Source organism: Streptopelia decaocto, assembly GCF_964273445.1.
Source record: "Streptopelia decaocto genome assembly, chromosome: 7".
NCBI lineage: Eukaryota > Metazoa > Chordata > Aves > Columbiformes > Columbidae > Streptopelia > Streptopelia decaocto.
The window spans coordinates 19,471,724-19,593,677 of record NC_138661.1 but is presented as its reverse complement, the minus strand read 5'-3'; the positions used below and the strand labels follow the sequence as shown (position 1 = coordinate 19,593,677).

Genomic DNA, 121,954 nt, shown 5'->3' with positions numbered 1-121,954 from the left:
ACATAAATTATTTTCTTCTGCATGTTTTCTTGATGATCAGACATTTCAGTTGCTGCACTAGAGCCATGTTCTTTCACATAATTTCTTTAATCCCTGCAGCATCCAAACTCTTATCCTAAATGATACTAGTTCTTCCCAACTCTCACCCACGAGCCCACATTAAAATAAAGTTTTTTCAAGTGCTTTATTAATCCTGTTTATCCTGTTAACTTCATTACCAGCTATTGTGGGTTAACTCCGTTAGGCAGCTCCACCCCACGCAGCCAATAGCTCGTGTTCCCCCAGTGGTGTAGGGAAGAGAATCATAAGGGTATAAGTGAAAAAAATCATGAATTGAGATAAAGACAGTTTAACAGGGAAAGCAAAAGCCACAGACACAAACAAAGCAAAACAAGGAATCCATTCATCAGTCCCAATCAGCAGGCAGGTGCTCAGCCATCCCTGGAACAGCAGTGTCAGTCATGTAACAGCCACCTGGAAAGACAAACACCATCACTCCAAACATTCCCGACTTCCTTCTTCTTCCCCCAGCTTTATATGCTGAGCATGATGTCATACAACCTGGGATATCCCTTTGGTCAGTTGGGGTCAGCTGTCCCAGCTCCATGTGCTCCCCCAGCTGCTCGCTGGCAGGGAGCTGTGACAGCCGGAAAAGGCCTTGACTGTGTGAGCACTGCTCAGCAGTAACTTAAACATCCCTCTGTTATCAACACTGTTTTCATGACACGTCCAAAACCTGGCACCATACAAGCTCCTGTGAAGAAAATGGACTCTATCCCAGTGCAAACCAGCACACTAGCACAGTTAGAGTTTCAAGCTGATGCCACTACGTTCTTCTCCTCCCATAACAACAATCAATATTCCTTTATCTTTTGCTATATTCATGGTTTTCTTCTTTCTGCCTCTTAAAACCACAAAGAAAAAAAAATACAAGCTTCTTTCATTACAACCCCTAGTTCAGTACCCCACACATGTGTGTCCTCAGATTGCTTAAATGCATCTGCTCCTTGTGTTTGTGTTTTCCATAAAGCTTGCCATTGCTTTAAAACACAGACGCTATTTTGTTTTATTGCTTTGTCATTACTACCCGCAGACTAAACCCATTTTCACATTTTCAGACAAATTAAGGAAATCAAGAATTAAAACAAGGAAATAGAGGCTTTTTGAGTTCTTCTATTTATTCTTCCCCTTCAAGGACTTTGAAAAATGTCCTTCATCCTTCCTTTTTGCAATCTAGGAACAGTAATCTGTGCCAGAGCGGAACGCAGGAAGGATGCATGTTCTCTCCTCAATTAGTATTGACTCTGTTGTGGTCTAGAATTGTAAACAATGCCAACAACACTTACCAGCAACAAAAACAGAACTAATCAATCATGGGTCAGGAGGACCAGCGGTACATTCAGCTTCTGGGTGTATAAATCCTTCGCAAGGGAACATGATTTCAGCTTCAGGCTCTGTAACTGCAAGACTCTTTGAAGTGCTGGAACTAGGTTTAATTTTTAATATCAGAATATATTTTGGTAATGTTCTCAATAGCTCCCACCAACACTTTTATAATTATTATTGTTATTATTATTATAATCATCATCACCACCATTATAATTTCCCACTAACACAACCTTTTTTCAAGAACAAGTAGTTTTGTAATTCACCAAAAGAAAACCTGACATCCCAGTCATTTTCACTCTATGCCATTGAAGACGGAATGAGAAAATTTGTGCCAGAAAGTTTTGTCAATAAGGAAGCTATCTGGAATTTCTGGTGTTGTAGGAATATGATCAAATGAAACAGATATTTAAGTAAAGTACAGGCTTGATCCTGTGCAGAGCTGTCTGTTTATGTAATTAGCAATAGCAATAGCTGTAATTGCTATTCATACTAAGCCACATACAGGACTTTTCATGAAGGTGGAGGCTTATCTGCTAGGCCAGAGTCATTCTGTAATTCTGGGATGTTGTTTTGCCCTTTTCTGGTGTCAGGCATCACTTCTTGAGGATGCCCTGCACACATTCAGCAGGAGAACAGCGTGTGCAGATTACATGCACAGTCACAGACACCGAAGACTGCTGGAAGATACTTTGCGGAGAATCACCTCAGCCAAGAAAATTCCTGAATTATGGGAAACCATGACTAGATAGATCGTGTATTGCATGACCAGCCTTACCTAACCAGTATTATGTCATCTTAAACATCGGTCAGCAGCACAGTTTCTATTTTGTAACGAATATAAAAACATAGATTTTAATGGCCATTCTTTCCCAAATACCAATTTTTCTACAATATTCATTATTACCGAGCTGCTGCCATCAATAGCATTTGAATTACCCGTGACTGCACTAGATGGTAAAGAGAGGCTATAGCTGTGCTAGTCAGTCACCACATGTGGATATAAACCTCCCATAGCAAGTATTTGAATAAGATTAGTCTGGATATAGTGCAGCGAGTAGTCCATATATATGTGCTAAATATATGATGCTAATACCAAGTATTACAGAAAACTGATGCCAAGCAGATGATACAGAGGTCTGAAAATAACCTTTTTGTCCCGAGATAGTTGTATTTCTTCCTTGCTATCAGCCATTTGTGGAAAAATATTAAGTTTACTATGAGGTGCTAACCCACAAAGGTGCTTACAAAGAGGGAGTTGAAGGAATCTTCATCTTAACACAGAATGAGAGAATACCATTGTCTTCAACCTGGCTTTCATTTTTCTATTGATGCCACTTGAGAATTCACATAAAACATTGCAGCTATTAGAAATTATGAGTACGTAGTGACCTTTAACTATAGCGTGCACCAGTTCAATAAATTATTTCAGCTAAGTGTAAAAATAAAATTGTGTTTCCCTTGGGTGTGGCAAGAGTACTTGCCTTGCAGGGATTCATCTATCTATAAAAACACTGTTCAAAACTGAATATGAATATACAATGTTTCTTAAAAAAGCCCAGCATATTCTTATTCTAAAAAGACCTTAACTCCCTTGGTGATTGCTGTATCTTGTGAAAAAATAGCAGGGTGTCTGATCAAGCCAATTGAAGACATAAATTATGGGATGAGAGGAAATCAATATTTTATTAGAAGCTCAAGGCTTACTATGATGAAACTTGCAGACATTTGCCTTTCTGTTTATAGGTAAATCATTAGATATCCTAAAATAGACAAGGTTGCTAGACAGCCGATTTTGTCAGCTTGCGGCAATGGGGATAATAATGTAGCCATAAAGGAAGAAGGTACAGAATGGGGAATGTAGCTATAAAAATTCCCTTGAAAGGAGAAGGAAGAAGGCACAAAATGTGACTATACAACCAACATGCATCTGCCTCCTGCTTTCAGAGCTTATACTACTGTTGACAGTGTGCAAAGGTATTAAATATAGCCTATTTTACAATGCTGTTTTTAATTACAAGCTGGTTCTGAGTGGTTCTGAGCATCTGAGACTCCAGCTGAATTCTGTTTTCCAAGAAACGGAGACATCCTCAGACTCCTGTTAAGTCGTTAATTATAGCTTATCCAGAAGCTTTGAAGAGCAGGATCCAAGACAGCATGGTGCTAACGGGAACTGAGGCTGCTGGGCCCCCACCGACAGGTGCTCGAGACCTTGCAGGAGCGGGCTCATGCTACCTGCACCGAGGAAAGCACAGCTCGTGAGCTCTTTCTGTGAACCTTAGGGGAAGAGATGTCAATGTGCACAAGCCCTGTGCTAAACTTATGCCTCTTAAACCACAGTGTACCCTTGGGCCCCAACACAGGCTTCTGCGGCTATCCTTTGGGTGCAGGTGTCTTTTAGCCATATTCCAAATATATTTCTCTCTTCCCTCAAGCTGTCTCTTTGCAGGTAGATACAGTGGTAAAGAAAAAAACCTCGTAGGGCTCCGGAAGGCTGTTGAAATGACCATTTACATATTTGTCCTAACAAACCCCCACTGTTGATTGAAATACACTTGATGAATTCTGATATTTCCCACTTGCAGATCAAAGGAAAACAAGAAAATGTAATTTTAAGTGGAAAGACTCAGTTAAGGGGACTTCCTGGAAACTTACACTGTCACCCAGAACTGAATTTTACCTGAAACCCCCTGCAGAGGGTACATCAAGAATGTTTCTTTCTCAAACCCAGACTCATCTATTAGTGCAATTTGTAAATTGAACAGAAATCAGATTAGAGAAGTGATTAATAGTAACTGTAGTAAGGTATATTACTTATTTCTTTTTCTCATCTTGTCTCACCTTGTAAATGTTTTTTTCATGGAGCAACTTCCTTCCCAAGATCAATATCAGTGTACAAAAGGCATAAACTAGCTCCTGTCAGACTGTGAGGAAAGATTCCTGGTGACTTTTGTTGAGATCTGGGCTCCATCCTGTTTCACAGAAGGAGTAGCACTTATGTTATTTGTAACGGCAAGTTCAGATTTAAATAGAAAATAGTATTTAACCAGCATGATTCACTTTTCCAAAACAGTGTCATTGTTAAAGGTTTCATTTGGTTAAGCTTCTTTTTTGAAGTATGTCAAGTATTACTACATTGTTTTGAAAACACTATATTGCAAATCTAACTGTGATCTTCAGCATTACCAAGAGCTGCCTTCTTCATGCAAATTCTGGCATTCCCATACAAATCACCATTTCTACAGATGATACGGTACAGCACATTCTGCCATCAATATGCTTGTCACCTCACTGTCACTGCAGAATGACTTTTTTGACTAGTAACTGTGGGCGTCTGCTAAGCCCTATCAGTCAACCCAAAATAAACATAGGCACCATAAGCAGTCATACCTGAACACTTTACATAGTTTGACACTCTGGCATACTATTCTGCAAGTAAAATGCTGCCCTGGGCTATTCCTGTGCAGCCACAGTGATGGTGCTCACTCCAGGATACGCAGCGCTGAGAGCACGCCTGCCTTCCCAGCTGAATTATTTTGGTAATTGCTGGTGATTGCTCAGAGGGCCAAATTGCAGGCTGTTCCTGCTGGCGAGAAATTAGCCCCATTGCTCTGTCCCAGTGTAAACCAGTGTGCGTGATGCAAACCTCACCCGAATCCATCTGCTTGGATGCATCTTTTTCCATCTGCCACCATGCTCTATACTCTCTGTGGGACATTGTCTCAGAATTATGAATCATCCTCTCTAGGCTCTCAATATCCAACTGTAACAGATGGATGTAACATATATTCCATAATAACCATTCTGGATATGGGTGCCCTTTGTTATGTTAATGAGTTAATAAGAAAAGAGCCAACAAGCTGACATTACTAGATTACTGACCTTTCAGGTAAAAAAGGCTAAAGCCTAAGTCTGCATTAGTAACACAAGAGAAGGCAGACCTGTGAAATAATGCATTTCCTCTTGGTTTGACTGGAAATCAATATGTGAGGTATAATCCAAATCTTTGTTAATACTAAATATGGCAGAGTAATTCTGAGAGAGATCAAGTCTAAAGAACAACACTAAGGCAAATAAATGGGATGTTCAACAGCTATGACTTTTTGGCAACACACCAGTGAAGGGAGAGATTTTAATTTATTAGTAAGGAAGCACAGATGAGCCCACAATAGGACAGAAGCATCTCTCTGCTGCTTGTTTGGTATGATAATATCAGCTCCAGGTCAAGTTTTAAAAGAAGTGAATTTCTTTGAGCAGCACAGTCTAAATTTCACAGAAACTATCTAGGGGCTACAAAACTATACTGCATGTCCCAAGGATTCCTTATATTTGATTACCCCAAAAGAAAGCTGAAGAGTAATTTGATCACTTTCTTAGGTGTTTAGACACTGAAAAAGTGTGTGCAACAGCAGGCAGCTTCTCTGTCTGGCTAGCCAGAAAGACATTGCAGGACAAGTGGCTCAGAAGGAGCAGTTTGACAGTCACATGTGAAAAAGGCCAACTTTTCTTGTGACAAACATGTATAAACAGTGGTAATTTTCCTAGGTAGCAGCACCATCACTTGGAGTCTCTAAAATGATGCAAGACAGTTTCCAAAAAATCTATAATCCATTTTTCCATTTTTTGTAATATATTATAGGCTGAAAGATAGGGGGGCTGCGGCATTTCAGGATCAAAGAGCACCAAGGGGACCCCAGGCCTCTGACTCATTCTCTGAGCTCCCGAATCTCTGGCAGGACTGGCAGCTGCTCCTTGGGCTATCAGGTTTTCTCTCAGACTGGATATTTCTGTTGGATGTGACAAGTTGGGTTCGTACTGGCATCCAGATATGTGCCGTGAATATAGCAAACAGTTTTCAGTTCCTTTGAGGATTAACATTTCTTCAGTTACTTTGCTGATATTTTCATTGGTGATAGGATTTTTCCCGTCAACACCCCAAAACTTTCAAAGGAAACGGTTGCTGTACATTTACTTGATGGTTTCTATAACACTTTGGTGCTGGTAGTGGCAAGGCCGGTCTGCATTTTATGTAAGCAAATTATTTCTGAAGACATTTGCCCATCTAACTTCAGAGGATGGAGTACATTGCCAGACCCGCAGCTTCCTTGCCATATATGTATTGATGGCATTTCCATGAGAATCTACAGTTTTAGGTCCTTGCTTCCATGCAAACACAAAACCAACTTACTCTGAATATTGAAAATCAGGACTAAAATGTGTTTTTGTGCTGTGGCTGTGGTGAGACCTAGACTCAATTAATTTCTTATTCTTTATAAGTGAGAGAATTCATTCTCATCATTTAACAGATTGTAGCTAAACCATTTATTTTATTTTCTGTAATCTCTTGTTTGCTTTTAATTCCACAGTGGCTAATTAAGATTCATAAGCAAATTCAGAAATGAGACAAATTCAGTAGAATTAACTGATATAACAATAATAACAGATATTTTTACAATGCCCCTTTTAGTTATGATTATCACTTATACTGTGTAATTCCAGGCTATTAAAAAATGCTTGCTATGCATTTATTTAAGACTTGTACTAATGGCTCTAAGCACTGTGTCATCATTAATAGCAATAATAATTAGATCTATGAATCATTAAAGGAATCACTTCTGCAGTAGTTCATGTTTTTCCTTCACCTGTAAAAACCTTTTATTCTCTTAAATTGCTGAAGCAAAGGCTCTGAATCTCCCTATGCTTTGCCATTGCTGGCAATTAGCAGCACTAGCTAATTAAGCAAACCCAAAATACAGCTTTTGGCTGACCCATCAGTGAAAATCTGCTTTGTGGTAGAAGCCTAGATAGTGAGGGACCTTCTTTGCTTTGAGATCGCTTTTAATGGCACATGGGCCCAGAGGAAGACCTACCTTTTGTAAAGACACTTCAACATCATAAAGCAAAGAGACATATGCTGGCAAGACAATATCTCTCCTTGTGTTCAAAGTACTTTCTCCTCATAATTCATCTATTAGGACACAGAAAGAAGCAGCTGGTTGCTATCAATTATATACTAAAGGAGAAAGAAAAACCTGGCTTTGCCACTATTTCCATTACATACAGTCACTGTTCTTCAAATGTATTGCGCATGTGCAGGTGGTAGGAGATAATTGATCTTCATTTAGTTTCAAGGTAATAGCTTTCAAAGTTTCCCTGGAGACAGCACTATCGTGATGGATTCATTCATTGAACAACCATGAGACATGTAACATGTTTCAATTAAAAAAAATTCCCCCTCAACCTGCAGTTCTTCACCCTTCTTGCAAAATCCAGTGAAATATCTTTTGGTAGAAATAAGGTAGTTTCATACATGTATGCACACATCTGTTCAATATTTGATGCAAGACCACCATTAGTTAAACTATGCTGGACATTAAAGAAGTAAAAGAGTCAGTTTCAGCCTTGCTGCAATGAGATGTAAATCCAGATCATGTTTATTCATGCTCTGAATTTGTTTTGAGTACTTCAAGGTTTAGTCCTTGTTATTTGTAGGATTAATTTGGAGATACCCCGTTGATGGAAAAGTGTGTTAATTATTGTTATATCTTACTATATTTAGGTTTACAGAAGAAAGAAATATAGTTGATATTAACCTTAAAATGTGCAAAGGGACAGAGTTGTTTTAAAGTTGTGATGTGAAGGCCAAAAAAGTATCAGCACAGAAGTATGTAATCCCAAGGGAGTTTGGCAGCATGTGTGAAATTCACTGCAGTTTGAAAACAACTCTTGTAGCAACAAACATTTCAGGACACTGTTATGAGTTTGAAAAGGAACTTCAGTCTAACAAGAAATGGTGTTACTATTTCTATACATCCACATTGACAGACTTGAGCCACATTCAGCTTTTTTTGCCCTATAGACTCCAGCATGAATGCATCAAAATTCTTTATGAAAAAAATTTAATTATCACTTCCACAAAGTAGATCTGACACACTATAGACAGACAGATGAAGATTTCAGGACTGGAAAGACTAAGAACCGGAGTCATTTGCAGTACCTCATTCATTATCTGTATTCAGAAATTCAGTCCATGACTCAGATAGTTAGACTTGCCCTGACGCTCTCAGGCAATGGAGAGAACGGAGACCCCCCCACTCCAGGCTAAATGCTGCTGTTTCCCTATGCCCCCGAAGAGGCAGTGAATTGGTGACATGGTTATGGGTTTGTTGCAAAGTTTGTACAAAATCTGTAAACATAATCAAAGCTGACTGTTCTGAAAAGAGAATAATTGCCAAATTGAATTGGAAAACAGATTGTTATAATTAATTCACTTGGATGACACTTCAGTATATAAGCATGACAAAATGACTCTTCATTCAGGAACATGGATGTGACTGTGTCTTCCGATTCTTTATCTATTCCACCGTAACTGAGCATGAATAATGTGCACTGGAAGCCAAATGTTACCCCAACTAATGGCATTAAGAATGAACGAACGTCTATTTGTGTAGCTGAACTATTGCTGAACCTGCAGACTTATGTAATTCTTGTTGCTAAGAAGCCCATTAGCATTGTATAATGACATGCAAATGGGCAAGACTTGTTCTGAATGAGAAATAGTAGACAAAAAAAAGCACTACATATCAAAATATGCATCTAGAAAGCTCTTTGATTTCAGGTGGGGGGTTCTTAGCCAGATCATTGTACAAGTCACTTCATGTAACTGTGCCTCTGTCCTTGCTCCTTTCTTTTTCTGTTTAGGCAAATAATTCTCTCCTTTAATTTAACAAAATACATAGCTTGTAATGATTAGGTAATAATGATTACTAAGATGAACAAGACTAACTTTAAAATTATAGATTGGGTCAAAATGAATCTTTACATTTTTACATCAACAGAAGACAACAATAGCAGGTAACAAGGCTCCCTGTTCTACCTCTCCCTCCTTGCCTGGAACAAATATTTAAAGATCCCAAAATGCTCCACAGAATGAATTAATCATTTCCATTTTGAAGAGGAAGAAACTTAAGACACATTAGACAATTCATGTAAAGTCATATGGTCGATCATGTATTTCAATAATTTTCTTCCAGCATCATATGCTTTTTAATTTCTAACTTTCAGCCCTGTACACAGCTGCATGGTCTTTTAATCCACAATTATGATTGTACACACTCCCTTTTGTATCACTCATATCCACACACAAATGTATATTAATACTTCATTTTCTTCCTCTGCCATGTGTGTATGCAGATAATACTTAGTTTTGGCAAGAAAACTACAATTTCATAATGTGAAATGTTTACAACTTTCAAATATATAAACAGAAAATTATTCACAACCCTAAAAGCTCCTGACTATTTTTAATTAAATATTGAAAAGTAGAGTTATAGTAATGCTACTAAGCAACCTAGCCAACAAAAACAACTATGAAAAATCCTTCCAACACTTTAAAAATTGTATTACTTACCCTCCTTATCAATAGGTGTTGATTATTAATTTTAAATAAAGCAATGGAAGGGAAAGAGCCAAGGCAGCCTGCTATCAGCCTCTTTACACTAATGGTTTGGAAGATACTGTTAGTATGCTCATACCCCTTCACTGAAGAATCAAATTATTTCAGCTTTCATACAGATAGCATTCAGCTAAATTACTGGAGGTGCCCTTTACCACTTGGTGCATTGCCAGTTACCAAATGCCATTACTTTCAAACGCAATGAAATGTTTTGGTACCACAAGGTTAAAGAGAAAACCTATTTGCAATGAATGAAAGGGCAGAAAATGTCACATATGGAAACAGAAAGACAGATTGAATAGTTACAGCAGAAGTCAGAGGTTCAAAGCATAGATGAGCTGTTTCCCCAGTAAGGTTGCTGGCTGTGAATTAAATGGGATATTCACCTTAGATTCAGGAGAATCTGCACAGTAAAGGATTTTGAATTGTGTGCTAAATATTTTATGCAGGCTCCTGTGAAGGAGAGGAAAGGTTAAGTATTACTTTTATATGACATTATGTTTAAAACATGTCAGAGCAAAAACTTTTAGTAGAAAGTGGTGTGCTGTGTCAGGTCAATCTTTCCATATCTAAATAATGCCCTTTAAATGTATGGATATTGTTGGGTTTGGGGGGAGTGTGAAACAGCCATGGTCTGTCACATTCACAGGTTTATATTCAAATACTGTAGTCTATAGGTAAGAATTACCTTTGAGAAGAAGTCTGCCTTCTGTTACTTCACGTGTCCTTATTGTAGTAGGCATTTTGCAATCTAAACTAAAATCAATTCAGATTAAAAGCAGTCATAAAGTCTAAAGTCAAGTTTGCATGAAAAAGAGTCCCAGCTTGAAGTATAGATGTAAGTCTTGAGCACACAACAACAGAACCTACTACAAATGGTTATCATCTTCGACAGAATTAAATTATTATGTGTATAGAAAATACTGGTGGTTGTACATGTATACACTTTGCCTATCAAATCCAAGAAACTCCACTGACATCAGAAGAGGCTTTCCAAGTATGTTCTCCATGATCTGTCCACAATTGTAACCACTAACAAAATAAAAGTATCAAGTGCGTAGTCAGAAATCAACTGTCCAAATCATTAAAAACAATTAAACCAGGTTATCTTATTTCTCATCACCCTCAAAACTTGGGTCTGTAGGACAGCTGTAAATTTTCTCCTTTATTGTCATTTTAGCTGTACAAGGGCCTGTTCCGCAGCACTCTCATCCATTTGTCATTTCATTTTCCTCCAGCTAGTGATTTATGCTTTCCCTTCTGGCTAATAGTATCTGATTTCAATTACTTTACTTCCTTGGAAGTCCAGTTCCTACAATGAACTGAGAAATTGCCATTTTCTTTATTACCCTGGTCATTTTATTTTAACACAAACATCTCTTGTATCATGGCAACTTAGAAAGGCTTGTGCCTGCTGTCTGAAATTGCCTCAGCTGTACATTTCACCATTCACATTCCCTTTTATGTTAGTTTTCTTCTTTTCAGACTCCTGAAACCCTTTTTAAAACTCTACTTCCAAAGACAGCTTTCTGTGACACATAAACATGTGAAAACCTTTCCCTGTCAGTTAAAAAAATGTCAGGATGGTAGAAATGTACAACCAAAAGAGAACATATGAGCTCCAAACCTTGGCTGAACAGTAGGGGATGCAGAAACAGCCATGGAGTACCTATTCCCTCTTACTCCCACACACCATAAAACATCTCCCCAAACTCATCTAACAGCCTCAAGCCTTTAATAAAATACCCACAGCCACAACTCCAACAACAGATGGAGAAAGCAGGTGAACTCAAGGATGTTCTTACTGCTCCAGGTCCTTTCCAAGCAGGGAAGTTGTAAGACAGAACAGATCCAAGGCTGTGATCCCATCCTACGCAGGCTTTGGGGAAGCCATGAAGACATGAAGCACAGACCAGCCAGCTCCTGCCACTTGGAGATCGAGAAAACTTCCCATCAAACTCCAGCCGCAAACAGGATTGTTCAATCAATTTGTTGTGGGGATTTTTATTTATTTTTTTAAGTTTGCAGCACATTTCTAATTGTGTATATGAAATGTACTAATTAGAAGACTTCATCATCTTATACACAGTATCATATGAAACCTAGTTACCCTGCAGGCAGTGCTGGTCATTATTTATACCTGTCAGCACTGAATGTGTATTTTATTAATATACAGTTAAATGGGAGTCTCCGCTGGAATAAACTGCAATCGCTTGCCATATATCTGGAAAACCCATGACCCATGTTGGGAAGTGCTCTACATTCAGGTTAATTTCCTTGACTGAAAGAGCATGTTCAAGCAGCTCCACAGTGCTACTTACCTACAACGCAAAAAATTCATAAGGCTGCTTTCATTCAGAACAAGGTAAGCTGACTTTGAATGGCTGAAGTCCTTCACTCTCCATCCTGAATGACAGCTTTTCCACCAAGCGACACAGCTTGCTATGAGAGAATATTTCAGCACAGAAAAGCAGATAGAAATATGGAGACATGGTAACTGAGGGATCTGCACTAGGGGTATTCAAAGAAGAATGAGGAGAGGCCAGTCCAGCCTTCCTCTCCAGTTAACATGTAATGAGGGTATATCTTAACCAAGCAAATCCTGCTTACTAATACATCACTTAACACAGCAAGCTGAGAGCTTATTTTTTAAGCCTTGTACCCATAACAGTGGCTCTCACAACCGAAGAAAAGAGGAGTGGAAAAAGTGGCCAGTTTGCCAAGCTATGAAGAAACAGATACAAAAGTACTGCCTTGTATAAAATCCTCAGATGTACAGGTAAAAAGGCTTAAAACAGGAGAGGAACATTTCAGAAGCGAAATAATTTGTCCTCTTAATTCCTTCATATGCTTTTGACAATCTCCCCAAGAAGACATTTCACACTCTAGAAGCAAAAGAGATTTATGCATGTGTATAGTTTCGATAAAGCTTTTAAGGGTGTAGGAGCAGCTAATATTTTGAGACTGTAACTGAACAAAAATAAAAATAAAATTAAAAATAAAAATAAAATTATTAACGTCATCCCTGCCTTTCTAGAAGGAAGAAGAGATAAAACCAGTGGGATGCAAACTGTGCATGTCAGAATTTCTCTCTGTAAACAAAGCTACTTGTGCAGAAGGCTGGGCTTCATCCCTCTCAGAAGTCAGTGCTTAGTATTATTAATTATCTACACACTAAAGATAGGCTTTATGTGATTAGGACTGAAGTCCAGAATCGAGCAGAAAGTGAAGGCTGTCAGTGAGATGCAGATCTATTATTAAGTGCTCCTGAGCTGCCTGCCATACCTCTGAGCCCTGCTGATGTTTCCAGCCGCTCCTCCTTCCCCAGGGATGTAAATCTGGGATACGTTCCTGAAACCAGAGAAACAGCAGGAGAGCTAAGGCTGTACTATGGGCATGGAGAATCAGACCTGTCCTTCAAAGAGCTATTCTGGAGACAGCAACCCTGAACCGCAGCAGATGAGGTGATAAAGTACAAAACCTTCAGCAGCAGTAGAGAGAACAAAGGAAGCTACAGACAAAGCACTTTTCTCTTTCTGTAAGATTACCAGTTTTTTATATCTGCTTTTATATGAAAAAAAAAATATTCTTTTGAATTATGAATTTTAAAAAAAGGTGAAAGATAGCAGATTTTTTTGCTTTTACCAAAGCCAGTTATTTGCTCCAGCTGGATGTTAGGTGATTTCAAAGTCTCCTCTACAAAAATATTTGAAAGGATGGGGAAAGCACCTGTAAGTAAACCAGAGCTTTAAACCAAAAATCAAAACTAAAAGATATAATGGTTTCCTTACATATACAGCCATCATTAAAGGGATAAGAGAGTTTGCCTATTGGAAGACATCTGATTTCAGTATTACTCAAAGTTAATTTTTTCAAAGAATAAGAACTTGTCATATTTGCTACATCAAAACAGAGACATCCTATAACACTTCTTTTCTGTATCTATTGAAAAACTAAAATCCATTGGAGCCAGTGAGAATTCAAGAAGAAAGGAGTTGGGTATAAATCTCTGAGTCTTTTCTTTCCATACTCCCTGCTGATATTGGTGGTCATTATATATAATAATTCTCTCTAATCTTTGTAGTGTTTTTAAACAATTTCAGAGGGTTATCTCTGCCTGTATTTTTAATAAGGAAGGGAGATCATCACGCATGAGGAAACATATATTTAAGTAACCAGGAAAACAAATGCACCTGGCTAGCCACCAGTTAACTGATGGGAATATAATCTGTAATTGTTGCATAAAAATTCTAATAATTTCCCTTCTTTCTTTCCATCCTTCAGGAGAAGGGCAGCCGAACAATCTGGCAAGCCCTGGGTGTATTAACTGATGCCCTTGGAAGCCCAAGGACCTAATGGCTGTGGCGCAGAGAGCTGGAACCATTAGGCCTTACTTTAATAATATATCACACATACCTATAGCATTCCTATTGCCAGATCACTTCAGCTCCCTGTGCAGTCATTTATTTGTACATTAATTCTGGGAGCAAAATGGGAGTAAATTATCTCACAAGGGGCACTGAAACTTAATTCATCAGTGTTTATAAAACCATTTGAGACATGGAGATGAAAGCTTATACTTTAAGTGTATAAATACATATTATTTTCATAACCATTCGCAAGGACCGATTTCCCACTGCCTCTTCTATTACACTTGTATTTCAGTTGCTTTGTTAATGGTCCTCAGCAGATTCAGTCTCAGCCTTTTTCCCATGTGTGCCATGAGAGACACTTAAATACTGGACATTTTTCCACGGCCACTAGGAGCAGTCCTTTTCTTGATGCATCATATTACTGCCATGGAGCTAGATGTTTAATGTTATTATTGTAATCTTTCTGCCAACTACTGATTGACAGCAGCAAGGGTTGTGTTCAAATATAAAGGGATTACTAATAAAATGCCAGCTGGAGCACCTGCACAGAAACCCAGGGAAAAGAAAACTCAGTTTTCTGCCTTGACTTTATCTTAGTCAAGCAAATCAGTTGGCTTAACAATATTATCTTAAAGGGAGGAAAGAAAGAAAAAAAAATAAATAAGAAAGCAATGCACAACATCTAATTCCTCAAGTATGAAAATATCAGGCAACCCTGTTCACTAGGGCAGGTGTTTGCCCAGCCCAGTGCTTTCCCCCTGCAAAGACATTGCAGCTCCAGGTGCCTATATTCACAGCTCTTGTTGCAGCTTTCATAAGTGTCAAGAGCTCAGGGTAAAGGCATTTTTGGGTGCCTACCTAACGACTGTATTCTAGTCTGCCTGTGTCCCAGAACAAGTGCAAGCTCAAGACAGCTTTAACTCACTATAATGGAGAGTCCACTCTCCAGGTCCTACTATTTTCACAGCCTTTCTGCTAGGATAGATAATAAAAATGCCTAAATCTATTCTTACTCAGTAAAATGCCATAATTTGCAGGGTGAGGGGTGATCCTGGTATATATTTGTCTGACGGTGAGTTGCTGTGCCCCAGAATATTCATACATTCAGTTGAGGAATAGGAAAGAGCAAATGGTCGACAGAGATAGGTGTACATAATCCTTCCTTGGATTGTTTTGTCTGCCTTAACTTGATTTTACATCCGTCCTGAGGTTGTTGGCTCTTTCCTAATTCTTCCACACTTTATCATAAAGTGACACAACAGCCAAAATAGTATGAGCAAGCTTATTTCACATGGTACCTCAAGAATTCATTTGATCTGATTTCTGGTCCATCCTGGCTCAAGCTGCATCTGAATCAGCAAACTGGAAGTCAAAGTCTTGTTTTCTGGGCATTACTAGTCTTTTGAGTCATCCACCTCCTGGTTTATCATGGAAAATAATTATTCATTGTCACTATGATTGTTCTGATCCATAATCAAGGAAGATCAATCCTGACAGATGGTCTGGGACTGTCTAGATACAGATAAACACCACACAAGATTATTAAACTCCCTGTGCTGTAACCTTTAGTATTATGAAAGGATTATTCAAAACTATATAATAATCCAACAAACAAGAAAGTGAGACTCACCTCAGCATTACTTGCTGCCAAAAGAATATGTTAAAGGTATTGAAGAGTTCAGACATTCTGAAATTACAGAGAAAAATTACACCTTTCTGGACCCGTATTCTTCAGAATAAAAAGGCTAAGGGACCATTTCTTAACAGGGCAAAAACTCATCAAGAAAAAAATAGTGTTTGAACAAAGGCTATATGGTGCTACTAGGAGCCTTTTTAGTGTTTTGAATTGTGATTTGTACACATGCTAACACTTTATAGGGGTCTTGTTTGCCTTTCTAAAGAGTAGCCAGGAGACATCTAGTCAAAATTAACTACAGTCATCCTTAATTTAGGTCTGAGGCAGAAAACCACCATCAAAAATTACTGAAAAATTGTGATGCCATCAAAAGAAAAAACTAATTCCTGAGCTGTTGAAAATCCTACCTACTTTTCCCATTTCTCTACAATGCAGCATTTGTGTTTAATATGCCTAGGTTTAGTTTGTGGTTGATATTTTTTCATGAGTGTCCAGAGCTCCAGCTGGGCTCCAACAGAGGCGCAGTATCCATCCTTTGTAGAAAACAAGAACTCATTTGAATCAATTGTGCGTCATCACTTCTGTAATTTCTGCATTCCGAGTAACCTAACCTTCGTAGTTAAACCCTGACGCCCTCAAGGTTGCACCCATATGTTATTGGAAAGGCAATTTACTCTGGATTAGGAAAAAAAGGGTCTCCTATTTCACCTGTGACCCCTCCATCACAAGGTGTTAGTACTGGCTGTGCAGCATTCATGATTGCGTGGAGCTGGAGGCTGAGCAGGTGCCTCGCAGCTGCTCCAGGCCCCTGAACATGCTGGCGGGCAGGGACAAGACTGATTCCGCAAAAGCAAAAAAGCCTCAGAACATTTAGTGTTTTAGCTTTCTCCTCGCCATTGTGCTGAAAATCTGTATCTTTAATTTTCTGTTTCTGTGGAACAGTTATAAAGCAGGCAGGTGAAAGCATCAGAAATCAGATACCCTTTTAACACACTGCAGTGGAAACTCACAGGCTAGTGTTTCAGATCTAAATTATATAATGAAGTTAAATGGTAAGAACAAAATAGCAGCTTTAAACCCAGCAAAACACAAAGAAAATTATGTTTATGTGACCATTTTGTTTCTCCACAAAGCTACCACTGGCGCCTGACTGGAAGGTGAATAATATGCTTAAATGCTACAGTGAAGAACATGGGGGGAAACCTATAAAGGATGGAAAAAATGAAGCACAGGCCTCCCAAGAATGTGCATGCAACTCCTGCCCAGTGCAATAGAAGGTTTCATAGACTATAAGAGATGGGTGAGGGGATCTCCACCTACCTTCTAGACCAGATATCCTCATGAAAGAGTCCATGGCATCATTCAGAATTATTACCAAAATGAAAGAACAACTTTTAATTCCTGCAAGTATTTCTTCTGCTTCAAGAGTAAGACCAGTGGAAGAAAGCAGATGTTTGTGCTGTTTACCATGCTTACCTGTGTCTGTGCTGCCTGTACTACAGGTAGCCAGTAGCTGAACCAGAATTAGGTCTTAAGTCTCTTGACAGCTGGGTCACCCTCCAAGAAAGCCCATCTCAAAGATTTTCCAGATATGAATGGTCACTTCCCAAGGGCTGAATACTTGCAGATGTCACTGAAACCAGGCCTTCACCTGTTGAATATTCTTATTTGGACTATTCCAAATTTGATATTGCATATCACTTCACAGTTTTGCACACTAAATATGTTGCACTTTGCAAAATTGAGACGTTGAGGAACTTTCAACTATTTTAAAAGGTATACCCTTTGGTTTGTAAGAAATACAGAACTACATTGATTTAACATATCTGCTTCAGCTAAACAATAAAATTTACTTTTCAGTTTCACCCATGGCTAAGGACCATTTTTGTGAAAATTCAATAAACATGAAATTGATACTATTTTGAAGAAACATTATGAAGTGGAGAGATGGAAATTTCACACCAAAAGCTACTTTCATGGTAAATGTTTCACCCAGCTCTCCTTTCAGAAAACCAATGTATTATTAAAAGGTGTCTAAGGGGATCCAGGAAATTGGAGGATTTTATTCCTCTTAAAAATAGGGGGCAAAAACTCTCTATAAAATGTTCATAATTCTGCATTCAAGCATTTTTGACAGAATCATTCTTACTGCTTCTTAGACAAGTGGATTAAGTGACTTCCAGTATCCCTTATAATTATGTTCATCTTATGCAATTTGCATATAATAATGCTATGATTACTAATAATGCCATGAAAACAATTACTAGTTTGGTAATCTATACAGGAATCCACAAATCTGATTATCTAACAAATGAAAGTATTTAGCAAAGCCACCTGATAGGCTTTTCAACTTTAACCTAAAACTACATCCTTTTGTCTCTTACAGAAAGATAACTTAAAACATTTTTCCTCTTTTATTCTAAAGTGACATCTTCAGAAGGTGCCTCTCTGGTGTCATGTACCATTAAAGTCTTGATCTCATGTCTGTTAAAGTTAATACTTGTCTTACAACTGATTTCAATGAGATTTGCCTCTGATAATCTATAATGATTGTTACTTGCTAATTTTTTACCAGTTTGTTTAAAATCATAAAGTACTATGCTGCCTAAAGTATCATTAAATGTAAAATAAACTTGATTTCCCTCATACCACCACCAAAATGTCTCCTATAAACCAGCAGCCATTACACACAAACTCAGATATTTGTCTCCATTTATCACATTTATTGCCCTTAAACAGAGACAGAGAGAAGGGCAGACAAGGTGATGTCTATTATGATCTTTATGTTTCCTTCAAATTCCCTGCTTCCAACACTTAAATAATTTCATCTCTGTGCCCCAGATATCGTGAAAAATCTCCTATTAAAGTCTATTGCATATTTTGCCAAGGACTTGAAATACTATCTGGAATTACACAGCTGTAGGTGAGGATGGTGTTGTTCATTAGTCTTCAACTGAGCCCAGGGGCACTGAAGTTGCTGGGAAATCTGCCATCAGATTCAAGTGGGCAGCTTCACCCCAATGGTTTCATAAAGCTCCTTGCAGAAGTAGGGCCTATTACTGCTTAACAAGTAATTTACATGCAACTCATTTGTAATCGTGTGGCACACTATCTTCTAGTCTATCAGACACTTCTTCCTTAACAGGATTTTCCCCTCAACTTAAGTAGAGACAAATTGAATATTACATTAACTTTTTTTTTTTTTTAATGACTTTTTTTGGGGGGGGCAAAGAAAACTGAATTTTAGTCTATGGAACCCAGACAATTGAATCATCTGACAATTTCAGGAGAAAAAAATGCTGAACTAACCCTGCTGTAGATTGTTGAGCTGAGTACTTATGTATTTGTAGGTGCCAGGACGATAGAATGTATAATGCGGCATTCAGATTTAAGGATTCTTCTTCTCTTTAGGCATTGCTATAAGAGGATCTCTTGTCTATTTAGTGCCAGGAGTCTGCTTATGAGTGGTGCCCATTTCCATGCTCCTTTGAACCTGTCTTGCTGGCTTTTTGCACTGGCAGAAGACAAATGTATACAGAACATAAATGGAGATAAGAAGAGGGCAGGAAAAACACTGAGCAATGAGCAATTATGGGAATTTTCAGAGGAAAAAACATTTACTTGCATGTACTTACCAAAAATATATTTCTGCTCTTGCTTACACTGTTCAGTTCCCTGTAATCTGAGCTTCACATTAAAAACATTTCAGCTTGGCCAGATGTATTTTGCCATAAACAAACAGCCACCGTGACAACCATGTTACTTATTGCAATGCTTTTAACTTTTAGAGATGGGCAGGGAAAGCTTCATTTGCCTTCTACAATTGATTTGATACTTCTGCTATTTGGTTTTGCAGCCACTGAATCAAATCTTTGGGACCATTTTCATTTTAGTCCAACTTGACTGCAATGACCATGGTTCTACCAGAAATTAAATTCCGTCTTTTGTTTTCGATGTGCAAAAACAAAGCAAAGTATTACAAAGTAGGAGGCATATAGGAGGTACATCTAACTACCAGATACCTCTTTTGTTATTCTACATGAATAGCATTGATGGTCCAGCTTTAAGCAGCGCTCTGGTGCTGTGGCTGTGATTCAGAGGCAGCTCGCATGGTGAGCAGCATGGCGATGGGTCACTCTCTGAGGGAGCTCCAAGAAACACCTACATGGTGCAGAAAATGGTGAGTCAGATGTCAGCAGCTTCCCTCTAAAAATACCACAAAACAAACACCTTATTATGGTGCAAGAGTGAGGGATTAAAAGTTAAGTAAAAGCTTGAGCTAGATTATTTCAGATCATATAGCTGTTATACCCATTGCAGCCCAATATTATAACTGGCCTGTACTGTGAGCTGTTATATAGCGTTTGGCTCAGTCAGAGGTTATGTCCGGGGACTGATGACTCTCAAGCCTTTTGGATGATGGGGATGCCCACTGCAGGTATTGTGTGAGCACGGTGTGCTTGGGTGTCTTGGTGTGACATGGTTAGGCACTGGTCTGTGTGTCATCACCACACAGCACAGGAGGGAAACAGGATTTCAGGATTTTAAACTTGAGGTTTATGAAGATGTGGTGTGGTGGGCTGCACCATTCCCAAGGTATAAGGTGAATCTGAGGTATGAGGACCTTGTTTTTGAACAAAGATTGTTTTGTCTAATATCTCTTGCATTGTTTCACATAACACGGGTGCACCCATGGGCACGCCTGTCCCCTGCAGAAGCAGGAATAACAAGTGCAAATGCCTGGAGCAAGCTCCCACTCTAATGACTATGTTATTCCACTGATTCCCCCTTGTAGTCTCAAACAGTTGTCTCCTTGCTCACAGCCTGCCAAGTGTTGGGCTGTGTGGCTGTTCGTCCCAACTCCAAACCACCTAAGAATGGGTCCAGCATGAAACTCAGTTGCGGGGTTTTGAGACACCACATTTCACAGCTACTCCTGCCATTACAGATGTAGAAGAGCCATCCAGCTTGATTTCTGTCATGAACTTCATAGACTCCCAAAGTGAGGGTGGCAAGAAATATTATTCATCCGAGGGAAATGGGGGCCTGAATTTCAAGGGTCTTTGACACGGATGGTCTAGGAGAATCTGGGCCCCATCCTTCACACATTTCTGCTCACATAGCCTGCACACTGTAGCTGTGTTTACTGTAGTGATTTTCTTATGGCCACTGAGGTAGGATGAGAGAAAGGAAAATAAAATATCATGTTTAAGTGTTTGCATCAAATAATCCAGCTCTGTTTTAATTTGCTGGTTTACATATGCCTGCTAGAGACTTTTTGGTGGCAAACACTCCTTTGGACAGGCTGCAGTCTTGACCTCTAGTAGTCTTTGTAACATGTGAAAAGATAACGATTAGCCCAAGTATTCTCCAAGGAAATTTTTTCATATATTGCTGCTTTTGCTTGCACTCTGTGGCAAGCTACACTATAAATCTCATGTAACATATGTACGGACAGAACATGACTCCCGTAACTAACCTCACACACTCAGCTGCTTATTTATTGCATCACACATAAATTGAAGCCTGAAAATTATTCAGTAAGGAAACCCACATATCTAATAATTAACAGGCCCGTGACTTTGCAGTCTGTCAGTCAATAATTCAGGGAAAGTGGAACTCCTCAAATAATTATTCAGTGAAAAGCCTGTTGCCTTCACTGCATACAGGAATTTTTTAGTGTCACACAGCTTGAATGGAGGAGTAGACATTTTTATTCCTGTTTCTCTTACACAGACTCTTCTCCTGCGCTCGTTCACAAGGTATTTCTGTAAGACAGTCTCAAAATGTCTGCAGGGAAAATGTTTCTTCAATAGCAATGTTTTTTTGCTGTAAGACTATACCAAATTAATTTGGAGGTGACAGTGGGAAGGGTAGATCAGAGCTAAAACAGAAAAAGCAACACAGAAATGTACGTGCCTAATATTTGTAAATAGAAATTATTCAAAGTAATTATTTTTCTAGCAGCTTCTTACATCAAGAAAAGAGATTTAATAAAAAGACCTATAACCAAAATAAAGGCTTTTACAGCATCACCCAGCCACTGGCTATGCTTTCTTTTTGTGGTGAGAACACGCATGAATAGTTTAATGTGCCTGTCACAGACTGTTTGTGTTTAATGTACCTTTGAAACATACTGCGCAATTCATTCATAAAGTCAACACATTCATGTGGACTTTCTTCTGGGTCTTTCATTACCTGAATCTGGTACATCTTGTCTAAACATAAATGTTGTGTGACACTTCCATTTAGAACTGAAGGTGAAACTCCTCTTTGCTTCACCAAACTCGAGTTGCATTTCTGTCTTAAAATAAGCATAGCTTTTAGTTCACTGCATTCTGTCTTCAGGCAATTATACTTCATGATTTCAAGATATTGAACTACATTGATTCAAGACATTGGTTTTGATTTTGCTCTCCATGGAGTGCCTGTCTATATCCAGTTGTGCAGTAGCACCTGGTAAAGGGATTTCCTGCATGCTTACTGTACTTTAATGACCTTTAATTAAAATTATTTTTCAATTTTTCAAAATACTGCCCTGTCTCACAGACCCTGCCATTAGGATTGTTCATCTCAATGATTCTGCCCATAGTTCAGTCTCCAAACACTAAGAAAGCACCAAATCTGCAAAGCATCATACAAAAATGGAGAAAGACAAATGCATCTCACACTCTCATTGAAGAAACAAAAATGAAATTATGGGAGCCAGAACTCAAGTTTGTTGAAGTGAGCAAGAGAAAAACTGCTTTTTCAGTATACCCATATGTGTATCAAAAAGACTTTCAGTTTCCCTTGAATAGATTATTAAATTATCCATTTGCCCAGCATCCAGGAGGTTCTCAGCTGGCTACCTTCAAGTTGGCAGAGGCAGGCATGTACAGGCTGTTTCCACAGTGGTCTTCCATACAAGAAATTCTCACAATAATCTTCCTATTAATCAGGTTTTTATCATCTCACAAGTCATACAGATTGTCATCATTCTAGACACCAGACAGATTACAGATGACACGAGATGTGAGTGGGCAGGATGGGGACAAAACAGCTAGAATAAAACAGAATGAACTTTGCAAGCCAGACATATTTGGCTGCTGTACATTTGTGCTTTTAATATTTGTCAGGAACACAATTCAGCGTTTTACTAAATGTTGGCAGTTTGGTATGTGGAGTCTCATTACAGCTTCAGTCATGACCCAACTGCTTTAGTCATGCAACAAGTTTAGATACATGACTTCTGTTGCTCATTTGTTTTCCTTTGACAGCAATGTAAAGAAGGTATATAGGCCCAAAGACATCCTTCTTCTTTCACTGCCTCCACAGTTTCCTTTGTCAGGAAAGACCAAGAACTGTTCTGATTCATCAGGTGTTGAATACTCTGTGTGTGTGTGTCCTTCAAATCATTATTACATTTACACTTGACAGGGAATTAGGTGGTACAAGGTTCACTATCAGTTATAGGTCCTATTATGTTACAGGAATCCTCATCTGCTAAAATCCCTGTTGACCAGCATCATTACCTCTAGTAGTACTTTTCCTCTGTGCAAGTTAAATAACTGTCCGTTGTCTGCCATGTATTTTTGCACCTTAGGAAGTCATCCACATTATTCTAATTCTCTCTCTGGAGTACAAGCAAAAAAGCAGTTTCGATGGGCAACAGAAGCTGGACAAGCATTCCACTAAATCAAAGATGCCACTACTGCATGATGTTGAAAAGCAGAAAATGGTTAATTATGATAATATTTGCCCTGATGTGCAGAAGAATTACAGTAATGCAAGTAGAGACTTTCAGGACGAAGCTTACTTTTATGTCAGTATTTTAGAGAAAGGAAGGAAGAGAAAGGAAGGGAAAAAAAAAAAAAAAGAATGTAAAAGCTTTGGTCTTATATTATTCATTGAAAGTAGGTGAATAAGTGTCTCACACTATAAGGCTGGGTATTGCAAAACTAAACTATTCAAAACAAAAACCAGGCACTGTATGGGAACAGTTTACGGAGGGACTGTTTGTTTTTATTAAAAAGGAATTAATGATAAAGACATCAGGCATCACACAGCCTTCAGACCAGAATAAAGTAGTAAAATAGTCACGTAGCAAATAAGAGGTAGCTTGATTTAATAACAATGTATCAATACAATACATAAGTGACAGTGAAGCCTGTGGAGATATACAATCAGTCGATTTTAGGAAAATATGATCTTCTAGACTCAAGCCAGTCAGCAAATATCAACAAACTCTGGACTTCATGCACCCCGTCCCCCAGCCCCACCACCATTTTCAGACTGAATCCAGCTTAAAGTGTGCTTTAAACAGGAAAGTCAGGTCTTTGGAATTTGTTTTTCCCTCCTACCCATTGTTTTGGATTGTTCCTTTATGTGGGAAACCTACAATTGATGCAACTGTGACAGACATGCAAAATGCTGTATCTGCAGGGCAGGTACCTGGCATTGAGCTTCACCCACCTTATCCACAAGTCTTCTGTCTGTGTCACTGCACACTGGAGTGGAAAGGAGGGTCCTATCAGCGGATGTTGACAGACCGTCTCCAAAACCAAAACTTTCTATAGAAGAGACTGGACTCAGTCCAAGTTCAGGCAGCTATTGCTTCCCAGGAAGATATCTGCCATACGTCCTAGAAGGAAAGGTGGGATAGAAGTTGAGGAGCTGCTCACTATGGGGCCTTGGGCGCCTCCATCCCTGTGAGAGGCTGTTCCCACCTCCCAGCAGCAGCCGCAGTGCAGTGGGGACACAGCCTGAGCGGATACAGTTGATAGCCCATTTAATCAGGTCTGCTGCAGAAAGACAGAGAGCAACCAGCTTCATTCAAAGCAGGGAAATGAGGCTTGACCAAGTCCCAAGAAAGGGCACACGATTAGAAAAGCAAGGTTGAGCGGACCAAGCAGCACTATAAATGGTGGATACAACTCGTGCATGGCTTTGTGAGAGACAGTGACGCTCAGCACACGGTTTGAGTATGTATGAAAGACGGTGGTCCTTAACACATGGCATAAGTGTGGAAGGCTGAGCTATTGTGAATTATTTGTCTCAAAGCTTGCTTGCTAAAATAATATGCTTAAGGCTTGCTTGTTACAGAAAAATGCTTGCTCACGCTGCTTGCTTAATTGGGCCTGCTGTAAAGGCCTAAATACAGTGAATTAAAGTGCAAAATGCATGATCACTGTGAATTGCTAAAACTCAAAGGATGCTTGAAGCTTATATAAGCCCAAGTGAAGCTCCAGCGATATCAGCCGCCAACATCTGCAACGAAGCCTTCAGTGTGCTCAGGCAACGCCCACCACCAACTGCCATAAAATGACCAAGTTACGACTTGCAAGTGTGGCCATCCACCACCAGGACCAACACCTGTCACCTGGGACTGGGGGACCTGAGACCTGAGCGCTGCCAACACCTATCGGGACCTGGACTCTGATACCAGCACGACCCAAGACCTGCAAACTGCCCAGCGTTACCAGGACCTGAGACCTGCAAACTACCAGCGCTACTGAGGCCTGAAACCTGAGAGCTGCCCCACAGGAGACAATGTTTGGATCCCTGGCAGTGACTATCTCTTGCTTATCTTCTTGCATGATTGTTTAACTTTCCTCCTAATTTCTCCCCCTTTGTCTCTGTTGCTCTAGCTTTAGGTGTGAAAATGAAATAAATTTACTCTGTCTTTAGGCATAAAAATAAAATAAGATTGTTTAGCGGCAACTGACCTTGTTTGTGTCTTAATCTCACTCTTGGAATAATTTTTGAACCTTCCTGAGTCCAAAATTGGACCGGGACCCCACAGGCTTGCAATTGCAGGTCGAGGCACACAGCATTTCCTAAGGCAGTGTAAATACAGCTTCCAACACCAGCAAGAGTTCACAGAGTACCCAACCCAAGGTATTTTTATTCTACATTGGCATTACAGTTCTTCAGAGCTGCAATTTTATGATTCATCTAGATTGACTGTTATAATGGCAAATCTTTTAAATTAGTACAGTTTGTTTGCACTGAAGAACTGGGAACAGTCGTGTGAAGGAACCTACAAGCACAATATGTGATTTTTCCTACATTCATGCCAATTCAAACAGATGTATCCATCCTGTGCTACCCATTAACATTTTAAGTGACAGAAAATATCATTTGCTGACATACAGAGAATATATAATTAACAGCTGGCTAGTAAAAGAAACAGCTCACTGAAGAACATGTTGAAAGTAAACTGCTAATAAATACATTCAGAAGCATACAGTAGTATATTAACTCATTTATGTGATCCACAGGGAACTATGATTTGCCATAATGAGATACCTTCAGGATTTTTTGTTTGTTTTCATTTACCTGGCACACTGCTACAATCAAATGGCAATAAGGAGGACTTCAGAATATAAATTCCTGACCAGTTAAATGGTGTTTAAATCATGAACTTAACCACGGACTTATTGAAGTTCTGTCTTCAGTGCCCCAGCGCTGCAAGCTGGCAAGACAAAACCATATTCCATCTCATGTGGTTTCTGCTGGGAGACTTTGAATATGATTATTAGGGATTGGGGGAGGCACAAGAATTAATGCTGTAATGAAATCCACCAATTTATTATGAGCAGAGAAACAAAGATCTTTTTTTTGTTGTTTTTACACTGAGGAATAACTTAATGGAAATATCTATTCCATTTGCAGTGTTTTCCATTAGAAAGTCAGCATTTACCTTCAGATATTTCACTAAACCTACAGGAGCTCCTGTCAGATACTGTGAGGGCAGAGGAACATACGATATAGGTAAGCATAGTTTTATATCGTGGATAGCTGTAAAAACTTGCTGTAGTATTTAATTCTGCACAATTTTAAGAACATATGCTTGCATTTTAAATTTGTAAACATGCAAAACCCCCTGTGCCCAGCAATGCACTGATCCTAACGTACTGTTGAAAGATTTCTGTACACATAGTTGCTTTCCTACTTTGAACAGCACGTGTGTTCTCCAGCAATAAGCCAGGCCCCACCTTACTGAAAGAGCAATAATAGATTTTTCCTGTGTTCAGTCTATGTTTAAGAATCTAAATCTTAGTGACATTTTCTAACACAGTTGCATTCATAAGGATTAAACTGCAAAGTATCTTATAAGCATGTTATAGACATGAACAGCAATTTACCAGCTAGAAACAGGTATTTAGAAAGAATTATAAACAACAATAAGCAATTTATTAGATTTCATAAGCTATCTCAATATGAAATGTCACTGAAATCTCCTTGATCTTTTATCTTTTTCTGCTAGCTATAGATATTTAAGAATATTCTCCTGTCTTTCCTTCCTTTCCTTCTGGTTTTCACAAAATTAAGTCCTTCAAACAAAAGCAGCATGACTTATAAAAGAGTGATTATTATTATTCGCAAGAAAATTGTCCCCTCACATAGTATGTATCCACTTCTTGATGTGTAAACAGGGAACTTTTAAGGTTTGAATATCACTGTAGAAAGATGGGAACCTAAGTATCTCTAAACTTGCTGTCAGTGGATCCAAATTCTCTGCAACTTGGCCATTGCGGAAGTATTTGCACACATTGAAACTAATAGCAAACCTATTAAAACAGGCTTGTCCAGTGGTCTCCAAGCAGAGCTCTGAAGGGTGAGGTAGTGAACAACCATTCTCTACACATCTGCCATGTCAATGCTGGTGCCTGCTGAAATTACTGTCTTTTGATGGAGTTAGAACAAGCCAGAAAAGGGGAAACCTAGGAGAAAATGTCAGAAGCCTTCATTGAGAAGCTAAACACAGACAAGACTGTGTGTAAAAATGGCACTAATAAAAAACGAGATTCAAGTATCTTCAGCATCCAAGGACATTTGCAATTGCTGCTGTGCTACAAAATACATGGTTCAGGTTCATCTTGCTCTGAAATGCAGCTTCTCTTGTGTTTCCTGCCTTTGCTGCAGATTTTATTGCTCACACAGCAGATTGTGTTGATCTGAAGAAACCAGAAAGCATCTTGAAAGAAGTGGTCACAGCAAAAGAAAGCTGCGGTGTGGAAACAGACATCAAAAAAAGATTTTTAAGACACGTTTTCTTTTCTCCTTTCCTGTACGGTCTCAGCTGAAGTTACAAACATGACAAAAAAAAGCAGGAGCTTCCAGTATCTGTTTTCAGAAACGACTCTTTGCTGCGAATCTGGATTCCTTTGTTCAAAGAGAAAATTTAGGAACAATCGCAGCATCACCGCAATATTGATTATCAAATCATCCGTCTGAAACATGGAGCTCTGTTATGGAGTACTGCAGAGAAATGGGGTTACTGAGGGAACAACAGAGGCAGACGGTCAGTGTTCAGTGATGGATGGGGAATGCAGCTCAAGAAGCTGACAAAGAGCTACCTATTGTCATAGTCAACTACTTGATTCTTTACCTGACAATGGAATTATTTTTCAAAAATAAATTAGGGCAAAAAGGAGCCTTGAAATACATACTTTGCATTTCTTTAAACTGTTAGTTTTACTTGATTCTAGATTTTTTTTTTTAATCAACAAACTATTGGTTTAGGATTGCAACTGAAACAGCCTGGTAAAATATGTCTCCACAATCCACAAAGATCAATGGTTAAAAGGACTGAAAAACTTCATTTTTCATCTACTTCTTCTGGCTAGGAGAAAAGAAAAATCAGGAAAGAAACATCATAATCTTCCTTTGTACCAAACTTCCATTAAAGTCACTGTTACCTGCCAGTAACAAGACTATTACACTGATGCTTATATTTAATGCTTTCTACATTTCTGATGTTGTTCCAGGCCTGTATTTTTTTACTTATAGTCAGATGCTCCTTCTCAATGAGAGCTCAGAGTAGAACAGTGCTGACCACATGTGAGCAACATCAGATGAGAACGCAGTCCTAAACAGATTCGTATCTCATCAGGTACATACATATTATAAGACACATGTCCATTTTAGGATTGATAAATATGAGCACAAATAAGCAGACAACCCGGTGAGTACTTCTCTTCAGAGAGCGGAAGATCCTTTCTTTCTAGTCATGGAAAGTGAGAATTCTCAGTTTCTGCTTCCAATCCAGATGAAAATGGCATCTCACAGAAGGCTGTTTAAAATTTGAACATCTGAATTGTTTGGCAGAAAACCTGAACTTTCAGAAAATGCAATATATTTGCTTTGTATTTACCTTGTAATTTCATGGGCTTTTAAAATATTTGCTATAAGACTGTAGAATTCCTTATTGATCTTAAGAGGGATTTTTTTAGTCTCTTTAGATGTTGCCTTAGATGCATCTGAAATAGTTTACAACAGATCAAAATTAGCAGGGTTCTTTAAACAGCCCCTGATCACGCAGACCTGTTTGAACAACCTTGCCAGCTACGCTTATGCTCAGTCTGGGACCTTGATGACAGAAAACCAGAAAGCAATGGTGGGTGGAAGAAGAAAAGAAGTAACCTGCTCCTTTACCCAGTGAAGTGGTTTTGTGGGACAACCTGTTCTCTGCGGTTAAGTGCAAAAATTCTTAGGAAAGGAAGTATCAGACCCTGCTCGCAGAAATAAAGCAATTTGCGACCTAAGCAAGTCAATACTAGTGGGGCTTTCAGTGCTTGCTGTGCTGGTTTTTCAGCTGTCTCCACGTCTGCCTCTTGCTCAGACAGAAATACCTGCAGTTGCTGTAGTGCTCTTCTAAATCAGCCTTGTGTCAGCACACTGGTGGTCCAGAGCTGAGCTGGGACTAATCTTTCTTCTTCATTCTGCAACAATATCCCTCTGTTCCACTGAAAGGAAGCCACAAGCCATTTTTTTTCTGGGTTGTGAACAACGTAACATTATATAATGAGAAGTGGAGAAGAGAGAAGCTTATGTGAAGAGCAATGGAGTGTGATCTCTACTTCTTTTTTTGGGTAAAAGAAAAAAGAAACTGTACAGGCAACAAAGAATAAACTTTTTGAAGAAGGGAGAAAGAATCAGTGTCCTACTACTAGAAACTTTCCTTTAAAAGGCAAGCAAAACAGGCTTCACGGAAAAGGAAAAAAACAAAACGAAAAAACCAAACAAAACAAAAACAACCATGCATCCATAAAAGCTACACAAACTTCAGAGGTAGTCTTCAAGAACTGCTATGTAATATCTGCTACTTAAGACAGAGACTCCTTTACCATATAACCTCAAAATATGAATTTAGTATGGTGGTTTTGATACAGCTAAAAAGCCATACATGACACAGAAGAATATTAGCGAGGTTATTGCAGGAGTGTTTATACAATACAGTTCCTGCTGGTTGAGTTAAGTAAGTGTAACCTGTATTTGAGTTCTTGCATCACACCAAAACTGGCTGTACCTGATTGCCCTAAGATTCTAAATTTATGAAAATGTCAGCCACAATAACAAATCTGTGGCTTTGCAGGTATGCCAGGAGTATGTGTTCATAACAGGACTTTTCAAATGAATCTTTAGAATGCGGTTCAGCTGGACTTGGCCTAAGGGTAGAATATTCCCACAGGCAATTATGTTGTATTAAGTTTCGCAAGTCATTTCAATTTGAATTTTATATGACTACTGTTTAAGTACTATGGATCCACTTCCTGGGAACTAATTACCATCTTAGACGAATGGACGAATCATCATCTCCACAAAATAATTATTTCACCCCAAAGTCTCCTTTTCCTGATCATTATTAAAACCAGAATACATTATAATCAAAGTAAATATAGATATGAATCACCATTCAGGAAAGGCTTGGGAAGTGGGTTTTCTGTTTGTTTTGGTTTTTGACTGTGGTCTTTCAAGCACTTGTTTTATAAGAACTTGGTCAAAACTGTTGTTAGTTGTGCAGTAAAATGGTCATCTGTGCAGCCACTTGATTAAATTGGGGAGAAATAACACCAATGCCTGCCTTGGACACTTCTACATAGACATTAATCCACAAAAATACCATAAATTGGTTTTAATGTCATTTATTACATACATAAGAAACATCAGTTCTGCATATATCCACCCTGCTGGCAGCCCAGTCCCTATTTGGGTCTGAAGAATAGCTTGGAAAAAAGGATGGGCAGGACTCAGCTGCTTCCATTAAGGAAATACATTTCTGCCCACTTCCCCAAGGTCTCGTCAGATCTGGTTTGTATGTCAGAAGTTTTACCAAGAGCCCACGACTAGGAATCACACTCAGGCTGACACCCTCTTAGGCTGCCATGTACACACACAAACCTATCTGAGGAGTGTCAAAGGGAAGTCCACAACATATTCCACCAAATAGCAGAAGCCACTTCCAAACACCTTCAATTAAATTGAAATCTGTGGTAAAGACCAAAAAAATCACAGCTATGGTGTGCCACAGGAAATTATAAGGAGACATCAGTGGCATAGCTGATGCCATAGGTCTGTAATTAAGTTGCTGCTATTATAAATCAAGCTGTATCTTGATGTCCCCAAGCACCAAGGGACACAAAGCACTCATTTAGTTCTCGAGTCAGTAAAGCTAGTGCTCTGAAAGAAGTTCACACAAAGGAACTGATTCTAGAAAATAATTTCCATGACATGTTTTTTTTCCCCATCAGTCAGATTCATCATCTGTGGCAAAAATGCTTTTCCTTTATAAATTATTCTCCTTCCATTACCCCATCTTTTGTCTGAAGTATACTTAAAACAACTCATTCTAACCATCTCTCTGGCAAATTACGCTAAACAAACCGTGGTGTGCTTCAAATAGCAGTTCCCCAAATCATCCTAGTGGACTTATTTGCATCTATTCTAATTTAAATCCCTTTATTTACAGCAATATGCAGTATTGCAAATCAAAGCTTATTGAATGGCAAAAGCAGGTTCACATCAGCTAAAATTCCTTTTCAGAGACGAACCAGCTGAACATTTCTTAATCATCATCCAGTCAACCCATTCACCCAGACTTTTCTCCTATTCTTCAAATTGGCAAATCCACAGTTTAGAGCAAAAATTGTATTTCTTAGTGCAGTAAGTGCATGACCTGGCATTTTATGCAGGTGAGCTCCATTTAGAACTTCATCTAATTCTGATTATAAAGGCACTTAGTCCTTCTGTTGAGGCCAAAAGCTCTCTAAGGGGTGTTTCAAAGAGATGGACCCAATTTTGTGGGTTGAATTTGTCCCAAATGCCTCTCAAAGTGTCTTCTTCCGCTGAGGTCACCACTATCATGATTCTGGTTTTGAGGTCATCCAGATTAGTCACTAATGGTGACTGTCCCCACAGGACAGTATCCCCACAGGAAGAAGTCACAAATTGGGTCCATCTTTTTGAAACATCCTGTACTCTGTTTCTTTCCTCTGTTGACCAGCACAGTTCCAGACAAATCACACACCTAGCAAAATTTATCATTCTTGGTCCACCTTTTCTTTTTATTTTTTTAAAGAAATCATTCTGTAAGGCTAAGAATCTCTTTTATAAGAACTCTGCCCATTTGGCTCTGGAAAGCTAAAGACTATTGGGATGTAGTTTTTCATTCTGGGGAGACAGACTCAAGTTCAGGGCTTCTGAAGGAGAAGCAATGGGTAATGGGTTTCAGAAAGTCCAATATTCGCTCCAAAGATGACATACAGAGGGTATCTTGCCCTAGCTGTGTTCTTCCCCTCAGGAAGCATTACAAGAAAGCCCAACAGGAGTCAATCCTTCCTCTTTATAACCCTTTGGCTAACCACTGAACTATGAGTTTAGTGCAATTTTTCTTGTGCTTTGGTGTCAGGAGGCTGGCAGTTTGAATGCATTATTGTGAAACAGTATTTATTCTCCATAGTTGAGACTAAAAATGGGTACATTTCATCTGCATTTCTACCCAATTCGTTCTCCAATCCAAAGAATAATGGGGCTGAACTTGCCACAGAAAGGCTCTCGGGTGAACGCAACAAACAGCAATGTAAATTAAAAGTGATTCCCTAGCAGTGAGCCTGGGAGGATCCTTAGCTGCCTGCTTCTTGTTTTTTAACCTATTAAAGTTTGAGAGTAGCATGAAAGGGTGGTTATTTTCTTCGCCTCCACCCTCCAACTGAAGGACCCTTGATGGTGGGAGAAGAAATAAACAGCAAAGGATGGGGAAATACTGCAAGGCTTTTCAGGTTAATAAAACAAAGAATGGCCTCTCATTCTGCAAATTGTCCAAGGTAATGTTCAGATTTGGGAAACCTAAAAGATACTTGGTAGATCTCAGTACATTTTTTAGTTTAATTACCAAATCTCAGTTTGGTAATTTTTAGGTGACAGAGGCAAAAAGAAGATATCCTTACATCGGAATGACTCAACATCAAAACATGAAGTAAAACCAGCAAAATTGTCCCGTCTGCTTTCTAGTAATTGCAGAAGACTTCAAGTTTGTTATGAACTAAATGTTATGGGAAGACTTGTGTTGGTCTGTTTGATTTTCCTGCATTATGACATAGATTTAAAGTTCTTACAACCTATGAAATTTATGTTTTGCAGTATAGACACAGCTTGGTATAAATCAGATACCTTCTTGCCTAAACAGGCTCTACCTGTAATGTGAAGACACACCCTGAATAGTATTAGCAGAGGAAAAAAAAAAAAAGCTCTGGGGTCTGCACTTACTCTCCACCTGCTCTACAGTTTTGGCAGAAATTAGGAGGCCAGGTCACCGGCTAGCGTTTTGTGCAGCACTTCTCTAGGAGAGTGCTGCTCCTAATACAAATGAAGTAGGAAATACCATAGGTTATGTAGCACTGACAGACTTTTTAAAGTCTCTTTTTTTTAGGTTGCTCTGCAAACTAAGGCCTAATAAGACTCTTAGCTTAAGCTTTATCATCTCCTTTTGACCTGAGAGGAAGTGAAATGTTCACACCAGAAATGAACTTTTCACCTACACACTAGAGAGGATCCCAGAATGAGATCTGATTAGCTTGGGTAAGCACAGATACAAAAATAAGCCTGAAGGTGAGGACTAGTTTGCTTATCTACACTTGGATCATTTAGTTACACCCACTTACACCTGTATGAGCTCTCCATTAGTGGTCAGCTAACAAAGGTGGGCTGTGCCCAGGCACAGCATTCCTGTGGCCCCAGACTCATGCTCAGGCTCCTGCCCCTGCTACCTCTCAACTTAGCAAGACCAACAGCCTGGGTGAGGTTCAGCACTAATGGTCTAGTCAGATATTAGTATTTCTCAATGTTGTAAAGATTATAAGGATTCCAGCATGAAGATGCTTATCTTCGTGCGATAAGTATGTATGTGATTGTACCTTGGCCATTTCTTTAATGCAATATCAGCTTTACGGTACTTCAATTTGCCATTTTCAATTATTAATGTTTTCCATAGATTTCTCATAAAATCAGTTCTATAGGATACTTGGGAGGAAAAGGGCACTGGTTCCTTTCATTTTGGACCCCAGTTCGTATCTGGGATCAGCACAGTATTTCAATTTTGACAAAAAAAAAAGATGCTTGGAGGTGGATTAATAACTGCCTGCAGATTAGGAAAAAGAAGTCAAAAACTTTGAAAAGCTGTTTAGCAGTCATGAGACAAACAAACAAATAAAAAAACCCAGAACAAATCTTGAACATCACAGCTACCAACATGAATCTAAAACTATAGGCCCATAAATTCCTTTGGGCAGGTTATCCAAAGAAAATGGGTGATAAGTAGGTAACTTCAAGCGTATTTTTTTTTCTTCATTAGTTTAAACTAAAACCAAATGCAAATACCATTTTTTGCTTGTAATGATCATACTCAAGCAGAATTCATCTGCACTTTATTTTTTAAGAAAGATTGTTTCACTACACAGATCTCCTCCATAATGATTCCCTCTGCCAATAAAGCGAGACTTCATTACATTTCCACGTTTCTCTCTGGAGGAGTTTGGAGGGTTTTTTCTTTTATAATATAGTTGTACTTGCTTCTAATAACTTGCAAAACAGCTAAATTCTAGCTACACTGAGTTTCCCCAAATTGCGTCACTGGCTCTCCTAGGAGAAGACTCAAATTGGTCTACTGAAAATAATTACTGTTTACAATGAGTTTCTATATTTCATAAAAAAGATAAGTCTTATTTTCTGTTTATACAAAAGTCTTACTTGCATGAAAAAGCAGAGATAAACAGTGTTTAGCAATCACAGGATTAACTGTTTTCCTTAAAGGCATCTACATTCCTAATTATATTTTGAAACATAAAAAATATGATGGGAGTTTTCTCTCCCATATTCAAATATTCATCATGTTTTGAAAAGTCAATTTATTACACATTGGGAATTTTTGCATTTCAACCATCAGACATGTTTAGACCCCAGCTGTAACATTATCTCCATTTTCAAAACAGGTGTTTATGACTTTCCTCCATCACCTCTATGTCTAGTGAAGATGAACATGCCAGTATTTACTATTTCAAAGAGGCCAGCCTTTTATCTCTGTTGACAGTTCTAGAACTCAAATCCCTCATAACTTCTAATCTCTTGTGCACCGGTCATTGCAGAACACAGTTACAAAATCACTGTTCCCTCTGGATAAAATACTCAACCAAAAACACCCACGCCCTTCAGTATGAGTCTTTTGTGCTGTAATATCTTCTCAGATGTCACCTTTCAATCAAACAAAGTATAGTTGTCTTTCAGCCTTACCAGCTTTGTCCCTCCCCAGTTATCTCGCGTAGCACACTAACCCACATATGGGCACTCTCCCCTCCTCCCTGCCACCACTGCCAGCTCATTCGTCTATCTGATTTTCCCACACCCATATACCCTTTCTGCTCCACATCACCCATACACAGTAAACAATTGAGGACTGTGACAAAATAGCCCCTAAATGTTGTGAGGAAGAACAAAAAAAATAGTGAAAATAGAGCAGAGAAATGTTCTTCATTCACACCAGGGGAGTGAGCCCAGCTCCCTGAGGTCAGGCAGACCTGCCATTCCTCCTCCATTTGCACATGTGAGCAACATGGTGGGGCTGGAAAGGTGTGCTCAGGTCTACTGCGGCCATCCCTTGGTGAACAAGGGCCTGGCCACACACCGTACTTTTGGAGAGCACTTGGGAGAGCTGTCTGGTCAGGGACAGCCTGCTGAGCCAGCCTTGATGGGATGTGAACTCTCAAACAGTGGGGTCCAATCAGGACACTTACCTTTAGGTGTCTACTGGAGCACTAAACACCAGCCATTGGATACCCAGCAAGCACAAGCAACAGAACAATTCATATCACCGAGACCTAGGCAGACACCTACTGACTTCTCACCTCAGTACTTGCCATAGCGTGGAACATGAGCTGGGTGTCTAAACTCTCACCTGATGAAGGCTTCTAATCACAGATGTCCCAAACTCAGAATGAATCCCCTACTTCCCCACTACCCCACTTCTCAGCCATCTTACACTCTTATACTGTCCCAGTCCTTGTAGTATCTTGCTGCTTATAACACCCTGATGGAAGTCAGAGACATGAAAAAGTAAAGCAAAAAAGTTGTGGCAAGGCAAGAAATTGCACACAGATTTACCCAGTGCCACGGTTAATGCACAGATCCGAGGACTGTCATTTGGCCACTGCAGGCTTTCTGGGCTGGAGTCTGATCAGAGCTGGCATCTCCTTCAGAGTCAGGGCAAGATCTAACATAAACAATAAAATCAGAAGTTTTAGATGTTTACAACAGCCCAGAGTGATGTAGCGAGATTTCAACTGCATTTTATGTTTTTTATATTATTTACGTTCAGTTATGGGTCCCTCACTACAAGAAAGACATGGAGGTGCTAGAGAGAGTGCAGAGGAGGCAACAAAGCTGGTGAGGGGCTTGTAGCCCAAGCCTAATGAGGCATGGCTGAGGGAACTGGGGGTGTTCAGCCTGGAGAAAAGGAGGCTGAGGGGAGACCTTGTCGCTGTCCAGAACTACCTGAAAGGAGGTTGTAGCATGGAGGGTGTTGGTCTCTTCTCCCATGTAGCAAGTGATAGGATGAGAGGAAATGGCCTCAAATTCCACCAGTGGAGGTTTAGATTGAATATTAGGAAAAAATTCTTCACGGAAAGGGTTGTCAAGCATTGGAGCAGGCCGGCCAGGGAAGTGGTGGAGTCACCATCCCTGGAGGTATTTGAAAGACACATAGATGAGGCTTTTAGGGACATGGTTTAGTGCCAGTTAATGGTTGGACTTGATCTTGAGGGTCTCTTCCAGCCAAAATGATTCTATGATTGCATCTGACTTCAGAAGGGTTCACAAGCAGAGAGAGCTTCCCAGAGGGAAGACAACTTCCACAGAGCAGCATATTTCTCTGCTCTCACCATGTCTCACTTTGCAAGGAAAAAGCTGTATCTAACCCTGATAAAATCTTGGCCGATGGAAAAAAAAATGTACTAAAACTGATCCCATAGGTCATTAGAATAGAGAATGAGGGAACATATCTTCATAACAAGCTTGTGCAAGACACATGAAAATTTAGGCCTGCCTGAGCATGTCTGCACACACGGCTGCAGGCGCATGGCAGCAGGGATACGCATTCTGCTGCTCTCACCTTGCAGCACAGGTAACAAGAGCAGGGACAATGCAACCACGTGCACTCCCACACAGTTTTGCAAGCCAAGCAGAGCGCAGATTTCCAGGGTTGGAGTTGTTCTCCTTCTTAAAAACAGCTAGTGAATATAGTTAGTCTTGTGGACCTGTAACAGCCCCCTTACCCCCACTTTTTAGGTCTGTTCCTATTTACTTTTGCTAGCTGTTATGAAGCTGCTACTGGGATACCTACCTGTCCTGAAATTGCTTCTGCTGTATTTTTTAAGCACTAAAAGGATCATCATCAGTGTGTCACCTTCCAGAGTTCCAGTTCCTGCTAACTGTGGCATCAAAATGTTTCATTATTAAATCTAGCAAGGAGCTATTTTTTTTTGTTTTTTCTAATGTATTTTACACTACTGCCTTGGGCCATATGGATGATAAGTATTAATATAAACGATTGCTTCAGTTATTAACACTGGTGACCTTTGCTAAAACACAGTAAGGTGGAGAAAATCATAGTCAGGCTGCTTTGCTAATAGTAATAATCAGCGTGGAGGTCTCAGTATGAAAGTAAAAATGTGGAGCTATATTGTCTGGTAGTCTGAACAGCGAGGTGGAGGAGAAGCAGCAGCAGGAGGAGGAGGATTTGATGCATGTTCCACTCCTACCTATCTCATGGTACTGTGATGTAAAGGAGTTTAGTGAGACATAAAGATAAGATGGATATACTATCTGGCCCAGCACAATACTCTTACTTGGCGTGGAGAGCTGAAGCATATTTCTAAAATGCTCTATGATCCCCAAATAGACAACTAGATTCCCAGTAGTGTTCTGCAGTATTTATTTTCCTTGGATTGAAGCTCTGAAGAGTGTACTCCATTACTAACCACTTGGGTTTTGTCAAGATTATTTAAAATGTTTGGATTTATCACAATGTTCAGGCAAGAGACTGAATAGGTAGGCGATCTTCTGCCCCTAGGGATGATAGCCCTAGTTTGTGCTATGTGCATCTTCTGATTGCAAACTCCATGCTGAGGGGCAGGTGGGGGAACTAGTGCGGAGGAGACAACAGCAGATTTCCCTCCCATATCCACCTACATTCACTTCACTTTGGGGGTGAATGCTGTAGCTCTGTCTTAAATCTCAGTCAGTGAACAGCCTGGCAAACACCAGAGAGTGAAGATTAGCAAATAAGAGCCCATTATGGCAGGCTGCTCAGGCAGAGAAGCTGCTCAGCTCCCTGGAGAATTTAGTAATCTACCACCCAGTTGTTCTCCAGTCCTCAGTCAGCTTCAGCTATGCGGTTTCCCCAAGGCCTATCACAGTGATTAATGCTGATTTTCTCAAGTGGAGACATTGCTGCAGTGTTATCACTCAGTGGGTGAAGTCCAGAGTGCCAGCTGGAGCAGGAATTGCTTGGGTGAGCTCTGTGCACTCACCCTGAGCAGTCAGGTGAAGGTACAACTTTTCTCCCCTGTGCACAGAGCCCTGGAGCCCTGGTAGCTCAAAGGAGAACCTCTGTGTTATGTAACATAGGCCTGTGAGAGACTCAAAGGCATCTTATCAAATATGCTTGAGATTTCTGCTTTGCTGTGAGAAAGATAAAGCACAGCAGAAAACTACACCTGCATGAATCCTTGAAATACAGGTAAAAACAGCAGGTTTGGTGAACTTCTAGCAAGGACTGAGCTCTGCTGTACCTGCATTCCTGCTTCTGTACCTCTGCTCAGGTGCTTTGGTGTTTTTTCAGAGATTCCCTTGTTAGCGAGGTAACGAAAATAAATTTCTTCTTTGTACTTCATCCATGGTTTGTGCTTGTTCCTGCAACCTGCCTGTGTTGGCTCACACACTCACCACCAGTAAGTCAGTGTGTTCTCTGAAGGACTCTAACAAATGCCTGAGAAAACACTGTTAATGTTACCCTGTGATGCTTTGGGTTTCCCTCTCCCATGGACTTGTGAATTAAAGAGGTGATGTGTGCCAGCAGCCCACACAGATTCCCACAAGTACACCCTGGCAGAACTCCCTCCCCTTCTAAGCCCAGCAGGGTCTGTGTCCACACAGAAGTCTGGTGATCAGTGACTGTCCCTGGGAGCAGGTGGCAGCTCTCTCCAGCTGCACTTTATGCAGCACCAGCCACTGCAATTAGCTGTAATGTAATTAGGAGTGAGGAGAAGAACATACTTTGCAGAGATGGTTTGGGAGCCTGAGGCAAAAGGCTTTTGTCCATCAGCTGGTGGGCTGAGTAATTTAAAAATCCTCAAATAAGTGATGCTGAGCTCTAGCAAGTTCCAGATGATCAGAGAAGGAATTTCATCTCTGTCTCATCTGAGAAAACAAACAATAAAGGGAGGTAATAAGAAGTTCCCCGTGGCTTCTTTTAAAAGAATTATGTCATGAACAACATGAAATAACATCAAAAGCTTGTGTATAAAAATCTACATAATCTGGCACATGTTGACTGTCCACATTTTTTCTGAAAACAAGATAAAGGCAAAGCACATTAAAAAGAGATAAGGACTCTGAAAGATAAGACCAAAGGAACAATGGCTTCATTGCTGTGCTTCTGACAAGTCCAGGTAATGGCTGCAGTTTTCCCATAATGACAAAAGAGGTGTTTTGCAGTGACTAGACAAGCATCCAATATCCTCTCCCTCCTCGACACAGGAGTCACAAGGACAGAACATGGAAAGGGCAGGTGGGGAGGAGCTGCCACCTCGAGAAGGGGCAGATGAGGAACACAGAACAGACATGGCACGGCACGACCCAGCTGGAGGTGCAGCAGCCACCCAGGACCACTCTTGCCAAGGGTTAGCAATAAAGCCCAGAACCACTCCAGCACACGCAAGGATGTATTCACACAAAAATGTTCATGTCATCTTGGTGAGCAGATTCTGCTCTCCTACCATCTGCTAGTGGTGTATTTACTGTACAGTGAAGATTGAAATGTATTAGAATAAGTAAGCAAAAGACCAAGCCATATGGTTTCCAGTAGTCTTTTGAATTATCTGCAGGCTCATCAGGAATCACTCAACCATCTATAATAGCAGAACACCAAGACCTCAAGGAGCCAGTGACACTTTTGCAGACACAATTTCATCTCTCTCTCCCTTTCCTGTGGGTCCCTTGAGCTTAGAAAGAACCCAGCACTTATTTCTTCAGTGTTGGGGAATCTCATGCTTCAGAGCTACAGCTAATTACTGCTGCAGAGCAGAGGGAGTACCAGGCAGCTACACACAGCACTATGCAATGGAGGGCAGAGCAGGTTTGTCATCTCTTTGTTTGCTTAAAACCACTTTTTTGCAAAGCATCTGGCACACGCAACAGCATTGCCACAAAGGACGGCTGGTCCCAGGTGGTATGCTGGAGTCCACCTTCAAATGGGAGAGCTCATCCCCACTCTCCTGGTTTCTTACTGCCTTTGGTCCCCCGGACAGACAGTCATGACCTGCCAGGCACAGCGACAGTACATCCCCCCTGGTGAAATGGCATAAGCCTTTTTTTGAAGTAAATCTTGAGTAAAAATGTATAAAGTCACAAGAGGGGGAGGGAGACAGGCAGCCACGTTGGTCTGGTTGAAAGAGGCAGATGTGAACACCTCTGAATGACATTTGAATTTGGCTCCTTTCATTAACCAAAGTCCTTTGTTGCCTTTATACCTGCTTAGGAGACAGCATAAAGGAGGTATTGTTGTCAAGCCATTCTGCAGCAGGCAGGAATCTACATTAATCACTCCACAGCGGTTGCTGACAATCTCAGGAAAAAAAGGGCACATCCCACTTTGAACTACGGTGACAGTTAGAAGCCACTTGCAAATTAATGCAGATAACCTCGGAAGACTGTGGCTGGCTAACACAAATGCAGTGACTCGCAAAATGAAAAAAGAAAAGAAAAACATAATCAATAATTCAGAAGATTTCCTGAATGAGATATTAAATGATGCAGTGTGCTCCAAACCCTCAGCTATCTCTTTCTGCTACAGTGAGCTGTAAGCACGTTAAACATTTTTTGGTCCTCTTTGATGCATATATAAACAGATAATCTCATTGAAGTGGCATGGCATGGTAACATGGATTGATGATACTGGACATGCGCAGCCCTGTTTTATTTATCTATTACCATTAGCAAGGGTCCCCAGAGACAAACTGCTATATTGAAATGAAGTCCCCATCCTTAACCAAGACATGACACTATATACTTATACTGGTATGTAAATGCAGCAGTGTCATTTTGGATTTACAGACCTAAGGAGTACGGGAGATAGTCTTTAGATAGTACTCGGGGACCTCGCTTCTTGAAAAGAATAAAAGCTTTTCAAATAGTTCATTCTATACATAGCAAAGACTATAAATCGTTTTGATTTCTTCCCAGTCCTTATCCATTAACCACATAGGAATATTTTCTGAAACTTAATTTAAAATCCATATTTAATTTTTTTCATTTTGAAATATGCATTTTCCTATCACCTTATCTACTTCTAAACTCTTCAGTGAAATGAGTACGGTGCTGTCAGCTGAAGGAATAAGAAAGACCTGTGAACACTGGGCATTGTAGAGTGCTACTTGGTTGGTAGGACTTTTCCCCAGCCACTGCAGGACCTGTTCTAGCCCATGCTATGCAAGACCCTGTCTTCTTCCCAATTTAAATTAATCTGACTCCTTACATAACCCTGCAGGTAAGCGAAGCTGCTGTGGTTCTCCTTTGGCCTTAATAAGTGTTTCAGAATATTTCCTGATAGGACTGAAGGCTCAATTTCCATTTTTCCATTCCTGTTTGCTCATATAGGCCCACAAATCCCTGCATTAAACTAAAGCGACTTATATAAGAACTAAAATTCCAAAGATATTTACTCCCCTGCTCCCTCCATGTTGTTCATAAATTATTGAAAAGTCCTTTGATAATATTATGCCTAAGCCATTTCCTAAGTTTGAAATTGAACCAAGCATTTATTGTATAAAATTTTCTAACTGGAACATAAATCAGAACTCTGGAAAAGCCTTCTTTCTCATGATTAATAGTCTACTGGATACAGAAATAAAGGTTTTCAAAACACAGTCTGTTGGAGCTAGGTGAAAATGCAATCCTTTTTTCATTTCAGATCCTCTAAGTTACAGTACCTGTAACAGACATTGAAAGGTTACAGAATGAGCCTTACATTTTTTCTCCTTGCAATTTTACAGGTGATGTGTAACATGTTCAACCCTCTTCATTTGAGAGAACAAGGTATTTGCACCTAGAAAGGACTAAATTGATGCATAAGTGACTTGATCTCAAAAGCAGCCAATAAACGTTAAGCTGAGTGTGGTTCTACTCTGACAAGCTGCTACATAAAACTGGTAATTGAGCTTGACCACTTTGCAGTGTGTCTTCAAAGCCATAGCAAAGCAGTGCCAAAAGTAAATACTTTCTGCTTCTTACTCGTTATCCCAGCACAATTAATGCAGCCAAATGAGAGGGAACTGGACTCATTCTTTTTTCCTGTATTTTACTTGAACCTCACTGAGATCAATGGAGTGGCTCAGCCACCACAGGAGTTTCGGCTGGAAGAAGAAACAGCCTCTTTTAAGGCTGATAGAGCTTTAAAAAACAGATCTTCACTATGGCTGTTGAAGTAAAGAACTGACTCTGTGATGCTCCAGATGAAGGACATCAGGATCCCAGCCTGCAACAGCTTTGTAAAAAGCCATATTTTCTACAGTCACTGGAGGATGAACTGGGGTATTTTATGGTAATTAAAAAACAAAAACAACACCAAACAACAAAAAACCCAACAACAACAAAAGCCGAATTAATCACAGCCTGTAAAAGAAGAGATACATTACATTAAAAACACAGATTGTCACTGGATTTGGAAATAATTATGTACAAAGAGAAGAAAATACAATGTAGCATATGCAAGCACGGCCAAATATTACCAGTTTCAAAGCAAAATATTGCTGTACTACTTAAATTTTTTACTGCAGATTACAGAAGAGCAAACCAAATCCAGTGCTCACTGAGATCTGTGATTGGCATTGATTTGGAAGAGAAATATACCATCTACAGGACCTGAATGCCATTTTCTCTTCCTTTGGAGAATGAAACAGCAGAAAAGATACTGGGTTAAGTCCATCTGAATTTATCAACTACCTACAATAAAGGAAGAAAAAGAAAGGGAGACTGCTGCTCAAATTAAAGCTGTTGCCATAAGGGTGTATCATCATAAGGGACTTCTCTGGGATGGATGAAGATGGCTAGGTCTAGAAGCTCTCAGGAGAGCTTTGGATATCAAGCTTTGGGGGAGGTCCTCTATCCAGAAAGCTCTAATCTGTGTTTAAAAGGACAGCATGGGAGACAACCAGGAAGGACTCCACTTCCTGCAGGATTGTTCCATAAGCATTCGCTCAGGGCAGAAGAGGGACTGGAGAGCACTTGAAGAGCCCACTCCCTAGCTCCAGAGTGACTGGCCAGATTGATTTGGGATGGCACTTCTCAAAGCCTGTTGTAATCCGTTTTTCTGCCAGAAGCTCATATTCCTTCCCTCTTGCCAGGGCAACCGATCATGACAAGTCAAAGTCTTGTATCAAAACCAACAGGTTTCCCCAGCTTCTAAGTCTCAGGTTCACTGCATGGCACAAGTTGAAAGGAGCACTTTCCCTCTGCATTGGTAACATGTGATATTTGCAGAGACTTGGGGAAAATAAATAAATAAATACATTAATTAAAAAAGAGTACTGCAAAAAACATTGCATTTGGCAGGACAAGAGAAAAAGCATCGGCAAAACAAGAGACTGGACACTTGTGTAGGAGAAGGGTCCTATTTCATGACCTCTCTAGCTAACTACTCGCTTCTCAGTTACTTCATTGGTTCGACTAGCCTTCACAGGGCACAAAGGGGTAGTCATGAAGAGATGGAAGTGGTAACAGAGGTGGAGACAGAATGTCAAGAACTGTGGGGGCTCAGTGCATTGACCGTGTGGAAGGGAGTTCACGAGGTAGTTCCAAAACCCAGCCACTGTTTCCACCTTTGATCACAGAGTAACTCAAAACCCACAAGCAACTTGTGAAACACTTTTGGAAAACCAAAAACAAAATCCTGCTGCTTTCTAGTTCCAAGGGCAAAAAATAAAGCTCTGCTTGAAGGGAGAGGAAAACAAACTGTGCTGTTTCGGAAGCTGATCTTTGTGGATTTGTGTAGATGCTCAGTTTAATGTCCTTTTACAAATCTGAAACCCCATGACTTCCTGAATACTTCAACTGGGAAGTAGGTTTGTTGTTGTTTTTTTTGGTTTTTTTTAATTGAGCTTTTAATTAACTAGCAAACATGATGGCTTTGTGGAGCCTTTTGCATTCCATTAATAATGCACCATCTACTGTAAATTTAAGATATTATACAAGGACTTAAACTGAACTGCATGCATGAAGCATATTCTGAGGTATCCATGGTCTTATCTATGTATGAGTCACTTTCATATGGTCTTATCTATGTATGTGTCACTTTTATACAGGGATTATACAGCAAACAAGAAGAAAAAGATAAAACACTCGATAAGTGAGCACAGTGCAGAACACATGGCATGAGACAAAATCCATGACAAATATGTGATTACATAAATCAAAGACTGTCTCATAAAGTAGATATAAGAGGAAGTAAGGTGCATAGACAATCTTAATTCTGGTATTTCCTAGTTTTTTGAGTGCCTGACTACAAATTTAACAATGAATAATAAAAAAAAAGTACATGGAATACTATCAAATTTTAATCCAGCGCTTTATTTATAGGTGCACCTGTGAGAAAGTCACAGTGTAATGAAGAGAGGAAAGCTGACCTGCTACTAGAACACATAGTAGGAAGTCAGAGTTAAAACCCTGGCTCTGACGCAGGTTTCTTTGTAACCTCAGATAGCACATTTCCTGTGCTATGAAGTATGAATAATTGTATTTCCTACATTTATGTGACAAGAATTTATTTTTTATTCGTGGCACATGAGATCTGTCAAGGAAGTTTTCCACTGGAAAAAAAAAAAAAAATGTATGTGAAAGTAAAACATATTAATCATCATGTGTCCAACACCACTGAAATTTGTCATAGGTTTCCAATTTTCCCGGTCTTCTTAGTTCTCCATGGAAATTCTATGACTTAAAATACAATGCAGTACTTTAAATGTGAAGCTGAAACAAGTACCCCAAGGAAGAAAACATCCTAACTTCTACTAGATTTCCCAAGCACTAGCTTGTCTTTCCTTATGATTTTGCACCATGCACAGTGGCCTCAGTACCGCTCAGAGATTTGGTGAGCAACGGGACGGCAGCAGCCTGCTCCTGCTTGAACCAGACATGCCTCCTGCTGGCTGCACCGTTTGACTCCCACTGCTCACTTGGCTTGACAAACCAAATTCAAGTTGAATACCATGTTGAATTATTTCATCTGGAAGAGAAAAAAATGACAAAGCATTTTTTTTCACTTCATAAGCCAAATTTTTTTCATGTGGAGTAATAGATGGTTCCTTTAACTTACAGGGAAAGGTTAATTTTAAATGGAAATGTGATATTTTGGTTCAGATTGAAAAGATACTTAATGCAAATAGAATTTGGCTGGAGTTTTTTGCTATATTTATATTTATATTTATATTTATATTTATATTTATATTTATATTTATATTTATATTTATATATAAAGATAATATTTCATTTTTGTTTGACCCCCAAATTACCTTATTGTCTTCCAGAGCTTATATTTGATCTGAAAGATCACTAATTTGAGTTCCAGTTTTACCAAGATTGCATCTCTTTTCCAGTCTGTTCTTAGCCCAGTGATTGAGGTTTTCCCATAGTATTTTCCTAACCTTGTGCAATTTTGCACTTAATGCTTGATCGAAATCCCTGTTTAAAGTCTGATTCAAACCTAGTATCCCTTAATCCAATCAATGCCCATTTTTCTTTCCTACAATTGGGTGGGGGGGGGGAAATAACAACAACAACAACAAACTAAAAACCCATAAAACAAACAAACAACGCAAAACAACAACAACAAAAAACAGCACGAAAACCAACCAACACACCACAATCTTACTCTTTAGCAGAGTTTGCTTCTCTGGAAAACTATTGCTAGTACCCGTCAAGATATAAGTGCATTATTGTTACAATGTAAATGAACTGGTAAGACTTTGGTGATTATGATTGTGAAAATACTGAGAAACAAAGTGTGTATTTCTGCCTCTAAATGGACCAGAGATGCCACAGAAGAAGTCCCCCCAACACAGAAGAAACCCCACATCTGACTACTCTGCACTTTTTCTCATTTACTGTTAGCACTGCAGTGTCCTAACATTTGCCTGTTTCACAGCTGATAACACGTTCAAATAGTTTCCCAGCCAAGGGACACTGACGTATCTGAGTTTACTGCTGAACAGGTTGACATTTCAGCCGATGTTTTCTGACCTTCTGCATTCCGGATACATATTGATTGTGACACAGGCTATTAACAGTCACATTAATGGAGATGAAAACCTCCTCCAAGGAGTCTGCACGTTCTTCCTACAGCCTATTTTCACTTCTAAAGGTCATAGGGCTGTTAAACAAAGCTCTTTTTCTGAGTCCATGAGCACCTGTAGGTCTCCTTTTAATTCTTAGTACAAACTGACCAGTAAACCTACTAAATAACTAAGCAATACCAGCATACACAGAGGGGAAAAGTTTTAACTATTTCCTCTTACTGATCTACATTTTTGTATATATCACATTATGTTTTTTTGAAACTTTTTTCAGCACCTGAGGGCATGCCCAAAGTACTCATTTTCCCATAATGTGGGTGCTCCATGGGAATTTACTATGCATGTTAATAACAGATAAGTCCGTCTAGGCCAATACATAGAGATCCACACAGTGACTGAGATGGTCATTGCTTAAAAAAAATAGCCTCAGGACCAAAAATATGATAGTCAGCATTGCATTTAGAGGGAGTACCTCAGTTTTCTTGGCCTTCACAGCTACCCCTCACACAACAAAAAACCTATATCAGCAACTGCCTTGTAGAGAGCTTGGATTAAAATTACTATAGGTCAGCCCTTGCTAGGGGTGTTAATGAGGAGCAGATGAGAAGGAATACGAAACCAAGGCGGGGGGTGTGATCAATGATGGCAAGAGAAGTTGCCAAGCACAGCCTGAACCTGTTTTGCTGTTGCTTTAAATTGGCTTGTTTGGAAACTGCCAAATAAGAGCTTATGAGGTTAGATTGCTTCATGCAGAATTTCAAGCAGCTGTGGCTAATTTATTAGTGCTCAGCCCGAGAAAGGGAGATCCAGTCTACAGAGAGGAAACCACCTACTTTAATAGACCAGAGCAGACTTAGGAAGGGTAGGAAACTTAAGAAATGAAAAGCAGAAATTAAACTATTTATTCAAAGCTCTTGCTAAGCTGTGAAAGGTAAAACAATCTCCTGCTGAAAAGGAATTAATATTTGCAGGGAGAGATAGTAAGAATTTTACTTACCAGTTTATTTTAAGACAAGCCTAGACTTTCAGGATGGTTCCTCCTCTTTTCATTCCCATGAAAAACCCAGTCATACACCTTCCCTCCATCAGCAAGACTCTGCTGTTTGTTATAAATCATTCTCAGCAGACAGCTGTGCAGAAGGGATTCAAGGGAAAGAAGAGACAATTGCAGCTTATAATATTTGTTTGTGTTTTTTTAATTGACTTCAGTTTGGGTTTTTGTTTGGTTTTCATTTAGTTTTGTGTGTGTGGCATTGTTGTTTTGTTGTGGGTTTGGTGGGATTTATTTTTGTTTTGGCTTGTTTGCTTTTTTTTTTTTTTAACCCGACGTATGATGCTTAGGTTATCAAATTGTTCTACAGCAGGATGACAAATGGAAATAAGACAATATAATTAGCTTCACAGTGCAGGATGCATTCCCCTCAAGATTGGCCTTCTCTGGGAAATAGACTAGACTGAATAGCTGAGCAGGCTGTTTTCTTTAAGACCCCTGCAGCTGAAGGATTAAAAACTTCAGTGTAAATCTGACAGCACAACTTGTATCTTTCTGCACCTAAGGCTCACTGGAAATCTTGTTGTTGCTCAGATGGTGCTTATTTCCCTTGTAATAAAACATGCAGTCATCATTTGTCTGTGCTTAATCCCTCAGAAGCCTGCTGCTGCATTCACACTGCGGAGGAGCATCACTTTGCCTGGCTCCAGCCTCTGAACATACTTTAACAGATGTGACAAGGATTGCAGGAGCTCTTGTTTTTCCTGCTGCAACATCTTGAAAGTCATCCCCAGGTCTGTAATGTGACATCATAAAAAATGACCTCATGAGGTTCCTGTCAGTCTTGAATGACTCTTTGTGAAACAATCTCACTTTGCACACTGTTTTATTCCTTTTTCAATTCTTGCATTCCCAGTTTGTGCTCTGGAACATGCTGAGCATTTTCTTTCCCACAGACCCTTGTAGGAAGAAATTTGCAGGCCAAATTCTGTCCTTTGTGGAATTTTGCGTGTCTCTGTGTTTATATGTGTGTTAGTGACCTGCTACACTGCTTGGACACCCACAAGTCTATGGGGCCAGATGGGATGCTGAGGGAGCTGACAGAGGTGATCACTAAGACACTTTCCATTCTCTATCAGCAATCCTGGCTAACTGGAGAGGTCCCAGTTGACTGGAAGTTGGCGAACATGACACCCATCTACAGGAAGGGCCGGAAGGAGGATCTGGGAAACTACAGACCTGTCAGTCCAACCTCAGTGCCGGGAAAGGTCAGGGAACAGATCATCCTGAGTGACATGACACGGCACATACAAGAACACCATGTGATCAGCCCTGTCAACATGGGTTTATGAAAGGCAGGTCCTGTTTGACCAACCTGATCTCCTTCTACAACAAGGCGATCTGTCACTAGACAGATGAGGGAAAGGCTGTGGATGTTGTGTACTTAGACTTCAGTAAAGCCTTTGACACTGTATCTCACAGCATTCTCCTGGAGAATACTCATGGCCTGGATGGGTGTACTCTGTGATGGATAAAAAACTGGCTGGAGGGCCAAGCCCAAGAGTCGTGGTGAATGGAGGCAATCCAGTTGGTGACCGGTCATGAGTGGTGTTCCCTGGGGCTCAGTATTGGGGCCAGCTCTGTTTAATATCTATATCAATGATCTGGACAAGGGGATTGAGTGCATTCTCAGTATGTTTGCAGATGACACCAAATTGGGTGGGAGTGTTGAGCTGCTGGAGGGTAGGAAGGCCATACAGAGGGATCCGGACCCACTGGATCAATGGGCTGAGGCCAATTGTATGAGGTTTAACAAGGCCAAGTGCCTGGTCCTGCACTTGAGTCACAACAAGCCCAGGCAGCGCTACAGGCTCGGGGAAGAGTGGCTGGAAAGCTGGCTGGCAGAGAGAGATCTGGGGGTGTTGATTGACAGTGGTGGGATAGGAGCCAGCAGTGTGCCCAGGTGGCCAAAAAGGCCAACAGCATCCTGGCTTGTATCAGGAAAAGTGTGGCCAGCAGGACTAGAAAAGTGATTGTGCCACTGTACTCAGCACTGATGAGGCCCCACCTGGAATCCTGTGTTCAGTTTTGAGCCCCTTATCGTAAGAAAGACATTGAAATACTAGAGAGTGTAGAGGAGGTGACGAAGCTGGTGAGGGGCCTGGAGCACAAGTCTGATGAGGAGCGGCTGAGAGAACTGGGGCTGTTTAGCCTGGAGAAAAGGAGGCTGAGGGGAGACCTGATCCCTGTCTATAACTACCTGAAAGGAGGTTGTAGCATGGAGGGTGGTGGTGTTTTGTGGTTTTGTTTTGTTTTTTTCCCCAGGAATTACAATACTCATGTTTTTTCCTGATTCTGGTTGAACACGGAAATAAATTGTCCACTTCAAGAAAATCTCCAGTGTCCTGTGTGGAAATGATCAAAAGCCTTTCTGGAAAGCAGCTTGACACTTGCAAGACCAAGGAACGTGCTGTGAAATCTTTGTGAGATCCTCCTTCCTGTGCTATTCAGTTTTAGCATGTTAGTTCTAAATTTATCATCTTTAATGCAATTTTAATTTTTTTTTTCTACCATGTAACGATTTGTTTCAAAAATAGTTGGTGTTACACAAAACAGCAGATTGGACAGAGAAAACTGTGTTTCAGCAAGAATCCTAGTGCAACCCTTATTATCCTGCATACAGATTTTGGAGCAGAAAAAGTATTTCACAACATGACACATATCCACCCTCTTGCTCTTTTTTTTTCCATTGTCTTTTTTAGTCACCTCTAGGGACAATTACTTGAGTCAGCTGACCAGATAGATTATCTGGCTGGAGGACTCAAAGTAGCCTTCTTCATATCCCAAGCAATGGGTCACAAAGTCAGAGCAGACAGCTGTAGGTAGATAAGGACAGGCCCTGGATATGGAAATCAAGTGAACAAGCAGAATGAGAATGTGCATAAACTACAAAATGCAAATAACCATTGCAAGAAAAAGCAAGTGATATAGAGTAGCTAAAGTAGGTCTGATTCAGAGACACATGCTCATAGGGGAAGACATAATTTGGAAATAGGGGATGTAGGGGATAGGCTTTGAAGACATTTTTCTTGACCTACACAATTAATACACAAGTAGCAAGTATGAGCTGTGTAGCATAAACAGCATATAAAAAGTAGCACAGAAACGGGAGGCTTTTGCTAAGTCCAGAGAATGTTGTTGTTTTTTTTTCTTTCCCCTCAGTGCCAAGAAAAGGCTCAGCTATGAGGGGTCTTTATATACGCTATATAGAAGTAACAACCATGCTTGCAGAAATTTTTTGTCATATCCATTTACTGAAAAAGGAACTGTAGTTGAAGGGTTTGCATCCTCTGTGAGTGTACTATGACTGGTGTGTGTTGCAGCTTCCCAAGTTGATGGAAAAACAAGGCAGCAGGGGAAACTGAGGCCTCACATAGAAAGTAGTTAACATGAAGACACCAAAAAAGCTGCAAAACGACAAAAGAATTAGCAGTAAAAGACAATCTCAACCTTGTCTGTGCTTCCCGAGTTCCAAAAGCTTCACCTCCTCCCTCCTCTCTGCATTAGTAAATTTTTCCAGACATCCTGGCAAATAATTTCTGTGGAGAGAGACTAGCAAAGACAGATGGAGCCTCCTCAAAGCTTCAAGTCTTCCTTCCCTACTGACTGGTAAACGTGCAGAACCACAGCTCCATATGAGCAGATGTATGGCTGGAGGTTTGTGCCTCTCTTTTGAAACCAGCCCAGCACCACCAATTCCCAAATTAGAGACCAAAGAGAAAGGGGAAGGGGGGGAAAACCAAACATGAATGTCCACCAGTAGTGAAGCAGCAATGCACTGTTTTCCACAAGTATACACAAAAGGGAAGACTAACTACAGCTCCTCTGCCATTGCTGGATAACAGGACAAGAGAGAGAGATAAAACAAAACAAAACAAACAACAACAAAAACCCAAACAAACAAAAAAAACTACAACAGGAAAAGCGTTTTCATCAACCAGGTCTTTGTTGCAATTTTTTTCCATCTTTGTAAAACATTACATCATAAAGTAAAGACAATAGCAGCAAAACTTATCACGATGGTACAAGCACATTCTGCTCTGTACCCTGGTAATGACAGGTATGAAATTGTTCCTTTTCTGAAAATGCATTTCTAAAGCACCATAAAGTCTTACAGAGAGAAAGAGGGACAGACACAAAAGAGTAGATAGAACATCCTGGCAAGTGGATTTACTGATTGCTTATAATTTGAAGTTAATCAGGAGAAATAGTAGGTCAGCATGCCACTGAGATGTTTCCCCAAATTTTAAGAAAGTTGCTTTTGTTCTTCTTTTTTTCCAAATGCAAGGCTGAAAATGACTAATTATGGTTTCTCAGCCCTGTCCACAAGGTCCAGGTCAAATTCTCTTAGAAATGAAAAGTATTCAGTATAAAACTACATTGGAACACTGGCCTGAATAAATTCAAATTGTCAGGAAGCTGTGATTCAGATACAAATCCTGCCTTTTTCTAATTATAGTTACTACATGACTCCAGGATCTGAGAAACTGCTAAATGGTAGGCTGAAAGCTGGTATGTTTGGCTTACATCTCACAATAGGCACTGTAAGCTTTCCTCTTTAAGCACCCAGCTCTCACAAGGAAGAAGAGTGTGTGTGTGGAATATATTTGGGAGACTAAAATACTCTCTCACATGCCAAATATCACCTGCCTGTGATTTGGTCTCAAGGAGTTCAGCCAAGGAAAGCAAATCCTATTTGCCTACAAAGGCCACCTGATAGACAAATCCCCGCTTTCCCCTAGAAGTAGCAGCACTAGTTTTAACTGCTGATAAGACTCACTTCAGATGTGACCCATACCCAGAGACGATGGAGCATGGAGGTTCACATCTACCTGCATGGGGGTGGAGGGGACATCACCACTATATCCGTTTGCCAGAACCGGTTCCATGTGTTGTGTGCGGGGTGGGCATGTGCCTGTGTTTGCACGGGGCCTTTTTTCAACCAGTTCCTGAGAACTCACCAGTGTTGTGGCTGGAACCTGCCTTCAGAGTGACCTGTTCAACCCAGCATGATCCAGCTCGCTGAGCATGTGCTGGCTACATCAGAACACCCACAAATTAACTTTTGCAACTGCTTCCTCAGTGTTTGATTTCAACAGCATGAGTCAACAGAGTCTAACATCATTATGTACTTCAGTTGCACTGGCAGGAGGAAAAAAATATGATCCAGCTCAGCATTGCTAATAAGGAGGGTAACTGCTACTGGTAGCAAAGGAGATGGGGACCTCAGGAAGAATTAGGTAACCAAAAGGAATTAATATCTGCAGTTTTTTGGATTACATATTTCAGGCAACTAGTTTCATACATTAATCTACAAGCCCTTTTTTGAGCTTCATAGATTTGTGTTCATTTGTGTTTGTGTTTTCATTGATATATAATTGCCTAGGGAACTGTTTCTGAAGCTGGGCTGATTTGTATTTAGTACGGATATAATGCCATCCCACTAAGTGTAAATGGCACTGTAGAGATGAGTTAAAACAGCAGGTCTTTGCTTTAAAAAGCTTAAAAATAACAAGCTAGCTCTGCTTTACTGCACTGACTTGATGGGGGCAGATTTCAGCCTTAGGTTAGAAAAAAACACCGTTCAAAACAAAGACATCTACAGGAAGGACTGAAGCAGTTCCCAGTCACCTTTTAAACTCGCATCTGTTTAGTAGAAGACTATTAGTTCTAGGTTAGTACGCCACATAACATAAAGCTTGGTCTTTGCCTGTTATTTATTTTTAGTGAGAGCAGCAGACATCATGCAGCCTGACAACACAAACAGGCCCCTGAGAAAACCAAAGCCGGCAAAGAAAAAGCCCACGTACAGTATAAACACAAATTCTTCAGGAAAATACAGGTTTTTTAAGAACAGGGTTTTTAACACCCTGAACTCACAGACACACTTCCATTTATTATGGGTTAGAGAATTTTGCAGCAAGTCTCTGGCATTGCCCATTAATGGTTTGGAAGAAGCAGATTTGTATTAGAGACATCATAAAGCCAAACAACAGAAGCTCAGATGATTTATAATTTCACAGCAACAACCAAAATCAGATTTAATGAATATAAACCACTGGGGTTTTCTATTTACTATTATTTCTAATAACACTTATTAGAAATAATGTTCCCTATTAGAGGATGATGACATTCACAGACAGACATGTGGATGAAGCTACAAACCTTTTCAAAACCACTCATGCAAAATCTGCACAAGCTCAATGGTTAATGGTTCAGGAGGATCTACAAAGAAGCATCCCAGAATTCTCCTGCACAAGACAGTAGAAAGTGGGACTGCAGAGCTGAAAGCTCTAAGAAAACAGAAACTCAGTCTTCCTCTGTGTGTGAGGACTGTGCCTACAGAAAAACCATGTTTGCTTTGCTCTTTCAGGTCCCCATTTCTATGTCAAGTCATGTCACGCTCAGTACAGGATCTGAGAGCTAAAGTCAGTAAGTCACCATTTTGTTTGACATTTTACTTTCAGGCTGCTGTGAAAGGATGTCATTTAGAGCAAGGAATTTGGGATATGGTTCAGACTCCCTTTTGCTAAATCCTTCATTAATGGTGGAATAGCCTGACCCGAAATAATATCACAAGTTTTTAATAGGTATTATTAAATGCCAAAGGATGAGAATTTTAGCCATAAAAACACTTGATATTTGAACTGAGATTCACTCCCAAGCTGTTGCATACAACTAAAACCAAGGGATGGCCTTTACAAGGAGAGAAGCAATTTAAGATATTAAAATGTCATTTTAGTTGTCAGACATTTTTGCCTGGCCCCCTATGCATTACACCATTTGCACCTCCTGTATTATAATAAAAATGTGTACTGAGATATTTACTGGGCAATCATAAGGGAGAAAATATTTACTCCAGTAGCAGATGGGCACCTTTCTCAGCAAGTCTCACAGACACAGAAATGGGTGGAAATGAAAGAGAGCATTTTCCTTTCATGTGAAAGGTCATCAAAGACTGTTCAATATCTCACTGGGAGTTAATTCAGCATCACCCTTTGTCCCTGAAACTGTCGTATTCCAAACCAGCAGGTGCTGAAGACACAGCTGATAAAATGTCAGCCAGGGACTCATGCATGACATGGCCAGGCAGAACCTAGAGACACCGACACTGTCAGCGAGAATCTGGACAGCACATAGACAGAAAACCCAAAACCTTTAGAGATGAAGAATATGTCAAGATTGCATTGCCCTTCTATCACACCAGTTCTGAATTTGGCCACCCAACTTTGCCTCCTCAGTCACTTCGTCCATGTTGACCTGTTTTCTATGATTTGCCTTCTCACACAGACAAGTCCTACAAGGCAGTGACTTTTGCCTTCCTGGACTGTAATCCAGCAGAATGCCATGGCTGTGACTAAGCCTTATATTTCACATACAGGAAATGCATCTCCCATATCCTTACAGCTGCCTGTGCATCTGTGTAGGACTCTTCCACTATGGGCAAGCATTTCTCAGAGAACAACTCAGTTGAGGAACAAATAACACTGCATGGATGATGTTGGTTTGGGGATTTGGTAACCAAGGAGAATTGTTAGCCCAGTCGGTATATACTGCATGCTTTCAGAGTCAGATGAGATGCTTTAATGTGCTTGATCCTTCACACAGGCAAAGCACAGTAGTGTAACCAGGCACTACTTCAATTCCCAGAACTCAAATTGCATGTCTGAGAACTTTCAAGCCTTGTCTGGAATACAAATGCAAATCAAAAGGTACTGGAGAGCGTCCAGAAGAGGACGCTCCACTTAAATTTGAGAAAAAACTTCTTCTCAGTGAGGGTGACAGAGCACTGGAACAGGCTGCCCAGGGAGGTTGTGGAGTCCCCTTCTCTGGAGACATTCAAAACCCACCTGGACATGTTCCTGTGCGACCTCACCTAGGCGTTCCTGCTCCAGCAGGGGGATTGGACTAGATGATCTTTTGAGGTCCCTTCCAATCCCAAACATACTGTGATACTGTGACCACAAAGTTGCTGAAGGGTTTAGAGCAGGAGCCATATGAGGACCCAATAAAGTCACTTGGTTTGTTCAGCCTGGAGGAGACTGAGGGGAGACCTCATCACAGTCTGCAGCTTCCTCACAAGGGGAGGAGGAGCAGCAGGTGCTGATCTCTGCTCTCTGGTTACCAGTGACAGAACCCAAGGGAATGGCAGGAAGATGTGCCAGGGGAGGTTTGGGTTGGACATTAGGAAAAGGTTCTTCACCCAGAGGGTGGTGGAGCCCTGGAACAGGCTCCCCAGGGAGGTGTCACGGCCCCAAGCCTGACAGTGTTCAAGAAGAGACTGGACAACACCCTCAGACACATGGGGTGAACTGTGGGGCTGTCCTGTGCAGGGATAAGAGTTGGACTCAATGATCCTGATGGGTCCATTCCAACTCACGACATTCTGTGATTCCATGATTCTATCATCTAAATTTTAGCTTTTGCTCCTAACTGCCCACTAGGCCACAGTAAAACCCCAGATCTGAACAACATAAAACCTTAGTGCATCCATGCTGGCACTACAGAATTAGCACAACATGATCTGCTCTATTTCTGAGTGAGACTTTAGAAGATTAGTTCACAAGTGGCACTTGAGGCTAAACTTCATTCCACGCCTGCTGAAAACCAGGAGCATCAGGAGGGCTAAAGGACTTTGGTGCTCAAACAGACCTGCATCTTGCTGGTGTCTGCCCATGGCTTGAGGACATCAGGATCTGAGGATGGCCACAAGCTGCCACTTGCATCCCTGTGAAGCCCAGCACAGGGCTGGGTGGATCAGAAGCCTCCAGGAGCCACAGCAGCTCTTGAGTCAGATGAAACCTCCCACGGAATGGGGCTCACTGCCCTGCCTCCAGTGGGCAAAAGCCAGAGCATAGCCCTGCACCTTAAGAGATTAATTGGTGAACCAAGCACAATTCAATTTCTGTTGGATCTTACTGACTTAAAGCAATCCCAAATGACCTAAAATATTTCAGACTTTTTTTTCATCCTTAATGTTCGCATAACAAAATTAGAAAGATGATATGATACTTCAAGTGAAGTGAACCAGCAGACAGAACATACTAAGAATTTCTTTCCTCCTCTGCACTAGTGGTATTTGGCTCCTGCAAACTGTGCAGACAATTAGATATGCAAATATGTAACTCAAAATCTGCATTTGTGTTGCCATGCTTCTATTCATAGCCATGGCAATCATGTGTTCCAGTGACCACTTAGATTTTGAGTTGGTACATTGTGCATAAAATCTCAGAAACTATAACAGAAAATGAAGCATGCATTCTTGTGTATGCAGAGATGGGCATGCAGTTCTAAACATCTGTGTCTGGATGACTTGTGAGTGTCTGTATGTTTGACCAGCTTGTAAGACTTGGTATGTCTCTGCCATCTACATCCATGCTTACTTTACCTATAAGCCTACAGTTAGAATTGCAGGATATTCAAGATCTTGTGAAGGCGCCAGGAAAGCATCACTGGTACAATCATGTGTATCTCATTTCCAGCATGCAAAATCTTCTATCTGCAATGGCAAACACAGTAGCCCACAGGCTGAGGCTGAGGCTACCAAAATTAGTGTTTCTTACAATTCCCATTAATTATTTTGCAGCCTTTTCTTTTAATATTTATTGTGAAGTCTAGGGACATTTGTACTTCTTATATCTGTACCTCCTATTTCTTATATCCATATATCCAGAAACTGCAAAAGATTTTTTTAAATGCCCACAGTTTGGTTACATTTCACTTTAGTCTCAAAATGCAGAGAACTCATGTTTAGATTTTATCAAGAGATAGCAAATGACAAACAAATATAGTACCTAAAAGGAAATAAAACAAATAGTTCCAAATACCTGTTTAAAACTTACAAAATATGACAGCATTAATGGCACTTAAAGCTATAAGCACTTAAAAGATTACCACCATATTTTTTTCAACTTCTTTTCACAAATTTCTGTTTCTTCTTTTTTCTGAGATTATGACTGCAGCTCATGTCTAAACCCACACTCAGCAAAAGGCGCAGAGAGCCCTGAGATTCAATGGATACTCTGGCCCTCATGTGAATAGTGTATATGCTCTTATGTCTATTTTTAAAAATTCAGATTCAGCTACAGAGAACATCAGTTTGCTGACATGCAAGAGCTATAGCTTTCCTTCTGTCTTCATAGTCTTACAGCATTAAAATTGAAGATTTTTTCCAGTGGTAGAAAGTGTGAATGAGAAATTTTAAAAAATGGTTAGCCCACTATTTTATACACCTAGTTAATATCATTAATGTCCTCTTCTTTTAAACGACATAGCACAACATGTTGCATTTTCTTCATATGCACTTTCTTGCTGAGTTTACATTGAATCATTGAATACTTCCTACACAAGAAAAAAAATCCATTTCTTTTCCTTTTTTTATGTCACTGGTTAAGATAAATACCCACCAAGGATTTTTCTTTTTTTTTTTTTCTTTTTTTTCAATGAAAACAGCAATCCAAACCTTAAATATGTCTGTGTTGATTTTTCAGACCAGCACCCAGCTGGTGGCTGTGTCCATGGACATTCTTTTGGAGTTTAGAAATATAATGCATCTGATTCAAAAATGGAAAAAAAAATCTAGCTTGGATCACGTGCCAAAACTTAAACTAAGCCTTACTGAAAGTTTCTAGTTCACTCCAATCATTTCTCCTATTTTTTATCACCAGGGGAAGGATTTATGAATGCATACTCCATGACAAAGCTACAGTCTTTTTCATCCCTTTCAAAGGCTCTTATTACATAGCTGCCTTTTGTCTGATATTATGCCATGATGGGAGCACCCTGGTGATATTGTCATGGTTCAGTCTCTTCCTTTGTGTCTTGCCCTGGTAATCTTATACAGGTTGAAATTTCCATGTGCGTAGCTTTCTGTTGCCATTTTGCAGTGTTGTGTTCCTGAATTGTTTTGGCAGAGCAAGCTTGAGTCTTTATGGCACAGTGAAATATTCTTCAATGCTATAGAATTCAGACTGAATAAGGAGTCTGTATAAGGCACGTGTCTCAATATATATATATGTATATAAAAACACTAACATTGTTAATTCAAGTCAAGCATCTTTTACATTTGATTTCTGTCTTCAAGTAACGCTTTGTTTTCATGTTCCCTTTCTTTGGTTTTATTTGGGATCACTCCATTCTCCAGGTCTGAGTGCTGCACAATGCAGTTGGTCAGGACTGCAGTGCTAGAAGAGTTCTCAGAATTGCACATCTTCTCTGTCTCCTCTTCCTTCTTTTCTTCATCCAAGGAGTAGTTTCGGAAGGTCTCGTAAATTTTACGCACATCCTCAGGGATGGTCTTTTTGAGGTCTTTGTTTTTCCTCTTGGTCATCTTAGCAGATGATCCAAATTTGTTAATGATGTTGTCCTCAGATGCCCCCTGCCCATGCTTGTTTAGCTGATCTGACCCTTTAAGGCGCAGGTTGTTAGGCCTGTTATTGATGCTTTCCTGAGATGAGGCCTTGAAGCGTCCTGATTCCAAGGCATTAAAGACAGACCGCTTCTCTGGAGAGAGCATGTCTAAGGAGTGGGCTCGCTGGTCCAGGCCCAGGCGCCGGCGCTCCATGCTCCGGATGGTGGCTGCCCGCTGAAGTTTGTCGTGGATCTCCACGCTGAGCCGCCTCCGTGTCTCTCTGAACTCTGCCGTCACATTCGCTTTCCACTCCGCTGCATGGGCCTTTATTTCTCCAACCTTGACAACAACAAGGAAGAGAAATGAACAAAAGAAAAAATATATCAAAATGAAGTGACAGTCTTTCCTACAGAACAGCAGCACAAGCACTTTCTTCTCTGCTGTAGAATGAGAGACCAGTCCCAGTTCCTGTGCATACATCTGGACTCAAAAGTCGGCAGCAAAGTGGTTATAACAGGCAAGTTCTAAGCACACCAACTAGTGACTAGCTAATGGCTTATGTGGCATATGACTTGTCTGCCTGTTTCACATTTTGCCACCCCACACATTTTATAACTGTGTTACATAAGGGGAGGTGTTCAGGCTAATCTGCCCTTGGTGAAGAACAGAATTCCTGATTTATAATGTCAGTGGTAGATAGTCAGGAGTGAGCAAAATTAATCACCCATAGTTATAGCAATATGCTTCAGAATAGCACAACGACCAGTGTAGCAACAGAGTAACATATTTTCCTGTATTGCTCATGGATGGAGCTGTTCAGTCCCACTGAAGGTTCTGTTCAGTGCCACAGAGCAATTAACATTGGGAATATCTATCAGATAATTTCAAGTGGACCTCTGACTGATCCAGTATAGGGTCCATTCTCAGAGACAAATATAACTGTCTTGAATGGAGATTTCCATTGCATAACCATCCAAATACCACCCTCTCAAGCCAGCTGGAGAAGTTTTCAAAACACATCAATGTTCTCTGTGGGTACCATGAGCATGTCCTTAAATGCCTCACTGTTTTGTTCTAGTTTACGCCTTTGTACCTGAGAGCAGAATAATGACTAAGAATAAAGCACTGACATGGCTGCTGTATTGAATAAATATTTATTCTGAAGTGAGAAAAAAAGAAGATAAATGACCAAGCAGTATCTCAGGCAATGCAGGTCTTTTTCAAACTTCAGCTAAAGGAGAACAGACTGAGGAGCACGATGAATGCAGGAGCCCACCAAGCTCAATCGTTTGCTTGGACTGCTGTAGTCAGAACTCAGTTTCTGCATCCAGTGGTCCACAAGGAAGTCATCTTTTGTTCCTCAGGCTAGCTGAGTAGATCTGTATTCAGAACAGTATTACTTGAGGTAGCAAGCATCACACATCCACCATGACAGATCAGATTCCCACCTGTGGGTGCCTGCTGATGATCAACTTGACAGCCAAACCCCTCTGTGAAGAACCCTTCATTCACAGAAATGCACAGGGGATGCACTAGGCCTCAGGTAGCACAGCTGCCTTCATAAATTATAAACAGTGGTACTCCTCTGCCAAACTTTGTGTATGTCTGCTCTTTGGCTAACCCAGTCAGGTTAGCTTAGCTAGTAATGCAGGAGATTGACTTAAAAATTGAAATTGAAGCCTCCACAGTAGGCTTCAGCTCTATAGTAATGGAAATTGCCTTCTGTTTTCCACTCTTATTTGAGTGAAGCATTAGCAATACTGTCTTTAAATCACAGAGGGCATGGTCTGAGTGAATTTAATCATGTTCTTCCTGATGCTGACTACTCAGTTTCTTCAATTTTTCATAATATGGTACTCAGTAAGGGGCCTGATTCTAAAGTCTTATTCAGAAACATATTCCCCGAGGTAGGGAAAAGTGAGAAAACTCAATATAAACCCCTGGTTTAAAGGCAGGTTCTTGTTTCATAATGAAGAGAGCCAACTAATGTCTTTAAAACCTATGCATCTCCAATTTTTAAAGGGAGAACACTGAAATTTTTATTACAATTTTGTAGATAGTTTCAGAGTGAAGGCTGGCTTCTCTTATTCCATAATTGCAATCCTACTGATGTGTTCTGTATATTTGGTAGTACTAACAGAGGTGTAACAACCTAGGTTGCTTCAGCTGCGTTTTTTCCTCCCTTTGTGAAGGAGCTAAAGTTAAGAGCTAATTGGATAGCAGGGGCAGCCAGCTGAGCAAACTACAGGGAATACTGAGCACTGGTTATGCAGAGGAGCATCCTTCTTTAGACAAGCACTTAAAGCTCTCTTATAAAATGACAAACCACTGCGAAATTACTAGTCATACCTCTTCTTTTGTCTTCTTGGATAGGACTCTTAACCAGTCTCCAATCATACTCAGCACAGCAGCAAAATAGGCAAGGCCAACAAGGATCCAGAACCACACTAAGGGTTTATACCACTCCCGGTAATGGATGTCAGCATTTCCTCCTGAAATAAGCATATACTTATGCTTAGGAATTATGAGATGTCAAAATTATGGCAAAATATCTGCAATTCTGAGAAATTCCTGAAAGTATTTCTTAACTCTTGTCAACAGTGCTGTAATTCTAATAACAGATGAGAGGCCTGTCAGATGGGAGAAACACAGTTCTTAATTTAAGACTTTCTAAAATTACCTGTCATTCTGCTGCTATGTGACCAGAGCACCTAGTAAACACTTTTCTTTATATTGCTCATACTCTGAAGCAAGTCTGAAATTCCTGCTTTTATCAAGCCGTATGATCACATTTCCAAGAAAGAAGTATAATACAGCTACCCTTCCTTATTTTCAACTTCCTGAAGCCTGGTAGCTAAGAAACTTTACAGTTCAATCCCCTCACATTATAGATTTTCTAGGGTTTTTTTGTTTTTAACTACAGGATTCAGAGACCTATGTGCAAGAGAAAGAAAAGCAGCTTTGTCTTTCTCTACAACTTAGGACATCTGACAGGAAGCCAACTCTGCACCAGCTCTGATAATAAGGAGATATTGTCTGCTTGGGTATCAGTTATAGGGATGCATTCTCTGGCCAGTGACTTGAGAGGAGATATAGATCAAATGAAGCAACAAATATCCTATATTGTTTTCATGCAAGTTTTAGGATGAGCTGGTAAAAAAATGAAGAGGCATTTGGCAACTCTAATGGACTATAAAGAGCCTAACATAAATGCAGCAGCAGCCAGGCTGCTACCTACCATGGAACAGAATAAACTTTTCTGAAAGACAGCGACCACAACCTTACTTTTGAGATTCCCGGTCCTCTCACAGTGCTATGTGAACTGTAGAAGAAGAGACAGTGAGAGGCAAGTATGACCCTGAGCTGAAGAGAGAGCAGCAAAGGGGCTGCACAGTCATGTCCCTCAATGCAGGTGAAGAAGCACGACCCTTAGTGGTACCTGTGTAAATCTCTGTCTCAAGTTCAAGCCTACCAGGGCACTCAGGCAGAGGACTGCATATTTCCTGGACTACAGTCTTGGTTAGACAAGAGCTAGACACCAATCTGTACCTCTGTATAACTACAGAGAGCTTTTAGGATTTTGCCCCATTAAAATCACCAGACAACACAGTTTTGAGCTCCCTCCCATAGCTTTTGGCAATTGGAGACATTCCTATGACTCTAATTTTATCCAGACTTTGTATGAGCATACACACAGTAAGCAAACATCCCCATGGAAGCCCAGACATTTGAGAATTGGCAGGGACCCAAATATTGGTTTTGATGTTAATCTCTCCCTATGCACCGCATGAATCACTCTCTTTTTTCCAGTCTTTAAGAGTGGGAAACAACGGGAGGAGGGACCTGCTGTTGCTACGGTACAGCAAGGCTCTTCTGATCATACACGTCCCTGAGGAAGCTTGCTACGACGTTGATTGTCTAGGTCTGTCTTACGGAGTAATCAGGCGACTGAGAGAGTATGAGACCACTTTTTTCAGCCTATCAGATATTCTGTTTTTTTTCCAGGTTCCATCCACAGTTCTATTTCCCACAATAGTAAAAAAATTTTCCCAGTTTGGGAAGAGCTGGGACACGTTCAAGGTGGAATAAATCAGCACAGCTCCATTGATGTGGTTTTACCCAATGTAATGTAGTATTTTCCCTTTGATGTTGAAGGGACAGAGATATAGAGAGATTGAACTGACAGAAAATCAAAGCCACAGAAAATCTGTCCCAAAACCTGCAATAAACCCCAAATCTCCTGGTGATCACCTGCCTTAAACTCTTATGAGATGACCTCTGAAGTTTGCTCATTCAGGGTCCGCCATTTGATTTTTGAAAAATTCTGGTCCTCAGTAGCCACCAAGCTGTGGATTATATTCTCCTAATCATGTTGGATTTAGACCAATTTAATGCAATATTAAGGGCTTTTTTACTATTATGTTATTAAATAAAACTATATTGAAGTGTGATATGCTTAAGAAAAGTATTGTGAGACAGAATATTAGTGAGATTCTCTTCACATTTAAGTGGTTAAAATGGACCAAGCTCATACAATCACTTCTGTACCTGAATGTTCAGAAAATGCTTCTTTTTCATATCTGGAGCTCCCTTTGTTCAGTGCCTTTTTTTTCTCAATAATTCATGTCTTCTATACCACTGTGTCATTAAAAGGGAAGATCACAGTGTTGTCTACAAAAACACTTGTCTACACCTCTTCAGCAAAGAAACCTTTATATATCCCTGTAGTTTCATTTCATGTTTTTAACTCATTCATATTTCACTGATTTATAGAAAGTAACAAAACACTACCATAATAGGGCTGTTTGTAACACAGGCATCTTAATGCCTTTAGTTAGGACCACTAACAGGAATGAGGAGTAGGGGTCATGTGCTAATGGGAAAAAAATCCACTTATTTTAACCACCTTTTTGTTAGCAAAGCAGTAGAATGAAAAAAAAAAAATCTCTCATCTCTCCAGCCAACAGTCTTAACTCACTCTTCATAAACTGAAAAGGATGGATATTTATAGTTCCTGCTAGTACTCGTAGCACTGAGATGCATACCCCATTAGTCCTTCTCTTTCTACAGCAGTTTTCCTTAATAGGGTACCCGCAACATCAAAATTTCTGCTAAGGTTAGAGAACAAAATTCAGCTTCTGAAATGATGCAGCTCATGTAGTAGCAGCCCATTACTGCACGGAACCAGAGGTTTCTCCAGCCCTATGGAACCAGAGGTTTCTCCAGCCCTACTTTGTAAAAGCTTCATCCATTCATCATTTTGGCTACTTGCTTCAGGAATCACCCTCAGACTGAGACCTAATGTACTAATACAAATCTTGAATTCAATGGGAAAGTCATTTAACTTGTGCATAATTCATTGCACAGTGAAGTATAATCAGGATTTTCCAGGCTCCCGTTAGCTACACTGCTGAAAGCTTGCAATCTGCAGGTGGCAAGGCACCTGGACACTAAATCAGCCTGGTGTCCTATTGCACAGCAACCCCACAGAAACACCAGGCATCATTTCACTGGAATATAATGCACTGTAAAAAGCCTCCTCCCCACAGTGGATAAATTCTAAGAGCCAAGGCCTTCGTGCACAGCACCTAGGCTCAAAGCTGCTCACCTGCTACAAAGTCACCGAAGCCAACAGTAGTCAAAGTGACAACCACAAAGTAGGTGGACTCCAAGGCTGTCCATCCCTCAATGTGTTTGAAGATCACTGCAGGAATGGTCACAAAGACAATGCAGCCTGCCAGGATGAACAGGATGGTAGAGATCACCCGGATCTTCGTTTGACTCACTTGCTTTTTCTAGAAAAAGGAAATAGCAAAAGAAAAACCTTTTTTTGAGTGGACTTCTGGGACTGTACACCTTGTGAATGGAAGACTGATTGTTCTGGTGTCACTCAGTATTTCTCTTTCTGCCTCTTGTGAGCTTATGAGGTAGAAAACAACCCTCCCTCCCCATTAATGAGAGCCCCCCCGAGGTGACAGAAAACCTCTATGTCTGGGCCCAGAAAAATGGCGATTCGCATTTTCCATGCACTATGCAGTTACTAACCTACCAGAAACACAGCCTAGAAAAACAGTTCTGAGCTTCAGAAAGGCTCCAGTACACTCCAGTTGGGTTCGATGTGTAAGAAAAAGTGCACATTCACACCTTCATAGATGTATATGTACACCCACATTGCCTCGCCTCGCCAGCCTCAAGCATTCAACAAGAAAGACCAAGACTGAAATGAAAATAAACACTTTTTTCTTCTAAAATCCTGAGATTTTATGTAGAAATAATTAATGCTTTGGGTTTTCTAGACTTCTCTCTGACTCAGGATTTCCAGCTTTCATTCACAAAGGTTAAATCCTTTTCAAAAACAGCTATATTATTGGCTCAGTCCATAAATAAAGGATTTATGTCAAATACCTAACAACCTGAGATAAAATTACCTACGCAAATCCACGCTGGAAAGCTCTTGAACAAAGAGCATGTGTGTTACCAGCTGGTATAAACCAAATACAAGTAGTGTAATTGCAACATTTGACACTCCCAGATCATATAAACTCTCCCTTTATTTAATATAAACTTACATTTTGCCTATCCAATAATACTGATGCAAGCCTGGATTAACACCACTGATGGATTTATTTCTGGTTTTCCGTGCTGTAAGTAAACTCAAAATTCAATAGAGTTTCATGAGAGAGCTGGAAATTACTAGAAATCTTACTATGGATTAATTACAGTGGTGGTGTAAATTCTGCATTTATCCTGGAAAAGGAATGTGCAGGTCACTGCAAGTCACATATTTCCAAATCAGTTTTCCAAATCAAGCATCTCCCTTAACCCAGAAATGAGATCTCATTTCAGATTAAGACATTGCCTAGACAGGAAATGAGGTCTCAGAAGATATCATTCTAATATATAAAAGGGATATTGCCTGAACTGGTTAATATCTAACCAGTCTGTGAGCAGTACTACTACTTCCACTAAAGCAAGAGAATTTCTTTTAGAGGTGCAATGTCAGACCCTCATTAGCCACTCATCTGACCTGGGACGCTCTGCAGCTAGAATGCAGGTAGCTGCATAAATACACCATGTTTCAGAAATCCTTTTATTTCTGAAACTGTTTGAGACAAACTCTGTGCTTAATTTCTTTTCTTTTTGCTTGTATATGTTGTTTTCTGTGTCTGGATGAACAAAAATAGGTAAACAGAATTAGTAATATAATCCCACAAATAAAGATTAATCAAATACAAGACGTGGAAAAAACTGTCACTGAAGTACCAAGAAGAAAAACACCACAAAAATATAAAACCTGACTTGACTTTTTATTTCTTTTTTTCCTGTAAAGCCATTATAAGCAGATTGCTAAACTACTAAAGGATGATCTAACTTCTTTAAGAGTTATGGACACACATGCACAATGCCAGGATTTCAGAGCTACTTATGTGTAGTGAAGGGAAAGCAACTGATCACATGGATGTTATATGGTGTCTTAGATTGGCACATGTGCTTTTTGTTGTGGAGGACCAGGCTTTAACCAAGTTCTTGTTTATTTTATGATTTGGCCAAGGTGACTTATTCAGTTCTACTAAATGTTTAGTTTCCTGATACATAAAAATGAAATGGCAGACACCTTACTACAGTGGAAGTTATAAGGTACATGCAGTGGTGTATGGCACTGGGAATCCTTGGACAAAATGTACTTTGAAGCTGCCAAACACTACTAGTAAAGCAAAGTTATGCATAATAATCCTTCCTCCAGTCCCCATATAGCAACATTAAAATGCATTTCAATATGTGTCAGGATTGTCATATCTCGTGGTAGAAACAGGAGTGCAAAGAATGGCCTACAGATCAGTACCAAATGTTCAGGACATCCACTTATTCATGAGTGATAAATTCAGCCACAGTTTGTTGGGTTTTTTATGTAAAAATGGAAATGATGTTAACGAGAGGCTCTGCAGACAGGCCTGACTCATGGTTATTGTGTACCTCAGTTGCTTGCACAAAAGCAGAACAGCTGAGGGTCTATTTTTTTCCTTATTCTTCCACTGGTACAAATGAAGTCAGAAAGCAAAGGTGAATCAGGCACAGCATTTTCAGAGCTACTGAAAAGAGCACAAAAGCAAGACGCAGAAGCAGAATTACTTAATGGACAACACATTCAGGATACATGTGAAAAGGGGGTCTTTTTACAGTTAGACATGCATTCAGAAGATATTCACATAGTAGAGCAGAACTGCTACAGATCCAAAAAATACTAAGGCATAAATATCGTTATTCGTGGAATAGGTACATTGTAGTAATCACACATTACAAAAAGGCTGGTTTGCATGTTTTCTTTGCAGATGGAGTTGGCCTTGCTGTTTTCCTACATAGAAAATTTTGTGCTGCCCAGGTTCTCAGAAATAAGGATATGCAACTTTTACATTCCAGTTTTGCCACTGTTGTATCAAGACAAGACTAAGCCACTGCAATAGTACACTGTACCAAGTCATTATTAAAAGAAATATAACAAATATAGATTATATCTATATATGGTAGAGATATAAAAATACAATAAAGGCTGAGAAATCTGAAAAGGTTAATACAACCTTTCCTTTTACATAGTATTTGCAATCTGGAGCAGTACACTGGCAAGTAGCTGAGCAACTCCAGCCAGGCTCACACATCCTGTGAGCCCATTTTGTGGCATAAATATAGAATTTCTATATGTGTCAAAATGAAATAGTAAGAGAGGCCTTTCTCCAGAGAATGTAGTTCATCTCACAGCACTTTAAGTAAAATGAAAACACTTTTGAAAGAAATGTTTTCTACTTATTTTTATTTTTTTTAAATTTTGTTTTACCAACAAGTTCTCTCCAGGTTGATGAAGCAGATAATTCATGAGACATTCATCAAATTAAAATAAATTAGTGTCTGCTAATGAGAGAGGCCTCAATTTAAATTCTCCTAGAGCTAATCTGGAAAAAGACTGAAGGAGGAATCTTAGAAGAAATTAATGGAGATTCTTCTGTCATATGTTATAATAACCTATGAAGGGTCATTTATAAATTTTTGAAATTTCTAAAATTTCTAAAAAACTAAAAGAGGGTAGATTTAGATTACACATAAGGAAGAATTTTTTTACAGTGAGGGTGGTGACACAGTGGCCCAGGTTGCCCAGAGAGGTGGTAGATGCCCCATCCCTGGAGACATTCAAGTCCAGGCTGGACGGGGCTCTGAGCAACCTGATCTAGTAAAAGATGTCCCTGCTCATTGCAGGGGATTGGACTAGGTGATCTTTGGAGGTCCCTTGCAACCCAAACTATTACATGATTCTTTGCTTCTATACTTTCCATTTACTAATGAAGAAGCTGATTTTACTTTCAAGGTGGTTAAGTGCCAAACAGGCAATGTCATTGCATATGACACCATCTTGCTCTTATTAATTCAAACAACCTAATGTCAGTCTGCTCCAGTGCCAAGAGGGGTGAGAACATTCTGACTGAGACATCTTTATCAGTGGAATTCAGTTCCTATGCATCTTTTCCATCAATAATTGTAACCTTGCTTCTCCTTTCTTTTCTATTATGTACATGGTGGTCTTATCAATTTTGATCTTACACAATAATTTCAGGAGTTAAAAGAAATCTTTTTTATTGTTTTTTTCCCCTCTCTCTCATCCTACAGATCAAAGCTCATGAACTGGATTCTTTCATGGCTTCTGCCACTTTTCTGACCTGACTGATGACAACAAAAGGACCAAAGTTCCCAAGTTCCCACACTGAGGCCACAGGGATGAAACATGTTCCTTCAAAAAGGGAGGAGACGTTAGGTATAGGATCAATAGATGCTAGAGGCATTCATCAGAGTAGACTAAAAAAATATATGGAACATATTTCCATGAACATCATATTTCAAATATGTTTATTCCAATATTTTGTAGTGTCACCTCCCATTTCACAGAAACTCCCCCACTATACAGTACTACTCAACCAAAAATACCACTGGAACATTTGCTGCTTCACAGTGAGCTCAGATGGTTCCTTTGTCTTCCAAACGTCTTCTTTTCTGAATTCCTGACAAATATCCTCAAGACTCCAAGCAAGTTGTTTACCTTTTTTGGCTAGATGACCAATGGCATACTGTTAGTGCTCATATAGTGTGTCTTCATGGAACATGCTGTTGTCATCTCTTCACAAGGCTCTGTATTTTGGAGCACTCCTCCAAAGAAAACATATTTCTTTAACATTTCTTTTGTCTCCTTCAATTACTCTTAATGACTTCTCTGATGCTGCCAACTATTCTTGGAACAGATTGTCTTTGCCCATGCACTAATTAAACAGCTTCTACATCATTTTCTCCAGATCAAGATATTTCAACAAGTAGAAAGCTAGTCTTTGTACTCAAAGCATAAAACAGAGTATCAGATATATCAGTCCTACTTTCTTCTCTGCCACAAACATTAGGTATGTCTTCAATCAAAACATTTATGCTAGGCGAGTGCAGACAGCACAGTTAGACACAGGGTCACACTGCTGTCCTTTCAGACCAGTCAAATGCAATCCAGCCCTGGTCCAGAGCCTGGCACACACCTCAGTAAAGAGCGATGCCCATCTCAATGGGCTGTATGGAAAGACTGGCCCAGCACTGGGTTGACAGAGCTCCTCCGTGATATGGTGGCATCAGCCTCACTGCTGCCTATGCCTGTCACTGTGGATTTCTTTCTAACTTCTCCTAGCTCCTTCACATTCTCAATGAGACTGAAATGAAATGTATTTTGAATATCACTGGCTTAGAGATAACATCTAGGAACAATACACGAATCTTTTGTTCTTCTGTGTTCTCTGTATGCAGCTGGTACCAGACAGCTCCAACACACCCACCACAGGATACCAAGCCCCTCAGCCAAGACAGCGACACCTCTGGGAAAGTATTTAAGAAAGTGCAGCAATGCTTGACAGGCAGAGGAGGAGGGGAGAGAGCAGGGAAGAGCAAGGGCAGGGGATGGGAGGTGATGGATGGCAGAGCAGGTACTTCCCTGAATGACTGTGGCCCATGCAGGACCAGTGCTGGGGCAGAGGAAAAGAGCTGAGGAGGAAGGAGCAGCACAGAGAATCCACTGCGTCCTGACCCCAACCGCTGTGCTGCTGCCTGCCACACTGGGAGGACCAAGTGTGACCCGCAGCAATAACATGGGCAGAGATGTCTGGGGTGAAATGAATCTGGGAAAGGGTGAGGAAAGCTATTTTGAATTTTTGTTTCTTTGTTTTTTATTTCCAAATACCCAACTCAGTCACTAAAATTTTATACTAATTAGCAATAAATTAAATACCCAAGTTAAGTTTGTTTTGCCTGTGACAGTACCTGATAAGTGATTTCGCTGTCTTTATTTTGACCCATGAGTTTTCTCATTCTTGTTTTTCCTATTTTCTCCCCATCCTGCTGCAGGCAGGGGAGTGAGCAAGTGGCTGTGTGGGTGCTTGCTGCCAGCCAGGGCCTGCTCACCACATCCATGAAGCGTAACAGCAGAATTTTAAATAACATATTTTAAAATACCTACATTTCAGACACCTCCATGGGTTAAGAAAAATGATTTGAACAATTCCACTAGAGACAGGCTTCCCCCACTCTAACCAGCTTTCTTGGTGCCTCAGTGCTATTTTAGTTCTCATGTTTTATAAAGAAAGCTGCTATTGCTGCATAAGAAGATGCAAAAACCATCCCCTATTTCTTAACTGTAGTAAGTACCATAGGGGAGTCAGATATATAAAAAGCTGTAAGTTCTCACATTTGTTACTAAGCTTGGGAGAGACAGTCCTGAATACATGCAAGGCACAGGTCAGAGTAAAGAATAATTTTTTTTTACATTGCTGTTTTTCCCTATAAAAGCACATTTCTGCGGGGTGTTTGTCTAGACCCAGATGGAATATGCAGCAAGCTTCTCACAGAGCAGCAGCCCTCTCTAATGTTATTTTTATAAACCTCAAGGCATGGATCTTGCCGCAGTCATAATGTGAGTACTGATACTGTGTTAGGAAAATACAGAAACACTGGCTCAGAAATTTTCTAGGCTTGATATACCCCATTCCAATCTTCTTCCTCTCTCTAGAAAACACACACAGGGCTTTCTGATATGCACCAACTAATTACTGCACATTGTTTATTATGCTACTGAAGAAACAAAAACAACAATAATGATCCCAGAACAGAGCTCTGTTCTGGCTGAGCTGTATTCAGCCCAAGAAAAAAATACATGTGGAATGAGTGGGATCCATGTATATATGTGCTTTTCTCAGACATGAGACAAAGCACAACAGAGGCTCATGGTACAGACTTAAGCAATTTCAAAGGATGCTCTCAGAGGCTGAATTTGGAATGTATTGCTACTTCCTTCCTTCAGTTCTCTTCTGAGTCACACCTATATTCCCCTCTTCAGGGGGTGTAATAATGGGTTAATAATACATGTTCCACATCACTTCCCTGTACCTGAATGGATTCTACCCTGCCGTTCCTGGTAAGCCTGATTTTCATCAGTGTTGAGTCAATGCTTTCATCTTGTTCATCAGTTAAAAATAAAATGCAGTTATGATGGTGCAAAGTGCCACAAATCAGCAAGACTAGATTTATGAGTACATGCTCAGCATCTAATTAATGAATGCACTGAGAAAGAGAAAGACAATTAGTGTAGCTAGATCAATGAGAGATCTAGTTATCTGTTGCATGACATGGCCACACTCAAAGTCTCAGCAAGAAAAATGAAATTCTTGTTAGAATCACCTCCGCTTAGCAGGGCAGATAACTTCAATATTCTTTTTTTTTAAAATCTCTGCTTGGACTTTCATTTTTTGTTCTATTATTTTGTTGTTTTGTTTTCTTCCTCTCCAGTGGAATAAAGCATCCAGATTCCTTCATACTGTTGAGTTTGCAGAATGTTTCCCTAGTGATTAGGAATGCAACATCAGCATTTGTAAGATTAGAGTGGAGACTTTGTTGGACCAGATATTGAAAGGTTTAACAGTGGCCTTTGGAAATCGGGAGTAGATCTTCAGGCCAGACTCCTTGTATCTGTTTCTGGCGTGAAGTTTTCTATGTCTGCTTAGTTTAGAATAACTGGCCAAGCAGCCTTCTCTTTTCCCTTCTCAGGTACAATAACATACATCATTCTCTACAAGAAATTCTTGCAGAAGCCTCCAAAGCAAATTTTGTATTCATAGTGAGATTCGTCATGGCTATTAACAGTATAAAGATTGCAATATTGCAGTCTTTCTACAGAAAAAGTCTATTTGTGACTACCCAAGTAATGCAAGTGTATTCTCTCAGATAACTTGCCCACAGGGAGTGAGTTTTACTCTAGGTGGGATACAGATTCCAGAGAAGTGCAAGGAAAGTAACAGATGGAAGACAGAGCAGCTCCTCCAGGCAAAAATGTAGAAATAGTGGAAAATGTCTCAGCCCTAGAAGCCTCCCTCCACGACATAACTCTCCTCCTGCTCCTCTCAGACTTCTCCAACACTATATAGGAGCTGCCACTGCTGCCTGCTTAGAACTTCTGTGTCCAAAGGTAAAAAGAGGGCAGTGTAAGGTGAAGGATGCATCAAATACTTTGTCCCATGGCTCAGAATAGTCCGTGTTGCCCCAATGGCACATGTATGTGCCGAGGAAAAATATGAACATGTAAGTTAACGTTAGTGGTTCATATGATAGCTTGACAGTCCTGAAAGGTGAAGGCTGAATGCATAAAGCAACAGAGCACTACATTCAGCCTGTACCAAACCTTGAAGCAGCATGTCTTGAGTAAGAAAGCAGCACAGTCATCATGCCTGGGATGAGGCACCACATACAGATACCCTCATGAAGTAATTTCTACCTATTGCTTTCCAAGATCCATTGCCTCCCCTCACACTCGGTCTCTGATGCTTCCACAAAGGTTGCCCACAGGAGTCCTGGAGGATACTCTGAAGAACACTAACTAGAATGGCTTTGTTTATTTGCTGAGAGAGAAGGAAGATCAACAATCACTGTATGGTGAGTGATGTTGTGTTGCAGCTGCTTTTCTGTCTTGCTTTTCCTTTACTCCCCATATTGCAAATCTAAACAATCTTGAGTTTAGGATTTTCTTTAGGATATAAAACAGGTTTTCAGTTATGGCAACACGCGACACACAGGATTTGGTATTTCAGCACTTCACCATTCTGTGGGAAACTACAGTGGGTCTGTGGAATCCTTGACAGAGAGTATGGGAACAGAGATCAGCCTTGAAGATATTAAGGTTTACCCTTGAGAAGGATGGGAGTAAAGGAGTATCCAGAGATCGTAAGTTGTACTCGTGAGAGAGAAGGGATGTACCCGTGAGAGAGAAGGGAGTAGAAGAGTAACACTGATGATAGCAAAATTAGCCAATGAGATGTTACTGCTGTAACTTGTAACCAATAGTGAAGAGACACATGAATTGGTAGAACTGTATAAAAATGCACTTGTAGCAATAAATGGCATCTACTACTTCCATGCTGGAAGAACTTGGTCCATGTCGTTTGTCCATCTCAACTGCGACACCATTCATCATAACTTAAGGCAATAATTAAAGGAGGATATTCACTATCAGTGCTTCGGAAAGATCTTAACTTCCAGGCTGATGGTTGAAAATTTCACATGTACTTTGGCATTAATCAGCAGCTTCCATTGAAGTATCTTATTTTTAAGCTTCACACAGAGTATTGAAGGAACCCTAGCTGCTCAGCAAACTCTTAGTCATGCTTTCAGCTCCTGTTTGTCTTGTGTTTCATGGGATATAATTGCTGGAGACTCATGGGGTTTATTTCCAATGTACTTCACTGCAATTAAAAGTTATGTCACTAATACTAATTTTAGCACAAGGCAGACAGGTATAGTTTTGCCCTTTAGAATAGTGGTTCCTGAACATTTCAAACCATAAAGAAGGGCTGTTTAACTTCTTTAATAAGAAGACTGGGATTCAGTTCTGCACGAAAATGCAACTCCTTGCCACTGTTTATATTCAGATCGTTCTGCATACTAATCTGGTTTCAAACTAAATGAGAGGCAGCAAACACTGGGCTTTGATATAGAGAAAGAAATAGTGCTCATCTTTTTTCACCAAAGAAAACAGAAAATAAGCAGATAGAAGGAATAATAGAATAGCTGGAAAAGGACAGAGATCATATTCCAGAAAAAATCCATGATGTGCATAAAAACCACCCTGAGCACATTTAAAAGGGGGGGGGGGGGGAGTAGAAAAAAAATCCCTTCCTGAAAACTTACTTCATCATTACTCTATTGTTTTTATGTTCTTCTTAAAGGATGATAAATCATCACCCACAGATTGATCCTTCATCCATAGAATGGTTTGGAAACTCATATACTCAGTGTCATTTGCCAAATATTCTCTTAACTTGCACTTAAACCAGTTTTTTAGCCACTAATTGCCTCCTACACCTGTATTTGGTTTATTAACTAATTCTGTGCAAACATTCAAACAGGTGCTAAAAAAAAGAAAAAAAGAAAAAAGCTAAAGTAGATGAAGAAAAACCCTGAACATAACACTGGATCTTGGTTTCATATACTACAATAGCTGCAGTCTATCCACGATGAGAAAGTGATGCAATGAAAATTGTTTCCCAAATGAACTTTTGCAAATTACTGTAATACAGGCAGATACCTGAACAGTGATAAATAAAGCATTTATATTAACTATGGATTCCTGTACTAGATTTTGTACAATGTTCTAAGAGCTGTAAAATATTATGAGCACTGCAGTTCAGTGACAAGAGTATGAATCCAGTAAGAAGAACTACTGAAAGTTTGAACCTCTAATAATTTTAAATAATGAAAATATATTAAAAAGCCTCTCGTAAGCAGGCAAAACAGTACAAGATTCCATCTGAAACACCCTGTCATCAACAGCTTAACACTCACAGGAAAAGGTACTACAGGAATAACAGTGATAATTACTTTGGGGGATGGGCTTCAATGCACATTAGGTTTCAGTTTCCATGCACTGAAGCTGACTTCAGATTTCCAGATAACAGTATACTCTAGATTTAAGCTAGTTTTAAAGACTAGTTTTGAAACAGTGTTTGCTCCTCTGTTTATACTATCATCTTTTTAGTGAGACTGCTTTGATTCTAAAATTGGAGCAATTACTATCTCTTCCTGGCATCACCATGTTCTACGTTCTTACAGCTGCTGCCTTCTCTTTCTAGCAACCCCAGGAATGCCCTTTCAGCTGCTACCAGGCTCAACACCTCCTGGAGTTCTCTTTAGAGGCAGACTCACCTCAAGACCTTCATGATCCTCTCTTTGAAGTTGCCTCAGGCTGACGCTATACTTCTGGCAAGCCCTTGAAGGCCTAACAGACATTGTTGATAAATTGTTTAAAAGACCTTTCAGAGATGTCCAGATCTGAATTTAGCTGTTCAGGTTAATATTAACCCCTAAATTACATGCCAATTTGCAAGAGGTTATTCCTTGCTGGATTAAAGAAAGACATGCTCTACAGACAGCACATGTAGCTTTAGACTCTAAACTTGTTCTCAATAACAAAGACCAGTGAATAAGAACAAATCAGCAAAATGTTTGCTGCATGTGAGTTAATTTCTCTAAAGCAGATTAGCTGTAAGCATCACTAACTGAATTAAATACCCACTTATTCGAAAGAAAATGCCAAAAGCTGGAATCCATAGATTTTGTCATATATTTTTTAACACTGGCTTACTACCTCGGCACTGTGCAGCAGAAAGATACTTTCCTGCATCTCAGATATAATGGAGGGGGAAAGTGATCCTAAGGGTAAAACCAACATATTCAAGGCCATACCATAAGCCAGTGGTTGAACCTAAAATAGAATCCAGAGACAAATTTGGCTCTGGTGGATGAAGAGTCACTGCATGTAATGAAGTAACAGCCTGCACCAGTAGTTGTTTAGTTCACCCATAGGATTATCATTTGCCAGTATCTTCTACTGAGCACTGGAGCACGAGGACTACTAAAGCTTTCACCACCTGTGCATTTTCTTCTGGCTCTTCAGTTTGACTAGCAGGTCTCAACACAGACGTGCCAGTCTCTTGCCTTCCTTTCCCGATTTCTTACACCTGGTGATTGAGAGATCTTGTGCTCTATGGAAAGCACCTTTAAAGTTCTGTCAGTTCTGTTCTGCTCACTTGCCCCTGACGGCGGTTTCCCAGGGGGTCCTGTTAACCAACTCCTTGAACAGCTGATCGTAGGCTTTCCTAAAATTCAGGCTCCTGACTTTACTATTTAACTGACCCACATCCCTCAGGACTGCGAACTCCACCACTGTATGATCACTGCAGCCCAGGCTACCAGCTGATTATCATCAGCTAAGTTACAAAAAGCATGTCTTCAGATTTAAAACAGAAGAACTGAAAATGAAATTAAAATATTTGCTACATACATAAGGCACTGTGGATGTATTGCTGGCAAATACTGGAGTGTGTCTAGATTTTTGTTTTTTTTTTCCTTATGTTGTAAAGTCCATTTTTAGCCAAATATGCTTTATGAGGATTATGAAGGATAACAGATTGCCTGCAGATCTCTTCTGCTGGTATTTGACTATGCATGCATCCATAAACTCAGTGTTAACTGCAAAATTCAGATCTGGATCTAGGTTTTGTTTTAAATCACTCCTAAATTTCATGATACTGAGATCTGAAATGTACATTCAAGTGCAGACCTAGTTGAAATAAAGACCACACAAGTATCTATATATGCAAACCAATTCTCTGCTGACCTACAAGCACCCCTTTTTAAATCTCGCTCAGGAAACTGTGATTCTCAGGTGCACCTTTAAGGTATTATAGGCAAAAGAACAGATAGTAAGGTGAGATTGTTTACATTCATTTCTTACTGATACTACTCTGGGTTTGTAAATCATTGCTCTAAAACACCTCTTCCTATCTGTACAAGCTCTCACTACACATAGTATTTTTTTCCTGAGCAAGTTATTCTGCTGCAAAAAACCAGGAGAAGCTTCAAAGAACCAAATTCCCAACTAGTGAGAGATGCACAGAATCACAGGAATCAAATGAAAAATGTTTCAGGTCAGCATACTTTTTAGTCTGCATAGTGTTTATCTTCAAGGCTACATCACCTTTGGTCTTCCAGTAACAAAGTGATCTTGTGTATGACAAAAGTGTTTGCATCATTTCATCCTCAAAGTTTTCTCGCAGGTAACTTACCAAGTATGAAACATATGAAACATTATTTTTGCTGGGGAAAGTGAATTAAGGGAATTGTGAAGGAAAATTTCTTCTGCCATGTAGCGAATGGCTGTTTGCTCCTACTCGCCCTTTCTTCTCACAATATCTTCACGGTAGCTTCACTTATCATCCCTAACTACTTCTCTCACCCTCTCAGCCTCACTTTAATTTCCATCTGACTTCTACCCTTCAAAACTTTCTGCTCCAAAATCAACCTGCTATTTGCTACTGTCACATCATTTTCCTGACCATTTAAAAACACTGCTTACAAATTAGTGTTTCCACAGTCTTTGTGCACTGAGCTCCTGTTCCCGGGAATCAAAATCCCTGTTCTATGGAATCAAAGTGCTAATAACCAATAACAGAATGTAATGGTCTTCATTGCAACAAATAGAAATCCTTACTGTATAAAGGAAACGTAGGATTCCTTTCTGCTGACTGATTTTTCATATTTCTCAGACTTCTTTTTTGGTGGAAATGACCCAGGAAATTGTTTGGCCAAGCTCTGAACACTGAAAATTCAGCTCATAAATCTTCTGTCATTTTGGAATAATACCGTGTATGTGCACCACTAGGTTGAATTTCATGCACCATCCTGACAACTCTGTCCAGAGACAGGATTCCAGCAGATGGCAGATTGATCATTGTGCTGAACTGTTCCCTTGTGGAAGTTCTTGAGTGATTTTTTTAAAGTGGCTTTTTTCCTTACAGAAAAGCATAATGAATGGTATTATATTAAAAAAATAAAAGACAGAGTATTAACATCTTGAGTGGGTTTTTAGCAGCTGGTGTAATAATACACTGATGTTGGCTAGTAATGAAATGTAATAAAACAAAATAAAAGAGATTGTGTTGATTTTTGATGTATTTTCATTAGCTAACAGGAAGTAGAGAGGAAGCTTTTCCATCAGTCTTCCATTAATTGAATCTGCTCAGAAATGCAGGTGTCACATCATATATTCAGAACTACAAATAGCTAACGTATCACCTAGGTTATAACATATTTTCCTATTAACTGTGTGCCAAATTTTGAATTCAGTAGCAAGAGTGCAAATCCAGCAGTGAACTAGATTTGAGTGACTGGCTCTGGAAATGGTCTCACCTGAAAGTTTGATTCAGCTGCCAAAAATTAGAAGATGCAATGCTGAGGCGGGGCTGGAGGAGAATGTGCAGGGTAGGGGCTGCCTGGCAGGAAGCAGATGGGGTCCCTGGGTATAGCATTGCCCTAGGGCAGCAGAGGTCAAGGTGGTACTTCAAGGAACCTTCGAACAACTTTGAACGGAAAACTTTTGTTGAGAACTCACTCACCAATCCTGCACTGGTATCAGGTATAATACCACAGGTTTGATGTGCGCCAAGGGAAAGAAGAGGAGGAGAGAGAGCAGGGGGACAGATATCAGAGAAAATGGATAGGCAGAGGGGAAACAAAGAAAAAAGACTGTATTTTTAAGTATTCCTCCTCTGCACCACTACTCTCTCATACGAAGTTTCTTTCCCAGGATCTGCTTTCCACTCGTTTTCAGATAAGGAATCTGTAAAGACAATTCCTGTCATTTGTATAGTAACAAAAGAGACCAGAGAAGACAAAAATCTCTAAAAATAAGTTGAATCTTTAAGAGAAAGAGTAGCTAGGGTAGATCAGATGTATTCATAAAGACACAAAACTAAGTTTAGGAAAGGTAGAGCTTTGGCAGCTGCTAAAATAAAGCTTTCCACCAGCTAAGTGGGACTTCTCTTACTCCTGCCCCTGCGCCAGCCTCCAATTAAGAACAACTTTTCCTAGGACTGTATCAAAGGTAAGATAATGCCTACTGCTTTCTTTCAGAAAAAAAGAAAAAAAGGTGTATGTCACTTTCATAACACTTACATGTCTCTCGGATCTAAAGCAAAGAATTTCTCACGAGATCAACGGCCAAACAGGTTCTCTAAGCTGAAAACATGAAAGACAGGTAGCAGATGTCTGTTCTGACAATTCCCTCGTTCAGTGGAGTTGTTTACAGAGGTATTGCATTTCTGCACTAAGCAGTGTCAATTCTTGAGAGCTGAGCTCCAGGGGCACAGCCATGCCACCGGCCATGTCTCTGCCTGCTTGCTCACATCCCCGTATTGCAATGCACACCCTACCAGCTGTGTTGCCAGACCTGACCTCAGCATCACACTGTAAGCCAGAGGAGTGGAACCAGTAACCAAGTCCAGGAACTGCTCACAGTGGCTTCACCTTAGAAGCCAGAAAATCCTGGAGTGCCCTCAGAAGCATGTTGTGCGAAAGCTGAATGCCTGCGTCTGTTCTGAACTGCAAGATGAGGAAAAAGCTGTCAGATCATGCTTATGCCATCAACTTCCAGTGAGAATGTAAACACTCATTACGAAGTTCGAATAAAGACTATCTGAATCTAGCTTATACTTAATTCACGCTAATGACAGATCCTGCATTCTGTAACTCTGCATTCTGCCTATGGAGTGCTTTCCTTTCTGTCTTTAGATGTTCGCAGTCTCTGTGCATACAGAGCAAGCCAAAAGAATGGAGCTTGTTTTGCTGTTTATTATAGAAACAGTCTCAAGTTGTTCATAGGATCCCTTTCATGTGTGAGATAACAATTCTACTTTTATGGTTTTAAGTCACCTTGGAATGCATATTTCATTTCTGTAGTGTCTGGAAAGCTTTGCCAGGTGAAAATAATTTGTAAGAATTATCAACTTTTAAATTAGATTTAGAGTGCATACATGGTTTTCTAAGATGGGCTTGGATAACTGATCCATTACTGAACTCAGATACTGAATGCCTGTGACCAGTGCGTATAGTGAATCTGGTGACCCTGTATATATCCATTTTCTGGGGAATCACACTTGTATGGATGTGAGAACAGACTAGTAGTCAGGTTCTGCCCAGATTACTGAAGATGGCACATACAGGAATCATCAGTAGCTGAGTAGGTAGGGCTTGTGTGGGGGATGCTTTGGTTTACATCTCTGACCTGGTTGATGTTCACTTACTTGTACTACACAAAATTACTCCAGTAGGACAAATGGCACAATAGCCAATGCATGGTGTTTGGGATACCTCCTCATATCCCAGGCAGCATCACTCTACCAGTGACTCCCTTTCCTAATACAATACATGAAAAGCTGGTGTTTTTACAAAGCCTTATGTTGCAATTAAATACTTCCAGTCCTACTTAGTCACAAATGAATAGCTGTTTCCCTGCTTATCTACACACAGAAATAGGGGCAGCACTTTGGATTACAAGATGAGCAGTAGTATGTGTCCAGCTCTTCTGCTGAAATATTTTGTCAATACAGTGGGTAGTGTGTATTTGATACGAACAGATCTCTTTCCCCCTTTACAGAATTCAGACTGTTCTTAAAATTGCCACAGAGTGCGTGGGCTGATCACTGCAATAGATAAAGGAGGCATTCTCAGGTTCTAATTTGTGCTGCTAATTAATGCAGGTTCGGTGGGGCTCCACACAGGTCATGTCAGAGGCAGCAGAAGTGCACTAGCACAACTCCTCTGGGAAGAACCCTCCTTTCATCTTCCCAGCTATGCTGGAGGATGCCAGGGGCAAGCTGTCCCTTGCCTGGTGTGGGCTCATGCTTAGTTACGCTGCTGAGTGGAGCATGAGACATGAGTTAAGGACATGAGTTGGGTGAAAAGACCGCTGTGCCAACAGAGACTCCTTCCTCCCTTCCTGGCTGCCAGTGTATGCAGACTGCCTCTTACCTAGCTCCAAAAATGATCCTAACCACAATGCAAGATCCAGTTGCCTTCAAATCCCACCCACCTGTACAGATGGTGAAAAAGTTGCAAGGATTTCAGGAACTTTCTGCTGTTCTGACACCAGCCATGTAACATTCCTAAGAGTGAACAGGATAAACAGAGGCAACTGGAGACAGGCAGAAGCAGAGTGTTGAGGCATATGCATATGGAAACTTGATATACTACGTCGCAGACTCATGCAAAGTTTCTTCCCATTCCCTTCCCCAACGGTACAAGCTGGACTGTCCCAAATTGCACTTGAGGACCCACTAGAAGGCAAATAATACAGGTAGCTAGTGAATGCCGTCTTAGAGACTCAGCTACAAGGCCCGTGGGGGCAGACCTAGCACTGACTTTAATTTCTGTTAATTGCTGCTCAAAATGGGATAACAAGAATTGCATGCGATATTCATGGTGCAAATGCACAACGGAATTGTGTGATGGTAAAATGATCTTTTGGTTTTCAACCCCTTTGCTGACACTCTTTCTTCCTTTTGTAACTGCTGCTAAGTTTTGCAGTGTTATTTTGAGAGAACCATCCATAATAATCCCAGGTCCCTTTGTGAGCAGTGAAATTTGATACCATGCCTGTATGAATATAATAGGATTTCTTTCCTCAAACTCAAGAAATATGCATTATTTTGCATTGCCAACATTGGATTTCATTTATCATCTTATCACCCTTTTGCAGCTTCCATTTTTGCTATCTTGAAACATCTACGGATGTAATTTGCTCTGTCACCTACATACTCATCTTGTCGGAACCATTGTAGGCCATCCCTATCAAAACAGAAAGACCCCAGAAGGACTTGAGTAGAATCACACTGATAATGCTATCATCTATTCCTAATCTCCATTCACCCTTTAAGCACATATTAATGCGTGACACCTTCTCTCTTACCTCATCAGAGTTTAATTTCCTTATAGTCTTTGATGACAAAACCTGTCAAAAGCTTTCTGGAAATTCAATTTGTTATATCACCAAATGATTGATACACACTCAATGACCCCTTAGCTAACTCCACAAGATTTGTAAGGCATACCACACCACCTTGTATTTTATTACCTCTGTCAGTGTCTTTTTAGCCTACATTTGTTCCTTTTATTTTCCTCCTAACTATTCTAATTTTTATGTCCTCTGTATAAAGGTTGTAGCAGGTTGCTTACACCCACAAACATACTGAATTTGAGTTTATTATGGAGACAGTTACAAAGTAAGAAACAAGAGTTACACATTGAACTAAATTTTGTTTACTGCTTAAGATTAAATCAAAAATTATTACTTGATTTTTGGATTCTCTGATTAAGTCCAAACATTTATGGAGTCTAACAATGTAAACACAATGTGATAGCTATTTATGTAGTTATTAAAATTATTATTAAATTCTGCATGAGAAAGTATATATCATGTATAATGTATTAATGATCACTTATAATATGTCAAATATTATGTAAATAATCATATAAAGTGAAACCACTGATACTAAGACTAGCTACTACAATGCATGTAAACTGTAAACTATATCATTAATATTTCAAATAGCTGAACCTCATTACTAGGAACATTGAAGGAAATTATGTATAACCTCATCAACCAAATCACAAAAAAAATTTACACAATGGATTTATGAGAATCAAAATAAAAGGAATAAACCTATATCTTGGCCAAACAAGAGGACCACAGATCTCTAAATTGCTTTGGAAGCTGATAAAAGGCCAAGAGGGAAAAGAAACAATTTAGATTGTTACAAACAACAAGCAACTGCATTAATTCAAGAAAAGGAAGGAATCCTTTAAACACCAAAAGAACTCCCATTACGTGCCAAAGGGCTATAAATCTGTATGAAACAGTATGAGCATTCATTTAAGAACCTTAAAATATTTCCAGTAGAACATGTTTTATTTTATACATAAACTATCATATTGATAGGTTAAGCCTGAGATACTCCCTATGGCTGGTCTGGGACACTTCACAGTAATTTAGGTTGAGAGAGGTTCTCCTCCCATCTACTCTGCCCTGGTGAGACCGCATCTGGAACATTGTGTCCAGTTCTGGGCCGCTCAGTTCCAGAAGCACAGAGAACTGCTGGAGAGAGTCCAGCACAAGGCAACAAAGATGATCAAGGGAATGGAGCATCTCCCTTATGAGGAAAGGCTGAGGGAGCTGGGTCTCTTTATCTTGGAGAAGACTGAGGGGTGACCTCATTAATGTTTATAAATATGTAAAGGGTGAGTGTCACGAGGATGGAGCCAGGCTCTTCTCAGTGACAATCAATGGTAGGACAAGGGGTAAAGTGTGCAAACTGGAACACAAGAGGTTCCACTTAAACATGAGAAGAAACTTCTTCACAGTGAGGGTATCAGAACACTGGAACAGGCTGCCCAGGAGGGTTGTGGAGTCTCCTTCTCTGGAGACATTCAAAATCCGCCTGGACATGTTCCTGTGCGACCTCACCTAGGTGTTCCTGCTCCAGCAGGGGGATTGGACTAGATTATCTTTTAAGGTCCCTTCCAATCCCTAACATTCTGTGATTCTGTGAATCAAAGAGAAATTGCTTATATTCCAGTCTAATACTCACTTATTTTCAGAAAACAGTTACAAGTAATTTGCTCTCATCTGTGCGAATGTTTTAGAAACAGATGCCTATTAGACTAACCAGCTTGGACAGCTTCTCATCCATTCCATCCCTAGAAAGACTTATCCCCAGTTATGCCACCTCTGGGAGAACCTCACACAGGTCACTTCTGGAAGTTCTGCTTCAAAGAGAATCCCTGAAGTGAACCATTGGCATATTAGCAAAACAGCATTTGCCAGGTCTCTGGCACTGCTTGTGAAGAATTGCTTACAGGCTCAAAAATGGAGAGTACTGGCAACATGAGGTGAAATGACACATGGGGACACCTCTACAAAAATCTAGTGCAGGAGGTACACATGGTAGGTAGGGCAGGTAAATACCATGAAAATGATTCCAGTAAGTGGCCTGTCCTGGTTTTGTTAAAAACAAGTTTCTCTTTTAGTGAATTTGCCTGTCAGCTAAAGCCTTCATATTAGCTGCATTTTCCTGGAAAACCAGATACATGTTTTGGTAAACATAGCAATGGAATGCGAAGTTATTGATAAGCATGGATGGACATTTCACAAGAGGGGCAACGAGAAACAGGTGACCAAGAAACTGACGAACAGAGTATAACATCCCATTCACATGAATACTTCATATAAAAGTGGGAGATCATGAGGATCTCATCCCTTTTTCTTTATGACCGACATTAGGAGAGGATCTTGCTAGTCATCCCTGCAAACTGAGGCCTAGTGACAGACTGAATGCAGCTCCGGCTGGCTGGAGAGTCCAGTCCAGGACTTCGGGTGCCGGCTCTGCAGTTGCTGAGACTTTCAAGATTGGTTTTGTATATTTTGTATTATTTTCTCTATTCTTATTAGTAGCATTAGTAAAACATTGTTAATTTTTCCAACTCTCTTCTCTCTGTCCTTCTTTCCCTCCCAATCCCCTGTCCTTAGTGGGAAGGGGGGAGAGGGAGGGGCTGGTAGGGAAGAGGTGGGGGAGAGGAGGTTAATAATACATCTGCCACGATTTTATTGTCACCCCGCAATCAAAACCTCAACATGGCCTTATGCGAGTTTTTGCAGCTGTAGGTCTACTTGAACACATCAGTCCTGTCACAGTGAAGGTAAATCACCCAGCCATCTCTCTTCCCAAGTTCACATTCACTCCAGTAACACCTCTTTCCAAGTCTTTTACACTTTATTAGTAACACAATCAGGACCTACTCTGGATACCTTTTCCTCCAGTTCTACTATCTTCTCTCTGTTTTCAGTGAATGGACATATATGTCCAAAGCAACCTGAAGGCTGTTTTGCGACCAGTCTTTGTAAGCAACCCAGCTTAGGATATACATTCTCCAGAGATATAGCCTCAAGAAGGAAATTCAGAGCTTGATCTATAATCCCTGCAATTACCATCTAGAGAAGCCTATTTCACTTCATTGACTAGAGGCCCCTAAGAAGACTAAGCATCATCTCAACTAGGCATGTCAGTATTCCACGGTGCCGAACATGTAAAAAGGACTGCAGACAACAGCAACAGCATTAAAAGCAAGTTATACAACACAAGCAGAAAATTGACAGTGAGCTTACTCTGAAAACTTTTTCCACCCTTGCGATACCCTTCCCAAAGATTGTTCCAAGTTGGTCTCCAACCCCAGCCAGCAAGAAGCCAAACAGTGGAATCCCGAAGATGGCATACAAGATGCAGAAAACCTTGCCTCCGACAGTGCTTGGGGCTATGTTCCCATACCCTGAGGAGAAAAAACATTGTCAGAACCTATACAGGACTTTTTAGAAAAACTAATGGGTTTAGAAGTACTGGTGTTCCTGCAGGCATATCTTTTTTCCACATGTAATTCCTATTTCCAGACTTTCCATGGCATGATGTCACTTCCTGGGCAAGCTAGTCCCTGCAATTTGGTTCTTCTTGCAGCCTCAGTTACCCATATTTTTTATAGATTCAGGTCCTAACTAAAGTTGTTGTTTGATTAATTAACCTGGCTTGATTTATCACGGCACAAAAATCCCCCTGTGCTGGCCTGGTGCCTGCACGCTGCTGCTCTTCTTGGGCTGTGCCAGTGACCTCCTGATGGGAGCATGGTTCACCTGACAAGGCTCATTTTCAGTGGGTAGCTCCTAATTTCCTCAGCCTCTCATCACACTGACTAGTCACACTGTGAACACCAAACTGTACCCACATTCTGTGAATCTGGCCTTGAACTATTTATTCAGTTCCTCCTTCAATTTGGCAAAAAAAGAGCCTAACATTTGTATTTCGTAAGTGTTTTCAATATCTTTTAGAAATTAAGTTTTTAAGTCTTCTCTCTGACGATCCTACTCCATTTATATTTAAAGGCATTGCTGATCCTGTAATAAAGGCACATAGATGCCTGTCTTCCACCCTCTGTTAGGGTAACTTGGGGCTGTCAAACTGATCACAGATTCTGACCAAGACATCTGACCAACTGCACATTCTGACAGAAAACTCTTATTTTGTCCCAAGCATGCCTGGCCATGTTTGGTGTCAATTCCCAGCCTTGTAACTCCATATAAAATATCGGGAATACCCGATACTGGCAGAAAAGGCCTAATTATCAGCTCAGGGCATATAAAAGATGGACTCAGAGGTCTATCATGGACAGTAGATTTCTGTTAACTATTTAAAAATACTGTAGTCCTCTTTATCGTGATGTTTCTATAGCTAGAGAGCAAATAAGCAGCAGATCAGGCAATCTAGGGAGAGGGAGATGCATGAGCAATGGGGCCTTTGCACCTTGCAAAGTAGCAGGAATCTTGTTTGGAGCACTCCTCTGGGGTATTCTTAAAAGCCTAACATACTGATGACTGCACAGGACAGCTCTCCACCTGTCCTATGCAGTAATCTACATGTAGTCACCCCTGTTTGTTCAGATACCTCTTCCCTTCCCTGCACCACCCATGTGAATTTAACTGTAGGAATGTATGCAGAGCACTATGACTGGCAGCCATGGTAATGCTGTTAAAATGTTAATGTTAAAAAGAAGAAACAAGAATTGTGGTAGTAATATTTACCCCTTTTCATTTCAGTTAAGGTATCTTTGCTGAAATGTTATAGAGATTTGTATTTTGACTATAAATAATTTCACAATCCTGTCTCCCTCCCAGCCCACAGTCCTTTTCATGGTTGCATCCATGATCCCAGATTTCTCCTCAAAGTCCAAGTAAATTCAAGCTCCACAGGCCAGTGGACTGAGGTTGACTAGGCAATCTGCGGAGTGTCTGTGTAGCCCTAACAGAGCTCTGGTGGATAAAATAAAATCTTTTTCATGCCCATACACAATACGAAGACTTTATGCAGTGTATGAAAATCTAATTCATGGAGAATTTAAAGCAAATATGGGCAGAAATCCAAGTTCTTTTCAATAAGTTATTTAAGTAGCAGATGCCAATGAATATGCCTACATAAACTATGCCTACATAGTGGCATTTATTTTAATGAGTAATTTAAAAGCTTGTAACTTGGGTTTACTGAGTAAACAAATATTAAGGGAGGGTTTTCTTACATTTGATTTAGAAATGATCTCTTTTTCTCCACCCCCTGGTTTTATGCTACCATTGAAAGTAGATGATAATATATATGGAGGAAAACAGAGGGGAGTACGCTCTATACAATCTCTCCTTCGCCCACACACAGAAAAGGCAGAGCCAAAGGCACAGACTCCACTGTTTGAAATGATCACCACAGCAAGTCTTGTAACTGCCGCAGGATTTTGTTGTTGTTGTTGTATTACCTGCATAAAGAAGTTGCAGAATTGTCAGATTCTCACACTTTAATGAAGGAGTTATGTGACTGTGAGATTATTTGTTTATATAGTCACCAGTGTCTGCATCACAATTGTAATACAAAAAAGCAATTTATCCCATATTTAAATGAGAATAATACTCAAAGGCAATGCAAATAAAAAGCAACAATTTGCCAGTGATTTCCAAATAATCAGATCTCTTGACCGCTAAACATGGCAGCACTGAAATCCAGCTTATAATTATCAAACCACTGTATAATTATCAGCAGATTAACTTTATCATCAATGTTATCAGTTTATAATTTTTTACCCCTGAGACCATGTTTTGAAATCCCAGCTGCCTGGAAAAACTTCAAGAGAAGAATTGGCTCACAGAGAAAAGGATAAAAACCTCAGCATATCTAAGGAGAGAATTCAGAGATCAAGAGACTAAGTACATTGGACATGATGTATAGGGGGGACAGATGATAAGGGCCTGAATAATGGAATTACTAAAATTAGTGATTCAAGAAAAATAAATTGAGCCATTCAGTATACCCTTCATCTAATACAGAGAAATGTGTAAATATTTAAAGGCCATAAGTTCTAGAATAGAAAAAAAAATTGTGGAATTCTTTCCAAATATTCGTATGAAAACAAGGAAGAATTTTTCAAGGAAGAATATTTACGTGAAAATATTCCCAGTTACAAGCAGTAGCGTATGAGAAGAATTACTTATATTAGACTTAAGAGCATAACCCAAAAGTAACTGATGCACTTAGGAAGTCACCCTTATGGGTAAATATAATATTTAAATCCAAATTCCCAATGACTGGGGAACAGCTGTTTCATTGGTACTGCTGCTTGTTTTTTTTTTTACTGAAAATTAGGACCAACTGTATCTACATCAAGAACAGGGTTATAAAGCCTTTAGCCACATCAGTGCTACTTGTTTTCAGTTCAGCATTGCTATTCTACCCTGATTACGTAAACAGCTTCTGATATTTACCCAGAGGATCAATGCCCTTGAGACATACCAGAGGCATGACTTCTGAGAACTGAGAGAAATACAGTTCAGCCACTTTATTTCTTTGTGATCTACCCTCCTCAAATTTATTTTGTAACCCTGGTCTCAATATGACTATGTATTTTAAAAGATAAACAATACACATACCTATTGTTGTGATGACTGTTCCAGCAAAGAAAAAGGCACTTCCGAGGTCCCAATGACTGCTGTTGCTAGAAGAATTTCCTATGGGACTGACTCCTGCATTATCAGCATCAATAGCATGCTGCAAAGAAAGAGACAACAAATCAGCCTTATGCACACCTTACCATATCCTACACAAGTCAGCATAGGCTCCAAAGGCAAATTTCCAGAGAACTCAGATTTAAACTTTTTAATACCTGCTGAAATGATAGTAGCATCCTCCGTACACAAGAGCTCAATATATGACTGAACTAAATAGCTATTAAGGTGGAAGAAAGATACAACACATAGACAAATGATGAAAGATACAAAGGAATTGCGAAGTAGAGGACTGACACCACAGAGATCCATTAATATCATTCTTGCAGCAATAACTGCCAAAGGAAAAATTCCCCAATGGGTACAGCTGATGTTAGAAGCAGCAAGAAGGGTGGTAAATACAAATAATGTTTGTGAAGCCAACTGAAGCTAGTCAGCCAAGGATTTTAATTCCCAGACAATTAATAATTGATGAAGTTATTTATATTTTATGCTAACTAAAGAAAAAAAAAGATATATCTATATATCCCATTTGAAATTAACAAATGGGATAGCTATGGAAACACCATCAAACAGCTTTGTGATCAGCTAGGACTTCCCAGTTCCCACACTGGACATGGTCACTTGTCCACAAACGTACCATGGTACAGAGACTTATAGCTAGTGCTTGAATGAACTAAATCCAGAAGAGAACCTGAGGTAGCTGTACTGCTTCCAGGTCACCGTCTTATGTCTCACACGGCATTGGACCAAACCAGGCACACATACCGGTCAGCTGCAAGTTTTCTTGGGAATTTCTAAAAATGCACCATATTGCATCATGGGGACATGCGTTTGCCTTTCATTGCAGCCTCACAGTCCAAAGGAAGATAGAGCTAAACACATTAGCCTCCGAAGCTCAGAAATAAATCTCTTATCAGCATCTGGCACATCCCACTGCAAAGGAACCAAGCTTCTCTCTGTCTTTCACCATTTCCACCTCTTTGCTTTTCTCCCATTCTTTTCCCACCTCACTTCTTGTTGCTGTTACCATGCTATTCATGCTGTTGCCAGGTCTTCTCCTTCTCTCTCACTCTGACATTTGCTTCTCCTCCTAAATATTGCCACCAGCCTTTAGGCTTGTTTATTTCAGTTAACTTATTGCCAGGTTCAACACGAGAGGCGAAGTGCTGCCTTTTACATCCTATCTTTCTCAGACTTATTCAACACAGAATTCCCACCTATCAATCTAAGTTCATTTAGACTTTTTCAATTTTTTTAACCACTTGTCTTTTCCTTCTGACTCTTATGAACCATGAATTGTTTCTCTGTGACTTTTAACTTCATCTTTTCCTATACAGTTCATGTACAAAGCAAGGTTAATCATCCTATTTTACCATTGCCCAGCTCCTAATCTGTTCCTGCATATGATTTCTCTCCTGATCATCTCTCTAACCTCATATTTTCTTGTGCTTTTAGCATTGACTTTTAAATTCATTAATTTAACACCTCTTCCATCCCTGGCTTTCATGATACACTTTTCTCCTCATTCACCTCTTCCCTCTGATGGCTCATTTATCACATTTTTTATTTTCTTCCCCTTCCATCTTGCACTTTTCCTCCCTTATTTTTGCCTGTATTTCCAATTGACTTCATCAGCACAAATGTTCCTCTACCACTTTTTTCCCTTGGGCTAGTTTCTGCTAATCTGCTCCGCAGTTATTAGTTATTCATCACATTGCCCCACAAAAAGGGAAAGGAGTGAGGAGAAGAGGCACAGTGGCAAGAACAGAGGCCGGGTGTATATGAGGAAATTGGTACGCTACAGCCTTTTTTAATGGCAGCGCTGCTACATGCCAGGCTCAGTTGATCGTGAAATTACAACATGAGCAAACTCCAGACCGGACTGGTGTGGGCAGAAAGCCAGGGTTCCTCAGCACCCATCGATCACTGCAGAAACAGGGATATAGAGAGAAGTGTTGAGGACCAAGCCCTTTGAAAGGCCTTCTGTACTAGTTGTTGGCATATTACAGGTGGTGTGAAAGCAGAGATCATTTTTTTTTGTTTATCCAGAGAAGCATAAATCAGTAAAACGGACAGGTTGCTTGTTTAAATAGGCCATGACACACTGTCAGCTACCCCAGCATGGTACTTCTGCCAAGGAATGCTGCTTGCCTTCCCCATGAGTGTGTGAATGTCAGCGAGCTAATTACAACACTTTAATCACATTTGAGTTTCCACAGTTTAGCAAGCCTGTTAGGGCCAAGCACTAACCCCTGAAGTGAAGGATCGTCCCATTGCCTTAGGTAGCTTTGGGATTCTCAGGTTCCCTTCATATCCAGAACAAATTAATTTTTTCTTTAAAGCCTGACGGACATCATTCATATATAAATATCCAACTATCCCAATGCTATAACTTAATACATAGCATTTTGCATACAGTGACAGAGGACAGAAAGGGAGCAGTGTGAGGAGAGCAGCCCTGTAGTTAGCAGCACTTAAATACGGAATTGTGTAAAGGATGCCTTACCACCATCGCCCCAGATGTATCCTGCTAGATGAAAACTGACACAAAACTCAAAGAATGACACTATCAATGGCAAGACTCTCCTAGTTCACACAGATCATGAAATTTTACTTCTTCCCATCTGAAACTTCAGATAGGCTTTGCAGCATGACCTGAAGAGCTGCTTATTCAGGTTATCTTGGAGTTGGGAAAGAACTAATTTCCAGAGTGCTAACTGCTGTGTTGGCAAACCCTTCACATTTATTACATTTTAAACTAGTAGTTTCAGGTATTTTCACAGTTGAAGTATCATCAAAAGTAACAGGTCACCAAAGTATCCATAGCTGTTTCAGTTTTACTCCTTTCCTTATCCCTTCTTTTCAAGAGGAGTTACTTACACAGTGAACAACTTTTTAATTTTTTTTTTATTTAAAAAGCATTCTTCTTTAATGAACAATTATGAATCTGTGGTAATTTATATTTTGGATGCCAGATACACAAGGAATGTAATAACTTCGCATATCTCAAAGGGCTGAAATGGTCTTTCTTTCTGTTCAAGTAGTGGACCTAAAGCCAGCATGCAGATGGGAGTGAGGGAAATGACAAAACTACCAAAGTAAACCTAAGTACTTAATTTAAAAACAAACAAACAAACAACAGCCACCACCAGCAACAACACACTGGATTTCTGATCACAAATTTCAGTTTGCTTTCCTCAGCCCCTCTGGTATCGGTACACTACAGTCAAAGAATTGCAGAATGATTAGGGTTGGAAGGGAGCTGGAGATCACCTAGTCCAACCCAGCTGCTAAGGCAGGATCACAGAGTCCCTCTGTAACCAAGAGGACCTGCTCTGGTGAATCTGCATGGCACTGAAGGCAAACTCCACAGAAAGTAAGCCCAGCATATGAGGAGATACTGGGATGACTGAGTCCTATATTCCCAAAGGAAGTGTGATCCAGACTCCATCCCCATCTGGAATAGGATTTACCAGCTCCACCTGTCGATATGCAGGCAGAAATATTTAAAGGCCATGAGGCATGGACCAACCCTGGGCTGTGTGGTTGTCAATGTATAGGATTCAGAGTCTGAAGAAGGGTATAATGAACACTAACTTGTCTCATCAGGTGTCAAGAGTTCTTCCCCACAACAGAAGATCAAAATAGTATCTCTTCTCTATGGATAAAATCAAGGATATTTTCCTTATACCAAAGAGAAACTAGTGGGGTTTCACCATCACAGTCCCTACCCGAGCGACACCATAGGAGTGCTGGGCTCCAGCTCCCCCAGCCCAGCCCTGATCAGACACAGGCTCTACCTATGGGCTGATGTCCTGACCCAGCCTCAGCCTGTCCCTGTCCCCAGGGAGGTACCTGACAGTCTGGGCTGGGGGATGGCCCCAGCTGCCCCAGCCAGTCATGCTCCCTGGCTGGCGGTGGTGGGGTCTGCAGCTGACACCTCCCTGTCCCCTGGTGTGCAGGTCATCCTCACCGTGCCCCGATGCTCACATATCTGACCCTCCTGGGCACACGAGTGAGTACATGCCAGCCTTCACTACTGTATTAGGTACCTTGTTCACTAATTAAGACAATTACATCAAGAAAAATCTAGAGTCATGCCCACATGCAGCAAGATGGCTTGGAGCTAGTGCAGCTGATGAGGAGACAGGAATCAGACCTTTTCTCATTTCTCTGTTAAGAAAGGCTTTATCTAGTTCACTTGTTCATGTTTCTTTAATTTCTCCAGTAAGATGCCAAGCATTAAGAAGACAAATCTTTTCCAAGGACAAGCATAATACCCTTCTTGAATGCTGAGCTACTCTAAGGATGCACCCCATGTGTAACCAAGGATAGGAATTTGATAAGAAAAGAAAATTCTTGTCATCTTTTTTCTAGTTCCATTAATTCCTCTCCATAGATCATGCTAATCCAATAATTACTATCTCCCTGTACAATTCTTTTCCAAGCAGATTACTATCAAGCATACAAAAGGTTGTTTCAATTGCCTTTCATGCTCAGATGTTTCTCTAATACAATTAAGATGCTTCTCGTTAGCAAGCAGCTTTTAAAGACTAATTCCTTAATAACTTTTCTCTATACTCCCTACTTGTCTCTTTATTCTCACCACCCCTCATATAGTGATTAAGGGATGCTCATTATAAACTCCCATTTACTCACTTTTCTACAACAGCATTTTCAAAGGACCGAGGCCAGCAATTGTTGTTCAGGTATAATAAAAATTAATAAGCTTTGAAAGCCCATCCCTTAAATATTTCTGCCTATCCCATAAAGGTCTTTAGATGATAATTAGCCAGACAGTGATCTACCTATACTTATAGTGATTTCATTGTCCTGCGTGCACTGTGTCTGAGGGCAGACCTACAGCATTCAACAAGGCACATGCACAGAGATCTAAGTCCACAGAGCTGAGTTCCCTGCAGAAGTCTTAGCTGGGTTCTGGGAACAATGTAGCTACAGGACAGCTGCAGACTTCTGCAGCATCCCTGGCTCAGTCTGCCTTCTACACAATTGGAGTATTTCTGGACTGAAGCTACAAACCAGGGTGTCTGCACCAACTTAGACAGGACCCAAAAGATGTGAATTATTTTTTCATATGCATTTAGGGGGAATAAGGTAAAACAAAGATAGGAGTGGAAGGGAAGTTGGGACATGGAGAAGACAGCCTCCAGAGGCAAAGGAAGAAGGTTCAATAATCAGGTATTTACCATTGCTTTTCTCTACAGCCCAAATAGACTTTTCCTGTCTTAAGCAACAGGCAAGTGTCCCCCATAGTTAAATCAAAGTACTCCTTTTTTTCCTGCTCCATCAGAACTTTCTTCTAGTACATGAAAGCCATCCAAGTTCTCTTCATTTTACAAGGAAACACCCTGTAAAGACAAGCTGGCTCATGACACTAGTAAACCCCTCAAGCAGCTGAAAACTGAAACATCTTTACAGGATGTTCCCTTTCTTGCTTACCTGCAGCGGGAAAGTAGTTCAGAACACTAATCAAAAGTGCCTATTCATGGTATGAACTCTTACTAACATAATTAGCCAGTAAAGCCTAACTAGCTTATTTCCAGCTCTGCTTCCTTTTCAGCTTATAGGCTAACTCATTAGAGTTGCTGTAGTCATTAGTGGACATTGATAATACAACTTGGCTCCCAGGTGGGTGATTTTTTTTTTATATACTATAATCACTCACACTCCTAAATTAAACCCTGAAGGAAAAGGAAGAAGAAAGCAGCCTGCCAATAACCTAAGTAACTTCTTACAGTAGTGAGCCACCCTATCTTACGTCACTGTGCAGTGCTCATTACGTAAGTTTTTACTCATACACAGTTCATAGGCTACATAGACACCAAACATTAATTACTTTGCCAAAACACATTGATGGTCTTCCTGCCTGCCTCTCCTAATGACAGACAGCATCTGATCTTTCTGATAGGCATAACCTCCCCACTACGCAATCTAAGTGTGTGTTATTACGAAGGCAAGGTGACTTCTTTTTGACTCAAGCTACTAATAAGCTTATGCCATGACATACGAGAAAAAAAAAGTAATATCATGTTAGCACATGTAACTACCAATGTTATTTCTGTTTTCAACTGTAGGTCCAGTCACTTGAGCCCTGCTGCCTTCTGTTATTTGTTCAAATGGCTACAATACAGCTAAATTCACTTAGAGCAACTGAAGTTTCATTGTCTTCTACCATATTCTAGATTGCACTTCTCTCTAACTCTGAAAATTCAGCTTTAAAAGCGCCAAGATAAAGCATCTGATTTTGTGATTTTCTTATTTCAGCATTCATCATTGTGCCAAGTTGTAGATCATATAAGGAATAAATAATGAACTGTTTTCACCACAACAAACGTCTTGAGAAGCAGAAATGGGCTTTAAAAATGTACAGATAAGAACTTCCACTTCAGGTGACTTTGGACAATACAGAGTGCACTTGTTATTGCTAAGAAAATACTATCTGCCATTGTGTTAGTATTAGACAGGCCTGAGCCAAAAACTAAGAGAAAAATACAAAATTTAAAATACTTTGAATCTTCCTAGGGATTTGCACTGCTTTCATCACTTCTATAGTCTGTGAATGAACTTCACAGTCTGGACTCAGCAATTTGCACTACCCGTGCCAATATTTGCAATGAGTTATTGGAAATCAAGTTGGAAAGGATATCTCATCCACACTGAATTTTAACAGCTTCCTCATATACTGCTGTACATCTTCCTTGTAGGTTTTTCAAAGGAGAATCCTTTGGGAGACTGAAATTTAGGCAAAGGGGTAAATTTTTCCATCATTAGCCTTGTAAAGACCATGACACCCCTCTTCTCCTTAAAAGATTCTTCCAGAGCCGCCCCCACAGCAAAAGGATACAAGCCAGTTCTTAGGTCTCCCTTTTTGTACTTTTTCCATATTTTTCAAAGCACAGGGACGAATCAACATAGTCATTCTGGAGAGTATGACCCGGGTTCATCAAAAGGCCTTCAGGTAGTCAAATTACATTAATAACAAACAGCTCCCCTGGCAGTAGCCAGGTGCTGACGGCATGCAGCACAGCAGCCAGGACCCATGGGGGTTGCCACATCAGTCCGAAATCACAGTGGTAAAGGCAGATGCAGCACTTGGTGCAATGCAGAAATGCCTTGTGCCAGCCAGGGAGATGACACTTTTGAGTTCATTGACATGAAAGCACGAGAGCACAATATTAACCCCCGAATTTTATCTTTAAGCAGTGGTTCACTGTTCTTCTGTTCAAGTCAGTTACAATCAGAGTTTTCTGTATCAGCACACCCAACTACACCCCTGGAGCCAGTTTCACCTCTAGACATTTAGAAGAATCCAAAGGAACTTGTTCTTTATTGACAAATCTGTTCCAATATTTCACATCACTTGGCCTTAAGACATTCACATGCTAAGTTGCTAAACACATTTAATTTACCTTTGCAAAATGATTTCCAGTTACCCAGTATAATGCCTGAGGACATACTGAAATCTCAGGAGATTATAAGATTTATTCAGAATATTTGCCTTCTAATAACACAGTATGACTGTTTTTTATTTTAGTGTTGAGGTTAAAGAAGGAAAAATGTGTAATATAAACATAGCGTAGGCTAGAGAATATGGGCTATTTAAAAATCTTGGTACTGCAGTCAGTATGCAGGAGTCTACCATCCTGTTGAGGTGCTTTGCTTGCTGCACCTATTACGTATTCTGCTTTCTGCTAGAAAACAAAGCATTTACATATTTTCTAATAGTTATATTCCCATCAAGGGAATATGAATTTCCTGCTTTTAGTATTTTTTAAAACTCCTTTAATTAGCCAGCACACAACATAAGAAGCTGCGAGAAATACAGATCTTTGCAACGCCACCATGAAACACATCTGAGCCAGTATGCCTGAACAGAATCCACCCTGCCAACCAAACATGTTCACCTGTCTTTTGCAGACAGATGAAGGATGTGATCCAAGCCAGGCCTGATCCAAAAGCTGTATAGTCACATCAGCACAATTCCACTTCCTGAAGCAGTTTTGGCTTCCTAGCTACAGTACCGGGCTGCCCAAAGGTCTGGGTACACAGCTTCTGACTCAGAACTGACCTGTCTCCTGTGAACACAGAGCACAAGCAGGGAGAGCCCACATCTATCTGCAAAGAAACAGAAAGACTTTGTTTTGCTTGGGAGAAGCAGAAGAGCGTTGCTCTCTACACACACAGGCAAGGGAGAGGAACCAGCTAAGCAATGGGGAGGGGTCTGTGGAAGAACAACTACAAGGAAACTGAACGAGTTTGGGCTGAAAACTAGGAGAATGCTTTTGCCATCACAGCAATGAGATACTGGAACAGCTTCCTAGAAGAAATACTAAGGTTATAAGTTTGATTCACTTACAGAAAGGGCTTTGTAACATGGTTGGGTAGACAGACACAAGGATCCAGGGGGTAACTTCGTGTTCTTTACAGCCTGAAATCACAGGGGAGCTCTGGTATTACACCACAGAGGGAGACACAATGTGCTCTTGGAATGCTCAGACACAAATTCAGGTCTGAAATACGAGGCTGAAGTTCGACTTTGGAATATATTCATTAGGTATCTCACATTTCTTATCTAATCACCATTTTCTCCAGGCTAAGTTACAGGTTTCTACATGGTATCCTCAAAGATTACTGAAGTCTCGTAAGATCCATACTTTCCTTGTGTAGAGTAAAATACAATTCTGACCTTGATAGACATTTCTTGCATGTTATTCCTCTCTCCACTGATAAGAGATATCTAGATAGAGATCACTGATACAGATATCAGGACATTTGATATTTATTTCAATATTTATTCTAAAGCTTTGCATATTAGACTGAACTAAAAGTTCACTACTTCCTAAATGCCAATTATTTTCTATTTTTAATTGTATACTTTTGTCATCATTCATTTAACTAAGATTCACAGCAGTAAACCGTAAACTAAAGTGCCATTACGTTCAGAATTCTTGGCTGAATATTTATTTCAAAATTCTCACCTATCATTTCTGTTGGCTGTCTGGGTTGTTGTGTTTAATTTTGGAGGAAGAATTAGACTTCATATAATTTGAACATTTGCAGAGACAGGCAAAAGTCTTGCAAATCTGTCACCTCTCACAAAAAAATATTCTAGATTTAAAGTTCTTATTTCCTTCGCACACATTTTTCATTACTCTAGTTAAGACATTTGACATCTATTTACAGTGTTCTATTTACAATGTTTTGGAGATATAGTTTCTGTTTCCAGGGCTTCAAAATGACTGGGAAAGAGCCTGCTCTTCACATTATCTATTGCAAGGGCTCTGAACGATTCTGTTCACCTACTCAGCTGATCAATGAACTACCAAACTTCCAAGAAATGCTGTTTTCATCACATGGCCTACCTGAATCAGCGTCTCCAGCTCCAGCTGGGTTACACAAACGTGTTCTCGAAGAAAGACAGCCTTCTCTAGCGCAATCGTGTTCTTCTGCTTGCTCTCAAAGGGCTGCTCCAGGGCACGGAAGACAAGTCCTCCGGTCACCAGGTAAACCACCACCACGACAAAGATGGCCACCACTGTTTTCCACTTCATGACTGTCTGCAGACCCTTAGAAGGAGCTTCCATGGTAGCGACAACAGTGGCTCGGGAGGCAACAGAGAGTCGTGGAGCTGGGTAATGCCCGTTAGTTTTGGGCTCAGGTTCACAAGCTGGCACTGGTGAGGGAACAGCCACTGAAACACAAAGTAAAAACACTTATTCAAAATCATATCCCTAAGGGTATGACTTTGATCTTCATGTACAACTTTCCTAAATACCATTTTCAAGACAATTGCATAAACCATGTTATTCACATAGATGCATTTTTTTTTTATCTGGAAGGTTCCATATGCATTTTGTCCATCCATACACAAATCACCTCAAGGGTTTGCTTCACCCATTACCTCTAGAACTGGACAGGCCAGCTGCACAAGCGAAAATTTCAGAAGGATGCAGAAAACCATTTATCCAATAAGAACATGAACATTTTTACTATTTAGGATATAAATTACACAAGATTATGTTTGATGAGGGATCCTGGCAATTATTTATGTCTTTAAATCATAATACTCATTGTATTAACAGTGTTAGGAAATTGAACTCTTAATGATCAGTAATCACCACCTGGCCTGGTATTGACGGGAAAACGTTTGGCTGTTTGGCTCGCCAACATAAGCAGGGCCATATTATCGACATAGATTCACAAAACCATCACTTCTGAAAATATTCTTAAAGCCTGAAAGCTTCACAACTTTCAGTATATATGGTTCTTCAGCCAAAGCATACTAGATATCTGAGGTCAAAGTCACTCAAATGTCAAGCACAACAGCAAACCTCCCAGGTTTGGACTGAGACACTGTATAGCCCACGTGTCCTCAGCAGCCCATCAGAGCTAATAAGCCCTGACTTTCAGCCAGACTTATTAGCCTGACCACTGCATAAAGCTACCAAGGCATCCAAATCAAAGATGGCTCACCTCCAAATAATTCAGGTGTCTCAGCATCACACTTCCCCACGCTCTGTTGCCAGTGTTAGCAATAGCAGGATGAGGCCGGGTTCCTCAGCATCCACTGGTATAATGGTACCACATGCAGGCTTAAAGATGCTGAATTCATTTTAAACCAAATCCATGCTGTAATCTTACCACGGTGCAGCTGTCACTGGCCTGTAATTTCTTTGAAACTGGATTGATTTATTTCATATCAGACCTACATCAGATTACAGTTAAAATACAGTCACTTTAGCTGCATTCTCGGAACTTATTCCAAAAGTGTCTTTGCTGTTTTGCTCAGAAATTAAAGCAAAAGAGTTTACAACATCTGATCAGAGTGACACCATAAACTTACTCTATACAATCTGAACATACAACTTGATTATATCTTGAATTTGAAGTGGGCTACAACTCTTTCCCAATGGAAATAATTTTATGCTACTGAATAATTTAAGAACTCAGCTGTTTACTACAGGCATGTTTTCCTAGAAGTAATACATCTCTGAAGCATTGTATCAAGGATAGAGCTTCCAGCTTAATTGCTAACCAATAAACTACAGAAATCTACAGTTGTCTTACAGTTACAGTTAATATTTCTTTTCATATGTGACTTGGAGGCTCCAGATACTAAACAGATTAGAAAGGATTCAGGATCAGAGGAAAAGCCTCTGTGGTTGATTCCCTTTGTGTGTATCTCAGTTTTGCAACACTCTGTGCTGTTTGAACATCAAAGGATCATTATGGTTCCCAACACTTATCCACCAGGATGGAGTGACATAAAACTTAAAAGGATACCTTCTCTTACTTCCACATATATTTCACATAAGTTCTAATAACTTGAAGTGACAACAGGGAGAAGAGGGACAGTATTAGAAAGAAGTCACATTTTTTGTAAAAGAGATCAATTATTTCACTCTCTAAATCTCCTGAACAGAATATTGTAATAGATAATGAGTTTCAGCACGAAATATCCAAAAAGTGTTCAGAAGAAACATAAAATAGAGAGGTTGCGTGAAGCAGTTAGAACCTTCCTTCCTCTATAGGCAAATATCTTAAATCTGAGTCATGACATCTTCTTACCAAACAAAATAAATCTGAGTATTCCCAAAAGTGGCTCAGCTGATGTAAATCAGTGTCACATAACTTCCATGGATTCCATGGAATTCAATTAATTTAAATTCGAGTCTGTAACTACTGTGTATATTGTTAATCAACACAAAATCTGCAAGCATGAGGGCTGATTTTATGACCTTGACATTACTCAGCAAAACAGTCCTGGTTTCCAAGGCTCACATGGTAAGAAGGGTGCAGAATTCATATGACAGAAACAGCATGCTACAATTTTTTTGCAACAGCCATCTACCTTATCATGACTGGTATAGTCCAGTGTAGGCTGGGTGAGCCTTTCAGTAGAGAGAGATGTCTGACTTCAATATCCCACAAATGGTAAGCCAAGAGGAAGAAAGTAAAGAGCTAGTAGAGCTAAAACAGCTTTTGTGACTTTTCCTCTGTGCTAGTATAAATGTTGTTTCTTATTGAAATCATATTTCTGGCAAAATGTTAGTAACAGCTTTACAGTAAAATCATGGCCTGATTTAAGAACAAGACAGGAAGTTCAGGGTAAAGAACATTAAATGTTCTTATAAATATTGTGTCATTTAAACAGCTCAGTGAATTACTGTGCTTGGTTTGCTTACCCCTAAAATAAAAGATAACTCTTTTCTTAAGAAGAACTTTGTTAAAGTCTTTCATTTTCTGCTATTAGTAATGGCTACCCTAAGTATATCTAGAAATGTTGATTCTAAAGTATTTTATATTATAGAAATTAATACAGAGGAAGACTCTACTAAAGCACCTAGTTGAGCAGCACATGTATATCAGAGACAGTCTTCTTACAAAGCTGATGCAGAAGGCACAACTGCAGTCAATACCCCAGAGATGTTTCACGGTACATTTTAAGCAGCAGTTATGTATTGGAAAACCAGTGTAGATACTCCATCTAGCAGTTATCTCACTCTTTACAACAAGAGGGCAGGGTTACTGACTTGAGCACATGGTGATAAGTCAGAAATCCCAATTTCTAATTGGAACTCTGCCTCCATGAACGTGTGCTCTCAGAAAAGTGCCACCAATAGCCTTTAAACCATGGTGTCACAAACTACTAATAGAAAAAAAAATAGTGTTAACATGAGTGTCCTGTAAGAATCCATGTCTGTACAATTTTTGAACAAACATGAACATAAAAGCTATATAAAATTCCAGAATTTTAACAAGAAGTTTCACTAAAATCAAATTATGGACTACAATGGCAATTCAATAATGTGCAGAAGTAGACAAACAGTTTAAGAAAATGACAGACTATATAAATTCCTGGATTTGTAGAGGTAGCTTAGACTATACTTTAGGACAAACAGAGCAAAAGAGAAGAGGATGTGTTTAGAATAAATGCAAAACAATCCTTGGTTTATTGATCCATGTTGTTTCAAAACAAGCTTCTGTCAGAACAGGCTTTTCCCACAACAGAGTCTCTTCCATGTGTGCTTGTTACATTATATCAAAGAATTAACCTGCCTTGCTGAAAGCAAGGATGAATCTCCACTCGCATGTACTAAATCAGTGCCCAGGTATCCTCAAAGGAACACAACAGTGTTTTGACACAGGCCTCACCCCAGTAAGAGGATGCCAGTGGGGAAAGAAAGATGAGTTCCTGTTTTGATAAGCTTGAAAATAAAGCAACTGAAGATATCGATGTTACAAGTCAAATTAAAATGTTTGGATCTGTACAGTTGTTCCCCCCCCAAGAGTACCGAATTACCTGCACCTGAGGTAGTGACAAACAGTACCGCCCGTCCTTCCACCAGTATGTGAGGAGGTTAAATACCTGAGATTTCTGCTAATATTGATGAGAGTTAAGGAAACGAAACTGTTGCTGACCATCAAGAAGCCTGGGGCAAAGCTTAAGCAGCTTAAGCCACTGGCTGTTGGAGCAGGTGACCGTTGCAGGTTCCAACTGAAGCTTTCTGTTCTAAAGCAAAACGCTGTAACGTATAACACTGGAGCTACTGAAACGATGCAAAATAGGACATCGCTTCAGATTAAAAATTGTGCTTTATTACTGCAGGTATGCTTTACTTTAGGACACTAATGTTTCTAAGAGCAAGTTAGGCTAATTTCTGCCAGAAATATTTAGGTATAGTTAGCCCCGCTTTGCAGCAGCAGGGTGAGCTAGATAACCTGTTATGATTCTATGAAAATAGTTCTAATTTAAAGGGAAAATCTCCAGACAGAGAGGTTCAAAGTACAGTCACCTCAGAAGGAGTGCAGAAGCTGTACAGAAGAGCTCCCAAGGACAGCTCCAGGTCAGAGCCAAAATGCTGAGGATGTTCAACTTGAAAATGTTACGCATGGCTTTGCCACACTGACCTATATTCTGGCAACGACCTTATCGCATATGCCAAGAACATACAAGATACAAAAAAAAAATGGTTTTAGAGGAGAGTTTCTCAACTGATTTAAACCAAATATATATATATATATATATATATATTTATTTTTTTTTAAAATTAAGACACCCTCCTATGTAGTACAGCTGCCACAATTTTTATCTTACAAAAAGTCTAAGTCAGGTTTAATGGAGTGTCTTATTTAGTGCTTTCTTCCATATTTTTGTGTTACAGGAGCACACAGGAATGTATGTACATTTTAAGGCGACTATAATTCTTGACACATCTGATGCAAGTGTTGCTTTCACAGGATTCAGCACAGAATTAGATTGAGGCCATATATACTCACACATTCATAAACCCAGCAGCTGGCTTTAGGTTAAATACATGAGTTGATAAAAAATGCAACTGGACATTTCATCTCCCATTTTAGTGGGTTCATCCAAGGAAGGCAGCAAAGTACTTTCAGCCCAAGTAAAAACGTTCTTTGATGTGCATCTGAACACAACTACTGGTATGTTTCCCCAAAACCCTCAGAATATGATGGGAGGTTTTTCTAAAGAAAGGCAATTATGCTTTCTTCAAACAGTTACATATTTAAGAACTCAAAACTTCCCATGGAATCTTCCTTTGTCTTAAAACTACAAAATTAGTTTGAATTATAAAGTAATCTTACCATGCAGCCCAGTTTCACTGGGAAAATGAGCAAATCATCCTCCCTACAGCTTCTGCAAGATCCTACACTGCGTTATCAGCACTTGTACATCCTTCATGTAGCACTGCTTAATAAGCCAGCACCCCCTTCTGAAGTAATTTAGAAATACGATATTTTGTCAAGTGTTTAAAGTTGCAGAACAGAGACCTGGAGCACCAAGGCTCAGAAATGTCTGTGCAATGGTAGCCAAGTCTACTATGGCTTCCCTGAACTGGCCACTAAACGTGGGTGTATCTCCCTTATCTAAAATGGGTTGTAAAGCACTGGGGGATGAAGGGACTCCATGGGCCATGATTGTTTTGTCATCCTAGCAGGAGCCTCATTTATTTTGTTTTCAGTGGACAGAGTATTCTAATTGTTTGGGTTCCTCTCCCACCCCTCTTCCAAAATGGCCACACACTGAAGTTAAGATCAAAAGGCTTCCTGATTGAACGGTGTGGAAAGGCAGGAAAATGAGCAGCCCACCAGTGGATAACATACAATCTTGCACTCCAAGACTCTGGCTCATCTCCAGCCTGAAGTTCCTGAGGGATATGGGCATATAGCATTTGCTTCCAATCTCACAACCTTCCCACAGACTCCCTAAAGTGGTTTCACCTACTGGCTGCTTGGGTTAACATAGCATGGCTGTGCCTGGAAGTCAGAGCAACGATAAGAGGCATGTTAGAGGAAAAGCTCAGGCAATTAGTGTATTAAGCTATCAGCTATATGAACTTCTCATGAATATGTCACAAACATGAGTTTATGGATGAAGGGAATTTCTACATCCAACAGGAAGCGGGTGGTTCCTATTTGCATGATGGAAGTAATGAAACATGGAAGTTTCTGTCCATGTGTAACCAAAAGATCATTATGCCATTAAAATTTTGCATTATGAGGACACAGCTAATCATTTCCACCACCTGCTTTGCTTGCTATTCCAGCAACCTCCCCACCCCCATTCTTCATCTCTCTCTGTCTTGGTTCTTTAACAGGTTTTGTAAAGTAGAGAGCACCCATTTAAACAGCACAATGAATGATGGACTTTTACACACTCAAAAACCTGATGCTGGTTTAGAAAGTGTGGCTTTTAGAGTAAAAATCCCAGTAGATAATGATTGTGTCTGCCTTTGTGTTTGTGCAGCATCTTTGCATGATGTGGGCTAATTAACAGGTGACACTGCAGCTGTGATCAAGAAATAGGAGACAAAATCCTGCCTGCAGGCTACAATTACATATGGGCCAGAACACTAGTATCCCTGTGGCTGTTGTTCGGGATTGAGGCATAATAATAAGCACTGCTGTCTGGGGACCACAGGATCCATACAGCCAAGGATCAAGAAAACTGCTCTCAGCACTGACACATTTTACCCTGGTCCCTCTGCATATCCCCAAGGTGTTCAACCACACGGCCTGAGCAGTGAAAGTCATCCTGAGCCTGCCACACAAGGGGAATTTCACCCTACTGTTTGTACAGCATTTTGCTGCAAACTGCCACTGAAGTGAAAAGCACTGCTATTAGATTTACTATTTGTGAAAGCAAAGCTTGACGTATTGTTTGTTTGGAAAATGCAGAGAGTGCCTTCGAGCACATAGCTTTTCACTGCAGCAGTACTCCACTGGTTAAATCTAACATTGTTTTCCCTGAAGTGGATTCTCTAATGCAGTATTAGCGCTGCTGACTTCAGCAATATCTCAGCAGTGTGCTGCAAATGCAGTCATCAGCAGCAAGGCATTCAACAAAGTATGGAAGGAGAGACAGGTAAAGGCAGAAAGGGCAACATGCATTCAACCCACAAGACTCCATGTGCTATTAGAAAGCATGTAGCACTGATTGCTCCCAACAGCTCCTTTCCCAGAGTGGGGCAGGGAGAAGGGAGGAGTATGTTAGGTTACAAAACTGCATATGGCATAAAGTCACTGTTTGCTTCCAATTATAGGATAATACTAGTGAAATAGAGTAAAAGTTCACATACTGAGTTATCTCCGTTGGTGGGGAAAGAAATGTCAGTAATATGTACTAGAGGGAATTATGTCTAACCATTGCTTTGCCATCCCTGGCAGCAGCTTTGGGGAAAATGTCAAATAAAAAGGTTTCTGCAATTTTTGTATCATTTGTCATCTATTCCCAGCTAGTGCTCAAAATTATGATTCTCAGTAAGTTTCAAAAAAAATCTACATAATTCTGCTTCATCAGTTATAATTGAAACATACCAATTAATAGCTCTTGTTTATTTCATTTGGAACACATTGGTTAAGAGAAAACAAAAAAACACCATTTCATAACATGACTTTAATTCTTCTTCATTAGAAAACTATAGTTTAAGCAAAAATTAAAAAAAAAAAAAATAAATCTAAACAGCCTAAATTGGAAGATGGTAGAAATTAAAAAATCAGTGTGGTCTGAGTTACAGTCTCTCTGTAGAAACAGCTTCTCAACTATAAGAGTCTTCACAGAGTGGGGATGCTGGTGCCCTGGAGATCAGAAGAACTAAGGGGAACTTAAGCCTCTTCTCAGTTCCTGGAGAGCTTCCTTAGTGGCAAACAAGAAACTTTGCTATACAGTAAATCATCAGAGCAAATCTTGCCTTCCACTGAAGGACACTGTCATTCCTATTGGACAGCAGTTTCTTCCAAAGGACAAATCTTGTGAGAATCTTCCCCAATTTGTACTGTCCATCCTACCGGAGTATTGCTGCTTCCAGAGTATTGCTGCTTAAATTGTTCAGCAAGTGTCTGACTGAAACCAAGTACCTGGCTACCTGATCTCTATGACAGGTTATTTGGTTTAGGTGCCAAGGTGGAGATGGCTACAGTGGTGGTGTCTGCAAGAAGGCCAGGGGCTGCCCCATGCTGGACACAGCCAGTTTCTGCTGACGCCAACAGACCCACCACAGGACACAGCTCAGCCCATCAGTGAAGCTGGACACACCTCTGGGAAAACATGGCTAAGAAAGGGAAAAATGTTGTGTAAGAATGTAAGAAAGGAGGAAAAAAAGTGTGAGAAACAATCATGAAGACACCAAGGTCAGTGAAGGAGAAAGGGATACTCCAGGAGCTGTAGGAGATATTCTTCTGCAGCCTGTGTGAGTTTTGGAAGAGACCACGGTGGAGCAGGTATTTCCCTGCAGCCCACAGAGAAGACCACATCAGAGCAGATATCCACACTGCAGCATGTGGAAGACTCCAGACCAGAGCTGGCTGATTTTACTGAAGGACTGCTGCCCTTGGACAGACCACGCTGGAGGAGGTTTATCCTGAAGGACTGCAACCCACAGGAAGGGCCTATGCTGGAGCAAGGGAAAAGTGTGAGGAAGAAGGTGAAGCCTAGAGGAACTGTTATGAACTCACCACAACCCCCTATTCCCAATCTCCCCTGCACCCTGTGGGCTGAGGAGGAGGAAGAGGAGTCTGGAATGAATGAGTGAAGCTGGACCTAGGAAAAAAATAAAGGGAGGGGAAGGTATTTTAACCTTTGTCTTTGTTTCTCACCATCCAAATCTATTTTAATTGGCAATAAATTAAATTTCGTCAAGTCAAGTCTGGTTTGCCTGTGATGGTAATTACTAAGTGATCTCCCTGTCTTTATCTCAACCCACAGACTTTTCCATCTTATTTTCTCCCACTCTCCTGTTGATGAGGAGGAGTGAGAGAGTGGCTGTGTGGGCATCTGGCAGCCAGGTAAGGTCAGCCCACCACAGGCAGTTTGCATGGAGGCAATAAAGGTGAGGACACAACTCAGACTTTGTTGTTCAGCACCGTTTTTCCTCTGAGTCTCACCAGTCATGGAGTGCATATGGATTTTGGTGAAAAAGTAATCAGACCATTACAATCATGCCCTAAGAATATCAATGTATAGATCAGGACTTAAACTACAGTGATGAACATGAGTTAGCTACAGAGAGAGAAAGCAGGCTTCCAACAATAATGCCTTTTTCTCACTCTCTACTGGAGTTGGGTCAATATGGAACAAAAACATCAATTTGTCTTGTTCAGTGAATTTGATTTTTTCATTTTTTATCATCTCTCATTCTCATTTTTCCTTCCCACAAACAAGCATTTTATTTCACTCATTTTCTATACACATTTAAGAAAACACATATTAGCAGCATCCATTTTAACTTAAAGCTAAATGTTAAATTTATTAAATATTTCAGGCTGGCAGGAAGTGTATACACTCTTAACCAATGAAGAAAATGTAGCAACACAATGTGATATCTCTGACCGACAATTTTTAAAAATATAAGAAAATCACAATCTTGCTTGCGGATGTTAAATGGCTAGAAATTGGGCTCTGGGTAAACTTGGCTGGTTGGATTACTTATTAATCTAGTTGTGATTAGTTTTACAAGGGTGTAAAAGATTGAAAAGTCTAAGCAATTACCATTCCCCTGAGCTATGCCATGTCCCTTTTCTTTGTTCTCAATGGATTTTGTGAGTCTGTTGAAAGACTCTCTGGTATTCTATCATTTCACTTCAGCAATTCAGAAGCTAGTCTCCCTAAAGAAGTAGAAAAGATGTACAAGCTAATTTAATTTTAGTCAAGAAAGTACAGTGAGAGAATGAGGAGGGTCTGAATACCACTTTTATACTTATTGTATTTCTGAAAGGCACTGCCATTTCTAATTGTAAATTCTTCAAAGCACAAAAGAATGGCAGTTCAAGCACCCATCTCACAAGGAGCTTTCAAAGTAGAGAAAGGAAAAACTCACAATGGCTGCTTAGGAAAATAAAAAGTCTGCAGGATTAAAATCTCAGTGCCCTTAACCATATAAAACCCAGAGAAATCTCATTATGCCAACAAATCCATTCCTGATTAATAGTTACATATTATAATTATTTATTTCATAGAGTAAACTCTTCAGAACAGGGGCCCTAATGTCAGCAATGTTTAGAACAGGAGTGTCACTGCCTTGAATATATTACAAATAGCAATAATTACTGTATATCACTGTCTTTCAAGCAATTCTGGAAAAGTCTGATGCCGGACAACAACAATTTTCTTTAATCTTTCGTGTGACAAATTCAAAAGTATTTTTAGGCTCCTTCTTGAAGACTGATCCAAACTTAATTAAGATTGCACAGAAATCAGGTTCAAGCCAAGAAAAGCTGGGTAGCTTTGTTAGCATAGTGCTGAGCTTCTGACTGTAGGCCTCGCCACTTAGCAGGACATATTTGGTTCAAAACAGTGCTATACCACACAGGTTCAAGTTCACAGTTTCCTTGGGCTGCCCTAGCTCAGGCAGCAGCGTTCAACTCTCACTGAATAGAGCTGTGTAGGTGTAGCGTAGACAAAAAAGAAATTGCTTAACCAAGATCATGCAACAAATGACAAGGCCGGAGTAGAAATCCACTCTCCTGCCCTCAGACTTGTGTGTTTTAAGACCTATCCAAAAAGAGACACACCTATTTTGGACATCTGTACTTTACTTCTTTAAAATTTTGTCCATTTTTGGCTCCCACACAGCTTTTCATACAACCACATATAGTTAGCAGCCAGTGAAGATGAAGATAGGTTTTTCTTTCTTCAGGCTAATAGAAAGGGGAAGCAAATTCTGAATAGCACAGAAAGGCCTGCTCTATTCAACATCTTTCTCTGCTTCACTTATCACCAAAATATTGAATGGTGACTAAATAATGACATGCTTCATTGAGAGTACAGGAATAGAGGAGAGAATATGTTAGCAAACTACAGGAGGCAAACACTGGATCTGCATTTAAATATGGGAAATATCAGTCTCTTCCTTCAATCAGTTTTGACAGATCTCTTATCCTGGTGTGAACCACAGTAAATCAAACTCCACCACATATTCAAATGTCATTTGTCCATGACACAAAATCAACACAGTCAACTTTTCAACATCCCACCTTGATTTTCATTTCAATTTTCCAAAGTAATATCTTAATATAAATGAAGATGCTGTTTGGACTAAGTGCAAATATGTGAACTGTAGTCTCACGAACTAAAATAAGACACTGAATAACTGAAGACAATGACAAATTCTTCCCTAAATCCCTTAAAAATAGGGCAAGAAATAACTGATTTATCTGTACCAAGGAAATAGGGGACTATATATTAGGAAAAAAATAGCTATTATTATTAATACAAGGATAGTTAAACATGGGAACAGCAATTGAGATACTGAAATCTCCTTCACTGGAAGTATTTAAGAACAGGACAAAATCATCTGCCAGAAATCATTTAGATCAGTGTTTTCAATTTGTGCCCTGCATACTCCTATGGACCCAAGAAGAAAAGCTATCAGTGAAGGGTAACAAAGAAAAACAGCCTAATGTTGTAGGGTTGTATTCATCATCCAGGATCTGTAAACAAATCGGTGAAATGTTAAGGATATTTAAAAAAAAAAAAAAAATCAAAATAATTCATCTTGATATTCTAGTCCTGACTCACAGCAGGAAAATGCTCTTGAAATCCTTTCCCTCCCCTTCTATGTAAAACAGCTAAACACAGCTCAGCATTCCTCTTTGCATCAGTTGTGCCAAGTCTGTAATAATCTTTCATGATTATCTAAATATCTCAAAGCATTTCACAAATAATACATAAACCCCTGAGACATTGAGGAAAAACAATACTGTATGTGTTCACAGTTTGTCTCAAGTAAACACTGTCACAGAGATGTTAGCCAATTAATTATATTCAAGAGTACTTTCAAAAGTTGATTAAAACAAGGTCTTTTTCATATGTACATCAAACAAGTGCAATGATTTGTCACCAATGTATTAGCAAATCTTCAAGTTCTTTTAGGGGACATGCTCTTTTCCACTACACGTGACAAAATGCTCGCCTGTGTGTTACAAGATTAATAGACAGCCATAAATCACACTCCTTTCTTTTGTTGGTCATCTAGGAAAAATTATGGTACCCATGTGTAAGCTGCTCTTGCTCATCATTTACAAGAACTTCCAGATTCTGACCCAGCCTCTCTGCTGTCAGAACCACAGTCAGAGCCTGCCCATGAACCTAAAATGGACTTCCAGAAAGTTATTCTCCTGCAATCACAGTCTCAGAGATCCTGCCTACTGAGGCGGTGCAAATGGCAGGGAAACAAGAGGAAGCCCCAGGCTGGCTTGTGCAGGTATCAGCCAGAACTTATCCATTGACATTAAAAAGTCTCAGCAAAAGTCACGGTCATGGGATGCTGGGATACCTTCCCCTCCCTCCTCCCTCTGCCAAGCACTGAACTTTTCTAAAGCATACGTGACAGTTCACTGGTCGAAAGAATGGATGTGCTAAGACAGGACATGAACTCCAGGAACAGCTGAAAGCATCTTCCTTTTTTTCTTTCTGGACTGGCTTCAGGACAGCAGTCCTCAAGCAGTTCCTATCTAACACTTACTGGCACTAACATGAAGATGCACTGCTACTGACACCATTTGTAGCACTACTTACAGAGCTGCCAAGTCGAGACGGATACTTGAGGGAGATTTGTCTTGTGCTGGAGTGAGATTGTACACTGCTGGAGGGCAGTTCGAATTTTGTTTCCTTTGCTTTGCTTTCTCTTTCTCCTGACCTCTCTTCCACCCTGCCCTCCTCCGAATCCATCCATCTGCTCTTGTCCCTCACTCCTCTCCAGCCGCGCTGGCAGCGTGGGAGGCAGCAGACTCGTAACTCACTGCTCAGTTCCTCTCGTTGGGACCTGGCACTCCGCTGCCCTCCCCACTGCCTCTGACACTTGAGCCCAGAGCAAGGAGCCAAGCACATGTTCACATGTGACGGGACTTGCCAATGAACTCCAGGTACTGGAAAACGGAAAATAGAGTAGAAGAGCATTACAGTGAGGAGTAGGAAATGTTGAGGGGACAGTAGAAGTGATTGCCAGGGGAAAGTCCCAAATAAGGAGCCCTCCTGCTTCAAGATCAGTGACTGTGTTTGTTCCAACACACTCACTGGCAGCAGGTTTATGAAGCTATTTATAGAGAAACTGAATACAGAGAAACCCAAGAGAAATTCTCACCTTTCCCTTTCTGAAATAAAACTAAAAAAACTACATCCCTGATAAAAAAATGTTTCCCTAACATTAGATTAGTATTTCTTGCTCTTGCTAAAATTGGGAGTACTAGTTCATGCAGGTGTCTGCTCTGTCAAAAGCCAAACAGGAAGCAAGTGCTTTTGGCTCCAGATCTTGGGGTTTAGACATGACTTCGCTAAAAAGAGTTCCTGTCAGAAGAGAGGAGCATTCCATTGTTTGTCCTTATTAGGTAATGGCTAGAAACACTGCTTTCTTGTGAGAATGTCACAAGTCTTGAGTACAAGCACCGAGGAATAAATAGCTACTCTCTGGTTCTCTGCAGACTTCACCCTTCAATGAACAACAAACAGGTTGAAGCTGCTGCTTATCCATTAAGAAAAAAACCAACCAACCAAACAAAAACAAACAAAAAAAATCATTGCACCATGACATGCTATTGGACAAAACGGGTCAATTACATTTTCCTCACCAGAACGTATCCCTGGATTCCAGTAACATTTAAGAGGAGTCTGAACTGCCCACCACAGGACTTGAAGTTCTGCTTCAAAGTGCTCATATGATCATGTAGTTTTAGTTGGTGTGCTGCTTCCAGAGCAGCTGGACTGGGATCTTACAAATATCCTATCTCTATGATTCACAAAAGAAATTCAGCTAATGGTCTTATGGCCAGACCAACCACTGATGGAAACCTAAGCCTTGCAACAATTTAGCCTAAGAAGGCCTGTGTACATTCTTACTGACAGAAACCTAGTGGTAAGCCAAGCAAATGGGGAGACAAAACCAAAGCAAAGCCTCATGCTGATCTTCGTAGCAGGATCTACTCTACATGTGAAATGTGATTGATGCTGCTGTCTGCCAGGGGTACCACCTAACAGTGGAGTGACAGAATCTTTTGATCACCTCAGTCACACAAAGGGGACTTCAGCAGCACCACTGATGACATTGCAGACTGGAACTGAGAGACAATACATTGCTCAGCCAGGGCAGTACGGTATTTCCTGCAGGACTCTCTTAGGTTAAAAGCCAAGGAGTAGACCTTCCACAAAGGAGTAAGGCCAGAAAACATACGCAATGTGAACTCTGACCCCCAAATAAGAATAGAGTCAGCACTAATTCTTCCCCTTCAAAGATTTCTTGGGTCATCCTTAGGACTGTATCTGCGCATTACTGACCCTACCTACAGAGCTCAAACTGATGCTCCTCTGTAAAAACAAGAATTAAGAATTTCTGTATCAGTCTAGTGGTGTTTTCCCCAATCTGGCTAATGACTGGAATTTACAGGAAAATACTCTGAATTAAAGCAAATCTCAGTAATGATCTACCACTTTAATTAGGTGATAATTTCTCAATTTTTCTGGGCAACAGCTATAAAAGTGTATCTTTCATCATGTGGTAAGGGTCAGATATCTTGCATCAGTTGCAAGGTTACATGTCATTGTAAGCCAGTCATGAACTCTGCTTCTCATGAAGGCAAATTAATACAGTGGCTGTGGCATCATAAAGAGGCTCTGGTGTTGTTTCTGTAGCTGACATGACGGCTGCTACACAAGGCTTCTCTGCACAACCCTTTCTTGTGCAATTTAAATTTGGCGGTCTTAACATTTAAGTAATCGGTGATGGATCAGAGTTAACCTAGAGGAATGTCTTTGAGATGTGTGAGCTGCTTCTTTCATTTCATCTGGGAGTTTCTGCACTACCATTTCTTTTATAATTCTTCCATCATTGAGGTTTTTCACACATAGCAGCTAGTGACTGCCTTTCGTTTCTCTAAAATGGAAAGCTGAAATTTGAGAGCATAAAAGCCCCAGACAAGCTGTCAGTATTTATTTGCTGTTTGCACATCATGCCAGTCCTATTATATCACAGTATTGGGTAAGAAAGAAATAATTCAAGCACCCTTGAACAGCATATCACTGAATCTTAAGAATCTCAGTGGCACAAGTTTAAGGTGCCAAAATCCAAAATCCTCATCCAGTAAAGTCAGCAACATGTTGGCTTTTCTTCCTAGGGAAGAAAAGATGAGTCAGTCCTGCTGAGATACGAACATATGGCTCTAACAAATCTAGATACTCAAAGCCTGATACTTAAAGCACTGTGATGATCCTGTCGGATAGTGATACCAAAATAACTTGTACTGCTTTGTAAGATGTTTTTAGGGTGTTAACTTTTGTTATTCCCTACTAGTTAAACAGTCAATTGTCTACAGCAAACAGTCACACGGTCATGCATAATCTATGCGTTATCAGAAAGACAGAGAACTTAAGCAATTTAAAGATCTATTGAATGCATCTCTCTGGGGGCAGAACTGAAGAACAAATGGAAGAAATGTAAGCATGCTTCTTCAATGAAGGACTAGCCAAATAAACAGATCATCATCTACTAAAGACACTTAATGAGATGAAAATATTTTGTACTATGTCCATAAGATTATTTATACTGTGTTTTAGTTTTTGCTCACAGAGGAAGACCCTGATACACACTTGAGGAACCAACAGAGAACATAAAGTTACTTCATTTTTTTTAAATATGCTCTAGGTTACATGCTTCCTTCTAATAGGCAGGAAGAACATCATGTGCTTGAAAACAGTGAATTCCAGTTGGAGGCAGCCAAACTTGTCTTCATGTCCACTCTTTTCTTTTTTTTTTTCAGATAATTTTCAGCCTTACCACAGGTACACTCTTTTCATTCTGCAAGTTCTGCACTGCCAAAAGCAGATTTGACACTCACACTTTGGGTCCATTCTTTTGTAATCTACATTACCTGAAGCAGCTTTCCTTTGTCTCTCCTTGTTATGTTTTTATTTCTTTTCAAATCTCTTAAACAGCAAACTCAAACAAAATACTAGACCTAACTGTGTCTGGACTTGTAAGAAAAACTGAACACACACCCAGACTTTGCAGCTGATCACTAACCCTACTCAGGACACCAGATCCTAAGTGTAACAAGTTTCAATCCCTTTCATATATTTTATATGTCATGTCCCTTGTCACAACTCCAGCTTTCAGCAGTATGTTCCACTAACATTTTAAAGATAGAAAAATAAAATTAAGCCAGGCTTGTGTATTGTCTTCCACCTTTTTTTTTCCCCTCTATACAGGTTTTTAATGAAAGATTCTATGTCCTTACTGACTTTCATTTCCATTTCTAACACCAAGATATGCCCACACTGAAATTTCCAGTCAAACCACAAAATCTTACCAGTGATCTCCTATGCTCATATTTTGGGACATCTGAATAACACATAGTAAAGCACGCATTTGGAACACTTTGCCAATAATAAGATTTGTAATAGCATAAGAACTGTATTAGCAGTTAAAGAAAAAGAAGAAATCTGAATTATTGGTCTCAGCATTCCCAGACCAAGGAAATATTCCCCAAATTCTGTGGTTCATTAACACAGTAAGAGATTCATAGTTCACTTCTGAAATATCATTTTGTTTAAATAATTTGACTTAATGTTTGATTATAACTGTGAAAAGCAGCTCAGAAAGTATGCTGGGAGAATAATAATGCTCCATGGACTAAAAAGGATTGGTACTACCATCCTGAAGCACAAGGGTATATGATATATGCTGTTCTCATTTGTTTTATCTCATTGGGGTAATCGGTGAGAACTGCATGGTAGCTTATTTATGAAGATCAGTGGGTTCATCTTAGAGCACGTTTTCCACTAAAGTTAAAATGTTTTTTTTATATACATGTTTTACAGACAAACAATAGAAGCATAAGCAGTGTCTCAGGAAGTATAATATGAGCAGCCTGTCTGACATGGTGAGGTCTCAGGAAGTTTTCAGTTTCTTACAGAAAATAAAGGAGAGTCATTCCTATAAAAAAGGTATTAAAAAGGTAGTATTTAGGATTTTCCTGAATGTCACTTCTTTTACATTAAAATTCTGTAAAAAACAGAGCACTGTTCAGCCTTCATATTCTCTGCTTTGCCTTTTGCTGTTACACTGAAATTATTACAAAATAAAGGTCAGGCATTCTCATCACACTGAGTTCTGAAATATTCTGTGTTGAATCCCAGTGTGTCTGTGACCCTTTTCTTATCCTGACTTCCTCATTGTCCCCTCTTCATTTCACTCCAGGTACTCACCCTATTTATAACACAGCACCTAGGGCCCCTCTTCTCCCAGTGATTTCTGGCACTACTTTACTTTTAACTCAGTAAAGCTTGTGGGGACAACACAGGTCTGATACTTTAAAAATGAAGAATCTAATGTTGCTCGCGCTGAAGTGAGTGGTAAAATTCATAGCTCTGGATTAAATCAAGACAGTAAGAATTAAACTGTATCACCATATATATGCACTCTTCTGTCTGAAGCTGATATAGTCTACACACTAGCTACAAAAATCCACACAGATGCCAAAAGCTGAACCACAGCCTACCCAATTACAGCTGATATCATGTATCTTTCTCCCAAAAGCAAACTCCATCACTTCAGGTAGCATCAGTTTTCAAGAGTTGCCCAAGGGACTGTTCAGTCCAAAAGCCTATTAATGGATTACTCTTCTACAAATGTAGCAAAAAATAGCATTGATACTCTTCACTGAAATAATAATTCTGTCTTAACTTCTCCCACAGCTGACAATTCTACTGCACCTCCCTGTCTTAGATTTACAGCTTCATACTGCCTTTGATTCTTTTCATTCTCCTTTTCTCACACTATTGATGACATCTTAATGATACCCTATCTGCCCTTCATCTTCCTTAGCTTGACTGGAGTTTAGTCTTTCCTCGCTATTACTAAGAAAGCTGCTGTCCAGTCTTCCACTCTGCCACTTTTAATTACTAATTTTAAATTTCTGAATCCTTATTGTTTCCTTTTCCAGGGCATCCTAAAGATGATGATGATGAAACCAATAGCTCTCCACTGTCTTTTTCCTCTTCTGCTAATTCAGTTGGATCTTCCTATCTCTTGCCACATTAGGGTCCACAGTATTCATCTGCCTCTCTCACAACCTCCACATGGCCTTTTGTAAAGTTCTGATTTCTTCATTTTCTTTTATTTGTTTTCCAGACTCTTGAAATTTTCCACCTTACCGTATTTTTCACTATTGTGTCTATATACCATGCACTTCCAAGAGTGTCTTCCTGTTTATCCAGTTTCTATTCTCCTTCAAATCTGTCTTCAGAAGAAAATCCTCACAGTTGTTCTGCAACCCATGCTTATTAGGCACAGCAGAGTCCTGGTCTATCCGATGGGTCAGTGACACAAGTAGCACATGCTGAGCATGGGTCATTTGGTGGGATCAGAGCTACTTTTTAACAGATCACAGCCTTCCATAGCAGTCTTCTTACACGAGCTACTAAAAACTGACTTCATAGTGCAGAAAGATATTGTCTAGCCCACAGTTTCACCCCACTTATTTTCATATATTTCTTGAAAACAAAGGACAGAAATTGACACCCTCATTCTAATAATCTAATCAAGTCTACCTTCTGCATCAGTCTCTTTGAACAAATGGATAGGAAAAGAAAGAACGGCAGCAGTTTGTAAGACTCTGCAGGCAGTGTCAGTTTAATTTATACTGAGTAGAGGATGCTGAAGATTTTTTCCAATAGTCATCAAGGGATGATCCAATCCTGGTATCTGCATGAAATCATTTGGGACTCAGCTCAGATTTCCCACATATAGGTGTCCAGTGCTGCTTGAGGTGTCTCAGCTGAAGCGAGAAATCCTATGGCAGGTGACACAGGATTTATGGAAGACTTGAGCCCCTCTGGAGCAGCAGCTGGGGAATATCAAGGGTCTCTAGATACCTCTAATGGGAAACTCAATTGAGCCTTCAGTGTCTGCAAAGAAGTGCAGGTAATACTAGTTGCAAAGTGCAGAGATAACCTTATTTCTTAATTGATGTGATCTGTGTATGATGACAGGCTGTTTTGCTCCCTCCTAATTGTTTTAGCATTTGATTGCAATACATATGCTCTTCTTTCAATAGCAGATCTTAGATTGCTCTAAACAAGTTAATTATATTTCACAACACCCTTGTGCATTAGGGAAGTATTAATATTCTCATTTTGCAGGCAGGGAAAAAAGGTGGAAAAGAAAGTGTAAGTGGCTTTCTGAAGGGTAATCAGTAAGTCAGTGGCAAAATCTGAAAAGGAACACCAGACTCACAACCACAGCCTGATTTCCCCATGGAGCACTAACTCCCACGCTAAATGTAAAGATGATAATAAATGCATGATTTTAGGGTTCCAAGCTGCAGAAAGTCATCCTACACAAACAATGGCTTTGTGAAAGGATGTGGGAACTTGTATCAAAACTTTAGAGTTCCAAAAGGTCAATATAGAGATGAAGATCTATCTGGAAATTCAAAAGGCATTGACAATCTGTATCACTGCAATGACAGCAAAAAACTGAAGGCACAAAGGATAGAATGAGACTGAACTCCATTTTCTGCCTGCCACCATGAAGATGGACATCCCTCCCCTGGAAAGCACTTCTCACCATCACCTTTCAATAGTGATTCCCAGGGATAATATCTGAGTATACTGGAAAGTGCCTCATCTACCCTTCCTTTCTACAAAGAAATGGCCATTTTAAGCAGATAATTAGTAGATAAAAAACAATTATATTGCTGTAACATCCAGATATCTCAGTTAGGATGAGGAATTCACTGTGGTTTATACACTGTATAAAAATATATGTGCAAAGAGTTTATAAGCCAATTTAAGCACAGAGAACAGGTGGGTGGAACAAACAGCAGGAGGAATGTTGGAAAGAGGAGAGATGAGAACAATTACACAAATTAATGTATTCATCTGCTGCTATAAACCCAACCTTATATTCTGAAATGTTTAGATGGGAAAGTATGAGAGTATGAAACTAAAAATCTGGTCTTTCACTCATTTCAGTTAGTATCACATTACCTGAATTGTACCAAATGGAAGAAGCAAAAATCAGTGATAGGTAGATCAAATGTTTTATGATAGTGTAAATTCAGGCTGATTCCACCAATAACACAAATGCCAGGCTTTTTTTTTTTTTTAAATGAGAGGCCAGATAGTATGAGACCCTGTACCCCTCCTTAATCAATGCATCCAACTGTCCCTAAAACAAATATACTCTTGAGGTGCCTGCTTGGGTTTTTTACTCATTTATTACCCTATTCACTCACTGTATATGAACAGTATGTTTTTTAATCAATATATATGAGATTCTATGACATATTTCACATTGGAATGTTAGGGACTTTTGGGATGGAGTTTGATATGTTTATTAATGGGATCATATAGTTTGATTGCTTGGACTAGTAGGGAACTTGACTTGGGGAATCTGAACCCTGTGTGGTTCCAGGTTTATGAAATATTTGGTTTATCTAGAAGACACACTCAGCATTTGCAGGGAACGCACAGGTATACTCCCTACCCAAGGCCAGGGAAGATACTACATGACAGGATAAAAGCACAGTTTAATCTCCATGCCCAGTTTAATGGCTGAGACATCAGTGTCTGATTAGCTGTCTGTCAGACACCATCCCTCATGTCAATTCTATTCTTCTAAACTTGTTCTCTCCATGAAATCTTCCTATGATATATTGATCTTTGCTGGTGTGAACTGAGAATACCAGTTTTATGCCAGATGGAAGTTACCAGGAGACTCTAATCTATTTATGTATGTAAATATTTATAGTTCAGTCAGCATTAGGAGTCTGAGCATCAATTCTTTTCAATGACTATCATTCTGACCTGGGTTTACACCAGCAACATCATCAGTCCCAAGCCAGTCATATCTCCACAGCAAGAGCCCTGGGCTTTAGGAATGTGCATAGTTTCTAGAAAATACTGCCTGGAATAATCAGATCTAAACAACCTTTGAGATACCATAGCTGTCACTTACATCCTTGGAGTGCTAGCTTGCTTGCCAGGAACATCAGTTGATATATTTCAAGTACTGTTAGTACAAGTTAGCACAATTCCTACTAGACAAAACTGTGGAAACTGCACATTCTCTGTCTGATGACTGCAACAGGGCACGATCACACAATACGCACTGAAATGAGCCTGGTATTTGAGTGTAAACATTAAGTGGACATGAGCTCTGCTTTTAATACTTAGGACTCTCTGTATTCTTGCACCGCCAGTGTTCTACATGTTGATCCTTATATGTGAGAAAGGCTGCTTCAGTGCTTAACTCCAAGAATATCACAGAGGATGGAACACTTAACAATATTCTTCACATATGCGTGCAGAGAACTGACTACATATGTGACTGTAAATCAAAATAACTTTAGGGCTCTAGGTGATTTTGCGTAGATCTTTGCTAACACTTATATTTACATAAATAATTTTTTTTTTTACAAAAGAATGGAATTCTGATTTACCCTGTTTCAGACCCATATCACTAATTCTTCAGTGGGACTGTGTGAGCACAATGCCATTGAATTATTCCTGTCTTGGTAAAGGATTGGGTCTTACACAACTTTTCCTTACCACTTTGCCTTTTTCCATTCCATCAATTTTCATCTATTTCCTGAGTCCCTTGGAGAATTAGAAATTAACATTTTTTGCTTCCTTCCTGGCTATACAATTAGCATCCTTGCTGCCTGGTTAACAAAGTCAATAAAGTGAGGGGTAATAACAGGTAGGATTCTGCAGTCCTTAGCAGGGATTCAGCTTGGCAGAGAGGACACCTGCTGGGTTTATGGTCTTTTATATGTTCAGGTACTCTACAGTTTTGGAAACATTAGTAAATTGTGACCAACCACCTGTTGAATCCACATGCTTTAAAGCCAACTGCCAAGCAAAGGAGCTGCATACAGAATGCCATGGGTACAGCCTCCTGCTTGCCTTGTCAGGGGAGGAGGGGAAAGGGTTTTTTTGCAGCAAAAGGCATTTTGCGATATACAAAATGAAGCAACAGCAAACACAAATTTAGCAAAGCACCTGGAAAGAGCAAGTTTTAACCACACAGAATTTTGCCCATAGGATAAGGAATATGCTGTTATTAAAATAATAAAATCTCTTGTAGCACTACTATCCATTTGTTCATTATGAAGCTAAGGGTGGAGGAGGTCGATTTCAGACTTCATCTAATTAAAGATATAGTAATGCTTAAACTAAAGCTTAATTGTGTATACTACTCAAACAGCATATCAGATCTCCTCAGCAAAAAGATGTCTGTTCTGCTGTGTTCCTCCTACACCAAGGGAAACTGTTTCTAACGTTTCATTTGCAGACGTGAGGACACAGAGGATGACAGACAAATTGGCCACTAAAACCAAACCTGCGGAATAAAGATGAATAATCAAAGCCCAGGCAATCACTTCATACTTCCTGCAAGCACTGCTGTACAGCAACTTGCTGCCAGCGGTTCTGCTGCAAACCTGAGCATATGGCTTCAAGTTGCTCTGCTCCTGTACTGATGCACAGAAATATGCCACACCGGTATACAAATTACCAGTAGGGTTTTTTCAGGCACTTCTTCTGTAGGTTGCATATGAACCTCCTCTCCATGCCAGGAAAAAAGAGCATTTCATTATGATTTATTTTAAAACACCACTTGGATCATTTTGTTGAAAACCACTGCACTGGCGTAAATCTTCTTCCACCATCACACAAGCACACTCCCCAAGACAGACTCCAAACCTAACTATAGGGTTAATCAAACTATTCACTTGGGCTGACCAATTGTTAACAGGACAGAGTAAAGAGTCTAAAGGTCCCTTTGGGCTCCATTATTTAATGTGTCTTTTTATACCATCCACACTATGGCTTATATTGCAGTAGCATTTTGCTCCAGTTACTTAACAACATACATTTTCCACCAAGGAACCCTGAGCAAGCAGTCACATCTGTGTCCACTCCTGTACCACCCATTTAGCAGAGACAATGATCACTAGAAACAACAAAGGAGCCACAGATAAAACAAACAATGCTGTGAGCCAGAGATCACTGCCATCCCAGGCAAGTTTGCCATGGAAATACTCAGGAAAAAGGGAGGGGAGCAAAGAGAGGTATCAAATATAGAACTAGAAAACTTACACCTACAAGAGGTTTTACCCATACACCCACCCAACTCCACATCTGAGGAGCATTTTCTAATGCACTGCTAGGATGGAACAAGAAAGACTGAGCAACGCACATGGGCAGCAGACGAGCATCATACGTCTCCTCCCATTTGGAGTCAAATAGTCTCCTACGAGTCACTAGGCACAAGGAATAATAGTAATTGTTATTATTATAGTAATGATAGCAATAGAGAATCACCAACCTTGAGGATCCCAGTTCACCTGTTTTCTTGGAGTCTCGATTGGAAATTTCATTGCTTCCTTTTTGCACAGGGAGGAAAAACAATTAAATAAATTCCCAACCTTCCTGTCTCAGTGCTGCAGTCAAACAAATTAATTTCAAATTATAGGGAGTCTGCGCTGTTTGTCTGAGGGGAACTGGTGGTTGCCAAGGAAAGAAATACACAAATAAATCAAAGAAGGTGGGGAGAGGCGGGGAGGGGAGTGGAGGGTTTGTACCGACGAGGTGACTGAGGGGTGCAGGCACCCCAGCAGAGAGAGGGGAAGAAGGGATGGAGTGAGGACCAGGGAGGGTCTGGGGAGGAGCGGGAACGGAGCCGGCTGAGCTGAGCAGAGCAGCGGATCCAGGATGCTGCTGGCTCCTGGGGAGGCTCCGCAGATGGTTCGCCCGCTC

The 121,954-nt window shown here is 40.1% G+C and overlaps 1 protein-coding gene across 1 annotated transcript; it reads right to left on the bottom strand.

Annotated features, from left to right (window-relative positions):
• Nucleotides 1-58,838: 58,838 nt before the first annotated feature.
• Nucleotides 58,839-121,575, bottom strand: KCNK10 (potassium two pore domain channel subfamily K member 10; the record flags this gene model as incomplete). The annotated part of the gene is made up of 7 exons (XM_082058358.1): nt 58,839-59,468; nt 61,479-61,621; nt 64,738-64,924; nt 85,240-85,400; nt 88,585-88,702; nt 98,046-98,374; nt 121,524-121,575. The coding sequence occupies 7 exons, from the start codon at nt 121,573-121,575 to the stop codon at nt 58,839-58,841; spliced, it is 1,620 nt and encodes a 539-aa protein (XP_081914484.1).
• Nucleotides 121,576-121,954: the final 379 nt, after the last annotated feature.